Below are 121,896 nucleotides of genomic sequence, written 5' to 3'. Positions count from 1 at the left end.
AAGGTAAGGATTTCAGGCCAGTTTTGAAGAAAGTAAAAATAAAACTATGCAGGATGCCATGATCAGACTTATGAGTAGAAAAACAACCTTGGATGAATGTGAAGTTGAGTCCAAGAGACCAATTAGAATGCTATTTATAATACTCTAGGGTTAAGAGGTGATGAGGGCATGAAACTAATGCAATGATTACGTGAGTCCAGAGAAGTAGATATGTGAGAAGTACAAATATGGGAGTGAAGAATAAAAAGACAAAATTTGGCAGTGAATTACCTATGTGAGGTGAGTGAAAGTGAGGAACTTAAGGAAACACTGAGACTATGAACCTGTGATGAACAGGACAACTCTACTACTGGTGGGACTGGGGATATCTGGAGAAGGGGAAGATCTGGGGGAAAACATTTTGAGTTCTGCTTTGAACATGTTGAATTTGAGATGCTAGAACATTCAATTCAGGATTTTTGTTTAGGTTGAAGTAAAGCACATGAATTCTCTGGATGTGCCCCATTAACGAAATCTTTGGTTAGAATAATTGATTACAGTAGTCTACTACTTTAATCAGAATATGAACAAAAAAGATCACTCATGGTTTCTTTTACAAAGAATGATCAAAATAATTGCATGGAATATTTTGGGGGCTCCTTGTTTACCTGTACTCTAGGAGAAAAAGATTTTAAGTGCAAACATTTTTTATTGAATTTCTAATAATATCATGAAAGGCACACAACAAACTTTTTTTACAAAATAATTCAATTATGGTATCATATTGGTAAGATGATCCTTTCACAGAAAGGATTATTTGCAACTTGATTAGGTACAAAGTTCATTGTTGTCAACATATGCTGTCCATACAAAAAGGCAATATAAATCTAATCTGTAGACTGACCAATTATGAGTTTGAAAAAAATTAGATGCAGTATAAATAACAGTTTTACACTTTTTAAACCACAATTTTCAAATGCAAAAAAATATAGAATATTCAAATTGGATTTTCTATATGCCATTTTTCCTTGTAACAGTGCCAACAATGAAGAAATAAAAAGCAAAAGTTATTCTTTGTGTCATGATTACCATGATTACCATAAACATAAGAAAACCACTTGTAAAGCCAATTGGAAAGCAGTTGAGCCAAATAAACAATGAAGTTAGAAACATTTAAACACTTGATTTCAATCAAAGGTCAGATAATGCAAAGCATAAGCTACTCTTTTTATCACTAGTTATATTTTTTCCTACATGTTTGAACAAATATCAGATGTAAACTCTGGCTTTGTCATGTTTATTTCATAAGCCTTTTTTATGGAAAAATAAATTGTTTAATGACATGAAAATTCATATTGCACACTGCCACTTGAGAACAGAAGATCAGATACTTTTACAAATCTGGATATCTGAAACTTTGGTCAATTAATGCATTTGAATAAGAGCAAATATTTTCATGACTACAAATTATAGTCCACTTTTAAGCTGTCAATTAAAATAATCTGACAAGTATGCAAACTATATATAAATTGGCTACTTCTGTTTGTAAAACCTCAAGGATCACAAATATATGAAGTAAACAATGCTGGAGTACTTCCAGATAATGTACTGTAATACTGCTTCCCATGCATATCAAATAAGTTTTGCTATCTTCCAAGTCTACTTTTCATCTTACATTATTTATATAAAAATATCACACTTGTGTATATAAAATTACATATTTGAATATAGATAAATGTATTTTTTAAAGAAAATATGCCTGATAGAAAAAAATGGCATATAAAAATATGGTAAAACAGAGCTACAGAATATTAAGCTATTAATTTAAAAATATCTTGATAAAAAGGCATTGTGCTGTGAATGTCTTTGCCATTGTTTCGGCAATATATTCACCTTACTTGAAAGAGACAAGTTCACAACAGTACTGACTTCCTTTTACTTTCTCATGATAAGGCTTAGTGATAAGTTTTGAAATTTGCTCTGGGCTAATGATAAGAATAATTATAGGTCTTTTCCATGGTAAGACATTTTAAAAAATACATGAAAATAGCTTTCTACATGAAAAAGAATAACAGAAAAATTGTGCTTGTGCAACCTCATCATCCCAAACTGCTTAAGTTAGAGCTTAGAAAACATTGTTTCTAAGTAATAATACAAAAAGAGGCAAATGCTTAGTATATATGCTAAGTGAAAAAAATTTGTAAGCTCCATGCACACATAAACACACACAAACCTATATATTTATATATGTATAACATATGCATATTATAAAAATAATTTGAACAAACATTATGGCATCAGAATGACCTGTCATTGTTCACTTAACAAATAAGAAACATATATTTTAGATTTTTTCCCCAATTTTTAAAAACAGAAATGTGATTTGTAAACATCATAAACATATTAGGATTTGAGCAAAAGTCTTATTTTTTTGAGTAAGTTCTTAAATCACTTCTAGGATATTTTTGGAGAGCTATGATTATATGTCACTGAACAGAAATCTGACTAATGCAATTTGTTTCACAAGGCATAACTATATATCCCAAAGCCACTAAATATTATTTATTTGTGTCTTTTGGATACAAATATCTGTAATATTTACTTACAGATCTTTGGCTTGTTAGAATCACTCCTCTCTCTAATAAAGAAGGCAAAAGCCAAAACAGAATGGCAATGTTTATACAAAAGCCAATGATATCTTAACTAGACAATTGTATTGTGCTTATGGGAACTAACTGGGAAAAAATGCTAATATTCTATATGTAAAGTTGAAGCAGAATTTCTTTACAGATGAGCAGTGCAAACTGCGAGGATTGTGCATACTGCACACAATTTTGTGGCTGCCATGAACTGTTGAGTGGGAGTACTTAAAGTGCAATCTTTATAAAGTTTGATATGCATTTATATCATTAGGAAGAAAACTATATATATATAGTGGGAAAGAGTGGGGATGGGAGGGAATGTATGAGAAAGTAAGCAGGAGAAATATGGCATAACAACACTTAAAACAAGAAGAATCAACTTGAATAATCTCTTTTGAAGCAGCATTCTTGCTGTACTCCTGTTGTTTTAAACCACAAATTCTGGTACTTCATCATGGGTGAGATCCAACGAGAAATATTTGCTTGTTCTTTTGACTGGGAAAGTGTCTTGGATGTTAATACATTGCTGAGCCAAGCAGTTATTACAATACAGGTTATCTTCATCTAATTCATGACCACATCCGAAAGTGTAACTCTGAGCAGTGTCCTGACACAGACCTGCTATCTGCAAAAAGTCTTTTTGATAAAGTCTGATATCATCCAGACTCAAGCTATGTCGATCAGTAGAAGTCTTTGGTTTTCGACAGATAGCCTGCAAAATACCCCACAGATTATAACAATTAATGTTCTTTGCTTTGTAAAGAAAAAACATGTTAGAAATAAAATGGAATCTCACAAAATAATGCCAGGTGTTAACACCAATTAACAACAATAGGGTCACCTCTCAAAAACTGAGAAAACTGTGATTAGAATAAAGATTATATCTAGCATATACCGACTGAATGATCTTACAAATTCCATTAATTCAAATCACAGTATAAGCAAATAAATACAATAAGACAAAAAAAATTTTTTTAATATTTTAGATAAATCCAGGAAAAGTAGAACTATAATAGGATATCTAGGGAAAAATAGTTGTTTAGAAGACATACCCAAGATTTGTTATTTGATATAAAAAAGGACAACAAATGTCCTTTATGCTTTTTCCAAAAGCAGAATTGTGGCCAACTATTTGAACCAACAGTAAATTATTACCTTAAGTGTTTTACCAGGCAAGTATCATAAGAAACAGGAATGTCAGTGCGGTTGGCCTAAAAATAAAAAATTAACTGGGCAAAAAAATTTAAGTATTGCAGACACATTTTCAAACAAGCCCTTGGATTTATTAATAAATTCTGTAATAATATTTATGTTAATTATTAATTTGTGATATTTATATTAATTAAAACACAATGAAGCCTGGGATATCTAATGTCATGATTATTAAGTAATATTCCATATTAGAATATACCTTCTAGGTCCAAAGGTAGGTTTCCCTTCTAAAATGAAATCTCTTTGAAAGGGAAATAGATGTACATACATGTGTATATGTATATGTTTGTCTGTCTGTCTTTCTCTGTAATATAAAATCATGCCTAGGTTTTTTGTACAAGCCTGATTTTGAAGGGGAATCTTGGATGTAGAAAGATTCTAAAATCCTGGCATGTAAAAAATCAGGAATAGTTAGCATTATTCTTCAAATCCACCATAAAATACAGAATAATATCTTTAATCAGTTGTAGCTGGAAAGACAATAGGGTCTCTTTAAAGTAGGAACACTTAATTTGGAATTTGTCAACTTGTTTTAAAAAATGCTTTAATATTTAATGCAATTAATTTTCATTGTAGGATTTAAATGCATTTAAAAACATTAGTCTGAAAAGAAGGATTTCCCAGACTGCCAAAAAAATCCATGACATAAATGAAAGCAGTTGAATTTGAAATCATTCTACATAAGTAGTATAATATAAATTTTAATTTTCATGGTAACTAAGTTATTGATATGGAGACTGGTAGGAATCAAAACTTTTAGGAAAAAAAACAAAACAAACTAGGTAAAGTTTAATGTGCAAAACAACTGGTGATTAAGGGAAAAATACTCTTAAAAATGTCTTCACATCTAGATATGATTATATAGTTAGTTCATTCCAGTGTATAAATTCAGAGTGAAAAGACAGGCACTATTTAAACTGTTATTTTTCTTTTTTTCCCACATAACATATATAGTTAAAGGTGCCTACTTCACTGTATGATCATTAATAAATAAAAACACAAGAGGTAGAATGCAATAGTGTAAGATTGGTGAGCGGCCTGGGCCTGAATCCTAGCTCTAACACATATTATTTGGGTTATTCGGAGGAAGCCACAATCTCCCTGAGTCTATTTCCTTTTCTATGAAAAGAAATATAGTATAAGGAAAGCACTCCACAAACCTCAAAATCCTAGATAATTATAATTTAAAATGAACAAAAAACTTCTTTTAACTTACTCATATCTTGGGGGCACTTCAGACAAGCTCCAGATATATTTCATTTTATTTCCTATTTCTAACTCCTTTATATCTCCCCATAATGCACCCACCTCCATATTCTCATTAGGGCTTGTACTCTTTCCACTTAGTTCTTGGCCCATGATCAAATAACTTAATTTCCCTTTATCCCTTCTTGTCATTCTTCAAAATTCTTAATGGATACTTTATTCATTCTTTAACACATTGCATTAAAACAGTATTGTTCTTCTATGTAGGGTTTAGAGAATCTTCTTTTCTCTTGAGGGCCACTGACCCAAAGAAACAGTTCAATTATAAGTCATATTTAATAAATATTAATATAATTAATATAGATGGTTTCCTGTAAAATTAAGGTAAAATGAAACATTTCTACAAGGACTTCATTGAAAAGTACAAAAAAAAAATGTTTTAATTACATAGTATTACCAAACTGGCCAAAGGTGAAATCAAAAAATGTTGGAGAGGATGTAAGAAAAATTGGAACACTAATTCATAGTTTGTGGACTGATCCATTTTGGAAAGCAATCTGGAATTATGCACTAAGAGTTATTAAACTTTGATTCAGTAACACCACCTTTTAAATTTTATTTCCAAAAGATGACTAGAGAAAAAGGAAAAGAACTGATATGTTCTAAAATGTTTATAGCAGCTCTCTTTGTGGTAGCAAAGAACTGGAAACTGCGCATCAATTGAGGAATGGCTGAACAAGTTGTGATAAGTGATGATAATGGAATACTACTCTGTTATAAGAAATAATGAGCTCAATTATCTTAGAAAAACATGGAAAGATTTGCATGAAATAATAGAGTGAAATCAGCAGGAACAAAAGAACATCATAAACAATAATCTTTGAAGAATGACTGAATGAATAAGTTACTTTGACTATTATAAATACCCAAATAAAACGTAAAAAGACACATAAAGATATTATCTGTATCCAGAGAAAAAAACAGATAAATATGTATGTATAGAGTAGTTCCACATACACATAAATCCCTAACTATTTGTGTCTAATGATAGCTATCTCTGCAGTGAGGTGTGGAGAGGACAGGGGGAAAGAAATTTAAGTGGTAATTTTGCTGTGTATTTAAAAGGAACTTTGTTGTGGAAATGCTTGTTTTATTACATTAAAATGTATTAATGTAAAAAAAGGGGGGGAATGACAGTATTGTCAATTAATTGGTATGAAGAAAATGGGACAAAAGAGGAAAAAGAATTCTGGATTTTAGACTATTATTGTCTGTTGCCTTTTGAAATCTTAACTACCTCATAAGTTACTATTTACAGTTCAAAACTAACCAAAATAGCTTTCAGGGGTAATTCTCTAGAATGTGTCATTATTAACAACCTTAGGACCTCAAACCATAGATTTCTTTTCTCTGATATGAGCAATATAATAGTCAAGGAAGATAAATAGGCATTTCAAGTAAATTAAAAAAAAAAAAAAACTCAAAGGAAATAAAAGGAAATGAAACCATTCCAAACAGAAAGTGGTCTGGGATTTTTATTGTTGTTTCTTTTTTGTAATTTCCTTAGTTGCTATATTTTGAAGACCAGCTTTACAACTATTAATTGATCACATACCTGTGGGAGAGAATCAGTGCTTTGGCCATGCAGTTTCACTACAGTTTCTGAAGAGCTAGATGTGGAAGAACTGATTTCCTTTACAATTAGTCCTAAAAGAGAAAATACAAAGAATAATGAAGTTTTTCAGCTTACTCAAGAAGTATCTTCTTTGACAGAAATTACTATCCAAGAAGGGCAAACTTACAAAATAGGTGATAGTCTTTTAAATGAGACAAGAATTGAGCAAATGGAAGCTAATGACTTTATGAGAAATAAAGAAAAAAATAAAAATCAAAAGAATAAAAAGCTAAAAGACAATATAGAATATTTCCTTGGAAAAGCAACCTAAAAAATACATCCAGGAGAAACAATATAAAAATTATTGAACTATCTGAAAGCCATGATCAAAAAAAGAGTCTAGATATCATCTTTCAAGATTCTCTGACAAAAGCCTTATTTCTCAAATATAGAACTGAAATAAATTTACAAAAGAGCCGTTCCCTAAAACTGATAATCAAAAGATATAAACATTTCAGATGAAGTAATGAGAGCTATGACAGTCATGTGAAAAAATGCTCTAATTCACTATTGACTGGAGAAATGCAAATTAAAATGATTCTGAGGTATTAACTTATACCTATTTAAATTGGCTAACAGGAAAGAAAAGGAAAATGACAAATGTGTGAAGGTCATATGGGAAAAATGAAACATAAATGGTGGAGTTACAAACTGATTCAACCATTATATAGAGCAATTTGCAATTATACCCAAAAGGCTATTAAACTGTATATACCCTTTGTTCTAGTAGTGTCTCTACAGGGTCTATATCACAAAGATATCATAAAAAAGGGAAAAGGACCCACATATGCAAAAATGTTTATTGAAATTCTTTTTATAGTCAAGAACTAGAAATCGAGTTGATGCCTATTAGTTGGAGAATGGCGGAACAAGCTATGGTATATGATTATAATGGAATATTATTGTTCTTTTAAGAAATGATGAACAGGGTGGTTTCAGAAAAGCCTGGAAAGACTTATAAGAACTGATAATAACTAAAGTGAGTAGAAAAGAGAACATTGTACACAGCAACAAGAAGATTATGTGATGATCAATAGTGATGGACTTGGCTCTTCTCAGCAGTGAGGTGATTCAAGGCAATTCCAATAGACTTGGGATAGGAAAAGCCATCTGCACCCAGAAAGTGAATTTATGGAGACTGAATTTTCACCTTTTGTTTTTGTTGTCTGTTTATTCCCAGAGAAGAAACTGATGGGGTATAAATACAGATTAAAGCATACTTTTTTTTTTAACCTTTATTTTTCTTGAGGATTTTTTTGGGAGAAAGGGGTGTCTTTTTCTTTCATAGTATGACTACTATGGAAATGTTTTATATGACTATACATATATAATCTAAACTAAATTGCTTTTCTTTTTAATGGGTGGGATGGGAAGGGAGGAAAGCAAAGAACTTGGAGCTAAAAGTTTTTTAAATTAATGTTAAAAATTGTTTTTACGAGGGGCACCTAAGTGGCACAGTGGATAGAACACCAACCCTGAAGTCAGGAGACCTGAGTTCAAATCTGGTCTTAGACACTTAACACTTCCTAGCTGTGTGACCCTGGGCAAGTCACTTAACCTTACTGCCTCAGCCCTCCCCCCCCAAAAAAAATTGTTTTTCATGTAACTGGAAAAAAACTAAATACTAAGTAAATTATGGTTAAAAAAAAAAAAAGACATTCAGAACAACATGGAAACCTTGCACGATGAAGTTTTTTAAAAAGGCAGGATATTATGCAAATTAACTAAAATAACTGACAAAAATTATAATAGAAAGGCAGCCTAATTCTAATGAATGACAAATCTTGGAGACCACATGTCGCATATCTTCTTCTTCTTGGGGAAAAAGGACTACAGGTATAGAATGAAACATATCCTAGCACACTAACTCACTCCATTGATTAGTTTTACTTAATTTAGGGCAGTTAAGACAGTGCATGGATAAAGCAACAGTGTTGAAGTTAGGAGGACTTGAGTTTAAATTTGACCTCAGACACTTAACACTTAGTAACTGTGTGACCCTGGACAATTGCCTCAAAAACAAAACAAAACTTCGATTAACTCTTTTTCCTTGTTAAAAAGGAGAATTGAATAACCATAGTTGTGGGGATGGGAGTGGAAGTGGGAATTAGAAATGATTGATATAGAAATAAAAGGTATCAATTTTTTTTTAAATCACAAGTATCTCCCACAAAAAAACAAACAATCCCAAACCCCAAACCAGATATGTTTTCAGTACCTCATCCCATATTCTAGTAGGAATGGTTGATACATTCCAGATCATAACCATCTCTGACATGTGGTTCTAACTCAGGACAGGGCCTTTACTTTAGTCATTACCTTCCTTTCTTCAACTTCTCTCCCTCTTCTTGGATCAGAAGCATTAAGTCAATTCAAAAACATTATTGAAAGTGCATTTACCATATGACAGGAACCATAAATCTTGGAGATACAAAGAAAGGTAAGAAAATCCAAACGCTCAATTTGCTTAAGGAATTTACAATCTAATGGTAGAGACAACATGCAAACAATGTATGAACTAGATGTATGTGTATGTGTGTATGTATATGTATCTATCTGTGCCTATATTTCAGTCAAATAAATTGAAGACAATTTTAGAAAGAAGGCTCTAGCATTAAGGGGAACAAGGAAAGATTTCTTATAGAAGGTGGGATTTTAGTTGAGACTTGAAGGAAGCCAGGTAGACACAAAGACACAAAGTTAGGCAGCAATGAGTAAGGACTGAGTAAGGAAAAGTATATGTAACTGGTTTGAAGGGGAAGGCTCAGGTAAGATCAATTCAATGAACTCAATCATTTAATTCCAAAACTTTTAATTAAATATCTATTATGGTCCTTTGCTGGAAATAACACAAAGAGGCAAAAAACAGTCCTTCTGACTTAGAGGAAACTTAGTCTAATGGAGCAAGTAAATTGTTTTCCATTTTCTTTGACAGTCAGGTTCAGCTGACTGGTGGAGAGGTTATAATGGAATCACAATTTCTCCTTCTCTCCTCCTCCTTAGACGAAATTCTGCTTTTTAAGAAGTTGTTTTTTCTTCACTTAATTGTTGCGCCTATTTTAGCCTCTTTTAGATTAATTCTGTTTTTTTAAGGTTTTTTTTTCAGTATTTTTTGTGCCTCTTTAACCAAGCTATTAATTCTGTTAAAAATTTGGGTTTTTTCTATTTTTTTTGCCTTTTTGTTTTCATTTACTTAATATTTTATATTTAACCAGTTACATATAAAAATGATTTTTAACATTCATTTTTAAATTCCATATTCTCTCACTTTCTCTTTTCCCTCTCCCTCCACTGAGAAGAGAAGTAATTCAATATAGGTTATATAAGTATGGTCATGCAAAACATTTCTGTAATAGTTATGCTACAAAAGAAAACTGACCAAAAAAGAAAAAAACCTTGTAAAGGGCTGAAACTCTTGAGTCAATGCATTGGGAGTCAGACAATTGAGCACTTGAGGCTAATTACCGATTGGACAATACTCTATAAGAATATGCTTGGAAAATGGCCCTTCCCACTATTCTGTGCTGGCCCAATCGTTTGGTGTAAACAGAGAATTGTGGGAGGGACTAGGAGGTGAAGTGAGACTAGCCAGGGTCACTTCTGTGAGAGACGAGGCGGTGAGGTCACAAAGATCTTTGACGGGTCCACTCTTCACTTCTACCACTAAAGACCAAGAATAAAGACTTTTGCTTATCCTGACTCCTGCTGTTTCTAAGGTACCCAGGGTGCTAGCGTGGTCACCACAAAACCTCAAGAAAAATTAAGAAAGTTCAAAAAGTATGTTTCAATCAGTATTCAAATATCATCAGTTCTTTCTCAGGAGATCATTCATAGTTGATCATCTTAAAAAATTACAGTTACTTTGTACACAGTGCATTTCATTTTTCATAAGTTCATGGAAGTCATTCCAGTTGTTTTTTTTTCCTGCTCATCATTTCTTATAGCTTATAAGAACATATGGATGTAGCATTCCATCATAATCACATACCACATTTTATTCAGCCATTTCCCAATTTGTGAATATCCTTTCACTTTCTATCAAACCAGAAAAGAACAGCTATAAATATTTTTGTAAATAGAGGTCCTTTTTGCTTTTTGTTTTTAAAAATCGTTTTGGGGGATACTGACCTAGAAGTGGTATTGCCAGGCCAAAGGGTATAATATATGGTTTTATAGCCCTTTAGACACAGTTCTAAAATGTTCTGTATAATGACTGAATCAGTTCACAACTTAACCAACAATCTATTCATGTCTCATTTTCTTCACATCCCCTTCAACATTTGTCATTTTCCTTTTTTCTATTAGCCAATCTAATAGGTGTATGGTAGTACTTCAGAATTGTTTTAATTTGCATTTCTTCAATAATAGTGAGGCAGCACATTTCTTCATATAGCTATAGATAATTATGATTACTTCATTTGAAAACTGTTTCTATCTTTGCTTATCAATTGGGGTCTTATTTGACTCAGTTCTCTTGTATGCTTAAGAAATGAAGGCTTTATAAAAGAAACTTGCTTTAATTTTTTTTCCACAATTACTATTGCTAAGGCAATTTCAATAGACTTGTTATGGAAAGTGTCATTCATGCCTAGAGAGAAAACTATGGAGACTGTGGATCAAAGCATAATAGTTTCACATTTTTTGTGAATTAGAATTAGAAATTTTTCTAATTGTTATTGCTTTTTTCCCCCTTTCTCTTATCTTTTTGTCTTGCATTACAAATGTGGAAATATGTTTAGAAGAATATGATTTAACTTACACCAGATTGCTTGCTATCTTGGGGAGGGAGAAAAATTTGGAACACAAAATTTTGCAAAGGTGAATGCTGAAAACTATCTTTGCATGTATTTTGAAAAGTAAAATACCATTAAAAAATTTTAGAAAAAGAAAGAAATGGGCTTAGATTCAGGGAAAAAAAAAAAAAAAAAAAAAAAGCAATTACTATTGATAACTTTACCCTGCCCCCCCTCATTGTTTTATTCTCTCCTTTCACCCTGTCTCTCAACAGTGTTTTGCTTCTGATTATCCCTTCCTGGATTCTGTCCTCCCTTCTATCACCCCTTCCCTGATACCCTTTTTCTCCTACTTTCCTGTAGGGTAAAACAGATTTCCATACTGATTGAGTGTGCATGTCCCTCTTTGAGCCAGTTCAGTGAGGATAAAGTTCACTACCTGTCCCTTTACCTCCCTCCTCTTCCCCTCCACTAGAAAATCTTTTTCTTGTATCTTATGTGAGATAATTTACCCCATTATAACTCTCATTTTCCCTTTTCTCCCAGCACATTCCTCTCTTACCCCTTAGTTTAATTATTTTAAAGTATCATTCCTTCATATTCAACTCATACCTAAGCACTCACTCGCTCTATTTCTTTATACACATACACATACACATTCCTTCTAACTACTCTAAAAATGAGAAAGTTCTTTTGAGTTACAACTATCATCTTCCCATGCAGGAATATAAACAATTTAACTTTATTAAGTGTTTTATGAATTCCTTTTCCTCTTTGCCTTTTTTATGCTTCTTTTGAGCCTCATATTTGAAAATCAAATTTTCTATTCAGCTCTTAATACCTTCATCAATGAAGCTTGAAAGTTTTTAATTTCACTGAATATCTACTTTTTTTCCCTGAAGATTATAGTGTTTTGCTTGATAGGTTGATTCTTAGGTGTAATCTTAGCTTCTTTGCCCTCTGAAATATCATATTTCAGATTATCTAATCCTTTAATATAAAACTGCTAAGTCTTTCATTTTGACTATGGCTCCATAACACTTACTTTCTCGTTGCTTGCAATATATATTTTTTCTTGAGCTGGAAACTCTAGAATTTAGTTATAGTATTCCTGAGAGTTTTTATTTTGTAATCTCGTTCAGGAGGTGATTGGTAGAATTCTTTCAATTTTTATTTTGTCCTCTGGTTCTAGAATATCAGGACAGCTTTCCTTGATAATTTCTTAAACAATGTCTCAAAAAGTCATTACCTTCCATTTATTCAAGTCTAATTTTTTAAGGAATTATTTTCAAACTTCTTTTTCCACTTGGCCAATTTACTTTTTAAGCAGTTTTATTCTTCAGTCAATTTTAAATCTTCTTTCCATTTGGCCAATTCTCCTTAAATGTGTGTATGTGTTCTTTATCAAGGTATTGACTTATTTTTCATGATTTTTAAAAATATCATTCTCATTTTTCTTCCTAATTTTTATTTTTTATCTCTCTTACTCTAATTTCAAAAAAATTTTTGAGCTCATCCATGGACTGAGACCAATTCATATTTTTCTTGAAAGCTTTGGATATATAAGTTTTGATTTAGTTACCTCCTTTTGAGTGTGTGTTTTGATCTTCCTCATCACCACAGTAACTTTCTATGGTGATAAATTTTTTTTCTTTTATTTGCTCATTTTCCCAGCCAATTACCTGACTTTTAATTATCTATTAAAGTAGGGTTCTGTTATCATAGTGCACTGCTGCATACTGCATACATAGTGCATACTGCACTGCCCCACGCTTCAGGAGTTTTGTGCAGCTGTTTTTAAAGATGTTCCTAGAAACTTGTAAATTTCCAGTTCTTCCAAGGTAGCACCATCTAAGGAGACATGTGTTTACTATTCTTCTAGCCTGAGTTCTAATCCATGAGTGACTACAAGCACTCTTTTCTGGCCTGAAACTATAAAGAGGGTCCCTGATCCACTGTGGCTACAAGTTTTGGTATGCTAGTGTTCCTCCTTACCCTGGGAGTGCCACACAGGATTGTGACTGAGATCTGCATATGGGCAAAGCAATATAACCTATAGTTATATATATAATCTTCTTCCGACCAACTGTTTACTTCATCCTTTGTCAGTTCTGCTGTTCTAGAATTTGTTTAGAGTCATTATTTTATTTGAAGCAGAGCTTAATTGAATCCCCGCCTTTCCTCCACCATCTTGGCCTCATTCTTCTAATTCTCTTTTTATAATTTTCTTACATCATTCTTGTTTCTTTTCTCAGTTTTTCTGCCACTACTCTTATCTCTTTCCTTAACTTTTCCAGGAATTCTTGCTAGTGTTGAGTCCAATTTAACATTTTTCTTTTAGGCTTTATTTGTAGCTGTTTTTACACTGTTTTTTTTCTGAGTCCTTCCCCTGTCTTTATCTTCCCTGCCACTGTAATAGCATTTTATGGTCTAATTTTTTTGTTGTTGTTGTTTGCTCATTTTTCTTTTTATTAATCTATTCCTTAATATTGAACTTTGATATCCACTCACCTGAGGATGAGGAGGCACTGTCCAAAGATGAAGGCTTTATTGCATACCTTCAGAGCTGGTTCTCTGGAGGTCTGTAAGTTTTTGGAGCCAGGGAAAGTTATAGTCATTACTTTCCTAGCCTTTGCTCTAGTCTTTATGTAGGAAGGGTCCATGACCCCTTGTAGCTACAAGTGCCAGTATTCCTCTTTGACCTGGTGCTGTGATCCAGAACTACATATGCATTTGTTGAATATCTGCACCAGCTGCATGCAGTGCCAGCAAAGAGTCCTTTGTAATCTCTTTCTGAACATCTTTCAGTAGAGTTCCTGAAGCTGCTACTGCTGCTGCTGCCTCTGCCAGTATTACAGCCACTTCAAAGGCTCCCCACTGCTGCTGCCACTGAATGTACTCTAGATGGCCCCCACCCCTCTATCAAAGATCTTTTCTGCTGACTTACTAAGTTATCTTAGGCTGGGAAAAATGTACATCTTGATTTTTTGTGGTTCTGCCAATCTAAAGTTTGATTTGAGGTATTACCTTACAATTGTTTGGAGGAGAATGTTGGGAGAGTTTAGCTTGGTTGCATTCTCTATTCTGCCATCTTAGCCATCAATTTACTTTCAAAAATTATTGTCTATCATTAAAATTATTAAATTTAACTACTATGTATTTTGGAATTTGAAATACAGGTGGTTTTTGTTTTTTTTCTGGTGGTGATTTGTGTATATTCTTTCTATGTATGCTTTGGTGACATTCAGAAATTCTAAAGAATTTTTTTATAATATATCCTGAATTATCTGATTAAAGATTTTTGATCTGTTCTTTGATCGGTCCTTTTGGAAGACCTATGGCTCCTAACATTATCTCAGAACACTGCCTTCAAAATCAATCACTTTGGCTCATATATAGAATTCTTTTAAAGTTTGTTTTTTCTTTCTGTTCAAGTTTTACTTCAGTACTTTTGGGTTTCAATTAAATTTTAAAATTCTACATTGAAAACTCTTAATTCTCACTTATATTCATTTCTACAACCTTCCATCTAGCACTCCAAGATTAGCCTGCAAGCCCCTTTTAATTGAAGGGATATCAAATTCATTGATTTAGGTCCCTATTCTAAGTAAATCTTGAGGACTCTAAGATGGGTTTTTGACCCCCTGTCATCAGGTTGGATTCAGCTGGATAATCTTTCCTGATTTTCTCCTGTTTTCCTTTACTTTGTTTGGCTAGAGAGAGTATTTCCTTATGTATTGAGGGGAGGATGGAAGATATCTTTCTGGAAGTTACTGCAGCAACAGGGAGTTCTTTTTTAAGGCAGGTCCTGGCATAAATTTGAAAGTCAGCTTGTACTCTTGCTATGGATGAACTGAGAATGGTAGAGAAAGAACTGTAGGTACTCTAAGTACTGGAGTTCTCCAGTGGTAATTAATAAAAGAGTTTACCTGCCTTCTGTAGACTTCTGTAAATCTGGCTAGCTAAAATTATTCTAAATTTGTTGCATAATTACTTTCTGAAAAGGCTGAAAGTTAAAGACACTTAGAGAAAAATATTATTTCACTATCTAGTCACATGACCTCAAATGTAAGTTTTAAAGAAAGATACATTTTAATTCTGATTATAGAATCTCGTTAATACGGTCTTTATTCAAATGAAATAATGTCTCTTTAGAAGTGTTTTTCATTTCTCATTACTCCACATTTGTAAACGATTAACAAGTACAGACTGTTTAAGAAGTTTGCGTGCAGAAACAGAATACCTAACTCCTGTATTTCTACAACAATTATTTTTACAGGGAGTGAAGCATAAGAAACCATGTATACTTGTATTCTATAAGAAAATAGAATTTTGATTACATCTTCATGGATTCACATGTGTGATTTACCACAGTCTCAGACTAGGGCTCTAAGAAATACATTATTAACTGTTTGCAAAAAAAACAAAAAACAAAAAACTAAGCAAAGTTACAATAAATTCAAATACAGGAGAGAAAATGCTACTGCACTTTAACTTTTAAAAATTCCCTAAAAAAATTGAATGCGATATTAAGTTAAGGAACTATAACTGTATAGTTTAGTATAAGAATTAAAATTGACTTAGATAAATAGTTTGATGTTTCTCTGTTGGTCAAATCTAGTGACTTCTAATGATAAATATTTCCTAGATGCTCTTTATAAACCATGATGACCCAGTTCTGCTTTGTTAGCCAAGTAAAAAAGGATCAAGTCAAGGGTGGCACTGCTACAGTCTTGCAAAGTTCTGAAATATAGCTATGTAGACAATAAAAGAACTTTCTTTGTCACTTTGGGAGACATGTAACAACAAATTCCGAGTTCAACAAAACTTTTTCCAAACAAATATATCTTGAAATTCCAGAAAGTTGCTGATGAGATTCAAATAATATTGCTTGTTAAAAAGAAAAAATATGTGCCCATAATTTTTAGGTCTAAGAGTTATGTTTGCAGAAAAGAAAGATAAAATGACTCTGTTCCAAAGCATATGTGTGACTAGAAATGACCCTTATTTCCATTATTTTCTTTTCTAAGTCGCTTGCTTCTGTTACCAAAATAAGTAGATGCTTTAGTTGAGAACAATATGAATTTTCCCAAATAGTTACCTGAATAACCATTAAGCTTCTGTGACATCAGCATGTCTTCAGTGATGTATATACACATATCTGGATTGACATCTACAGCCTCTTCATTTATTTGTTCTAAGTCTCTGGGGTCATCAACTAGCATTTCTATTTCTGAGGCAGAAGAGGAAAATAACATTTATTTGACAGAAAAAAAATGAAAGTAAAAAATTTTAGATAACTTGTCTAATTGTAGCAAACTGCTAAACAAATAGTTGCTTAGTTCCTAAGTCTACTAACACTACTTATCTAAAAGTCCTCTTTCACTTTTTTCATTAATAGAAAGAAAGATTAATACTATTTGCCCTAGCTACCATGGGGCTATTTGTAAGGATTATCTTCTCTAAAACACTTTTTGCATTCTAAGAGGTCATATTAAAAAAAAAAAGTCAGTGATGTCTAGGTATGCTTAGCTGGATGTGTGAAAATGCTTTGTAGGGGGCAGCTAGGTGGCACAGTGGATAGAGCACCAGCCTTGAATTCAGGAGGACCCGAGTTCAAACCTGGTCTCAGACACTTAACACTTCCTAGCTGTGTGATCCTGGGCAAGTCACTTAACCCCAGCCTCAGGAAAAAAAAAAAAAAAGAAAATGCTTTGTAAATTATAAACAAATATAAAATTACCAATCATTATTTTTATTATTATTATTATTCCTAGAAGGAAGTTGCAGCTATATGATGTAGGGAGGGTGAATCACTATGTAGAGAGTCTATTTGGCATGTTCAGAAACATCTATCAGGTAGAACCAATTATAGAGCAAAATCAGGAAAAACAAAAGTAGAAAGATAGTGAAATAAAAGTAAAGTTAGTTAATTAACTAGTCCATTAAATTACCATCATCCTGTGAGTCGTCCTCCAGCCTCTCCTTCCCACCACTTTCCACCCCAGAGGTGTGGGAGCTGTCATGACTGATCATGGAGCTGCAGGTTTTTAGTCTGTAGTAGATAGTACTGCCTAAGAAGCTGTCTTCTGGCCCCGTGTCCCTAATTTTAGTGTCAGTCTCAATGCCCGATGTTTGGGAGCTGTTATGGCTGGTGGCAGAATGGTGAGAGAAGCGCTTATGCTTCGTGCTGCCAGTACTGCTCCCGCTTGCCTGGGATCTTTTCTCCAAGTGATCCATGTCAAGATCTAAGTTGTCACTGATGTATGACTCTCGATACTGCTTCTTTTCTACAAGGTAAGTGACATTCTTTGTCATTATCCTTAATTAAAACATGAATTAAATTAAACATGAAATAAATTAAAACATGAATGAAACTTGTTTATAAATATTACAAGAATTCTGTAACAGAATCTATAACTTCAATATCAGGTTGGGTCAGGGAAACAGCTGGAAGTCTGCAGAAAGTGGGGATATTAGATCTAGCTAGGAGGGTACCAAATGGAGTCTTATAACAGAAAGACACTGAATGGGAGCCTGAGGTTGTGTACTAGGTAAAACAAAGGTTATAAATCTAGCACAGAGGTGCCTGACACAGTGAAGGGGTCAGAACAGGTACCAATAGGCAGTTCCCTTGTCTGAGAGAAAGGCTGCAGATCTAATACAAATTCAGGAGAACTATGCCTAGCAGTGATAGTGCATGGGCAAGAAGCTCTGTTACACTACTGTCTAACTTTGGAGAGGAGACTCAAATCCAGGTCCTGGACTAGTCTGAAGGCTATAGTTGAATAACCAAAGCAGAAAGCTTAATTTTCCAACTAGTTAACAGTATTTGAGGCCTGCAATAGTCTGCTGGAGCTCCAACCAAGGGCAAGCTCAGAATTGTGTTGCCAAGATTTAAAAGTAAAACAAAGTTTGCAAAGATCAGATTAGGAGAGCAGCAATCAGACCTTTACCTTGAAACAACTAATTTTGGTTATATCGAAAGCTTCTAAGACCTTAGCCTGAGAAGCTTCTATCTTGAAGTACTCAAAAATCAAAATGAAGAATAGAGAAGCAGTACCCTAGAGAATATAGAACATATCTAAGTAGGGATATGATATTCTCTCAAGGAGATATCTCAATTTAAAAAATAAGATAGGAACCCTGCCACAAAGAGATACTATGGTGACAAGGATGCTCAAGACACAAACGCAGAAGAAGACAATGACTCCACAATGTCTACAAGACCAAATCTCAAAGAAAAATACAGTGTTGGGCACAAGTTCAAAATGATTTTCTAACTAAAAAGAAAGCACTCCAGTGCTTTTCCTCCAGGAAATATTTGTAAAATAAATGAGAACTATGGAAGATGCAGAATTAAGAGGAAGGAGAATTAAATATTACAAAACCTTATCCAAACAACAAAAGTCCTGAAAATTATAATATACTAATCAAAAGTAAATAACTCCATGAATCAAGAAATATTAAAGCCAAAAATTTTAAAAGTGAAAAAAGAAATGTAAATTTTATTTTATTATAAACCTAAGGATTCTAACTAGTTTACTCCAACTTCCAAAATGATATTGCATTTGCATATTCACTCATAAATTTACATGCTTATTTCCTTTTAGTACAAGGTAAGTTCTTTGAGCCTAGAAGATGTTTTCTTTGTATCTTCTTCAATACCTATTTATCTAGTACACAGTTGGCACTGAGTGGCATTGAACTGAACAGAGTTTACAGTTTTATCTTTGTAGTATATAAAAAATAGAAAAAAGTTTATTTTGTAAATTGTAGAAACTAGATTTCAGGAAGAATGTTTAAAGAAGCATTTACACTAAAGAAATTGAATTGATATGTATACTCCTTTCTGGAACAAACTTTTGAAAAGCCTTAAGTACCAGAGAAAAAAACAGTTACACTAAAATAATATGCTTATTATATAATATTATCATCTAATCAACATATTTAATAAAAGATAAGATAAGGATCTGTATTTTCAATGGTATATTTCTACAATTATACCAATGGTATAATTCTATCAATGCAGGAGATCACTTCCTCTCTAACTCTCAGTATAGGGAATTACGTCTCGTCCTGAAAATGTAAGTGACCTGAGTCACATAGCCAAGATATGTCAGAGTCCACACTGTAAATAGTTTTTCTTGATTTTGAGGTCAACTTCTGTATCCACTACATGGGTAAGAATATCTCTCTTCTGTTCACAGTTATTTATTTTCTTTTGAACCATAAGCTCATTTTTTTAGCCTTGAGCTCATTTCCCTGATGTGGTGCTTCTCTGGGACCACTGTCATGCAGTTACTAGTTGTTTTTTTGAGTTGTTGTGGTCTGGAAAGGAGTTTGCTTCTGTTTTTTTTTTTTTTCCTCATTTTTCAACTTGAATCCTTTTCAGAGATTTTCTAGAAATGCATGTGGTACAGCTAACAGATTTAATATAGCTATTATCATCTTCACCAGAATTCTTCTCTCCAATAATTCATAGTACAACTAGTTAGACTTTCTTTTAGTGACTGAGTATGTAGATTTTCTAAACACTCAGGAGCTGAAGCCTCAAATTCTCTGATCTTTCATATATATAGATTTTGGAACTCAGATTATAGAAACCTTTGCTTTTGGAATTAGGCACATCAAATATCATAAACCTTTAAATACCTTCATTCTCTTCAAGTTTCCTAATATGACGGAGAACAGGTTGCAGGTTCATGTAGAGACGATGACTATTGCTGAGTAATTCTAAGAGGTGTCTGGAACGCATGGGACATCCAGTATAGTATATGAGCTTTCTGGCTGATGGCAATCCATCTGGCAAAATCTCAAATTTCTTACCCTATGTCAAGCGAAAAACAAAACCAAAACCAGAAATTAAGCATGTGAATATATAAGCACTTTAATGTATATGCACTTTTAAAAATAAGTGAATTCCTGTTTACCTTCACTTTGCACGCAATACTTTCATAATTAATATTCATATCCATAAGTATACATATATATATTTATATTATACATACATGTTACTATCTTTACATATAATTCTTGATTGTAAGTCTTTATTTTTTTATTTCTGGAATAATTTAAATATAACAATTGTAACAGTTCTATGTGATCCTGATTCTAATTCCTTGATATTTTAATATCTTTTTTCAGTATTTTTTTACTTGTAATCTCTAGATTTGACTTATGGTAGTAATGCCTCATTAATATTACATGAAAGCAAAGTAACTTGGCCATTCTGCCCAATGATTTTTAATATGATTAGCATATAAGATTAAACTATGTTAAGAAAAATTTATTTTGACATCATGAAATATTTACTATAAAAATTGCTAGCAACTTTTGAAGCAAAATTAGATGGTAGTAACAACTTTAGCTATCAGTAGAGTTAGTATTTAGAACACATAATCTTTCCACTGTTTTACTACTTGTTCTATATATATGAAAATTCCATTAGAATTCTTGTAAGATTGTTTCACCTGATGTGCTTAAAGACACCAGGTAGGGTAAGAAAATTTAACAATTGTGTCCTGAGATGGTAATACAGAAAATACAGACCTATCAATCTAATGATTTTGAACTTACAACAAATACTAGTTTTCCAACATTTGTCCAAGGGAAATCATAAAGTAACTGTTTTTCCTCATTGATATTCTGTAGAAAGAATTACATAACAGAAGGTTAACTAGGGAAAACTAAAAACATTTAAAAATACCTTTAAAACTCACAAAACATAACGCAGCAACCAAAATTTGAAAGAGATAACTAAATGTCTTTGGAGAAATTCTTATTCATATAATTCCTGATATAATTTACTTAGTTCAGATTAGAAATGACTTTAAAAATCTATTTATTTTACACTTAAGTACAAAATAAGAAAAGAAGAAATAACATTGCCATGTGCACAGCACAGAATGTGAAAAGATTCAAATATAAGATAATTTCCATTTCAAGAAAGCCTATAAAATAAATACTATGCATTGTGTTCAGAAGCATTTATTTTTTCTTTACTTCCCTGTAAGTTTTCTTTTGTTTTTTGCTGTGCACTTTTTGCTTTATTTATTTATTCCCTTCTCCCCTGCTTTCCCTCTATCCCCAAAAGGCTACAATTAAATATATATATATATATATATGGGGGTATGCACATATAAATACATATGCATATAAGACCATACTATGCTTATTTCCATTTGTCCTCTATTTCTCTGAAAGTGGATAGCCTCTTCCTTCACAATCTAAGTCTTCCCATATTTTTCTAAATCTACCAGCTCATTATTTCCTACACCACAGCAATATTCCAATCTTATTCTGTCTAGTTATTTTAAAAATCTAAAATAATACTGATTAATACAGCTGACACATAGTGACATATTTTTCTCTTTTGAGTAAATTTTTAACTTTGAGATCATGATTACTATCCCAGCTTCTTTTTTTTTTAAATATTTATAGAATAGAATATAGAAAATTGAAAATAGAAAAAAAAATTAGAAAAAGGGGAAGGGGAAGAATTGGCATGTGCACAGCAGATCATAAGACAGGATTCCAAATATATAACAATAAATTTTCATTTCAAGAAAGCTTATATAACAGAACATATTTGTATTCAGAACTGTCCATCTTTTTTTTTTTGCTCCCTTGTAGGTTTTCTTTTATTCTCTGTTGTCCTTTTTACTTTATTTTTTTTTCTCCTTTCCTTCCCCATACTTCTCTGAAGCAGGCTATAGTTAAATATGCATATATTTATACACACACACACATACCCCTACATAATTCACATACAGATATATGCATATGTACATATACATATATATACCTGTAATCATATATATATATATATATTATATCCCTACATGCATTCACATACATTTATGACAAATGTCTCCCTATCCCTTCTTTTAAAAAATAAATTCTACTCCAATCTTTATTTTATGTTTGTGTTTATCTCTCATTTTTATAACATTTCCCTAAAAGTAATAAATTGTTGAGTTCTAATTCTTAATCTATTATCTGTTATGGGTGAATTCATCCAATTCACATTCTAAACTATAATTATTTGTTATTTGCATTTCCTTTTTCTATATTCCTTACTTCTCATACTATTCCTATCCTTCCTCATTTCTCTGCTTTAATTCTACCCACTATTTTACTTTCCTATTCCTTAATCTACCCACCTTTCCAAGAATTAATCCCTGATCCTCTTCCCCCACTTTATTTCTGTTTGAATTCAGAAGTTCTATCTTTATTCCATTACCATTAATCTACACATGGAAGACTTTTACTCCCTTCTAAATGTGTTCATTCTCTCTTTAATCCAGATCTGATATGAGTAGAGTTCCTTCTAAAAACCCCTCCTTATTCTGTACCACTCCCTAACCCAGTGTTCTTTTATTTCTTTCTAAATTTAGAAAACTTCTATGCCCTTCTAGATCACACACACACACACACACACACACACACACACACACACACACACACACACACACACACAGAGTTTCCTCTTTAATTCATTCTCAATGAGAGTACACTTCCAGAGCTACCAGTCTTCCTTTCCATCTAATTCCACTGTATCAATTCTTCCTCTCTCATCTAATTTGTATGAGAAACCTCTTTTTTATCTTTTCCTACATAGTTCTGCTTTTGAGAATAACATCATACTCGACTCTACCCCAGTCTTTCTTTCAAACTACCCAATTACTATGGACAATTTTAGACATACAGTTTACATTTCCACATATAAACGTAAACATTTATCCGTACCTCAGTAAGATTTTACTTTTGTAATTACCTTGCAATTAGTCTTTGAGGTTTACCTTATATTTCATTTGTTCTTTATCTGTCAAAATTTCTATGAAGTTCAGGGTTTCTGCCACAAAATTCTGAAAATCTAACAATTCATTGAATATACAGTTTTTTTCATTCAATATTATGCTCAACTTTGTTTAATATATTTTTGGCCACCATTCCAGTTCTGCTCTTCAATATATAGTGTTCCAACATCTGTGGTCTTTTAACGTGACTGCTTCAAGGTCTTGTCTATTTCTAATTATAGTTTCTTTCTTTCTCTTTCTTTCTTTCTTTCTTTCTTTCTTTCTTTCTTTCTTTCTTTCTTTCTTTCTTTCTTTCTTTCTTTCTTTCTTTCTTTCTTTCTTTCTTTCTTTCTTTCTTTCTTTCTTTCTTTCTTTCTTTCTTGTTCATGATATTTTTTCCTTAACTTGGGGGTTTCATAATTTGGCTATGATATTTGGCTAAGGCTTTCCATGTAGGATCTCTTTTTTCCTTCTATTTCTAATTTCTCCTCTTGTTCTAACACTTTAGGACAATTTTCTTTAATTATTTCTTGCATTATTGTATTAAGACTTTTTGATCATAGCTTTTTATATTTTTCTCTTCTTGATTTGTTCTGTAGAACAGCTATTTTTCTTGAGATGCCTCATATTCTCTTCCATATTTTTTTCATTCTTTATGTTTTGTTTTATTATGTTTTGGTCTTTTATAATTTTACTAGTTTCCCCTTGCCCAATTCTATTTTTCAGGGAGTCACTTTTTTCTCTTAAGATTCTGGATCTCCTTTTCCTGTTGCCTTCATAATTTTCTTGATTTTCTTGGATTGTTCTTGTTTGTTTGTTTGTTTAAATTTTCCTCCATTTCTCTCAGTTAATTTTGAAAGTCTTTTGAGTTTTTCTGTGAATTCTTTTGGGGCAAGTAATCATTTGATGTTACTTTTTGGGGTTGAAGCTTTGTTTTGCTTCAGTATTCTCCTGTGAAGATGAAGCCCTCTCTTCTCTGTTCCCATAATAACTTTCTCCTGTGCTGGCTCATTTAAAAAAAAAAAATTATTGCAGTTTGTTAGTGTGATCATTTCTAGTCCTGGGATGTGAGGAGATGGTGCTTGTAGCTACAAATCCTTCTTACTGTTATTTTTTGAGTTCTGTCTTAGATCCAACCTCTATACTCCTTTCTTCTTCTAAGTCATAGGTAGCACCTCCTGGCACACTATGATGGAAATGCCCTTGCTCATTGAGAACCCTCCAGTGGCTAAAATCATCAGTTTAGACCTCCAGCCTGGAATAGAAACCAAGAATTCTGCTCTCCTATTAAGTGCCCATATTCAACAGCATCCCTGCCCCACTGCTTCTGTAGTTCCTAGCAATGTGCTAGTTTCTTCTTGCCCAAGGCCTTATCTCAGAGCAAAACTGGGTCTGGTGTCCCTTCAATTTTACCAAACTTGGAAACCAAAACTCTCTAGACTGTCTGGAAGCTGAAAATTCCTATGGCTGGGGCCAAAGCTATCTCCCAACCCAGCTAACCCCAGGACTCCCCACTGGTTCTTTCAGAGGAGCTAGCCTTGGGTTTTTCACATTTCATAGTGGTCAAACCTCTATCCAGGGAGCTTTCTTCAGATCTTCTCCCTTTGTTTCCAGAAGACCACTGTTCTTGCTCCCCTGAGGCACTGTTTTGTCTTGTTTGTGAAGAAAATCTGAGAGCTTGGAATTTTCTGACCTACTCAGTCATCTTTCCAGAATCCTCTCCCCAAAATGACTTAAAAAAAGAAGCAGCAGCAATACTTTCTTTACTATATCACCCTGTTTTGATACAAACTTGGAAAGGTTTTAAGTTCCAAAATCTGTACCCTGCTACTAAAATTCATGATTTAGTTCTTGCTCTCTGAATTCCCTAAAACAAGTCTTGAAAATCAAGTGGAGCTACCAAATTAATAGCCAAAGCCCCTTTTAACTGAGGAGAATTGGCTAAGAGGAACTCAAATTCAAAACAGATAACAATATCATAAGACAGAGGACAGAAAGAAAATGCAACAAGCAAATTTTATTAAGGGAAGATACTCACATAGAATAAGGGTGATCAGGGGAAGATGTAGTCAGATGGAAAGAGTTAAAAGTGTCCAATGTGGGGAAAATGGTATGTTTTTAGTTTTAACTGAAATCTATCCTATTAATCCCACTCTACAAAACCAATTTCAAGCAATCAAGAATATCAATCACTATTTCTCATATTTGAAAGCATGTTAATGAAGATTTATAGCTGGAATTCAAAGGGAATTATATGTAATAATATTGTTAGTTATTCTCTTCTTTATTTGTTATGTGATATACCTCCATAACTCTTAATTGTCAATGTCTTAAAGCTTTTTTTAATATATCAAAAATTTTATAAGAAGATAATGCAATATTTTTTTAAAAACATGAAAAATTTCCTTCTTCCTATAATGTTGCAAAATAGAAGAGGAACATTAGACAAATATATTTGTCATCCTGTTTACTATCAGAGTTTACTTTAACACTCTGAGGTAACAAAAGAATCATTTGGCTCACTATGAGTTATGCTTAATAATATTCTAAATGGACTCAAGCAGCCTTAGTGCTTTAACATAATTTATCTTAAGAGAATTGAGACTATATTGAGGTCACATTAAAGAAACATTACACTGCTGTGAGGAGTTTATAAAGATTCTTATGTATAATAATTTAAAAATATTTCATAGGCCAAACAAGAACAAGTATCAAAAGATCAGAGGATCAAAGATTTAGAGCTGTGGGGGCAGCTAGGTGGCGCAGTGGATAGAGCACCAGCCCTGAAGTCAGGAGGACCCGAGTTTAAATCTGGCCTCAAACACTTAACACTTCCTGGCTGTGTGACCCTGGGCAAGTCACTTAACCCCGGCCTCAGGGAAAGAAAAAAAAAAAGATTTAGAGCTGAGAGGTTTATTGGAGGTTTATCAACTGGCTTATTAGATAAGAAATCTGACATTTTGACATTTGAATACAATTTTAATGTACAAACTGTACTTTATTCACAACATGCTATTGTTTTACAAGGGAGAAATTTAAGGCTCTGAGTATTATGTTTTCCTTTAGGGTCACAGAATAAATTAGTGGCAAGGTTGAACTAGTCTTTTGACCCCTACATAGTTCAAAGCTTTTCAGCCCCACTTTAAAACATTTTAATCATGAAGACCACATGGAAAAAAGCCTGTCAAGCTTTCATTCTCTCTGTATGATTTTTCTAATGTTCTCACTCACAAATACCTTTATCAGAATTGTATAATAAGCCCCCAAATCAGTGTTTTATAATGTATTTGTGGACATTAACTGAAACATTTCCTACAGCTCTCTGGGGGGCAAGGGAAGGAGAATAATAATAATGACTGGCAAGAACTATTTCAAGGTCTATATCATCTTCTGACTTGCATAAGTGTGAAAAAACATCTAGTTAAACTCAAGGTAACCGGCATTGAATATCATGTGGCAAATAAATTATTGCATACATTATCCAAGAAAAAAATAGCCCATTCCATATGATAATGATTTTCCATCTGCCTACCTGAAAGATCTGTATTCCTCGTGTGGTTAGCCCAAGAGTTAATGAAGCTTCAATTTCTCGTTTATCCTATGGAAACAAAACATCTTTTGAATAAAAACACAAATTTTAATCCACAGTACATAGTACTAGAAAGTTGAGAGCAATATCAAAAATCAATGGGATGAAATAGTCTCGTCATTCTTCATTTTTTTGATTATGACTTTAACATCATGATTGAACAACATTATTGAATATGATCAATTCAATATATAAAAAAATATAAATTTTGTATATAAACATATTATAAGTAGTTCTTTAATTTAACATGATAGTAACTAAACTGTGTCTCTTTTTTCTGAACTTGGTTCTGTTTTCTTTCATATATTTCAAAAATGTTTCAATGATTATTTCTGTCTGTTCCTCTGTTTTTATTTGGTTATATATGAAAATTTGTCTTATTTTGGACCTGTAGTTCCGCCACTCTGCCAGGAGTTGGGAAACATGTATTCCACTTGTCCTGGGGCTACTAGCTCCAACTCCATGTTGAATAGAAAATTTGCATCCTCAGTACTAAGTTGCTAGAATTCCAGCACCAAGCAGGGCAGAGGAGTATTAGTGAATTAGATTTAATTAGAAAGGAGTATTTACTAAATGAGTATAAAGAACAAGCATTAAGAAGCATTTCCATTCCCAAAGTCTGTGACATACTGTCCCATACATACAAGAAGTCCAGGGGGAAGTAGATACAAGCTTAGAGAATGACAAATATGTTACATAACCTAAGCTGAACCCTCACTGGGGAAAAGCAATCCTTTTTCTCCTCTCTAATTAACTCCCTATCCTACTCACAACATGGCTCTTTGAAACCTTTTCCCTCATCCTCAAACCTTTCATGGCTTCTTTTTCTCTTATCCTTTTAGCTGTGAACCTTGCCTTCATATTATATTGAAAAATTTGAGGCTATTAAATGATTGCTCCCTCTTCTTACTTCCAGACTTCTTACTTCTGTCACTATTTTCTCTTACCTATGTCTCACATGAAGACCTCCTAGCCAAGAAAAATCCCTTTCTACATGGACAAGTGACCTCAGTTCATCTTGTCTTCTTTAGGAAATCTCCCCAGAGATGTTCTTCTGTTATCCCCACTCTCTATCTTCAATCTTTCCCATTGTTCTGGCTGATTCTCTAATAGCTACAAACACCTCCATGCCATATAATGTGACAAGTCCATGACTTCAGGCTTCAGCTATTGGTCTCTCTTACCAAATAGATGTAGGCTAATTAACTGGTGGCATTTGATCAAAAAATAAGGACAATTCGGGCTTCAACAAATACTATTTTAGGTATAAACACACAATCCAGAAATGAGAGAATGTTAAAGTCTACCATCCTAATAGATGAACAGAAGCAAAGACACTTTATCCTGGAGGAAATTGTGGCAATGGCTATCATTGTAAGGGAATGATTAAAGATGCATTTGAAGGTGAGCATGTGGAGTAAGCTAGTAAATCTATATGGGGAAATTCAGCACCAGGGCAAAAGAGCCCTTCAGTTCAACTTTAGATTTCTAAGGCTTCTCCCAAAGCCTTGAACTAATTGGATAATTGAAGGGAAGCTTTCAAAGACAGACAATGGAGAGAAAGTATCATGGTTTCCTCAGAGTGTAGCCCGTGCAGGCTCTTTCAGTAATTTTTGAACAGTCAAAGGTAAGGAAATCCTTAGAGATGCCCAAACTGTCCAGTATCTACAACACCTAACAGCAGTATTTCAGCTAAGGGGGTGAAAGATAATTTTTCCTCAATGATGGAAAGGAAAGAAACTAAAGTAATTTGTACTATCAGCTTTTTGTATAACAATGTGTTACTTGTGAGAAGGCAGATAGCCTGGGGCCCCGTGGTATATAGTGATGGATCTCAATGATGCTTTTTTTCTCTATTTCTGTCATGTTAAAAATCATACTTGAAGGGAATGCTCAAGTTTGTAAGGATACTATTTCAGGGTATAAAAGTTTCCTAGTTTCACTTCAAACAATTTAAAAATTGTCTAATAAAATATCAGAAGGATCAAATAATTTTCTAAGACACTCTTAACACTGAATTTTATTAGGATCAGGGGAAGCTATTAATAGATTCGTGGGGCATTATAAAATATTTTATCTGTTGGACAAACCATTCAAAAATATTCATTATCCCATTCCTATATTTTAATATTATTTAAAAGTCATATTATACAAACCATATCCTTTTATCTTACACAATATATTATGTTATAACAATATATTATGTATTATATATGCAATAAAATTATACTATATAAAAACTATATCCTGATTCACAGTAACGAAATAGAAATTCAAATATAATTGTTTAGAATGTGCTATAAATACAATGAAATGGCTGTGATATGCATATAAACATATATGCATAAACAAAATATTGTTTGGAAATGAATGCCCTTTTCAAAACTAAAAGTATCTCTTGACTAAAGCTGCAAAACTGAGTTTACTCCATTACCTTATACAATCTGTAGTAATGAACAGCGATGTCATCAAGGCGGATAGCCTCTTTAATATATTTAAGATGTGCCTCAGAGGCAGTTAGTGCAAACTGATCTTTGTGCATGTTTGGAATGTGTTTTAGGATATAATCCTTCCCTCTCTTTGTAATAACCTGTTGGAATAAAACAAAGTTCAATATCTGTTTAGAGAAATGGAAAAACATACAAACTGTTTCTTTGTCCTTTCCTATTTGCTCTTTTAAATTAAGATGTTTTACTTGTGTTTCCTCATTTGTTTTTCCAGCAATGGGAAAATTAAGAATTAGTTCACCTTTTTAATAGTAGTGTCTGTCCTCTCAAAAGATTAAAAATTCCAATAAATCAAAGTACAAAGTCATTAAATTCTAGCCAATAAAATGCCAAGAGAAAGAATACTAATAATGTCAATATTATTTTCAGCACCCCCTATGGCAGACTATATCAACAAAGACATTATATAGAACTACTACTATCTTCTACTATTCTCATAAGCCTTAAAGTTCTTTATATTTGTATTGTTCTAGTAGTACTGCATTTTTGCCTAAATAAAAAATAAAAAAAAAGAAGAAGAAATGACAGCAGCAGTGTGAAGTAGTGGAAAAATATTCTTTAAAGTTTTAAAATAGTACCTACCCAAGACGGGAAATAAGCCTCTGGCTCAAAATATTTCCCACAGTGCTTATTCCTTTTGAAGTTTCCAAGATCAGCCTGCAATGCAAAAGCAGCCAGCAAGAAGTAGGCCTCCTCTTGAAGCATACACTGGGAGTGAAGAACTTGTTTTCTCAAGTGCCAATAATAATAATATCTTGCTATTCTATCACTTGGGAAAAAAAGTAAAAACAGAACTTGGATATTGATGATCTGCCATGTTAAAAAAAAAAAAAAACATAACACAAGAAATCTATACGTTTACTAACAGGCTTTTGTTTTTTGTGAATGTCTATTTTCCTCATTGAATAGAAGGTATGTTGCAATAAGCACTTGATTAATGAAAAGAGCAGAGCAAGAATTTTTTTAAAAGGTATTCTAGGTCAAAAAGTGCTTACTTTTTAAGGAAACTCATTTCATTTGGAGGAAGTGTTAAGGGGGAGCAAATAAATTTTCTCAGTAAAACTGAGGGGAAATCTAGGGTAGGGAGTGGAAGGAAAGAGGGGAAAAGTTGAAACAGAAGTTTTTGCAAGGGTCAATGTTGAAAAATTACCCATACACATGCTTTGTATATAAAAAGCTATAATTTAAAAAATCTAAAATAAAAAAAAAAAACTGAGGGAAAGAAGCATGTGCAGTAAGAGACTCAAGAAAAGAAAGGGTTTAGCACAAGTACGTCTTTGATGAAACTACAACTCAGTTATGGAAGAGTAAAAGGACTGTACCACTGCAATGAAGGTCCAGTTTAGATAAGATATATAAAGAGGCCCCACTCAGATTGATTATATGCTTTTCTCCAGCTCTGGTTAGCAACATTTGAGCAGAAGTGGAAGAGGCACCTTGTAAGAATAAAGCAGGATTAATAGAATCAATAGTAGGAAAAGAGATGGGGGAGAGGGGGAGGAGGAGGAGTTTCAAGAATAGTAGATGTATGTGTAGGGTTGAACTAGTTTACTAGAGTATCAAAACTAAGATGGGAAAAGAGTGTAATCAGAATAAAACTGATGTCCTGAAAAAGTACTGAGACAGAAAGATTATAGGTATTAATAATGATGAAGAACAGGTTAAGAGGAGTAAAGTATTAGAGTAAATCAGAAACACATAACATTCCTATTAAATTAATTCAAAATTGAGATTTTGAGAAAATCTTGTGGAGATTTGTTGAGAAAACCAAATCACAATAAGGATTTCTACTTTAAGAAAATGTTGTGTTTTTAATGCATAGAAATTTGGACCCTCTTTCCCCCCTTTTTAACCTTATCTCTGTTTTCTTAGTGATACAACTCATGAGGCTTATATCATGTTACCTGGGTGACAATGTTGATGGATTTTCAAGAAAGCTAGAGGGTAAAAGTTATTAAATTGTGTGTACATTTTGATTCAGTAGGCTCACTATTAGGTCTATGCTCAAAAAAAAAAAAATGAAGAGGACATACAAGTACAAAAGTAATTATACTAGTCCTTTCTATGGTGGCAAACAGCTGGAAACTAATCCCTTTAGTTCTATTGGGGTATATGGCATAAGAATGCCATAAAAAATACTAAAGGGAATGGTTTTAGAGAGAACTGAAAAAGATTTTTATCAACTTGTAAACAGAAAGAACAATCTATACAATAATAACTCAAACAATTTTTAAAGACTTAAGAACTCTGATTAAACATGCTTCTGAGGATACATGAATGAAGACAGTGTCATACCTTCGTACATGGTCAATATGGATATTTGTTTTGCTTGATATTATAAGGGCTTTATTTTCCTTTATTTTTCAGTAAAGGAGGTAGTGGGAGAAAATATAAATTTTATTTTTAAAAGTTAAATTAAAAAAATAGATAGTGGGTGATTTTTGGGAAAAGTCGAGCTTAACTGTGTAGTGCTCAAAATAAAGTGTTTATATATGTTTCTTTTCTTCCCTTCCTCCCTAACCTCCTATATGTAAAAAACTTAGAGATTTAAAAAATATATATATATATAAATTTATATTGACTATACAATGTTTTGATTTGTGTTAACCATTTACAAGCCCTAGACAGTTAATAAGTGAATAATCTATTTTCCTTTTTTTCATAACAGATTATATTAAATCACAAAAATTCATAAGATTTTTTGCCATTAAAGAGGAAAGAAGGCTCCATATTTTTCTTTTATTTATTTTTATCTAGGGGGATAGAGATAATGATAGTGATTAGAGCTATTATTTCATTGGATTAAAGAAAAAGAAATGAAGGGAGTGGCACTTTTTCTGAAACTAAGTCATAGAAAATGACTTTCCCAAGGTCACACAACTAACAGCATATGAATGCATGTTTTCCTGACTCTACTATTCAAAGCTACAAATGGCACAGCATAAAAGCAAATAAATCTTTATTGTCTATAGTCATTCAGCTAAATTCACTTTTCCCATTTTACATGTTTCTTGGGGGCATATAAACAAACAAGTCAAAAATGTGATTCAGTACATGTAGGGGATTATTTTTTAAGGAAAATTTTAAGGAAAAACTTTATTTTGAATCATCGATTTCTATGAATTATTTAGTGTTTAAAATTATTCAAGTAATAAAATCCATTATAAATAAATTTTTTATAGATGACCTCCAAATTTAATGCAACCAGTTTGTTCTTCTTTATGACCAACTTGATCCTCAAGTTGTCACACAACGGAATTTGTACTCTCATTTTGCTAGGTTTTAACGACAAGTTCTCATGCAGTTTTCCAATGAAGAAATCAAAACAACTTATCATCATATTCAAAAAGTCTCTCAATCATCACTGATCAGAGAACTGCAAATTAAAACAACCTCTAAGTATTATTTAATATGTACCAATCATCCCCCAACTATGTATCTGATCCACCATTATACCATACTAAGTTTTTTTCAAAGAACCGATAGTTCTAAAATATGGCAGCATTCTTTGTGGTGGCAAAGAATCAGAAATGCAGGGATACCTATCAAATATTACTGTGTTATAAGAAACAATTGAGCTCAATGATCTTAGAAAAACATAAGACTTACACAAACCACAATCTTGTTTTAAGAACAACTTTGACTAGTATTTTTGACTATTATAAACACCCAAATTACTAATTATAAAAGGACCTATGAAGGAAGTTGTGTGTCCAGAAAAAGAACTTATAAAGAAAAACATGTACAAAATTATTTTACACATACATATATATACACACATATATATATACATATATATATATACATGTACATACACACATACACAAATGTATACACACATGCATGCCCATATCTGGGAGTCATCTCTAGGGTGGGTTAGAAAGAGAAGGGAAGGAAAAAAAAAGAAAGTTATATGATAACTTTATTATATATTTAAAAGGAATAGCAAATTATGCATACCAAATTGATAGTTTCATATGCATTTTTTCTATTCTATTTTTATAGAAATGCTTGTCTCTCAAGTCAGGATAAAATAAAATAAAAAAATTTTAAATGTAAAGAAACTGAGAGCAAAAGAGTAGGGCCCAGAATGTGACTTGCCCAGTGTCACAGAAGTGGAATAAGTATCTGATATTTGAAACTAGGTCTTCTAATTTCAAATCTAGTACTACTTCCCCTGCATCATACTGTTTCAGATGATTTGTCTTCATCATTTTCTTTATAGAAATACATAAAAAACCCTATTATTTCCTCAGTAATACCTGATGCAACAAATTATCCACAGAGCCATAGCCACCAAGGCAGATCATGAGCTACAATTTAGTGATTAAGTCCCAAGGAATTGACTGAGGTAATATGAATTAAATGACTTGTTCAGGATCACACAAGTAACAGAAATTAGGTTGAAGCCAATTTTTTGTTGTTTTTGCTTTTTTCAAATTCCAAGCTCTTATTTATTCCAGGAGAAAAAAAAATTTCAATAGGGAGGAAGTTCAATCTAACAGAATGTGCATTAGGCTTGGAATGAAAAGATGTATTTATGTTAATGTTCTGCCATTTACTAATTATGTGGCTTTAAGGCTGTGAGAAATGAAGTGACTTGCTCAGTTTCCTTATCTATAAAATGAGGATATAATTCAATTCATTAGGTATTTATAAAGCACTTTCTATGTATCAGACACTATGCTAGGGATACAAAAGCAAAAAACATATAGTACTCTCTTTGAAAGAGTTTACATTCTACTAGTGTATTATATAAAATATAAAATCAAACATAAAATAATTAGGGAAACAAGTTTGTTAACAACTGGTTAACAGTAAAAGTAAACAGTAACAGTAAAAGAAATCAGCAAAAATGTTTTCCAGGCGGTAGTATTTGTTCTGAACTCTGAATGGTAAGAAGGAAAAGCACTCCATGCCTCCTGCATGGAGGAAAGAGATAAAATATCATTTATATGGAACAGTAAATGGTAGAGGATGGATGGTAAAGGTTACCAAATAGCTAGTATGTTTTTATCAGCTATCTCAAAGGACTACTGTAAAGTCTTGGTATTTATTCAACATTACAATCATAAGGGGAAGAGCAATTTTCTTATTATGGTAAAAGTACATATTTTGCTTTTCCTGTCAACAATCCACAAATAGTAGCTACTACCACCTTTTTTTTTTTTTTTTTTTTGCTAAAATGATAGATTTTTTTTAATGGATCAAATGAGAATATACATTAAATGCTTTATAAATTTTGAAAGAAAAACATAAAAATCATAAAGTATTAATCCACAATGATAGGTTATAGGTAATTCTTTTTGCTAAATAACATTTTAAAGGATTAAATAAGAAGACATATGTACTTTGTAAACCTGTAAAGTAAAATGATAAATAATAACTACTTCAGTTCGTGCATTTCATCTTCAGTGTAACATGAAGTTATACTTCAAAATTTCTATCTTTCAAATGGCTGACTTATTATTGAAAATGGAATATACAAATTATAATAAATTATAAAATCTAAATTATAATTATTACAAATTCATTAGCTTATGAGTTAACATTTAAAAATTTTATGTGATTATTTTTTAAACAAGATAGAAATAAAGAAATGAGCTACTTTTTCCATACCTTATTAACCTGCCATTTTCCACATAATATTGTACCCGAAAGTGAATGATCATTGGAGGACCAAACTGGTCAATACCCTAAAACAAACAGACATATCATTTGGATATATACAAAGTAAAATGAGGTGAGCTTCAAAATAAGAAGCTTCAGAAACTGAAAAGATCAAAAAAATCACGTTGGTTATCATATAAGAGTTGATGATGACAGAATGAAGTCAATTATCATTTATGAATACCATGTATTATTAAATCCAGAAAAATCAAACAGTTAAAAAAAAAGTCATACATTGCCATTCCTAACATATCACAACTCTAAAGTTATAATTTGCTGTGTTCTTTTTATGGCAAGAGATGTCTCTCAATGATAAGTTTACAAGTTATTTTTTGTTGAAGTGATAGTTTCAAAAAATTCTTACATTCCTAAGATTAGTAATAAACTAATGATATTTAAATAAATTTGCATTTATAATTTTAATAATATAATTCATTTCCATTTCATTCACAACTGCAGGAGGTCCTATTTTACTTTCTCTAATTTATAACAGCTACATTTGAAATAGTGAGTTAAATCAAAACAATTTGATTCATGGATATAATCTCACTCAACTGATTTCTTATGATCATACCTTGCTGGCTTCCTTCTTCCATTCTTTTGGACAATATTTATAAAGTTTCTGTGATAACTCCATGTAAATATGTTCATTATCTGTATCAAAAAAATGGGGGAGAAAGAAGGTTAAAAAAGTATAATTTTTAAAAAATTAATATACAAAAAAATTGAAAACTAACTTTAGGCACATTAACAAGTATCATAATTGCATACTATTCTAAAATATTTTAAAAGATATCTTAAGATAATATCATCAATGAAGATGTTTGGATTTCTGTTTTATAAAGGACCGAGGACATGTTGCTATTTTAGAAACTCTGGTATAATTTGCAGAAAATTTTGAATTCTCCCTACTTTTCTTTTATGTAAGCAAAATAGGTATATCAGTAATTTTGGTGAGTTTTAAAAAATAAGTTTTATTAATATCTCTGCTTCTTTTTATAGCTTTTTATTTTCAAAATATATGTAAAGATAACTTTCAACATTTACTACTGGAAAAACCTTGTGTTTCAAATTTTTTTCCTTCCCTCCTCCCCAAACAGTGAGCAATCCAATATTTATTAAAAATATACAATTACATATTTACTCACCTCATTATTGATAAGAGACACAACAATCAAAATTGATCATTGCATAATCTTGTTGCTATACACAATGTTCTCTTGATTCTACTCACTTCACTTAGCATCAGTTCATGTAAGTCTCTCCAGGTCTTTCTGAAATCATTCTGTTGATCGTTTCTTATAGAATAGTAATATTCCATAACATTCATATACCATAGTTTATTCAGCCATTCCCCAACTGATAGGCATCCACTCAAGTTCCAGTTTTTTGCCACTACAAAAAGTGCTGCTACAAATATTTCGGGTCCTTTTCCCTTTTTTTAATTATCTCTTTAAGATACAGGGCTATCAAACTGTACATTACCTTTGATCCAGCAGTATCTCTACTGGGCCTGTATTTCAAAAGAAGTGCTTTTCTTTCTCCATCTGTAGTCATTGTTTCTCTTGACATTCTAGATATGTTTTCCCAAATGAATTTCGTAATTATTATCATTAAAACCATAAACTCATTTTGGTAGCATTGTCATTTCAAATTGATATGGTCCACTCATGGGAAGAAAATATTCTTTCAACTATTTAACTTGTTCTTTATATCTTTAAAAAACACTATTTGAATTTATACAATTCTTTTGTGTGCCTGAATACCTCCATCCCCAAATATTTTTATGCATTTTTGTAGTTATTAGGAATGAAAAGTTCCTTTCTATCATTACTTCTTGTGTGGTTTTGTTATGACTACATAGAAATGTTGGTTTTTGAGAATTTATTTTGGAGCCTTGTACTAAAACAATTGTCTCAATTAGTATTTTATGATTCCCTAGGATTTTCCAAGTAAACAGTCATTTCAGCAAAAGAAAAAAAAAAAATCTCTCTTTTTATTTTTAACCTTTAATTTCCTTCTCTTATCTTACTGATGTTGCTAGCATTTTCAGAACTATATTAAATAATAGTAAAAAGAAACAGAGAGCAGCACCCTTGCTTTAATTGTTCTACTTGATGAAAAAAGTTTGAATGTATCCTCATTCTATATAAGGTCTATTTTTTATTTTAAATACTTATATTTTATATTTAAAAATGTATCTCTATGTTTAAACATTGTAGGGTTTTTAGCATAAAAGAGTAGTATATTTTATTGAAGGCTTTTTAAACTTCTAATAAGATGATCAAATGATTTTAGATATTTTGGTCTTTAATGATTAATGGTATTCGTTGCTTAACTAATGTTGAACCATCCTTGCAGCTCTGGCATAAATGACACTTGGTGATAATGATTTCTTGGATAAATATATTCTATTTTAAAAGATTCTATTTAACATCTGAATTAATGTTCATTAATGATACTGGCTGATAACTTTCTTTGTTCTTACCTTTTTTTGTTTAGGTACGAAGACTATATTTATCTCATAAAAGAATTTTGGCATGTCTTCCTTTCTTAATTTTTAAGAATAATTTGGGAAGTATGCTCTTTCATTGTTCTTTAAAAGTTTGATAGGATTTTCCTGTGAATTTATAAGGACAATTTTTTTTTAAATGTCCTCCTCCCCACATTGGTGGTTCCTTTATAGTTAAATCTATTTCCTTTTCAGAGATTAGATTAAGATCTTTATCTGGTCTTCAGAGTTTAAATGTTTTTTTTTTTTAAAAAGAAATTTCTATGATGTCTTCAGTTTCCTTAACACATATTTAATTCTTTTTACTTCTTTGAGCTTTGCTATGATTTTACCATGATCATTTATTTATTTGATCTTATTCCTTCTTTTTTAATCAGATTATATGTCTGTCTATTTTAAAACAAGCAGCTTTTAGTTTTATTTATGATTTCCTTAGGATTTATTTCAATTTTATTTATCTTGATTTTAAATATGTTTTGTGCTTGTTTCAGGTTTATTCACTGGTTTAAAATTTATTAAAATGCATGTGCAGTTTATTAAACCTCTCTTTTTCTATTTTGTTAATATAAGGATATGATTTCCCACTCCCCCAAGGACTGCTTTATCTTTATCATGGAAATTTTGGTATTTTGGTTACCCATTATGATTTACTTTCTTTTACATAATTACCAAATGTTTCTGTGATTTGTTCTTTGATCTGCAAATTATTCAGGATTTCACTGTTGCCTGTATTTGAATTTGTATCTTTTATTTGAGGACACTTGGCAAATTATTATTTTTTTTTTATTGTATAAGTAAAGGATGTATTAACTTTCTATGCCTTTTGACATTTGTTTGTAGTATCTGTTTCCTAGTTACAGAGTCAATTATTTTAAAAACTTCTATGTGGTGCTAAGATTTATATATTTTCTTTTACTGTCTTATTTAGAAGATTCCAGATCTGTTAATTCTAGTTTCTCTAGCAATTTTTTTCAGTCCCATATTTTCCCTTTTGTTTTTCTTTTAGGACTATTCCAAAATACAGAGAAAACTATTAAGAGTATCCTATCAAGTGACTCCAATATTATTACTATGTTTTTTTTTTTTAATTAGCTCAGATGTTTCCTAGAGAATTTGAATAAATTTAATGTAGCTTCCTTGGTAATCCCTTTTAATTTTCTAATTGTTTCTGTTTTTTCAAGATAGTATGATTACAACTTCTAGTTTGTTTTTTGATGGAATGTAAGTTGTAAAAAAAAAAAAATTCCAAATCCTCAGTTTTATTTTGTATAGTATAGGTCTTTGTTTTTTAAATGTGATTCTTAAGCAACAATGTTTTTATATTATATTGACTGATTAATATTTAAAGTTATGATATTTAGGTTGGTATTTTCTGCCATCTTTCTCTATTAAAACTCATGAGGTGTCATATCCCTTCAGGAGTTCCAACTTTCCCCTTCCCAAGGTAGGAGTAATATACTTTCTGAGTAGGAAATCATCTAGGCCATATTTAGCATAAGGTTCTTATAGACCTTCATTTTTCTTCACCCATAGGAACATTCATCAGTGGAATTCACTCCTTAACACAAAAGTTTTCTTTCTTTCTCCTCCATTGTCAGTATTTGCCCTTCCTCCTTGCCTATTGCCCTATAGGCTCTTTTATTTCTCAAAGTTCAGGGGTCTCTCACACACATACAGACATACACACTAAACACAGTACAGGGGTCGCATTCCCCTCATTCAAATCTTCTTTGATTTGAACATGGCATATCATATAATCATCTCTATTCTACTACCAGGTTCTATCCATAATGCTCTATGTCTGCCTCTCCACTATATTTCTGTCTCCATCCCTCCTTGTGTACATTTAGAAAGAAGTTTTCTGAAAGTCAGATGGCAAAGTAAACACAGGTGCTCACCTGAACTTTCTCCAAGTCCCCTCTAAACAATTTTAAAGCAAAATTCTGAAGCCACAAAGCCAAAAGGATAGGGTGAAACAATTTTCCAGTTCAAGAAACCCCAGAAGGTCCTACTGGGGTGAGAAAAAGAACACAATCCAACACGGGCTGCACAAAGGCAAGCCAGGCTTTGGGGTGAATGAACAGGCAGAGGCAGTTTTCAGAGATCTTAACCCACAGATAGCAAGAAGGCCAGAAGGAAATTATAGGGGATGCTTTGCTAGCACTGCAATGTCTACATGCAGTTCTAGGTTACTGTTCAGAGTAGGGGGGGAGGGGAAGAGCACTAACACACTAGAATGTGCAGCTGCAGGAGTGTAAGGATCCTGATCACAGTTCCAGGGCAAAAAAGAGTGCTTTATAGTCACTCACAAATCAGAACACAGTTTAGGAAAGCATCACACCTTTCATCACACTATCTTGAAAGCACTAAAAACCTACAGACTTCTAAGACTAGCTATGAACAGTAGTAGGAAAAACCTGAAGCCCTTTTTATCCAAGAAAGAATCCAATTTTAACATATAATTAAAAGTCAAGAAATAGACTGGGAAAATGATCAAAAAAACAACAAAATTTGACCATAAAATGTTATAATGGTGACAAAAGAAGATCAAAACACACTCAAAGAATACAACAAAATTGAAATTGTTACCGAAAAAAAAAAAAAAAAATCTGGCCTCAAATCTCACAAAAACTCCCAGAAAATCTCAAAAAGGATTTTAGAAATAAAATAAAAGAGGCAAAGAAAAGATTAGGGAAGAGAAGGGAAATCAGAATGATATAACAAAATAATGAAAAAGAATCAACAACTTGGTAAAGGAGGCACAAAAAATAATATTTATTGACATTAAAATATAAGTCAAATGGTATAAGAGACATAAAAATCTATTGAAGAGAACTGTTTAAAATGAAAAATTGACCAAATTAGAAGAGGTACAAAAAACTCATTGAAGGGATTACTTTAATCCCTTAAAAAGTAAAATTGGGCAAGTGGAAACTAATGACTCAATGACATATTAAACAAAATAAAATCAAATGAATGAAAAAATAGAAAATATGAAGTATCTCATTGGACAAATAACTGATATGGAAAGTAGAAGTAAGAAAGATAATTAAGTATTACTGGAAAGCCATACCTAAAAAGCCATTAAAAAAAAAAAGTGGCCTACACATCATCTTTCAAGAAATTACCAAAAACAATTCAAATACTGTTAAAGGTCAGTGTAACACAAGAAAGGAAAAACTCAACGTTTGGTTTTTTTTTTGTTTTTTTTTTTTTTGGCTGAGGCAATTGGGGTTAAGTAACTAGTTCAGGGTCACACAACTAGGAAATGTTAAGTGTCTGAGACCAGCTTTGAACTCAGGTCCTCCTGACTTCAGGGTTGGTGCTCTATCCACTGCGCCAGCTAGCTGCCCCTCAACTTTTCTTTTATGGATAGATTTATATCTACCCCAGTCATCAAAATCTCAATGTCATTCTTTACTGCTGACTCACACTCACCACCCCATATTAATCTGTGTGAAGTCTTGAAATTTTTAGTTTCACATTTTACAGTCTCATTGCTGTCTACTACCTTGGTGCAGGCCCTCATCATCTCATGCCTTGACTCATGTTGATTTTACTGCCTCAGATCACTTTGAGTATCAAATCACAAACCACTTTGTGCTAGCAAAGTGCTTTTCCTAAAACATAGGGCTCCAGAGTTCCTTAATCAATACTCTAGTGGTTCATAATTAACTCTAAAATAAAAATTTCCAGTTTCTAGCCACTACAAAAAAGAGCTGCCACAAACATTTTGGCACATATAGGTGCCTTTCCCTTCTTTAGTACCTCTTTGGGATATAAGCCCAGTAGTAGCCCTGCTGGATCAAAGGGTATGCACAGTTTGATAACTTTTGGGGCATCATTCCAGATTGCTCTCCAGAATGGCTGGATTCTTTCACAACTCCACCAACAATGTATCAGTGTCCCAGTTTTCCTACATCCCCTCCAACATTCATCATTATTTTTTCCTGTCATCTTAGCCAATCTGACAGGTGTGTAGTGGTATCTCAGAGTCATCTTAATAGCAAAACTTTTTCAAAGTGATTTCAAAATTGAAAGTCAATTGGTACTAACTCTAGGAAAGGACTGAGAATAAGAAACGTCCCTGGAGAAGTATATGAAAAGAGGCCTGAACCTTCTGCTCAACTTTCTCATAAACATATGTAACAAATTCTAGTTGAGTACTCCAAATGACAATGTCCTCTACAATATCCTCTACATAAATTATAAATGAAAAATGTGTCCTATATATATTTCCAAAGTATGTTAGTATTGTCCAGCTGAAGAAAAAACTTAAAATTTTTATATAATGGTATAATTTACAACAGTAAAATGGTTTAAAAAAAAAACCTTCAGAGAATAAAGAAATCTTGTTTCTTATGACTGTTTTTGAAATGAAAATAGAGTTAAACTATAAAAATTTTGTATTTACAATTGTTTTAAGTTTTCAGTTATTTCCTATCTTTCATGAACCCATTTGGGATTTCCTGGTAAATAAGTGGTTTGCCATTTTCTTCTCCAGCTCAGAAACTGAGACAGTTAAGTGACTTGCCCAGGATCATACAGCTAGTAAGTTCCTGAGGCCAGATCTTAACCAAGGAATATGAGTCTTCCTGACTCCTGGCTGACCTTCTATCCAATGTACTATTTAGCTGCCCATTTCTACTCAAAAGCAAAATGACTATTAAAAAATAAAATATACAGAAATCAGTCCATACATTTATCTAGTAATCAACTTTTATAGTTAGTCTCTGATCCTTATACATATCTCCCAAGAAATTCAAAGTCATTAGAGGGTAAAAACGTGTATAAGATTTCTATACTGGTAATTATTTATCAAATTCATACTGAATACTTTTAAAATACAATTTTATAACAGTAAACTAGATTTAAAAAGTAAAATTGTAAGTGTTCAACAGATCTACTATGACAATTAATGTGGGAATGGAAACTTACTCTGTATGACACTGAGTCCAAAGAGATGGCAATCTTTTAGCCTCAACAAATCACAGACCTGGACAAGTAACTGATGACACAGTACTTTAACCTATAAGGAAAAAATGATAATCTGAGATTAAAAAAGGATTCAAATTCATAGAGTGATTCCTAAATATATCTATAAGTCAAATTGATAATAGCAAAACTTCTGTGTTTCTACAGAAGTCATATAATTAATTATTTTAAAGATTATTTGGAAAATAATTTTTTGTTCAGTTGTTTTGGATTCATCCTATTTGTGGTTTTCTCGGAAAAGGTACTGTATTTGTTTGCCATTTTCTTCTCCAGCTTATTTGTTATAATAGACCAGAACTCTACTTGCAACAAAGATTCTTACAAAGTGCTAATTCAGTGGAATCGATAAGACAATGGTTATCTAGTTTAGCATGGTGATTAATAGTTCTCACATACAGGTCCCTTTCCCTTCTTTAGTATTTCTTTGGGATATAAGCCCAGTAGTAACATTGCTGGATCAAAGGGTATGCACAGTTTGATAACTTTTTGAGCATAGCTCCAAATCATTCTCCAGAATGGCTGGATGCATTCACAATTCCACTAACAATGTATCAGTGTCCCTGTTTTCCCACATCCCTTCCAACATTCTGCATTATCTTTCCCTGTCATTCTAGCCAATCTGACAGGTGTGTAGTGGTATCTCAGAGTTGTCCTAATTTGCATTTCTCTGATTAATAATGACTTGGAGCATCTTTTCATATGGCTAGAAATAGTTTCAATTTCTTCGTCTGAGAATTGTCTGTTCATTCTCTGTTCATATCCTTTGACCATTTATCAATTGGAGAATGGCTTGATTTCTTATAAATTAGAGTCAATTCTCTATATATTTTGGAAATGAGGCTTTTATCAGAAGCTTTGGCTGTAAAAATGTTTTCCCAGTTTATTGCTTTATTGCTTCCCTTCTAATCTTATTTGAATTAGTTTTGTTTGCACAAAAACTTTTCAATTTGATATAATCAAAATTTTCTATTTTGTGATCAATTATGATCTCTAGTTCTTCTTTGGTCATGAATTCACTCCTCTTCCACAGGTCTGAGAGGTAAACTATCCTATGTTCCTCTAATTTATTTATACTCTCATTCTTTATGCCTAGGTCATGAACCCATTTTGACCTGAGCTTGGTGTATGGTGTTAAGTGTGGGTCAATGCCTAGTTTCTGCCACACTAATTTCCAATTTTCCCAGCAATTTTTGTCAAACATTGAGTTCTTATCCCAAAAGCTGAAGTCTTTGGTTAACTCTATTATTATTTAAAAGATTTCTAGCTTTCACCATTCATATAATTCCAGCCCTACATTATAAAAGACATTGAAGAGAGATACATTTATAGATGTGGATTTTGTATTTTGTCAAAAGCATCTATTGTCTCTATTGGATCTGTATCCCAAAGAGATAAAAGAAGGAAAAGGAATCCATATATGCAAAAATGTTTGGCAAGGAACTGGAAATTGAGTGGACGCCTATCAGTTGGAGAATGAATAAGTTACTGTATATGAATACAATGGAATAATATTGTTCTATAAGAAATGATGAACAGATTGATTTCAGAAAAGCCTTATATGAACTTGATGCTAAATAAAGAGAGCATAACCAAGGGAACATTATACACAGTAACAACAAGATTATGTGATGATCAACTGTGATGGACTTGGCTCTTTTCAACAATGAGGTGATTTCAAGGCAATTCTAACAGATTTGTGATAGAAAGTACCATATGTATGCAGAGAGAAAACTATGGAGATTGAATATGGATCAAAGCACAATATTTTCACTTTTCTGTTATTGTTTGCTTGTTTTTTTTTTCCTTTTTTTTTCATTTCTAATCTGATTTTGCTTGTACAACATGACAAATATGGAAATATGTTTAGAAGAATTACATGTTTAACCTATATCAGATTGATTGTTCTCTTGGAGAAGGGGTTGAAGGCAAAGAGGGAGAAAATGTGGAACACAAGATGGTGTAAACGGGAATGCTGAAAAGCATCTTTGCATGTATTTGGAAAAACAAATGCTAAAAAAAAAAAAGATGTAGTCATGTAATTTGTTTGCCAGTGTTATTAAGGTATTATTATATTATTAGTTGTTACTGTTATTATTTATTACTTAACAATCATTTATTAAACACTGGGAATACTAAGAAAAGCAAAAAAAAAGTGCTCTAAAGATCACAATCTAAAAGGGGAGATAACATGCAAACAGCTATGTACAAACAAAATATATACAGAATAAACTGGAGCTCCTCAACAGAGGTACTAACTAACATAAATGAAGATCTGAGACTTGGTATTTTATCTGAACATGAAGGAACTAGAGAAAACAGGAGAAAGAGATAAAATGGGAGAGGATTCCAGGCATGAGAAACAGCTAATGAAGACTTGTGTGAGAAACAGAAATTATGTCATTGTCATTGAATCACCTCTGGCAGCCTATGGCAATAGAATATAAAAAGAATGGAAAGATTGGAAGTCAGGTTATTATTTAGGGCTTTTTAAAACCAAAGGAATTTATATTTGATTTTACAAGTAGTAGAGATCCACTGGACTTTATTGAATAAGGATGTCGGGATTACCTCCTCACTTTTGTGACATGGTCAGTCCTCTAATTTAAAGATTAACTGACAGCTAGAGGAAAGAATGGAGTAAAGAGAAACTTGAAGTGGAGAAAGCAACGAGCAAGCTATTGTTTGGCTGTGAAGAGATGAAGGTTCGAACCAAGGTGGAAAGAGACTCAAAGGAGAAAAAGAATCTATATGAATGATATTATAAATGTACAAATGATAGAATCTGACATCAGATTAGACAAAAGAGGATGAGAGTGTAAGGATTCCAGATGACAAAGACTAAATAAATAGAAAGATACTGTGCTTCCAACAGTAAATAAGCACATTTAAAAAGTGGATAGGGTTTGGGGGAAATGAATTAAGTTTTGGACATGATAAGCTTAAGACATCTATAGTTTTTCTCGTTCAAGATATCCAAAAGACAATTGAAAATTACAAGTCTGGAGCTCATGAGAGGTAAAATGAGATAATTAGATATGAGAATCATCTACAAAGAGAGGCTAATAAAATCCACAGATGTTGATGAGATAACCAATTGAAATAAGATAGAGGGAAAAGAGAAGTCAGAGTTCTGAGGGGCAGCTATCATTAGCAGGTATGACCAAGGATATCATTATTTATGTTTTAGTCTCCAGATATGAGGACAAGAACTGGGGAAGAAAGAAAGACTGTAAGTGAGGCATTGAAATGATAAATATCTTGGAGAGCAGTAAACAACAGCAACCAGAATTCTGATTGGGTTGATGGATATGGGTTGAGCAACCTTCAAAGGAAATGTTACTAGTTATAGCAAAAAAGTCCAGAGCAAGGAAAATTCTAAATTTTCTATCTCAATCGATGAATTTGAATAAATGAAGCAAAGTGCTAGAAAGCTCTAGTGCATCAGTGCTAGAAAGTATAGCCTGGGAAGAATGTCATCAGGAAGACGCCAGAAACTGGAGAGAGAGGAACAGTAAAAGATTTAAAATGAAAGCAAGTTGGTTACCAAATAAAGCAGGCATTATATAGAAAAGAAAATTGTGGGGAAGTGCATTAGGTTGAAAACAGGAAACAGTGTTAGAATATAAGAAAACAGGATTTTAGAAGATTAAGATGAAAAAGATATAAGAGATTGGAATTGTTAATCTTTTGAGAAATGAATTCTGGTAGGTTTTGAATATCCCAAGAGGTCTGGCCCCACCCAGAGTAGTGTCTTTTTAGGAATTCAGGCAACTCAGATGAAAGGGATCAAAAATGCAAGTGAGAGAGAGATGATATAATGATATTTCTTTCATTCCTAGAGAGACAGGAAAAGACTGGATGAGGAGATCATCACAGAGAGAATGGAATTTCTTTCTTTTCTCTGAAAGATAGACAAAACAGAGCAGTTTTCCTTGTATTGAAAAGCAGTCCTGTATATTCCTGTATAATATATAATATTTGTAATGTCATAGACTCAGTGTTAATATTTAATATTTTTACATTGAAATTTATTAAGGATAATGATGTATAGATAGATTTGCTATTGCCTTGTTTAGATATTGAAAAGATTTTTTTATGAAAGGATCTCTTTTCCTATTTTTAAAAATAATTTTGCATAATTATTCTCAGTTTATTACATGAATGAATCACACTGATATAATGCAAAACAGAAAAGCCCAGATGGTTAGGTTACATAAGCTATGTGTGAGGTCTTTTAACTGGGGAAAAAGGTCAAAAAGGAATTTTTCTATTTGTTGTAAGAAAATTCTCATTTAGGCTTCTCTGAGCACTTAAAAATTGTAGTGTTCTGATTAACTTTCTGGAGGTCTTGGGACTGGTCTTCGTTTCAGCTGAGTAATCACCACAAGAATAGTCACAGATAAAAGTTCAAAAGTATTGTCTCCTTCACAAAGTGTCTCCTTGCGTGGGGCTTATCTAGCTTTCTGGAGATCCTTCAGACAGGCCTTGGTCTCATGGGGGAAGCAGGAGGCCAGGCCAGCCTGCAGGAGGTTGATGAAGATGGAATGTCTCTCTGAGTCCGAGGGCTGGAGCTCCAGCCTCCAGTCCTCTGTCTTCTCAGAGTCTGTCTCCGAGTCTCTCTCTAAGTCTAACTCTGACCTCCTAAATACTCTATTACAATTAAATCCATTCATCATATTGAGTATAAGCTAATCATATCATTAGGGAACCATTATTTGTTGTAATATTAATTCAACTAGAGAACTATTAATTGCCATGTTAAACTAGATAACCATTGTCTTATCAATTCCACTGAGTTAACACCTCGTAAGAATCCTCTTTTTAAGTATATTTCTCCAGAGTTCTGGCCCATTACAAAAAATCATAAGCTTCAACTGGTTATCATCCTTATTCAGTTCAAGTTTGATAAACTGTCAAATAGTTGAATGTCATGATAGTTGAATTACTTCTTCATATTCCAGATGCTTAATTATAGCAAGCAAATTTCTTCCTGAATACCTTCACTAATTTCTATCATAATCATTAATACACTACTAGATAGGCGTTGAGAACCTTCTTGCCATTTCTGTTGAATTACCTGTACTAGCAGAGAAGCCGAAAATAATGAAGGTTTTAGATAGTAGATTTATGACATGGTTCCTTTTCTTCAGTGCAAATGATAAACAAAATGATGGTTAAAAAAAAGGAGAGGTGTGGGGAATGTCAGAAAGTGAGGAAGGTCAAGGTACCATACTTGGATACTGGAACCCTATTTCCATTATTTAAAAAATTGAATATTTTCCCCCAGCTACATTCACAAAAAATTTTTTTTACATTTTGTTTTAAAATGTTTTGAGTTCTAGGTTCTCTCCCCTATCCTCACCCACAATTAAAAAACTACACATCAAGTTATGCAGAACATTTCCATAAAAGGCAAGTTGTGAAAGAAAACATAGATCTCCCACCCTAATGAAAATAAAAAACCTCAAGGAAAATTAAACTAAAAAGAAAGAGAAAAAAATACTTCAATCTATATTCAGCTATAATCAGTTCCTTCTCTGAGTATGGATAGGATTTTTCATCATAAATCTTCAGAGAATAGCAAAGTCACTTACAGCTGGTCATCCCAGAACATTGCTATTATTTTGTATACAATATATTTCACTTTGCTTGAGTTCACAGAGGATTTTCCAGGTGGCGGTGGTTGTTTTTCTTAAGAGTTTCTTGGTCATCATTTCCCATAAAACAATAATATTCCATCACAAGCACATACCAATTTATTGGGCCATTCCCCAATTGATGGACATCCCCTCAATTTCCAATTTCTTTTGCTCTAAGAAAGCTACTATGAATATTTTTTGCACATAGAGGTCATTTTCCTTTTTTTGTTTTTATTTTTTGAATACCTTTTGGTATTCATGCCTAGTAATGGTGTTGTTAGGTCAAAGGATAGGCATGAATTTGTAGCCCTGGGCACAGATCATATCTTTTGATCATTTATCAATTGGGGCATGCCTCTTTATATGCTCTTTTTTTTATTATGATTTTCAGGTACAGCAATAATTTAAAATCTTCTGGATCTACTTTCTAGGGAAGTTGTTTTTCCAATGAGATAGTTCACTACTGCTGATTAAGAGGTCCCTCACTGACACTGATGGCTGTGCCAGCATGCTGGGATTGTGTGCTGGGCTCCTATCCTGGCTGCACAGACTTTTTCTGCTGATGTTCCAAATCCTGTTTGGCTGAGAAGTCTGGAATCCTCCTCCACTCTACTGCTGATTCACAGATCAGGCTGGAGCCAGGGCCAGGTCCGAGGCTGTGCTGGCACAGCCTGTACTGGGACTGCAAACACTGGACTCCCATCTTTTTCCACTGACCTTATAAGTTTCCTTCAGCTAGAAAATGTTCTAGTCCATCTTTTAGGGTTTTCTGATGCTTTAAATTTTGTTTAGAGTATTATTTAAAGGAATTTGGAGCAATTTAGGGGAGAGAGAGTTGGGAGAGTTCCTGCGTTTACTCTGTCACCTTGGTTCCTCATCCTCTTTTTCTATTTTTGCAAATAATTTAGAGAATGAGGATTTTTGTTTGATTATTGATAAAATTCACTTGTAAAAATCCATCTGATCCTGTGACATTTTCCTTTGGTAGTTCTTTTATGATTTATTCCAATTAAGATTCTGATGCCTTATATCTTATTCTGTTAATTTGGGAATTTCATATTTTTATATTTTTGGATATTCATCTACTTCAATTAAAATAATTGCCGAGTTTGTTGGCATATAATCAGGGAAAAGATTTTTTTAATAATTCCATTAATTACAATTTCTCTCTCTCTCTCTCTGGAAACTGATGATCTGGTTTTCAACTCTAATTAGTTTAGTTCTCTGATCTCTGATTTAACTCTCTACCTCTTACCCCACCTCATCCCCCCCAAACTAAACAGCTCCTAGTTGTATCTCTCATTTCAATAGATTTTGCTCTCATTTTTATTAATATCCTTTTTGATTTTCAGAATTTTTGTTATGGTATTTTTGATATGTTGCTTTGCACCTTCTTCATAGAATACTTATTTGATATATGTGTGTATGTGTGTGATTATTTCCACTTGTCCTCTATTTCTCTGAAAGTAGATTGCATTTTCCTTCATAAGTCCACTTCTTTTCATATTTTTCTAAATACACCAACTCATCATTTCCTATAGCAAATCAATAGTGCAACCATATAATGTCTAGTTATTTTAAATAGTGTAAAACAATAATAATATGGCTGAAACAAGTTTCCCTATTTTTTCTCTTTTGAATCATCTATTTTAACTTTAAATTTGTCTGATATCATAATTACTATGCCTACTTTTTTTAACATAATAAATACTAATCCTGATCTTTGTTTTGTGTGTGTGTGTGTGTATATGCATATATATATATATATATATATATATATATATATATATATATATATATATATATATATATATATATATATATAAAATTTTTATAACATTTCCTGAAAGCAACATATTGTTGAGTTAAAATCTTTAATCTACTATTTCCATTTTATGGGTGAATTCATCTAGTTCATAATCTTAAATTATAATTACTTCATTTATTTTCTTCACTATCTTCATGCTATTCCTAATCTTCTTCACTCTTTTGCTTACTCCATTCCAATCCCTTCTGATTCCTTTCCTTTATTTCTGCTCATTTACCTTACTTTCCTATTCCCTCCTATATACTTTCCCAACTTCATTCACTTGCTCTCATTTTTTTCTAAATCTAGAAGACATTTATACTCTTCTAGATATATATGTATATCCCCATAGTACCTATCTATAGTTGAGTTCTTTCTCCTCTGCTTGATCAATTTTTTTTTATTTTTTTCTTAGCAGCTATTCCCAAGGCATAAGGAATTCTGTACCAAGCCTTAGATCCTTCTAATAGTTATTTTCAGAGGTCTGTCCCAGGGCTCAAACCTGGGCTCTCCTCTTCACTCCTAATCCATTGCTACAGCTCCAAGTCATCATGCCCCTCAAAATATTTTACTTCCTGCCATCTCTCCAGTGGCTGAAAACTACAGTTGTTCTCTTCTTTCTTCTCTGGAACAGAGAAAACTCTGTTCATGTGCAAGTGCACACAGCCAGCAGGGTCCCTGCCCCTCTGCTGCTGCACTCACCGAATATGTGCCAGCACTTTCCCTACAGCAAGAGTCCAACAAGGGATAAATCTGGTCATCTGTGCTTGGCATCCCCTAACAGTGGAAGATCCTTCAACTACCTCCTACTCAGTCATCAGGACTCTCCCCATCCCCCCATAGTTTCTGAGATGAGAGTTTTCTAAGACTGAAGCTACTTCCCAACTCCAACTTTCCCCAGGTTTGTTCATTCTGCAGAGTGGGCCAGAGGAGTTGGCACTTCACAAAAAGTTTAATTTGTGCCCCAATGGTCAAGTCTTTCATAGGGGCTTCTTAGGTTGTTTTAGGAGAACAAGTGTTTTAGCTTGACTTCTGTTTATTTCCATTACTCTACCTTCCATTTAAGTTCTGTCTTTTTTCTGGAGGAAATTTATAGAGCAGAAATTTTCTGACCATCTTTTCAGAATCCTCTCTCCCTTCTTACCCTCTCCTTCCTCCTTGACTTCTAGATTTTCCTACTAAATTGGAACTTTTTTGTCAGGGTCAGGTTCTCACAGCACTGCTATACTTGGAAAAGATGACAGATTCCTATTCTGTACTAATTTGTATTGTGTTGACTCCTACCTCTCTGCCATTGTCACCCACTGCCCACTAAATATCTCTACATAAAGAGCACTCAAGGTCACTAAGGTGGCTCATATCAGCTCTTCTGTTTGTCAATCAGTCCACAAGATTTACTAAGTATTTATTATGTACCAGAACACAGTGCTAAGAACAAAGGGATAGTAAAAGAGGTTTAAAAAAAGTTCCAGTCTTATATGAGTGTATAGTCTAACTGGAGAAATAACATGTAAAAAAATATACCTATGAGGCAATGAGGGATCAAAAGGTTTAAAAGACAATTGAAGGACCTTCCACTGTGGAGGTATATGAAGCACATTTGTGCTTGACCAGACATATCCCAGGCTAAGGCTACTGAGGGACGTTGCTTGTTGTAGGCGCTTGAAAGAAAGAAGTGGACAATTGTAGTTTGCTGCCACCTAAGGGACGGAGATTATTGGTGGAACAGTGTGACAGGCCTCCCTATGGCTTAGGAAGAGAAAGCCTAAGGTTGAGCCCCAAGACATATCTCAAAAAATATCAGTAAGAAGATTGTGAGACTTGGGACATCATTTCCCATGCCTCAGAACTGCAACTTGATTACATTAATAGCTGCTAAAAACAAAAAAAGAAAAAAGAGTAAACAAAGGAGAAAGAACCCAACCACTAATAGCTAATATGGAGATAGAAAAGATCATATTCAGAGGAAGATAATTAAACTAAAAACTCCACTCCTTTTTCAATGAGAAATGTCAAATAGCCCCACTACAAAGAGTTCTTAGAAGAACTCTAAAAGGACTTTAAAAATCAGCAACACTAAAAACAATTCAACTATGATGGAACTACAATCTATAATAAGAAATGCACAGGATTTATCAAAGGCTACAATAAAAATTCACAGGTTCTGTAATATTATATAATAACAATCAAAATAAATAGCGCTGTGCCTAAAAATACTATATGCAGCAAAATTAAAGACGATGTTGAATGGGGGAAAAAAAAACAATATTCAATGAGCTATTAGATTTTTCAGGATTTTGTTTCAAACAAATCCGAACTCAAAAGAAAACTTAACATATAAAAGCCAAAAATTTCAAGAGATTCAATGAGGACAAACTGTTTATGTTTTATGTGTGGAAATGTAAGTGATATGTCTAAGATGTCAATAGTCCAGATGAGGATGATGTGACTTAAAACAGCAAAACTCTCTAGGAAAAGGTAAAAATAGTAATTATGCAATATGAATAAGATGCAGAGGAAGAAGTAACACAGAAAATATTACATAGTGGAGGAGGGCTAGTAGTTCTGAAAAGTACTCATACTGGAAATGGGTTAAAGAGGGAGCAATACATACAGAAAGCAAGAAAAGATACAACACTGCAAAATCTATAAAGAAATAATCAGGTGCAGAAAAAGCATTTGACAAAATCCAACATCCATTCCTACTAAAAACACTTGAGAGTATAGGAATAAATTCCTCAAAATAATCAAGAGCATATATTTAAAACCATCAGTAAACATCATATGTAATGTAACTGGAACCTTTCCCAGTAAGATCAGGAGTGAAAAAAGGTTGCCCACTATTACCATTACTATTCAACATTGTATTAGAAACGCTAGCCTCGGCAATAAGAGTCAAGAAAGAGATTAAAGGAATTAGAGTAGGTAATGAGGAAACTAAACTATCACTCTTTGCAGATGATATGATGGTATACTTAGAGAACCCCAAAAGATTCTGCTAAAAAGCTATTAGAAATAATTCATAATTAAAGTTGCAGGATACAAAATAAATCCATATAAATCCTCAGCATTTTTATACATCACCAACCAAATCCAACATCAAGAGATAAAAAGAGAAATTCCATTCAAAATAACTGTCGATAGTATAAAATATCTGGGAATCTAAATACCAAAGGAAAGTCAGGAATTATATGAACAAAATTACAAAACACTTGCCACAAAAATAAAGTCAGATTTAAATAATTGGAAAATATTAAGTGCTCTTGGATAGGGTGAGCGAATATAATAAAGATGACAATACTCCCTAAAGTAATCTATTTATTTAGTGCTATACCAATCAGACTTCCAAGAAACTATTTTAATGACCTAGAAAAAATAACAACAAAATTCATATGGAAGAACAAAAGGTCGAGAATTTCAAGGGAATTAATGAAAAAAAAAAAATCAAATGAAGGTGGCCTAGCTGTACCTGATCTAAAATTATATTATAAAGTAGCAGTCACCAAAACCATTTGGTATTGGCTAAGAAATAGACTAGTTGATCAGTGGAATAGGTTAGGTTCACAGGACAAAATAGTGAACAACTATAGCAATCTAGTGTTTGACAAACCCAAAGATCCCAACTTTTGGGATAAGAATTCATTATTTGACAAAAATTGCTGGGAAAACTGGAAATTAGTATGGCAGAAACTAGGCATGGGCCCACACTTAACACCACATACTAAGATAAGATCAAAATGGGTCCATGATTTAGGCATTAAAGAACAAAATCATAAATAAATTAGAGGATCATAGGATAGTTTACCTCTCAGACTTGTGGAGGAGGAAGGAATTTGTGACCACAGGAGAACTAGAGATAATCATTGATCACAAAATAGAAAATTTTGATTACATCAAGTTAAAAAGTTTTTATGCAAACAAAACTAATGCAAACAAGATTAAAAGGGAAGTAACAAATTGGGAATACATTTTTACAGTTAAAAGTTCTGATAAAGGCCTCATATCCAAAATATACAGAGAATTGACTCTAATTTATAAGAAATCAAGCCCTTCTCCAATTGATAAATGGTCAAAAGATATGAACAGACAAATTTCAGATGATGAAATTGAAACTACTTCCACTCCTATGAAAGAATGTTCCAAATCACTATTGATCAGAGGAATGCAAAAGACAACTCTGAGATACCACTACACACCTGTCAGATTGGCTAAGATGACAGGAAAAAATAATGATAAATGTTGGAGGGGATGTGGGAAAACTGGGACACTGATGCATTGTTGATGGAGTTGTGAAAGAATCCAACCATTCTGGAGAGCAATCTGGAATTATGCCCAAAAAGTGATCAAACTGTACTGCTAGATCAAACTTTGATCTAGCAGTGCTACTACTGGGCTTATATCCCAAAGAAATACTAAAGAAGGGAAAGGGACCTGTATGTGCCAAAATGTTTGTGGCAGCCCTTTTTGTAGTGGCTAGAAACTGGAAAATGAATGGATGTCCATCAATTGGAGAATGGTTGGGTAAATTATGGCATATGAATGTTATGGAATATTATTATTCTGTATGAAATAACCAGCAGGATGACTACAGAGAGGCTTGGAGAGACTTATATGAACTGATGCTGAGTGAAATGAGCAGAACCAGGAGATCATTATACACTTCAACAACAATACTGTATGAGGATGTATTCTGAGTGGATATCTTCAACAAAGAGAAGATCTAACTCAGATCCAATTGATCAATGATGGACAAAATCAGCTACACCCAGAGAAGAAACACTGGGAAATGAGTATTAACTGTTTGCATTTTTGTTTTTCTTCCCAGGTTATTTTTACCTTCTGAATCCAGTTCTTCCTTCAACAACAACAACAACAACAACAACAACAAAAATTTGGTTCTGCACACATATATTGTATCTAGGATATACTATAACATATTTAATATGTATGGGAATGCCTGCCATCTAGGGGAGGGAGTGGAGGGAAGGAGGGGAAAATTCAGAACAGAAGGGAGTGCAAGGGATAATGTTGTGGGAAAAAAAATTACCTATGCATATGTACTGTCAAAAAAAAAAGTTACAATTATAAAATTAAAAAAAAAAAAGAAATAATCAGGGATAGAATAGGACAATGTGGAGTATAGAAGAATGTAGATTTAAGGCAGAGTTACAAGGTATGTAGATTAATGGGAAAAATACAAACAGGGAGGGAAAGAGTGACACAAGTAGGATAAGATGGGATTTAGAAGAGTGTTTAGATTAATGGGAATGTGGAATAGGGTATGTAGATTAATAGGAGTGGGGATAGAGAAGAAGAGAAAGGGTGAGAAAGAGAAAATAAGAGAGAGATCTATGGGAGGTAAAGAGGGTAAACAGCAGGGAGGTTAAGTTCACAGGTAGAAGTAAAGTAAAAGAATTAGAAGGGTTGAAAAATAAGAGACACAAAAAATATAACAGCCATCGGAAGGAGAATTTACTAGGAAAAAAAAGTCAGAGTAGTAATAATTGTTGATCTTAGACAAAATCAAACTTTTAAAAAATTCAATCAAAAGAAATCTACATTATATATCAGCCATATCAATATTGCTTTAGATGTACGTGCATATGTATGTATATGTGTGTGTACAAATATAATTCATATAATTTGTTTTTTCTTGTCATGATGATCATGCCCAGCATGGCAGAGATTACAACTATATGGAAAATTCCCCCCAAATATTTTTAAACCTTGGGACCAATCCTTATCTAATGGAAGCAGATTATTATCTTGACTACTTAGGTCACTCAATTTGTAATAGTTTATAACATTTCCTCCTGCCCAACCTAAGAAGTCTGTCCAACTTATATGGAACTATTCCTTATTTCACCTAACTTGTGACTCGGATGATATATTATTTTTGCTTATTTTAATTTACATGTCACATTTCAATCAATGGAATTATTCTGTATTTGGAATAGCTGTTCTTGAATGACTGGACATCTAGCCCTATAAAAATAGGGCCCTGAAAGGAGGAGGCATCTCAGATTGTTTTTTATTGAATATGGTTTTATGTTGTACTGTGACATGGCAATGTTCTTTTTTCTTTTTTCATTCTGTATTTAAAATAAATAAAAAATTTACAAAAATAAAACAAATTGAATCACCAAAAATCTAACATATTAATGGAAAAATTTTAAAAGTTAGGAAGGAAAGAAAAATTGAATATTTGGAATTCAAATTATTTTTTTAAAGCATCACTCATCATACATCTGGTATTATTTTAAAAACAGAGTAGTAAGTCAATGAAACAAACCAGACAAGGGAGGACTAGCAATAATGCATTTTGATATCCTGGTTGATAAAACTGAAAATATAAATTACTTAGGAATGAAATATCTATTTTTAAAAAAAAGTCTCTTGGGATAACTGCATCATGAACAAAATTTAACAAAAATGTAGACCAAGATATGCTCTTTCTGAGCAAGTTATCATTTATTAACAGTAATGTGCACAACTATCAATAGCTTTCCTCAGTTTATGCCAAAATAAATATATAACTCATTTTTATAAACAAAGAAGAACAGAACAGAAAATAAATGATTCATTATTGATCTAGCAAATCAGAGAATCAAGGGATCATGATTGGACACATGAAAAAAATTGGGTTTACAAATTCATGTGAGGAAGACCATCATTCTGTCTCTAAGGAATGTTTTTGTAAATTATGTATATAATTATAAAACATTCTAATACCTATATGCATATACATGTGCATATTGGTATTGTTCAGTCACGTCTGACACACCTATATCTATATACATATATATTTATATAATACACCAATACTTGAATGAATGTATGTGTGTATATGTTATTATTGTGTCTAATTCTTTGTGGATCCTGCATGTCAATCTTGGCAAATACACTGGAGTACTTCACCATTTCCTTCTCCAGTGGATTAAGGCAAACAGAACTTATGTGACTTGCCCAAGGTAACAGCAAATAAGTATCTGAGGCAGGATTTGAATTTAGATTTTCCTAACTCCAAGCCTAATCTTGTATAAAGAATAATCTGTAAAGGGGATTAATACCAGAAGCAATGGATTAAAGTTGCAAAGAGGAAAATTTATAATTAATGTCAGCAAAAACTTTCTAACATTATAACTATCCTGAAGTAAAATGTATTGCCTTGAGAGATAGTGGTTAGATTCTTCTTCCCTGGAGGTTTTCAAGCTAAGATTTTTCAAATATGTTAAACAGAGAATTCCTTTTGGTTATAACTTGGACTAGATGACAGCTGAGTTTCCTTCCAACCCTTAAGTTCTGTGGTTATTATATTGCACAAAAAAATGCATTTTTTTACTAGCTGTTTCTCATTTACTACATTGTATATTCCATCCCTTTGCCTTTACATAACCTTGCTTGCATACCTGGAATGTATTCCCAGTTTATCCCTGCCTTTTAGAATCACATATCATAGAATCATAAATATATAGCTGTCAGGGAACTCAAGTGACACATAGCTCAACTCTCTTATGTTAATAGATAAGAAGATTATGTGATTTGCTCAAGGTCCTAGTAAGCATTAGAAGTAGTCATGAGATAGCATTTTTCCTCTGATACCTCTGAAAGAGTTTACCCTCTTTCCTCCAAACCATAGTGCTTCTCCCTGGCTTTCTTTAGACTTAATTCCTGAAATTCTAACAAACAGATCAGATTTGATGCTAAGAAGGAAACTATAAGTAAAAAAAATTCCATGAAATTATAGGGATTGTATAAAGAAAAACAGACAATTTTCCTAGTTATATCTGTTATAAAAGCCATAGTTTTTCATTAAAGAAATATCAGCTTCCCAGAAGGCTTTCTCTTGTTATATACTTTTAAACAAATCTACAAAACATAATACAAAAGTAGAAGTAGAAAAAAACAAAGTGATACCAAGTGGTTTTTTTTCTCTTAATCTTCAATTTCCAAAGCATATATAGAGAGAATATTAACCATATACACTATACTGTGATCCTATAATGTTACCATATTAATAAATATAGTTATCTTTATATACAAACAAAAATTTTTATCAGGAGCTGTGGATGGACAGTAAGACATAATTTATGAACTTCTATAGTGTTAAGTTTACTCACATTTATGATGATATTCAGAGATTTATCATTGGGTAGAAAAATACAAACACTTCTGCGGTCTTGCATGACTCTATTATTATGGAAGTTCAATTTGTTCATTGTATTCCGGGCTTACTTTGCTAGCTTAGAGTTGTGCTCTGAGACCTTGTAGATTTCACAGGTTCAGAGCACACAGAAGCCAAATATTACTCCTCATCACATACTTCACAGGACAGGAAAGATGGCATCTGTCTTCACAAGCATCACAGCTGAAAAGCAAAGGAAGGTACTGGTATAATAGCAAGTTTCACAGTGGGGAATGGAAAGAATTTGAACATAATAATCAATATTATTGACATTTCACAATCACATGATAGAAAGACATGTCATGTGTTTCACTAATTCAGAGTATGCATTCTAATCATCTTGTATTCATAATTATTTACTATATGCAAGACATTATAGTGAATACTAAGACATATAAGATGGCCCCTATCTTCAAGGAACTTAAAATCTAATTGAGTTGTAACTTCAGTAGAGAAGCCCAGGAAAAAACTTATCATGGGCTGTTTTCTAAGGCAGAAAAGGCAAGATTTGAATTAAACTTTCAAGCATGGGCAAGAATTAGGTTGAAAGGAAAAGAGAAGATATTCTAGGCAAAGTGAACAATATAAACATATGTACAGAACAATACACAAAAAATCCCTTTCCCCTTTTGGTTTCAATCAGAAATAAGCCTCCCAAAAGTCAAGTTGACTCAACTGAAGAGACAAGTTTATGATTTTTAACAGGGTATAGTATCCTTGAATCAAAACTGACAACAGGGAGCATCAAGGTTACATTAGCAAGATGACACAATAGTTATTTTTTAAAACTATCCCCTCCCCTCCAAAAAAGAAAATAGTATCAAATCTAGAATAATCTAAGCTAAGCCTTTAAGATAAGAAGACAGAACCAGCACAAGGTTTTTAAAAATACATGAAATAACATTGGGACAACTTGAGGTTCTCATTCTGTGTTCCCAACCCAGCTCTTTATTACTTGTGAAACGTCGTCAACACAAGTAACTTGAAAGGATTATGCTTCAGGACAGAGGGACTTCCTCATACCCCTAAGGACTTGCCTCAACCTGAAACAAATCCATATCTCACAAAAAGACACTAACTCAGTCTATCGATGGGAAGGAAAAGAAATGTAACTGATATAAGGAATAGGAGAAACAGTGAAAAAAACAGTTAGAGGGAAAACAATAGGGATTTATATCCTGTCCCATATCACTTTCTAAAAAGGCTGAGAGGATAGGTCCTTAAGATTTGAGATACAGAATGACTTCTACCAACTTTATAACCTCTTCATAAAGAAATATTTCTAAAATTGTGACACTATAAAAGGAAGTCCATATAAAACAAATTTTTAAACTCAAATCATATTAACACGTAAAATTGTCAAAGATGACAAAAATTAAAATTTATAATTGTTGAAAGGGAGTGCATTAGAATGCTATTGGGAGAGGGGCAGCTAGGTGGCGCAGTGGATAGAGCACCAGCCTTGAATTCAGGAGGACCTGAGTTCAAATCTGGTCTCAGACACTTAACACTTCCTAGCTGTGTGACCCTGGGCAAGTCACTTAACCCCAGCCTCAAAAAAAAAAAAAAAAGAATGCTATTGGGAGAACTGTAAAGTACAAACATTCTGGAAAATAATTTGGAAATACACTCCCAAATTCACTAAACTTAGTATAACCACTGACCCAGTGTTACTATCATTAGGCTTATTATACAACAAAATGATATAAAAAAATATGTGTGAAAAAACATTTATAACAAAACTTTTTGCTTTAGCAACAAACTGGAAAAATGGATGTCCAATAAATTACTTTTCCCCATCTTGACCCTATGGTGAACTGGTTAGATTCTGGTTGAAAAGGACTTCATTAAGTCCCTTGACCCATAATCCTATTACTGATATTGCTCAACCACATCTCAAACCTATACTATTCTCATCATTCATTGCAATTTACCTTACTCATACATCTGAATGAAGATGAAGAAACTCATAAAAGCAATGCTGACTGGGTTCACTACAAAGTTATGTTATAAATATGAACTGAGTAGCCCCTAGAGCAAAGTAATCCTTTTACATCTCCCTATTGACTATTCAAAAACTCCATTGCTCCAACTTCCCTTATTCCATGAAACAAAAAACTTTCCTCATATTTTTAGTGAAAAAAATTGAGGATAGTCCCTATTACATGTAATTTTTGTTCCATCATAATCTGAAAAAGATGCATTTTTGTGTCAAGTGCCATGTATTACTGAGGGGAAAAAAAGTATATTCCTTTTTATCCCCATTCAATTTTTTTTCCCAAAAGTCTATCATGTCTAACTTTTCTAAAATTCTAGTCACCTTTTTTGTTTATTTTTGGGGTTAGATTATCTAATTCTGAGAGAGGGAGCTTGAGACTGCCCACTTTTCCTTCTTTTCCTATAACTCACTTAATTTCTCCTCTAACAATTTAAATGCTACACCATTTGGTGCATATGTTTAGTATTGATGTTACTTCATTGTCTATGGTATTCATTAGCAAGATGTATTTTCCATCTTTATCTCTTTTATTTAGATCTATTTTTGCTTTTGCCTTGTCTGTTATCAGGATTGCCACCCCAGCTTTTTCTTAACTTAAGCATAATATATTCTTCTTCAGCCCTTTATCTTTATTCTGTGTTTATCTCTCTGGTTCACATATGTTTCCTGCAAACAACATATTATAGGGTTCTGGTTTTAAATCGGTTCTGCTATTTGCTTCCATTTTACAGGAGAATTCATCCCATATATATATATTCATAGTTATGATTACCAAGTATGTATTTCCCTCCATCCTATTTTTCTTTCACCTTGTATTCACCTTCTTTCACCCTGTATTCCTTCATCAGAGTTTTGTTTCTGACCCCAGCCTCCCTTAAATCTACCCTCTCTCTTATCACTCTACCTTACCATGTTCCTTTCCTTTCCTCTTTCCTCTCCAACTTCTGCCCTTTCTTCTATCTACTGTGTACCCTTTCTTTCCCCTTTCACTTCACTTCCCTATAGGGTAGGATAAATTCTATAACCACTTGAGTGTGTATGTTATTCCCTCTTTGAGACAAATTGTATGAGACTAAGGTTCAAACAAAGCACATCCCCTTCCCTTCTTTCTCTCTACCATAATAGGTCTTTTGTGCCTCTTTAGGTGATCATATTTACCCCATTTTGCCTCCCCTTTCCTCTTCTCCCAATACAATTCTTTTTTTGTATCCCTTAATTTTTTTTATATTTTATCACATCAAAGTCAAATTGTTGAGGAGTAAATTGTGGCTCTAAGCCAAGATGGATCAGCTCTTCTCCTCCTGGGTCTGATTAACCTCTGTCTTTCCCCAAAGTAACCAAGGACGGGTTTGGTAGCGAATGAATTCGCTACTCAATGCTGTATCAAAACAAAGTCTTTATTGATAGTAAAGGGATAGACAGGCATTTGGCCTCCAGGAAGGCCAAAACTGCCTGGCAAGGGGACACCAGTTGGCAGGCACAAGGCTGGTGTAGACCGAGTGCAAGGATTCCATTTTTTTAGACCTTCCTTTTATACATAACTAGGGTCATCAAAACAACATTTGCACAGAGATGTTATCCAAGAAGTTCCGGAGATATTTGTAAATAAGACAGGAATTTCTCTTAATCATTTATATCTCAAATTATCTCCTTTTACCCCTCCTCAGACAAGAATTTCCTGTTAATTATTTTTATCTTGAACTATCTCTTTTTCCGATCTTATCAAAATCACACCTGCACCTTCTGTCTATATAAACTCCTAACTGCCTTAATAAAAATACAGTTCTCAAGAGTTAGAAGTATTCCTTTCCATGCACAGGTGTAAACAGTTTAAAATTACTGAATAACTTTTTTTTTTTTTCCTTTCTTCTTTATCTTTTAATACTTCTCTTGAGTCTTGTATTTGATTGAATTCTGTGTTCAGTTCTGGTCTTTCCATCAGAAATTTTATTGAATGAATATCCATCTTTTCTCATCAGATTAGGCTCAATTTTGCTAAGTAGTTGAGTCTTGGTTATAATCCACTGCCCTCCATAACATCATATTCTGGACCTTTTAACTTTTAATGTAGAAACTGCTAAATCCTGTGTAATCCTGACCGTGGCTCCTCAATACTTAAATTGTTTCTTTCTAAGAGTGTTCCAAATCACTACTGATCAGAGAAATGGAAATTAAGACAACTCTGAGATATCACTACACACCTGTCAGATTGGCTAAGATGACAGGAAAAAATAATGATGAATGTTGGAGGGGATGTGGGAAAACTGGGACACTGGTGCATTGTTGGTGGAGTTGTGAAAGAATCCGGCCATTCTGGAGAGCAATCTGGAACTATGCCCAAAAAGTTATCAACCTGTGCATACCCTTTGATCCAGCAGTGCTACTACTGGGCTTATATCCCAGAGAAATACTAAAGAGGGGAAAGGGACCTGTATGTGCCAAAATGTTTGTAGCAGCCCTTTTCATAGTGGCTAGAACTGGAAGATGAATGGATGTCCATCAATTGGAGAATGGTTGGGTAAATTATGTTATATAAAGGCTATGGAATATTATTGCTCTGTAAGAAATGACCAGCAGGATGAATTCAGAAAGGCTTGGAGAGACTTGCATGAACTGATGCTGAGTGAAATGAGCAGAACCAGAAGATCACTATACACTTCAACAACAATATTGTATGAAGATGTATTCTGATGGAAGTGGATATCTTCAACATAGAGAAGATACAACTCACTTCAATAATGGACAGAAACAACTACACCCAGAGAAGGAACACTGGGAATTGAATGTAAAATATTAGCACTACTGTCTATCTACCCAGGGTACTTATACCTTCAGAATCCAATACTTAATGTGCAACAAGAAAATTGGATTTACACACATATATTGTATCTAGGTTATACTGTAACACATGTAAAATGTATGAGATTGTCTGTCATCTAGGGGAGGGAGTAGAGGGAGGGAGGGGAAAATCTGGAAAAATGAATACAAGGGATAATGTTATAAAAAAATTACTCATGCATATATACTGTCAAAAAATGTATAATTATAAAATTAATTTTAAAAATTGTTTCTTTCTAGCTGTTAGAATATTCTCTCCTTGATCTGATAATTTTGGCCTTTGGCTACAATATTCCTTGGAGTTTTCATTTTGGAATCTATTTCAGGATATTTGCAGGAGGTAATTCTTTTAATGACTATTTTACCCTTGGGTCTATGATATCAGGGTATTAGTTGGTAATTCTTGAAAGATGGATATTGTCCAAGTTGTTGTTGTTGTTGTTGTTGTTTTTAATCAAAAAAAAAAAATCATGTCTTTCAGATAGTCCAGAAAAATCTTAAATTATTTCTTGGATCCAGGTTGATTGTTTTTCAGTAGGTTATTTTGTATTTTCTTTTTTTTTTTCATTTTTATGATTTTGTTTAACTGATTCTTAATGTCTCATAGTCATTAGCTTCCCCTTTGACCAGCACAAAGGTGGAAAATGAATCTGTCTCCTCCTCCTCGAGTGGGCTTGTGTATCTGGCCCTGAGAGCTTCTTGCTTATATGCTGTACACTGAGTACACACCAATCATTTCATCACTAGGAAACCATTATTTGTTGTAGGATTAAATCAATGCTAAACTAGATTTAACTGTTGTCTCAATTCCACTTAGTATCTTGTTTCAAATTCTGGCCCATAACATCTCCTTGTAGGATCGGATCAATCATACTGAACCATGCTAAATTAGATAATTATTGTCTGTATCAATTCCATTGTATTAGTACCTTGTAAGAATCCTAAGAGATTATTCCAGGGAAACTAGGGGAATTCAACAGTTTGAGATGGTGAAAAAGAAAAAAGAAGCAACTGCAGAAAAAGACAACCAAGATGGTAGACATTTTTGATGGGGACTAAGATAAGCAATGAATACCTTTTTGCACACTGCTCCTCTGTTCAAAAGAAAATGTCCCCCAGCCCATTTGCCATAACCTAGCCGGCCTCTGCATCTGGCCCACGGGCCGTAGTTTGAGAACCCCTGCTATATATTTTGGAAATGAGGCCTTTATCAGAACCTTTAACTGTAAAAATATTTTCCCAATTTGTTACTTCCCTTCTAAATCTTGTTTGCATTAGTTTTGTTTGTACAAAAGTTTTTTAATTTGGTGTAATCAAAATTTTCTATTTTGTGATCAGTAATGATCTCTAGTTCTCCTTTGGTCATAAATTCCTTCCTGCCCTGGAACTGAAGTCAGAGACTGCTTTCCTGCAAGTGCAACAGCCAAAAGGGTCTCCCTGCCTCTCACTATTTTGATAATCTGGATACCCAAATAAATTCTACTAGTCTGAATTATCCAGTCTCTGACTTCAGTTCCAGGGCAGGATTACAACTTGTTTACATTAATAACTGTTAAAAAATACAAAATAAAACACACACACACACACACACACACACACACACACATACACAAATAAAAAATAAAATTGAGTAAGCTAAGGAGAAAGAACCTAATCATACAGTTACTATGGAGATAGAGAAGATCTGGGTTCATATTCAGAGGAAGATAATGGATCTGGTCTCCATAACAAAAAGATTTTTAAAAATTAGGGGAAAAAAAAGAAAAAGCAATGCAAGAAAATCAAGAAATTTTTGAAAAGAAAGTCAGCCAATAGGAAATAAAGAATCAAAAATTTAAGGAAGAAAGTAATTCCTTGTGTGTGGGGTAAGCAAGAAGCCCTGACCTTGAAGAAATTAAACTTTTTATGTAGTTACCTCTAATCAACCCATTATCACCGCACCTGCCATTTAAAGGAATAGTAACCACAAGAGCCAATCTAGACTAAAAGCTTTGCGTAAAGGGATTTTGAGGGCAGCTAGGTGGTGCAGTGGATAGAGCACCAGCCTTGAATTCAGGAGGACCCGAGTTCAAATCTGGTCTCAGACACTTAACACTTCCTAGTTGTGTGACCCTGGGCAAGTCACATAACCCCAGCCTCAAAAAAAAAAAAAAAAAGGGATTTGGGGGAGGTATTGGGTAGTGCTTGCTTATTTAACTGGGCTCTTTGCTTCTGTAGTTCAGCCTCCTCCTTCTGGACTTCCCAGAGGTAAGGACTGCCTGCTACCAGTGAAATTCTAATAAAAACTTTCTACCTTCACTTTGAAAGATCTCTGAATAGTTAATTTGGGTTAGGGTCTCTGTATCCCACACACTTGAAAACTAAAATTGGGAACAGGAAAACTAATGATGTTTCTAAGTTACCAATAGTTAATTTGGGTTAGGGTCTCTGTATCCCACACACTTGAAAACTAAAATCAAAAGAATGAAAAAATAGAAGAGAAAATGAAAAATCTCATCAGAAAAACAACTGATCTGGGAACATATCAAGGAAAAATAACATAAGAATAGTTGGACTACCTGAAAAATATGATTAGTGGACCTTGATAGGAGCCAAGATGTCAGCGAGTATATAGGTCTTTGAGCTCTTTCTGGTTTCCCTCAAAATCAATACCAGATCAAGCCTCTGAACAGGTTTTGGAGTGACAGAACCCACAAATATTTGGAGTGTAAAAAATTTCCAGGAGAAGATATCTTGGAAGGATTTCAGAAAAGGTCTGTCTCAACTAGGCAGGGGGGGCATGGCCCAGCAAAGGTGCAGGCCCAGAGTGGAAAGTCCCCATGTGAGGAGTCTAGTGGTAGGCTCTTAGCCAAAATACAATAGTGATGGCTACTCTGTCCTGGTTCAAAAGCCAATGGATCAAAAGACTAGCAAGGAAACCTCCAAGGTAAATCCAGAAAACAAATAATGAACTCCTGAACTCTAGAATAACAAGTGGAGTCAAGCCCACCCTGCATGGGTACACCCCTAAGATGGTGTAAAATCTCTGTCTCTGTCATCCAGCAGAGGAAGCATAGAACAATCTTCCCTTTGCACCAAAAGCAGACTTTCACCTTCAAAAATGAGCAAAAAAGCAAAAAGAGCTTTGACCATAGATATCTATTATGGAGATTATGTGAAGAACAGACCTCAAACCCTGAGGACACTAAAGGGCACCTCACCTCCAGATGAAGCTTCAAAGGGTAATATGAGTTGGTTTCCAACTCAACAGGCTTTCTTGGAAGAATTCAAAAAAGACCTTGAAAAAGAAGTTAGAAGAAAAATGGGAAAAAGAAAAGAGAGATCTGGAAAAGGAAACACAGAAATTGTCTGAAGAAAACAAGTCCTTTAAAAATACATTTGGCAAAATGGAAAAAGAAAACAATTGGAAAAAGAGAATTGGTGAATTGGAAAAAGAGAACAACTCCCTAAAATATAGAATTAGTGAAATAGAAAAAAAAAAGTCCAATTAAAAAAGAAAACTCATTTAAAAGTTCAATTGACCAAATTCAAAAAAAGGTAACAAAAGTTAACAAAAATTCACTAAAAATTAGAACTGAATAAATGGAAATGAATGAGAAATACAGAACTAGTCAAACAACACCCCCACCCCCCCAAAAAAAAATCCAGGCTAGAAATCTAAAAATTATTGGACTACCTGAAAACCATGATGAAAAAAAAAAGTCTAGATAACATCTTTCAAGAAATCATCAAGGAAAACTGCCCTGATGTCCTAGAACAAGAGGGTAAACTAGCCATTGAAAGAATCCACAAGGGGCAGGTAGTTGGTGTAGTAGATAGAATACCAGCCCTGAAGTCAGAAAGACCTGAGTTCAAATCTGGCCTCAGACACTTAACATTTCTTGGCTATGTGACCCTGGGCAAGTCACAACTCTTAAGTGACTTCTTTTTTTTTTTTTTTTTCTTTAACAAAAAAAGAAAGAAAGAAAGAATCCACTGATCACCTCCTGAAAGAAACTCCAAAATGAAAACTCTGAAGAATATTGTAGCTAAACTCCAGAATTATCAGATCAAGGAGAAAATACTGCAAAGCAGCCAGAAAGAAACAATTCAAATATAAAGGAGTTACAGTCAAAATTACCCAGGTCCTGGCAACTTTCACCTTAAATGATTGAGGGGCCTGGAATATGATATTCTGGAGGCCAAAGAAGCTTGGACTGCATCCAAGAATCAACTACCCAGCGAAACTAAGCATTACCTTTCTGGGAAAAAGGACATTCAATGAAACAGGAGATTTTCCATTATTTCTGATGAAAAAACCAGAACTGAACAAATAAAAAAATCTGGTCTTCAAATACAGAACTCAAGAAAAGCCTAAAAAGGTAAAAAGGGAAGAAGAAAAAAAAAAAGCTATGTTTTTAAAAGGTTAAAATGTTTATATCCCTACATGGGAAGATATGTGTAACTCTTGAGAACTGTATCTTTGTTATAGCTATTCTTAGAGGGTATAGGTATAATTTGATTTCATTGTGATGATATAAAAAAGAAACTAGTGGTGGAAAAGGAATTGTACTGGAAAGAGGATGAAAGGGGAGGTAAAATGGGATGAATTACATCACATGAAGAGGTAAAAAAGATTTATTACAATTGAGGGAAAGAAGGAAGGTAGATGAGCATTATTTGATGCTTAATCTCATTGGATTTGGCTCAAAGAGAGAATATTTAGTTTGAGATAGAAACTTGTCTTACCCTTTAGGGAAGTAGGAGGGGAAATAGAACAGAAATAGAAGGGGAAAGAGATAAGAAAGAGGGAAAGGCAGATTGAGGGAGGTGGTAGTCAGAAACAAAACACTGGTGAATAGAGAAAGGGAGAAAGGAAAGAGAAAAGTATAACCTGAGAAAAACAGATGGCAGGAAATATATGGTTAGTAATTTTAACTCTGAATGTGAATGGGATGAATTCTCCCATAAAAGAGAAGTGGATTGCAGACAGGAATAAAAAAGCCAGAATCCTACAGTATGTGGTTTATAAGAAACATATTTAAAGCAGAGAGATACATACAGAGTAAAAGTAAAAAGCTGGAGTAAATCTATTATGCTTCAGCTGAAATTAAATAATATATATACATCAAGGATAGTGATCCTGATCTCAGATTAAGCAAAAGCAAAAAGAGATCTAATTAAAAGAGAGAAAGAAGGAAACTACATCTTGCTAAAGGCTACCACAGATAATGAAGTAATATCAATACTAAACATATATGCACCAAATAGTATAGCATCTAAATTCCTAGAGAAGTTAAGAGAATTGCAAGAAGAAACAGATAGCAAAACTATACTAGGGATCTCAATCTCCTTCTCTCAGAACTACATAAACCTAACTACAAAATAAACAAGAAAGAAGTTAAGTAGGTAAACAGAATTTTAAAAAACTTTAGTAATGGAGAAAATTAAATGGGGAAAAAATGGAATATACTTATTTTCCTCGGTGGTACATGGAACCTACACAAAAATTAGCCATGTATCAGGAAACAAAAACCTCAAAATCAAATGCAGAAAGGAAGAAATAGTAAATACATCTTTTTCAGATTATGATGCAATAAAAATTACATGTAATAAAGGGACAGGAAAAAAGATACAACATTAATTGGAAACTAAATCTAATCAATCCTAAAGAATGAGTGAGTGAAAAAACAAATCATAGAAATAATTGATCATTTCATCCAAGAGAATGACAATGAGACAACATGCCAAAATTTATGGGATGTAACCAAAGCTGTTCTTAGAAGAAATTTTGTATCTTTAGATGATTACTTGAAAAAAAATAGCAAAAGAGAAGATCAATGAATTGGATATGCAACCAAAAAAAGATAGAAAAAGAATAAATTTTTAAATGCCAATTAAATATCAAACTTGAAATTTGAAAAATAAGAGATTAATAAAATTTAAAGTAAGAAAACTACTAAACTAATAAACAATACTAAGAGGTGATTTTATTTTTTTATGTGTGTGTACATATTTATTCAATTACAGCCATATCATATTCATTATTTACAGTTTCTCAATCATCTGTAATGTTATGCAGTCAAAGTTGTGTTTGGTAAATATTTAACAAGATTTCAGGAGTGAAGGGGAAATTCTAACTACAACACTGTTTTCATTTTATTAATTATAATTACATTCACTTTCTAAAATCTAGACAATTAGCAAAACAATAAATTAAGTCCTGATTTAAGCCTTTGCTAATTTCTCAAGAGTGGATGTTCCATGAAAAATTTAACAATTAACTCTGAAGAGAGTTCAAGCTGGCCCAAGCATCCCCCAAAGACAATGGAAAGAACACTGGAATTAAAGTCAGGGCTCAAATCTTAGCTCTGCTATTTTACTATCTGATGTTACAAAAATTGTTTCATCTTCTTATTTCTTGGTTTCCTTATCAATGAAACATGAGGCTTAATCTGTTTTGGGTTTTTTTTTTGTTTTGTTTTGTTTTGTTTTGTTTTGTTTTTTAGTGATAGACTATTTATTTATTTATCCCCCTCCCAGTTTTTATTATTATTATAGCTTTTTATTTACAAAACATAAGAATTGGTAGTTTCAAAACTAACCCTTGCAAAAGCTTCTGTGCCAAATTTTTCCCTCCTTCCCCCCACCCTCTCCCCTAGAAGACAATTAGTCTAATACATATTATATATGTTAAAGTATATGCTAAATTCAATATACTTATACATATTTATATATTTATCTTGCTGTACAAGAAAAATCAGATCTATAAAGAAAGAAAAGAACCTGAGAAGGAAAACAAAAATGCAAGCAAACAATAACAGAAAGAGTGAAAATGCTATGTTGTGGGGTGTAGATGACTCTCTTCATTACTGAACAATCAGAACTGGTTCAAATCATTTCATTGTTGAAAACAGTGAAATCTTTACAATTGATCTTTGTGTATAGGCTGGTTGTTGCCATGTATAATGATCTCCTGGTTCTGCTCATTCCACTTAGCATCAATTCATGTAATTCTCTCCAGGCCTCTCTGAAATCATCCTGTTGGTAATTTCTTACAGAACAATAACATTCCATAACATTCATATACCACAGTTTATTCAGCCATTCTCCAGTTGATGGGCAACCATTTAGTTTCCAGTTTCTAGCCACTACAAAAAGGGCTGCCACAAACATTTTTGCACATATGGGTCACTTTCCCTTCTTTAAGATATCTTTGGGATATAAGCTCAATAGTAACACTGCTGGATCAAGGGGTATGCACAGTTTGATTGATAACTTTTTGAGCATAATTCCAAACTAAAGAGGTGGTTTTATTTAAAAAACAACAACAACAATAATAACAACAACAACAAAACAGATAAACCTTTAACTTGATTATTAACTTGATTTAGTTAACAGATTTATTGGCATACAGTCAGGCAAAATAGCTCCGAATAATTGCTTTAAATTAAATCTGATAATCTAACTGAAATGGATGAATACTGGATTGCCCAGAATAGCAGAAGAGGAAATTTAAAAAAAGAAATATAACAAGCAATTAATCAACTCTCTAAGAAAAAAATCTCCAAAGCCAGATGGATTTACCAAATTTTGCCAAACATTTAAAGAACAATTAATTCCAATACTATATAAACTATTTTGAAAAACAGGTAAAGAAGGAGTCCTATCAAATTCCTTTTATGACACAGATATAATGCTGATAACTAAGCCAGGTAGAATGAAAACAGAGAAAGAAAATTGTAGGCCAATTTCCCTAATGAACATTGATGCAAAAATTTTAAATAAAATTTCAGCAAAGAGATTATAGAAAGTCATCCCCAGGATAATACTCCAAGTAGGATTTATAACAGTAATGCTGGGCTGGTTCAATATTAGGAAAACCATTAGCATAATTTGAGTATATCAATAACCAAACTAACAGAAACCATATGATTATCTCACTAGATGCAGAAAAAGTATTTGACAAAATCCCAATACCCACTGCTAATAAAATTATTAGAGAGCATAAGAATAAATGGAGTCTTACCTTAAAATAATCAGTTACATCTATCCAAAAATCATCAGCAAATATCATATGTAATGGCGATAAACTAGAACCAATTCCCAATTAAGATTGGAGTGAAATAAAGTTGCCCAATATCACCATTACTATTTAATATTATATTAGAAATGTTACCTTTAGCAATAAGAAAACAAAAAAAAAAAAATCAAAAGAATTAGAATAGGCAATTAGAGTAGTAATGAGGACACAAAATTATCACTCTCTGGAGATGATATGATGAGAATCCTAGAGAACCAATTTAAAAACTACTAGAAACAATTAACTTTATCAGAATTGCAGGATATAAAATAAATTCACATAAATCATCAGCATTTCTATATGTTACCAGCAAAGTCCAGCAGGAAGAGATAGAAAGAGAAATTCCATTTAAAGTAACTGTAACTAATATAAAATATTTGGGAATCTGTTTGCCAAGGAATTATATGGAAAAAATTGCAAAATACTTTTTTTTTTTTTTTTTTGATGAGGAAATTAGGGTTAAGTGACTTGCCCAGGGTCACACAGCTAGGAAGTATTAAGTGTCTGAGACCAGATTTGAACTCTGGTCCTCCTGACTGCAGGACTGGTGCTCTATCCACTTACAAAACACTTTTCACACAAATAAAGTTAGATCTAAACAATTGGAAATTGTTTGGATAGGCAGAGCTAGCAAAAATGACAATTCTACCTTAATTAACCTACTTATTCAGTATCAGAACCAAACTACCAAGAAATTACAGTTAAAAAAAATAATAATCTGGAAGAATAAAAGATCAAGAATTTCAAAGCAGTCAATGAAAAAACAGTATTTAAGCAGAATTTAAGTATTAAGGCACTAACACCTAATATCGTATACCAAGATAAGGTCAAAAGGAACTCATGATTTAGATATAGTGATACTATAAGTCAATTAGGAGAACAAAGAATAGTTTACCTCTCATATCTGTGGAGAAGGAAGGAAATTATGGCCAAAGTAGAACTAGAGAACATTATGAAATGCAACATAGATAATTTTGATCATATTAAATAAAAAAGTTTTTGTGCAAACAAAACCAATGCAGCCAAGATTAGAAGGGAAACAGAAAACTGACGGGAAGGGTTCTGAAAAAGGCCTCATTTCTAAAATATATAAAGAATTGACTCAAATTTATAAGAATACAAAGCCATTCAGACAATTTTCAGATGAAAAAATTAAAAACATTTCTATTCATATAAAAAATGCTCTAAACCACTACTGATTAGAGAAATGCAAATTAAGACAACTTACCACTTCATACCTCTCAGGCTGGCTAAGATGATAGGAAAAGATATTGATAAATGTTGGATATGTGGGAAAACTGGGACACTAATACATTGTTGGTGGAGTTGTGAATTGATCCAACAATTCTAGAGAGCAATTTGGAACTATACCCAAAGGGCTATCAAACTGTGCATACCTTCTGATCCAGCAGTGTCTCTACTGGGTCTATATCCCAGAGATACAGGTGAAAAAGGGAAAGGGACCCATATGTACAAAAATGTTTGTAGCAGCCTTTTTTGTAGTAGCAAGGAACTAGAAACTGAGTGGATGCACAACAGTTGAGGAATGGCTATAAGTTTGGCATATGAATGTTATGGAATATTATTGTTCTATAAGAACAGAATTATTTCAGAAATGGTACCTGGAGAAACTTACATGAACTGATGCTTAATGAAGCGAGAATTAAGAGAACATTGTGCACAGCAACAAGAAGATTATAAGATGATCAACTGTAATGGACATAGCTCTTTTCACCATGAGATGATTCAGGCCAATTCCAATAGACTTGTAATATCCAAAATGAGAACTGTGGGAACTGAATGTGATTCACAACATAGAATTTTCATCTTTTTTTTTTATTGTTGTTTGCTTGCTTTTTTGTTTTCTCATTTTTTTCTTTTTTGATCTGATCTGATAAATATGGAAATACGTATAGAAAAACTGCACGTTTAACATATATTGGATTAGTTGCTCTCTAGGGGAGGGGATGGAGGAAGGATGGGAGGAAAATCTGGAACGCAAGGTTTTGCAAAGATGAATGTTGAAAACTATCTTTACATACATTTTGAAAATAAGAAGCTATTTTTAAAAAAAGAATCAAGAGGTTGAAGGGAGCTACAGATATGGACATTTTATGCACTGTTTGATGAGATCATTATTGTTACTTATGTTTAATTTAGTTTTACTTTATTACAAGGGATCTTTCAATGTGAAAATGTGATATAAAAATAAAACATATCAACAATACTTTTTTAAAAATAAAATTAGATATTATGCAATGTGTGAGATGATGAAGTTCTCTCAAGGTTAAAAAGATATTTATGTTAGGAAACCATCTCTCATTTTGAAGAGCTTAGAATGTCCTAATCTTGTCTTGTAAATCATTGTTTTTGACAGCTAAAGTACATCCTGACCACAAAATCATACTTCCTCTAGCCAGAACTAAAAAAGTATAAAAACCTCCAGACTAGAAGGAAAGGGGGTCATCAATCACCTCATCATCTGGTAAAACATGTTGTAAAAAAACATTGTTTTCTTTGCTTTTGTGCTGGGGTGAATAGACTATATTCAGTAAATAGACTGTACCTTCTGAGACCCAGAAAATGGGTCAAAGGGGAAGAAGGGAGGAGGGAGTTTATGGTTAGGGTCTATATAATCTACTGTGTTGAACACACACATGCACACACTTGTCTGTTAACACCACTTTTGTTGTTCAGTGTTTTTTCTTGAGAAAGATAATAAACTTTCCTTTTTACTATACTTATCTTGAGGCTTTGGAATTATTGATAAGGGTCTGCAAGTCCATACAGATGGGGGCCCACCTGGGAATTGAATTCCTTTCTTGGGAGGTTCCCCAGCCTGACCTCAAAAGGTGGCTTGTGATTGGCTCTGGTTTGAAGCTCTCCCTTGAAAGAGAAAAACCCAAAAAGAGACTTCAGTATAGTAAAATGAAAGCTCCTCCCCTTCTCTTTCTCTCTCTCTGATGCAAAGCAAAAGCAACACTGATCACCCAAATTTGTATTCACAGACCAAAGTAACTGAGATCTGGGTCACCAAGACTCCCTGAGTCTGAGCAGTTAGAGTCCATAAGGTGTCTGGTGAACCTCTCTAAGCAGTTAGTCTCCAAGATGACCCTTTTTATTTATAAAACATATGCATGGGTAATTTTTCAACAATGACCCTTGAAAAGCCTTCTGTTCCAAATTATCCCCTCCTTCCCCTATCCCCTCCCTTAGATGGTAGGTAGTCCAATACACGTTAAATGTTAAAATGTATGTTAAATCTAATATATGTATACATATTTATACAGTTACAAGATGACCCTTCTAAGCTGTTAGAGTCCATAAAGATGGGAAAGGTAAATTCAAAGTTGGCTGGAAAAGAATTGTTACCAGAAATGATGGTTGATATCCCTTTGGGGTCCAAACTTAGTGAATGGGATGAAGTGTCAAAATATAAAGGGAAGAAAATTGGAAAGATGTTCCCAGTACCAATTGGTCATGTCCAGCTTAAATCTGTATGTAAAAACTAAAAACAGATTTCGGAGTGTGTATAGATGTCTGTTTTGCACTCTATGTTCTATGTTAAAAGATGGCGAGCTTGTGAGAGATAAAAATTCAGCCTCTGTGTTGCCAGCTTGGAAAAATATTAGGCTGAATTTCTGGAATTCATTCAGAGTGGCTCAAAGTAAGATCTTAAAAGTTTCAAACTATACTGTGGCTCCCCAGCCTGATTTTGATATTATGAATCAAGACTCAGGGCCCTAAATTCCTCCATATTTCCATATTAGACTTGGTGTGTGCTAAAGAAAGTAGATTTCTTAGTTCTCTTTAAATAGAAGACTGTGTTGGGTTTGGGAAATGTAGGAGAATAGATTGGAATGTCAGATAACTTTGGAAACAGAAGCCTGCATGTTAGAAATAAGAACTATTCCATGGAAGCAAAGGGGATAGATCCCATGGAGACAGCTGTGATGTTGTGATTCATTTAAAACTGAAAATCTGATTGTAAAATGTATGAAACGGAAGTCACTTTGGATGGGTGAGTGTATTGGTCTTTGATTATGGTAAGGTAATTTGGGAGTTAATTCTGGGCTCCTTAGAGATTAAGTTAGTGAAAGGAAAGAGAATCTTTTTTCTTTTTCTCTCCCTCTGCCTCTGGCTGACTCCAGGAGTTCTGCAGAGAAGAGGAAGAGAAGGCGAATATATATTTAATACAGTGAAAATGTGTAAAAGCAAGTGGAATAGAAAAGGCAGAGTGATAAGGAAATGAGATACACAGTTTTAAATAGAAATGTAAAGGAGAAAATGTAAGCATGTAGGAATGAGAAGAGCATAGACTGAAAGGGTTTTAGAATTTGAAAACTTTTGGGAAAATGGAAAAGCACTGTGCTGTCACTTTAAAAAATCTTGCAAGCAAGGAGCCTGTAAGTTTATTATTAGTATTTGGCTTTTGGAACCATGTCAGGAAAAAAATCTCAAGGTAAAAACCCATATGAAGTAAAAATTGGAACTTAACTTTCCTTATCACCAAAAGAGAAGAGGTAAGTGTGAATTGGGAAAATAACTAAAAGGTAATTTTGCTTTAATGTATTGTAGATGTCAGGGAATCTTACAGACCACTCATTAATTTTAAAATAACTTTAAATTGGTATGTATGTTAAAATTAGAAACTTAATTAGTTGTGATAGATGCTGTTCTACCTGAACTGATAAACAATGGGTTCTTTCTGAGATTGTAGAACCCAGATTTGGTTTGTTATCTAGTACCCTGAATGTTATTAGAATATAAATTGAAACACTAACAAAGAGGTGGAAAATGTGTTAAATAATCTGTTATTATCAGCCTTGCAGACTCAATAAATGGAATTTAGGAGATTGGCTATTTCCACCTTTGCTTGTGAGTTAAGAGAAAATTATAGCAATGACCATTTGGCTGTTACTTATGAAAATTCTAACATTGTTCAGTATGTTAAAACCTACAATTGGTAATTACTGTGTGTGTAGAACAAGGAGAAGATTTAGTAATTACTGGAATGAAGAGATCCTCACTGTAAATTAGTCAGGAATTTCAGAAATTGTTAATAGATGAAAGTAAAGGAAAAGATTTCTGTGTATCTATTATAAAAGTTACTTTTGTATATGGGAAAAATTAAAGAAGATATATAAATCTGAGGTGGGGAATAATTTGTTAGGAAGAAATTGGATTATATAATTGTCTTGGAATTAAAGGTGTTGAACCATCAAGTGAAATTAAAATGCACCCTCATGTGGTAGAATATAAATGGCAGAAATAGGAGAGGTTTTAAAATTCTCCACTTAAAATCAATCTGAAAAATCCAGAGGATGTAGTGTGTATGTCAAACAATACCCTATATCATTGAAAGGAAAAATAAGATTGCAATCAGTAATAAAGGGGCTTTGTATGTCCCCTTTCAATACCCCTATTTTGCTCCTTAAGAAATCAGATGAAACTTAATGGATTGATATACAACTTTGGGGGCAATAAATAATTCAGTGACATGTTAGAGATCATCAGAAGAGAATAACCTTTGAGATAGTAGAGAATGGTTTAATTGGAATATTTAAATGTTTAAAGGAAGCAACTTTCTAGAGAGAGGAGTGGGGAATAGATGTTTCTACTTATCCCCTCTGTCTAAAATAGAGGCAGCTACAATATATTGTAAAGGGGAGGAGAAAAGGTTGGAAAATACTGGAGCAATGAAAATCTCCTGAAAGACATTGGCAGTTACCTGATGAGAGGAGAGTGTTAAATAAGGCCATATAATTAGGGAAATTTTAACTATTGTATTAAGGAAGCCATTGCTATGCTCAAGCAATGTATGATGCATTTTTTAAGAAAAGTTGGCTATCTATATAAGGATATGTACAATTGCAAAACAAATATCTGAAATGTATGTAACATGTCTAAAGATAAATAAGGAGGGGCGGAGCCAAGATGGCGGAGAAGCTACATGGAACTTTCTAAACTCTCTAATTCCCTTTCTACCAAGTATTTAATTCAGCCTCAAAAACAGCGCTTAACTGGTAAAACCCACAAAGATTGGAAATACAAAAACTTACCAGAAGAAGAGAATCTGGAATATCGCCAGAAAAGGTTTGACCTGAGGTGGTGGGAGCAGACCAGCTCAGAGCAGGGAGAGAAAAGGGAGCGGGGTGGCCTTTGTGGTGGGAAGGTTCACACAGAGCTCTCTGCTGTAGCCTGACTGCTTTGCTTTGGTGGCAGAGTAGTGGACCAGCAGAGAAGTTGGAGCTTGGGGTAGTGGGTACTCTGAGGGACGCCAAAGCCAGAGAGGCTCTGGCTGTGCCCACCCAGGACCGGAAGTGATCTAGCTCAGATCATAACACAGCTCTTCGGCATTTGGCAGTGAGGGGCTCGTGGTGGAGGGCAGTCACACACAGCAGGGCACACCCCTATAGTGAGGAGCTCCCAGGGGATAGTGGAATTTCCCCAGCCTGACTGCGCTCCCCCAGGCAGGGCACTTCTGTTACGGTGAGGAACAGGAGGATTGCAAATACAAAAACGGTCATTTGTGGGGGGGCAGTGATACCTTTGCTCCTTAACCACTAGCCTCAAGGCAATCACTAATCCTCACAGTGGGGCTCCTAACAGGGCACTTACACACCCCAGCCTGTGATACCCAGCCCTAGTCACTTCCAAATGGAGCTCTTCCCACAGCTCTCCCACAGCTCAGCCATTCCTTACAGCTCATTGAGAGGGCAAATACTGCCCATAAACTCATCCTCACTCTGCAGAGGAAGCTGGTAATCTCCTTGCCTGAGGGCAGACCCTGAAGGCTTTTAAAAAAAAAATGAAGAAAACAATTGAAAGCTTCTAAGTGAAAAAGAACTAGTTTCCAAACCTGAGGAGGCTAATAGCACACAGCCTCCAGACAATTGCCCAAATAACACTCTCCCCAGAAGAAACTATTAAAAATCTGAAGAGAGAATTAGAAGAAAAATGGGGAAAGGAAAGAGAAGCTATGCTAGAGAATAACAATGTCCTGAAATGTGAATTAGAAAAGGTAAACAACTTCCTGAAATGTGAATTGGAAAAGGTGAAGAATTCACAGGAAGTGCAGGGAAACAGAATTAAGGAGTTGGAAAAGGTAAAGAAATCACAGGAGAGTAGGATCTGTGAATTGGAAAAATATAAAGAATTCCCAAGAAAGTAGGATTTGTGAATTGGAAAAAGAAAATAACTCACTAAAAAACAAATTTAGTGAAATGGAAAAAAACTCCATGGAGCAAAACAACTCATTTAAAAACTCAATTGGACATATACAAAAAGAAGTTTAAAAAGCTAATGAAGAAAATAACTCATTAAAAACCAGAATTGAACAAATAGAAATGAATGATTCACTGAGACACCAAGAATCAGTCAAGCAAAGCCAAAAAAATGAAATTCTGCAGAAAAATGTCAGCTATCTACTTGCCAAAACAACACATGGAAAATAGATCTAGGAGAGACAATCTGAGGATTATTGGACTTCCCAAAAATTATCATGAAAAAAAGAGCCTAGATACTATTTTACAGGAAATCATCAAAGAGAACTGCCCAGAGATAACAGAACCAGAAGGTAAAATAGACATTGAAAGGATTCATCAAACACCTGAAAAAGACCCTAAAAAATAAAAAACTCCGCGGAACATTGTGGCCAAATTTCAAAACTATCAGACTAAGGAAAAAATATTACAAGCAGCCAGGAAAAAACAATTCAAATACCAAGGTGCCACAATAAGGGTCACTCAAGATCTGGCTGCCTCTACATTAAAGGATCGAAGGGCCTGGAATCTGATATTCCAAAAAGGCAAAAGAACTTGGAATACAGCCGAGAATAAACTACCCAGCTAAGTTGAGCATTTCCTTCCATGGAAGAAGATGGACATTTAATGAAACAGATGAATTCCATATGTTTCTAAGTAAAAAACCAGATCTAAAGAAAAAAATTTAATCTCCAATCATAAGACTCAAGAGAAGCAGAAAAAGGTAAAAGGGACTCTTGAGAACTGTATTTTTGTTGTGGATATACATTAAGACTACATGTATAATTTCATTTTAAAGATATAACAAAAAAAAAAAAGGGAAGTAGAAATGGAAAGAGGATAGTGTAAGAAAAAGGGGAAAGGGGAGATAAAAAGAGGGAAACCACATCCCACAAAGAGGCAAAGAAAACCTATCATATCTGAGGGAAGTTAGAGAGGGGGAGAAACATTGTGTGAACCTTACTCCCATCAGAATTGGCTCAAAGAGAAAATAATTAACATATTTGTTTTACAGAAAATTCTTTCTCACCTCATTAAAAAGAGGGAAAGGAAAAGGGAAAAGGAAAAGAGCAATAAGGAAAGGGAATAAGAAAGGGAAAGGGATTTAAAGGGATGAGGGAGGGATATTAAAGAGGGTGGGCTACGTGATGCAAATTTAATACTCGGGAAGAGGGTCGGTGGGGGTAAGGGAAAAAAACATAATCAGGGGATATTATGATGGCAGGAAATACAGAATTAGTCATTTTAATTGTAAATGTGAATGAGATGAACTCTCCTATTAAGCGAAGGCGGATAGCAGACTGGATCAAAAGTCGGAACCCTACAATATGTTGTTTACAGGAAACACATTTAAAGCAGGGAGATACTTACAGAGTAAAGGTAAAAGGCTGGAGCAGAATCTATCATGCTTCAAGTGAAGTCAAAAAAGCAGGGGTAGCCATCCTTATCTCAGATCAAGCAAAAGCAAATCAAAAGAGATAAGGAAGGAAACTATATCTTGCTAAAGAGTAGCATAGACAATGAAGCCATATCAATACTAAACATTTATGCACCAAGTGGTATAGCATCTAACTTCCTAAAGGAAGTTCCTTAAGAGAGTTGCAAGAAGAAATAGACAGCAAAACTAAAATAGTGCGGGATCTCAACCTTGCACTCTCAGAATTAGATAAATCAAACCACAAAACAAATAAGAAAGAAATTAATGAGGTAAATCAAATATTAGGAAAATTAGGTATGATAGATCTTTGGAGAAAACTGAATGGTGACAGAAAGGAGTATATTTTCTTCTCAGCAGTTCATGGAACCTATACAAAAACTGACTATATATTAGGACATAAAGATCTCAAAATTAAATGCAGGAAGGCAGAAATAGTAAAGGCTTTCTTTTCAGATCACAATGCAATAAAAACTACATTCACCAAAAAGTTAGGGGCAAATAGATCAAAAAGTAATTGGAAACTAAATAATCTCATCTTAAAGAATAATTGGGTGAAACAGCAAATTATAGGCACAATTAATAATTTCACTCAAGATAATAACAATGATGAGACATCATACCAAAATTTCTGGGATGCAGCTAAAGCAGTAATAAGGGGAAATTTTATATCTTTTGAGGCTTACTTAAAGAAAATAGAGAAAGAGAAGATCAATGAATTGGGCTTACAACTTAAAAAGCTAGAAAAAGACCAAATTAAAAACCCCCAATCAAATACTAAACTTGAAATTCTAAAATTAAAATGGGAAATTAATAATATTGAAAGTAAAAATACTATTGAACTAATAAATAAAACTAAGAGTTGATTTTATGAAAAAACCAATAAAATAGATAAAACTTTGGTAAATCTGATTAGAAAAAGGAGAGAGGAAAATCAAATTGTTAGTCTTAAAAATGAAAAAGGGGGAATTGTCCACCAATGAGGAGGAAATTAGAGAAATAATGAGTTACTTTGCCCAACTTCATGCCAATGAATTTGATAACCTAAGTGAAATGGAGGACTATCTCCAAAAGTATAGGCTTTCCAGATTAACAGAGGAGGAATTAAATTGCTTAAATAGTCCCATTTCAGAAAAAGAAATAGAGCAAGCTATTAATCAACTCCCTAAGAAAAAAATTTCCAGGACCAGAAAGATTCACAGGTGAATTCTACCAAACATTCAAAGAACAATTAGCTCCAATGTTATATAAACTATTTGAAAAAATAGAGAACGAAGGAGTCCTACCAAATTCCTTTAATGACACAGATATGGTACTGATACCCAAACCAGGTAGGTTGAAAATGGAGAAAGAAAACTGTAGACCCATCTCCCTAATGAATATTGATGCTAAAATCTTAAATAAGGTATTAGCAAAAAGACTCCAGAAAAATCATCCCCAGGATAATACATCATGATCAAGTAGGATTTATACCAGGAATGCAGGACTGGTTCAATATTAGGAAAACTATTAGTATAATTGGCCATATTAATAATAATCAAATTAACAAAAACCATATGATCATCTCAATAGATGCAGAAAAAGCATTTGATAAAATCCAACATCCATTCCTATTAAAAACACTTGAGAGTATAGGAATAAATGGAGTTTTCCTTAAGATAATCAGTAGCATCTATTTAAAACCATCAATAAGCATCATATGTAATGAAGAAAGATTGCAACAATTCCTATTAAGATCAGGGGTGAAACTATCATCATTACTATTCAATATTGTATTAGAAACGCTAGCTTTGGCAATAAGAGTGGAGAAAGAGATTAAAGGAATTAGAGTAGGTAATGAGGAAACCAAATTATCACTCGTTGCAGACGATATGATGGTATACAGAGAACCCCAAAGATACAACTAAAAAGATATTAGAAATAATCCACACCTTTAGCAAAGTTGCAGGATACAAAATAAATCCACATAAATCATCAGCATTCTTATATGTCACTAACAAAGTCCAACAGTTTAAGAGTTACAGAGAGAAATTCCATTTAAAGTAACTACTGATAGTATAAAATATTTAGAAATCTATCTGCCAAGGGAAAATCAGAAACTATATGAGCAAAACTACAAAACACTTTCCACACAAATTAAATCCGGTCTAACCAATTGGAAAAATATTAAATGCTCTTGGATAGGGCAAACAAAAATATTAATGACAATACTACCTAAACTAATGTGTTTATTTAGCGCTATGCCAATCAGACTCCCAAGAAACTATTTTAATGACCTAGAAAAAAAAAACATAACAAAGTTCACATGGAGAAATAAAAGGTCAAGAATTTCAAGGGAATTAATGAAAAAAAAAAATCAAATGAAGGTGGCCTAGCTGTACCAGATCTTAAATTATATTATAAAGCAGCAGTTACCAAAACCATTTGGTATTGGCTAAGAAATAGACTAGTTGATCATTGGAATAGGTTAGGTCCAAAGGACAAAATAATTAATAACTCTAACAACCTAGAGTTTGACAAACCCAAGGACCCCAGCCTTTGGGATAAGAACTCAATGTTTGACAAAAATTGCTGAGAAAATTGGAAATTAATATGGCAGAAACTAGGCATTGACCCACACTTAACACTGTATACCAAGGTCAGGTCAAAATGGGTTCATGACCTAGGAATAAAGAATAAGATTATAAATAAATTAGAGGAACATAGGATAGTTTACCTCTTAGACCTGTGGAAGAGGAATGAATTCATGACCAAAGAAGAACTAGAGATCATTATTGATCACAAAATAGAAAGCTTTGATTATATCAAAATGAAAAGTTTTTGTACAAACAAAATCAAAGCAGATAAGATTAGAAGGGAAACAATAAACTGGGAAAACATTTTTACAGTCAAAGGTTCAGATAAATGCCTCATTTCCAAAATATATAGAGAATTGATTCTAATATATAAGAAATCAAACCAATCTCCAATTGATAAATGGTCAAAGGATATGAACAGACAATTCTCGGATAAAGAAATTGAAACTATTTCTAGTCATATGAAAAGATGCTCCAAACCATTAATAATCAGAGAAATGCAAATTAAGACAACTCTGAGATACCAGTACACACCTGTCAGATTGGCTAGAAAGACAGGGAAAGGTAATGCAGAATGTTGGAGGGGATGTGGGAAAACAGGGACACTAATACATTGTTGGTGGAACTGCGAATACATCCAGCCATTCTGGAGAGCAATTTGGAACTATGCTCAAAAAGTTATCAAACTGTGTATACCCTTTGATCCAGCAGCGTTGCTACTGGGTTACAGTAGAGATCTTAAAGAAGGAAAAGGGACCTGTATGTGCAAGAATGTTTGTGGCAGCCCTCTTTGTGGTGGTCAGAAATTGGAAACTACGTGGATGCCCATCAATTGGAGATTGGCTGAATAAATTGTGGCATATGAATATTATGGAATATTATTGTTCTGTAGGAAATGACCAACAGGATGATTTCAGAAAGGCCTGGAGAGACTTACATGAACTGATGCTGAGTGAAATGAGCAGGACCAGGAGATCATTATATACTTCAACAACAATACTGTATGATGATCAATTCTTCAATTCTGATGGACGTTGCCCTCTCCAACAATGAGATGAACAAAATCAGTTCCAATAGAGCAGTAATGAACTGAACCAGCTACACTCAGCGAAAGAACTCTGGGAGATGACTATGAACCACTACATAGAATTTCCAATCCCTCTGATTTTGTCCACCTGCATTTTGGACTTCCTTCACAGGCTAAATGTACACTATTTCAAAGTCTGATTCTTTTTGTACAGCAAAATAACTGTTTGGTCATGTATACATATATTGTATTTATACTCTAACATATTTAACATGTATTGGTCGACTTGCCATCTGGGGGAGGGGGAAGGAGGGGAAAAACTGGAACAAATGGCTTGGCAATTGTCAATGTTGTGAAATTATCCATGCAAATATCTGGTAAATAAAAACTATTTAAAAAAAAAAGTTAAAAAAAAAGAAAGAAAAATAAGAAGGTATTGAAGGAGACATCCCTTCAGAAGGAGGAAGCCTGGCTCCAAAATATTTAAGTTGGATTTTATAAAATGACACTAGTAGGAAAACTCAAGTATTTATTGATTATAGTGGACCATCTGAGAGGATGGGTGGACACTTTCTCCTGGGCTGTGCTACTTCAAGAGGGGTTAGTAGAATAATATTGGAACAAATTATAACTAGGTATGATTGCTAAGACCTATTGAATTCTGATAATGACATATACTTTAATTCTAATGTTTTATAAGAAATTGAGTGCATTTGCCCTCATCAGGGAAAGTGAAAAGAATGAATCATATTCTTAAGAAAGAAATTATTAAACTGATGTTAGATATTACATTGCTTTGGAATAAATGTTTGGCTATTGCTTTGTTAAAGAATTAGAACTTCCCCAAAAGAAATCTGGTGCTTTCCTCATATTGTTTGGTTGGTTTGTTAGACATATTAGACATAAAACATCCAGGAGAGACATAAGGTAAAAATTAAAGATCAATTGCAGAAGACTCATCTCAATAAGATCAAATTGTTTACTTCTTATATGTGAAAATACTGGCAGTACTTTTATGATTGCTATTTTTCTTTGGGCAGTTTGAAAGAAAGGTTTGGGTTGAACTAAGTATAGGGTGATTCTTAAAAAAAAAATCAATTGGAGGGAGAGATAAAAAGGAGTACTTGTACAAAAAAGGCATAAAAGGAAAAATTGATACAAAAGAAAATAGGTAGGGGAGAGCAGGCACTCTCATCAAAAATAGGTTATAGAGGGAAAAATATACATATACACATACATTACTATGTATTTGTGTATCTGTACAAAAATTCTGTAAATTCAGAAAGAAATAAGAGGGGCATGGGCAAGGACATAGGATGAGGGGAGATGATAAGGCAAGGAAATTTTAGTGGGATGGATAAAATAAGCAACAGAAGGATAAAATAGTAGGGAGAAGTAAAGAAGAGACGTGAAGTGAGATAAGGTAAATAAGGTGAGAAGGATAGTGAGGAAAAATAGGATGAAAGAAAATATCATATGTAATATATAATATATGAAGGCAATGGAATATTATTGTTCCATAAGAAATGATGAACAGGCTGATTTTTCTCCTTCCCTTTTCTCAGCCTGTTCATCATTTCTTATGGAACACTCATCCCGAGTGAAGCAAGGAGAATCCGAAAAAGATTATGTGATTATCAATTGTAATGGACTTGGCTCTTTTCAACAATGAGGTAATTTAAGGCAATAGACTTGTGATGGAGAGAATCATCAGCATCCAGAGAGAACTACAAAGACTGAATGTGGATGAAAGCAAAGCCTAGTATTTTCACCATTTTTTGTTGCTGATTGTTTGGTTTGTTTTTTTTTCCCTCTTTGAATCTGATTTTTCTGGTGCAGCATGAGGAATGCGGAAATGTTTAAAGGAACTAAATTGCTATGTGGGGGGGGGGGGTGGAAATAAGAGGGAAGGAGAAAATTTTGAAACACAAGTTTTTGCAAAGGTGAATATTGAAAACTATCTGCATGTATTTGGGAAAATAAAAAACTATTTTTAAAAATAAAATGAAATACTAGACAGTATGAAATACCTGAGCATATACCTGCCATAACAGACTTTATGAATAAAAACATAAACTATTTTTATACAAATGGAAGCAATATTATTTATGGGTAAGGAAAGCAAATATTTTTAAATGACAATTTTAGCTAATATATTTATTCACTGTTATCCCAATTATATTACTAAAAACCATCTTTATATAAAAGTCCAGCAGCTAGAGATAGAAATAAATATTCCATTCAAAATTACTGTAGGCAATAGAAAATGTTTGGGAGACTACCTGTCAAGAAAAATCCAGGAACCATATGAACACAATTACAAAATACTTTATAAAGTAGTAATCATCAAAAAAGAATGGTGGATCAGTGGAATAGACTTGGTACAAATGACACAGTAGTCAATGACCATAGTAACCTATTATTTGATATATGCCTAGACCCCAGTTTTTGCTGGGAAAACTGGACAACAACAGAACATATACTAGGCATATACCAATACCTCACACTATATACCAAGATAAAATCAAAACAGATGCATGGCTTAGATATAAAAAGATATAGATATAGATATAAAACCAATACAACCAAAATTAAAATGAAAGCAAAAATCTGACAAACTTGACAGCAAGTGTCTCTGAAAAATGCTTCATTTCTCAAATACATAGAGAACTGAGTCAAATTCATAAGAATATAAATCATTCTCCAAATGATAGAGGATATGAACTGGCAGTTTTCGAATAAAGAAATCAAAGCTATCTACAGGTAGATGAACAAATGTTCTACCTCATTTTTGATTAGAGAAATACAAATTTAAAACAAGTGAGATACCACCTCATACCCATCAGATTGACCAAAAGAAAACTGAAAAATGTTGGAGAGGATTGAAAAAATTAGAACTACTGGTGGAGTTGTGAACTGATCCAACCATTCTGGAGAGCAATTTAGAACTATGCCTAAAGGATTATAAAACTTTATATCCTTTGATTGAGCAATACCACTATTAGGTCTATATCTCCCCAAAAAAATCATAAAAAAGAGAAAAGTGTTTATTTACATGTGCAAAAACAATCATAGCAACCCTTTTCATAGTGGCAAAGAATCAGAAACTAAAGGAATGCCTATTAACTGGAGAATGGTTGAACAAGCTTGTGCTTTATGAATGTAACGGAATACTATTGTGCAATAGGAAATGATGAGTAAATAGATTTCAGAAAATCTGTAAATAGTTGTATGAACTGATACAAAGTAAAATGATAAAACCACAAAAACACTGCACAAAGCATCAACAATAATTATGTGAAGACCAACTATCACTGAATGACTCAGCCCTTCCCCACCATACAATGATCCAATACAAGCACAAAAGACTGAGGAAAGAAAATGCTATCCATAATACAGATACAGAACTGATGAACTTTGAGTGCAACTCAAAGAATAATTTTTTTCACTTTATTCTTTCTTGTGTTTTTTCTTCCTTTTGATCTCTTTCTTCTTTCATAACTGTAACTAATATGGAAATATGTTACATGATAGCACATTATAAACTATATCAAACTACCTACCATCTTGGAAAGAGGGGAGTGGAAGAAGGGAGAAAATAAGGGAACTCAAAATCTTATAAAAATAAAATACTGAAAATTTTTTTGACATGTAACTGGAGGGGATTTAAATAAACTAACAAAAATAGTTTTGAATAATTATTTTACTGAGTTATAAAAAATAATAAAGTTTATTTGGAAAAGCCAAAGATCAGAAACTTCAAAGAAACAAGAATAAGTGGTATAAAGTAAGGAAATTCATCAGTATCAGACCTTAAACTATATTACAAGGGAGAAAGTATTGTTAAAATATAGAAAAAATAATTTTGATTATTTTAAAATAAATTTTTCTAGTATAACTAAAACTCATATAGCCAAGAAGAGAAAAAAATACAGAAAATTGGGGGGGGGCACAGAGAGAAAATTATAGACAATCTCTCAGACAGAATGTGATTGGATTGAAATATTCCTATATGTAGGAAATGATGAGTTGATTAATTTAAAAAAACATGGAAAGACTTGGACCTATAAAAGACAATGTTTTTCACCTTCAAAGAAACAGATGATAGGTGAAAATAAGCATAGAGTGTGTAGTATAGAAGTATGTGTGTGTGTGTGTGTGTGTGTGTGTGTGTGTGTGTGTGTGTATTATGGATATTTAAGTATAAGAGTATGTATGTGTATATATGTATGTATATGTGTGTGTATTTAACTGTTGCCTTCATGGAAGGAGGAGAGAAGTAGGAAAGAAAAGTAGAGTACTAGCAGAGAACCAAAAAAAAAAAAAAAAAAAAAATCAAGGAAACTTTAAGCTGGGCAGTTTGAAAATAATATGTAGTATTAATTATATAGGTTTTCTTAAAATGTAAATTTATTGTTTTATATTGAATTCTCTCCTATGGTCTGCTGTGTATATGTAAAATTTTTTTTCTCATTTTATATTTAAGTTTAAAATTTTTAAAGTATTAAAAAATTTTAATTTTTTTAAAGATTTACAAAGTATTTTACTTATATTTTCATTTGATAGAATATAACAGGGACAAAGAAAAGAACAAATAAATAAAATAATCTAGAAAAATAAGGAGAAGAAGACCAGGGAAGATTTCATAGAGGAGGTGGTACCTGTATCCTGAAATAAAGGAATTTAAAGAGACAGAAACAAGATGTGTACACTTTCAGAAGGTGGTACAATAAATTCTAATTTTGCTAGAATAATGCAGAATGAGGTTGGAAAGATCAGCAGGATTCAGGTTGTGAAGGGCTTTAAAAGACAGTTTAAGTATTTTATATTTCTCTTAATGACATAGTTTAACCACAGAAGCCAATACTATTTTTCTCATTTGGGCTTTAAACAAAATATATTATAAATTAAAAAAAAAATTAAAACTTTAAAAGTTCCTATACTTTAGCATCTCACTTTTTCATATGCTAAATTCAAAGACATGTGGACAAAATGGAATTTTGTCCACATGTCTTAAATACGCAACACCTCATTTATGTTTGGGGTTAGGGAGGTACAGATCAAAAATTTATGTTAAATTGAAGGGTTTTTTTAAATAGGAACAAAAGATTTAACTCATTTATTTGTGATAGCAAAGCTCTACTATAATTTTATACTTACTAAGATCATTTTCAAATCTGACTTTTAAAAAGCAAAACCAAAAAATTGATACAAAAATAAATAAATATCGGGTTGTATTGCCTCTAATCGCTACAAGTTTACTTTTTCTGTCTCAGTAGATATAATTCTACATAACATTAACACTTAATGGACTTATTCCAAGTAACTGCCTTAAAAAAATCCATTTCAAAGAAAAAAGAACACATTTTCTTAATGATCTTAAACAACATCATAAATATATATATATACTTTACAGAACTATAACATGAAACTTCACTCCCAATTTGAAGTTTTTAAGAAATTATTATGTCTCTCTATTATATCCCATCTGGGGACCAAGTATCATTCACAAAGAGAAATATCGTTGAGATCATTCAAATCTCAGGGTCATATACATTTTACCACCTGGTATGAGTTAATCTCCTGTTGGTATTAGATTTCATGCAGTAAAATAATTGCTTGCAGATTTTATACAAAAATTCCTTTTGATACAAAAATGTCACCTTCTAAGTCCAAAATTACTTTGCCCCCAAAAAGATAATATTCCTTTACCCTAAAATCTGGCAATACTGTCAAAAAAAAAATGGATTAATCTGAAATCTTTCATTTCTAGCATCATTCATATCTAGGACAAATTCTTAAATCCAAAAAATTTAGGACCATTGTAAAGGAAAACTAAAAACCATGTTCCACAAACTAGAAAAACTAAAATATAACTGACTTAAAATATTTTACAAGAAAATCCATTACTTCATTTTAAAAGAATTTTTTCAATTTTAAAGAATTTAATTCAATTTTAAAGAATTCTAAGACAAATCTACAGCCAGAAAATCCAACCCACGGATTGAAAATCTGAATTATACCAACATTAAACTTTGAAAAAAATCATGTTTTCATTTCTATTATTTTATGCATTTTCCATTCTCTTTCAAAAGCTCCTCTGTCCTGAGCAATCCTGCACTATCTCAGCTGTACAAATTCAGCATATCCAAAAAAAAAAAAAAAGAGGAGAAACAAATATTTCCTGCACCCAGAAACTTTTTTTTTTGAACATTCCAGTGGTCAATCAGTTGAAGATCTTAATCATCCCCTTCCTTAATCCCACCAAAAAAAAGTCCAGTTCATATCACAAACATTCTGCTCCGCAAGAGGCAGTTGAGGGGTGTAGGGCTTCCCCCCCACAGTGGACAGAACTGCTACCACACAGGGTTACAGCACATAGTGGGAGCTATATAAAAGCCTACTCTCTTTGGATAAGATTAATCAATTTTCCAAAGGTTTGTATTTATGTGAAATATGAATTTAACATCTGTAAATATACTGAAGTCATCCAAATATCATATTTATTACATATTTATAATATTCTGCTCTAGACTTTGTTCTCCAAACCACAGAAGCTTAAAATTCTAGTAAATTTTATATATGGAAACAGGCCACAGTCAAATCATCAGTTCTTTTTTTCTGTTCTTTTCCATCTCTCCTCTTTTACAGAGGCTTTAGAATAGTATGTTTACAAGGACTTAATGGCTGTTTAAATTATGTTCTTTAAAATTATCAAAAGTCCTATTTTGAAAAACTCCACAGTGGACCACTGAAGGTAAATGTGTGCTCCTATTTTAAAACAAACATAACAGACATATATCTCAAAATAACCATGTTTTTTGGGGGGGAGGCAAATGTTTCCCCCTAGAAGTTTTGAGGCAGTAAAATATCAACTCGCTGAAATCACTGAAAGGAAATGACTAACATTCTTGGAAAATGAAGCCACTGGCAGCTTTCTCCAACAAAATCTTTAAAACTGTACCCTGTGGCAAAAGAATTTTCTGTTCATAAATAAATAAATTTAGATAGACCCTTCAAAGCCAATAAATAAAATTTATTTGTAATATGTAAAAATATGTAATGCAGGGGAAAACCCCAGAAGATACGACATTAGTAAGTGTCATTCCAAAATCAGATTCAAAACCATCAGAGGACAGAACATAAAATATGACAAATTTTCGGTGGTTTATTATGGTTTCTTTTAGCACTCTAAAGCAGGGAAATTTGATGGCTCTTTTGGACTCCAAAAAAAAAAGGACTTTGTCATATGTTATTAATCCAAACACTTGGGGGGAGGAGGACAAAAACAAAGAGAGGAAGTTCAGAGACTAGAGTCTATGGAGACCATATCACAAATGAGTAACTTGGAAAAACTGTTGTTCTTCATTCCAGAAACAAAATATGGTTTTGGGGGCAGTTGTGTGTGTGTGTGTGTGTGTGTGTGTGTGTGTGTGTGTGTGTGTGTGTATTTTAATGACTCCAAAGTTCCAAAATAAAAATAACATTTTCCATTCCAGATACTCAACTCTTATCATCTAAGCAAAAAACATAACTTAAATGGACTATTTTAGCTTGCAATACAATTATTCACAGGGGAAAAAACTGTTTTCTTCCTGAGCTCTAATTCCTTACATCTCGATTTCAGAGAGCACCCATCTGTAAGGAACTACAGGGTCCTCAAGCTCCACACGTGCTGTCCTGCTGACTCGGCTGATCCTGGGTCTCTCCAGCATCAGCTTCTTAGGGTACGAGTTACTCCGAGGAAGTCCCAGCACCCACTTCTAGGTCCCCCAAAATGGGCAGAACAGCTTCAGGAAGAGCAAAAGCTGGCTGTTCAGATTCATTGCAAAAACTTTATAAAGACGAGATCTGACAGAAGGCCACTAATCATTCCCTCAAGTCTCTCACCCTGGGAATACGAAGGCAGGTGACAGCTTTGGGTTCCTCCCGCACCACCCTCTTCTCCCCTATCTTCCAGTTCTAGGATAGTAATCGATATAAACTATGCTGTCAGAGCAGCAAGCAATACATGGTTAATTGTTTTGTGAGCCTCGAGAAACTGAGGAGTGCTGAAAGAAGGGAAGGAGGAGGGAAGGAAAAGCGGGGGCGAGAACGGAGAAACGGAGAGTTGAAAGGCAGCCTCATTTCTTTAAGGTAACAAGTCACCAGCACTGCCAGCTTCAAGCAATCTCACTCCACTCCTAGGACTCCACAAGCCACAAGGTTAATGCATCCTCCAGTCCGAGGGATTTGTTGGGTGAATTTGTAAACATATACAACGACACTAAAAACCAAGGAAGGAAAAACGGGTGACCGGCCAGGATGCAGGAGAAAAAGAAACAAGATATTTCTTCCTGAGGCCCGCCAGCTTTTTCCACTTTGTAGCACCCCATCCCCCCTTTCCCAACCCTCAAAGCCCTGCTCTACCGCGTCTGCCAGGGAAGCCAAAACAGAAACTGTGTGGGGCCCATTAAGGCTCGCAATGAAAGACCATCGGACTCTTCCCCACCCTCTCTTATGGGGTACAGCCTTCCATTTCTCGTACCTTTAATAAATTTGAAGTTAGGAGACATCAGAAATTCCTTTCGCTTCTCTCTCCCTAGGGCTTTCTCTACCTCCTTCCAGTCTCAGTCTCCTCTCCCTTTAGCTTTGGTTGCAATCGCCCCGCTTCCGTCCCGCCCCTAGTCCCTCCTCTTCCACATCTCCTCCCTCATTCCGTCACTAGGTGGCCGCCGAGCTACATCTGAACTCCTACAGGGAGCAGCACATGGACCTCCCAGCCAGACCCGCCCCAGGGACGATTCCAAATTCCTCCTAAGGAGGAAAACTTGAAATACAGAAGAATGGAGGAATGAGACAAGCCTCTAAGCTTTAGCAAACGATGAAACATAAATTTTTCATGAAGCCTTGAGTTTTAGACTTTTCAAAAATATGCAAAATTGGCAAATATCTCTTCGTTTAACAGAAAAATCCTTGGTATTGCCCCTCTTCTAGATATATAACCTCCCCAGACTCTGCGCTCTAAATATGAATTGGACTCGTGAGGTTTATTTGTCTGTTGAGTACTTAACAATTTCTCACTTTTGGTGAAATTAGGGGTACAAACTCAAGAAGTGGAAAAGGGGACTCTGTGCTTTCTTTTTCCAACCAGTTATTCTTTGTCTACTATTACAATAACTCAAAAACTTTTTTTTTTTTTTTCTCACAAAGCAGACTTCTGGTTTGGGATGAGGATGGGGGTGGATGGATATTTAGAATCACTCCATCTATTCCTTCCCCTAGAATTTGATCATTCAACATGACTCCAACCACTTACTGTGGTTCCTAGCTCTTGTACCTTTCTTTTTATTCTGAATTTGACCTTGAAGTCCTAGCACAATGGAAGTTGAAAGTACTCAAATTGAGTCCTTCACAGAAGGCACCAATGGCTGTGATTATAAGACTCAAGACAAGGATTTAAAGATTAAAAAATACTGTCAAGTAGAAACCAACTTTTAAAAAATAGAAACTTAGAAAACAAGTGGATGAGGTAGGGAGAGTATATATGAGGGATTCTTGGAAGGGGTAGGTTAAATAATAGGAGGACAAGGTAGCAGATAGAAACAAAGCAGAGGAGTAATGTGAAATAGGGATAGGATTAGGACAGCTAGGGAAAATAGGAGAAAAATAAACAATAAGAAATTATATCTTAGAATGTGAATTGGATAAATTCGCCCATAAAATGGAAACAGTAAATTTTGTTTTATTTTTATTTTTTTATTATAAATTTTTATTGACAGTACATATGCACAGGTAACTTTTTACATTATCCCATACATTCACATCTGTTCCGACTTTTCCCTTCCCTCCCTCCACACCCTTCCCTAAATGGCAGGCAGTCAGACATGTTAAATGTGTTATAGTATATTCTAAATACAATATGTGTGTGCAGAACCGAACAGTTCTCTTGTTGCACAGGGAGAATTGGATTCAGAAGGTAAAAATAACCGGGAGAAGAAAAATAAAAATGCAAACAGTTCATACTCATTTCCCAGGGTTGCTTCTCTGGATATAGCTAATTCTGTTCATCATTGATCAATTAGAATTAGATCTTCAATTTGTTGAAAATATCCACTTCCATCAGAATATATCCTCATACAGTATTATTGTTGAAGTGTATAATGATCTTTTGGTTCTGCTCATTTCACTCAGCATCACTTCATGTAAGTCTCTACAAGTCTCTCTGTATTCATCCTGCTGGTCATTTCTTACAGAACAATAATATTCCATAACATTCATATACCACATTTACCTAATCATTCTCCAATTGATGGGTATTTATTCATTTTCCAGTTTCTAGCCACTACAAAAAGAGCTGCCACAAACATTTTGGCATATACAGGTCCCTTTCCCTTCTTTAGTATTTCTTTGGGATATAAGCCCAGTAGTAGCACTGCTGGATTAAAGGGTATGCTCAGTTTGATCACTTTTTGGGCACAATTCCAGATTACTCTCCACAATGGTTGGATTCATTCAAAACTCCACCAACAATGCATCAGTGTCCCAGTTTTCCCTCATCCCCTCCAACATTCAGCATTATTTTTTGCCTGTCATCTTAGCCACTCTAACAGGTGTGTAGCAGTATCTTAGAGCTGTCTTAATTTGCATTTCTCTGATCAATAGTGATTTGGAACACTCTTTCATATGAGTGGAAATAGTTTCAATTTCATCATCTGAAAATTGTTTATTCATTGACCATTTATCAATTGGAGAATGGCTTGATTTCTTATAAATTAGAGTCAATTCTCTATATAATTTGGAAATCAGGCCTTTATCAGAACCTTTACTGTAAAAATGTTTTCCCAGTTTGTTGCTTCCCTTCTAATCTTGTTTGCATTAGCTTTGTTTATTCAAAGGCTTTTTAAGTTGATGTAATCAAAATTTTTTATTTGTGATCAATAATGATCTCTAGTTCTTTTTTGGTAACAAATTCCTTCCTCTTCCACAAGTCTGAGAGGTAAACTATCCTATGTTTCTCTAATTTATTTATGATCTCGTTCTTTATGCCTAAATCATGGACCTATTTTGATCTGATTTTGGTACATGGTGTTAAGTGTGGGTCCAATGCCTAATTTCTGCCATAATAATTTCTAGTTTTCCCAGCAGTTTTTGTCAAATAGCAAATTCTTATCCCAAACGTTGGAATCTTTGGGTTTGTCAAACACTAGATTGCTATAGTTATTGACTATTTTATCTTGTGAACCTAACTTATTCCAATGATCAACTAATCTATTCCTTAGCTAATACCAAATGGTTTTGGTGACTGCTGCTTTATAATATAGTTTTAGATCAGGTACAGCTAGGCCAACTTCATTTGATTTTTTTTTTCATTAATTCCCTTGAAATTCTCCACTTTTGTTCTTCCATATGAATTTTGTTGTCATTTTTTCTAGGTCATTAAAATAGTTTCTTGAGAGTCTGATTGGTATAGTACAAAATAAATAGATCAGTTTAGGGAGTATTGTCATCTTTATCATATTCACTTGGCCTATCCAAGAGCACTTAATATTTTTCCAATTATTTAAATCTGACTTTATTTATGTGGAAAGGGTTTTGTAATTTTGCTCATATAGTTCGTGGCTTTCCCAAATATTTTATGCTACTGACAGTTATTTTGAATGGAATTTCTCTTTGTATTTCTTGCTGTTGGATTTTGTTGATATGTATAAAAATGCTGAGAATTTATGTGGATTTATTTTGTATCCTGCAACTTTGCTAAAGTTGTGGATTATTTCTAATAGCTTTTTAGTAGAATCTCTGGGGTTCTCTAAGTATACCATCATATCATCTGCAAAGAGTGTTAATTTTGTTTCCTCATTACCTGCTCTAATTCCTTTAATCTCTTTCTCAATTCTTATTGCCGAGGCTAGAGTTTCTAATACAATGTTGAATAATAATGGTGATAGTGGGCAACCTTGTTTCACTCCTGATCTTACTGGGAAAGGTTCCAGTTTATCCTCATTACATATGATGCTTACTGACGGTTTTAAATATATGCTCCTGATTATTTTAAGGAATAGTCCATTTATTCCTGTACTCTCAAGTGTTTTCAATAGAAATGGATATTGGATTTTATCAAATGCTTTTTCTGCATCTATTGAGATGATCATATGTTTTTTTCTTAATTTGGTTATTGATATAGTCGATTATGCTAATGCTTTTCCTAATATTGAACCAGCCCTGTCCTGGTATAAATCCTACTTGGTCATAGTGTATTATCCTGGGGATAATTTTCTGGAGTCTTTTTCATAATATCTTATTTAAGATTTTAGCATCAATATTCATTAGGGAGATTGGTCTCTAGTTTTCTTTCTCCGTTTTCAACCTACCTGGTTTGGGTATCAGTACCATATCTGTGTCATGAAAGGAATTTGGTAGGACTCCTTCGTTCTCTATTTTTTCAAATAGTTTATATAACATTGGAGCTAATTGTTCTTTGAATGTTTGGTAGAATTCACATGTAAATCCATCTGGTCTTGAGGATTTTTTTAGGGAGTTGGTTAATAGCTTGTTCTATTTCTTTTTCTAAGATGGGACTGTTTAACCAATTTACTTCTTCCTCTGTTAATCTGGGCAAGCTATATTTTTGAAGGTATTCTTCCATTTTATTTATCAAATTTATTGGCATAAAGCTGGGCAAAGTAATTCCTAATTATTGCTCTAATTTCCTCTTCATTCGTGGCGAGTTCTCCCTTTTCATTTTTAAGACTTACAATTTGATTTTCTTCTTTCTTTTTTTTAATCAGATTTACTAAGGGTTTATGTATTTTGTTGGTTTTTTCATAGAACCAACTCTTAGTTTTATTAATTAATTCAATAGTTTTTTCTTTCAATTTTATTAATCTTTCCTTTTGTTTTTAGAATTTTAAGTTTAGTGTTTGACTGAAGGTTTTTAATTTGTTCCTTTTCTAGCATTTTTAGTTGCAACTCCAATTCACTGACCTTCTCTTTCTCTATTTTATGCAAGTAGGCCTCTATGGATATAAAATTTCCCCTTATGACCGCTTTGACTGCATCCCACACATTTTGGTATGATGTCTCATTATTGTCATTTTCTTGGGTGAAGTTATTATGTCTATAATTTGCTGTTTCACCCAATCGTTCTTTAATATGAGATTATTTAGTTTCCAATTATTTTTTGGTCTATTTTCCCCTGGCTTTTTATTAAATATAATTTTCATTGCCTTGTGGTCTGAAAAGGATGCAATTACTATTTCTGTCTTACTGCATTTGAGTTTGAGGTTTTTATGTCCTAATATATGGTTAATTTTTGATAAATTCCATGAACTGCTGAGAAGAAAGTGTACTTCTTTCTGTCTCCATTTAGTTTTCTCCAAAGATCTATCATATCTAACTTTTCTAGCATTCTATTTACCTCTTTGACTTTTTTCTTATTTATTTTGTGGTTTGATTTATCTAATTCTGAGAGTGCAAGGTTGAGCTCTCCCACTATTATAGTTTTGCTGTTTATTTCTTCTTGCAGCTCTCTTAATTTCTCTTTTAAGAATTTAGATGCTACACCACTTGGTGCATATATGTTTAATATTGATATTGCTTCATTATCTATGTTATCCTTTAGCAAGATATAGTGCCCTTCCTTATCTCTTTTAATTAGATCAATTTTTGCTTTTGCTTGATCTGAGATCTGGATGGCTATCCCTGATTTTTTGGCTTCATCTGAAGCATAGTAGGTTCTGCTCCAACCTTTTAGTTTTACTCTGTATGTATCACCCTGCTTCAGGTGTGTATCCTGTAAACAACATATTGTAGGATTCTTGCTTTTACTCCAGTCTGCTAACTGCTTGCTCTTTATGGGGGAGTTTACCCCATTCACATTTATGGTTGAAATTACTAAATCTGTAATCCTTGCCATCTTGTTACCCCCTGCTTCTGCTTTTCTCCTTTCCTTCTCCCTTACCCTCTTCCCCAGTATTAAACTTGTGAGCAACACTTGCTTCTCATAGCCCTCCCTTTTTAGTATCCCTCCCCCCAAATTAGAGTTCCTCCCCTTATCTTACCCCTTTTCCTCAGAATTTCTGTATTCCCTTCTGCTTAACTTACTCCTACCCTTTTCAGTTTCCCCCTCCCACTTTTCAATGAGGTGGGAGAAGTTTCACCGTAAATCAAATATGTCTAATATTTTTCTCTTTAAGACAATTCTGATGTGAGTAAGATACACACTATGTTCATCCCCCTCCCTTCTTTCTCTCAAATATAAGTAGGTTTCCTTTGCCTCTTCATGAGATGTAGTACCCTCACTTTACCCTTTTCCTGGGACTATTTCCTTTCCATCTCTAGTTTCTAGAACAAATTATACATGTATTCTTTATATATCTTTATAAAAAGCAGAAATATAGTTCCCAATATTTCTGTTTACCTTTTTTAGAAATCTCTTGAGTTCTATATTTGGAGATCAAACTTTTTGTTTAGATCTCATTTTTTCATCAAAAATAGATGAAATTTGGTTATTTTGTTGAATGTCCATCTTCTTCCCTGGAAGAAAATGCACATTTTTGCTGGGTAAGTTATTTTTGGCTGCATACCAAGTTCTTCAAGTTTTTCAGAATGTCAAATTCCAGGCCCTTCGATCCTTTAATATGCATGTTGCTAGATCCTGGGCAATCCTTATTGTGGCTCCTTTATATTTGAATTGATTTTTTCTAGCAGCTTGTAATATTTTTTCTTTGGTTTGATGGTTCTGGAATTTGGCCACTATATTTTTAGAGTTTTGATTTTAGGTCCCTTTCAGTAGGTGATTGATGAATTCTATCAATGTCTATTTTACCCTCTGTTTCTATAACTTTTGGGCAGTTCTCTTTGATAATTTCCTGGAAAATAGTGTCCAGGCTCTTTTTTTTCATCATATTTTTCAGGGAGACCAATAATTCTCAGATTGTCTCTCCTGGATCTATTCTCCAGGTCTGTTGTTTTCCCCAGAAGGTATTTGACATTTTTTTCCATTGTTTCATTTTTTTTTTTGGTTTTGCTTCACTGATTCTTGGTGTCTCCTTGAGTCATTCAATTCCAATTGTTCAATTCTGATTTTCACTGAATTATTTTATTCACTCAATTTTTTCATATATTTTTCTAATTGTCCAATTGAGTTTTTAAATGAGTTGTTTTGTTCTATGGAATTTTTTTTTCCATTTCGCCAATTTTCTTTTTTAAAGAGCTATTTTCTTTTTCCAACTCACTAATTCTGTTTTTCAAGTATTTGATTTCTTTGTCCACTCTATCTTTAAATGAGTGGGATGACTTATCCAGACTCTCTTGCCAAGCTTCCCTTTCCTTTTCCCATTTTTCTTTTTTTTTTTTTTAATAATTTAATTTTTATTTTATTTTATAATTATAACTTTTTTTTGACAGTACATATGCATGGGTAATTTTTTACAACATTATCCCTTGCACTTACTTCTATTCAGATTTTTTCCCTTCCTCCCCCAACCCCCTCCCCCAGATGGCAGGCAGTCTTATACATGTTAAATATATTACAGTATATTCTAGATACAATATATATGTGTAGAACCGAATTTTTTGTTGCACAGGAAAAATTGGATTCAGAACGTAAAAATAACAGTTTACATTCATTTCCCAGTGTTCCTTTTCTGGATATAGCTTATTCTGTCCATCATTAATCAATTGGAATTGGATTAGCTCTTCTATATGTTGAAGATATCCACTTCCATCAGCATACATCCTCATACAGTATCATTGTTGAAGTGTATAATGATCCCCTAGTTCTACTCATTTCACTTAGCATCAGTTGATGTAAGTCTCTCCAATACTCTCTGTATTTCTCCTGTTGGTCATTTCTTATAGAACAATAATATTCCATAACATTCATATACCATAATTTACCCAACCATTCACCAATTGATGGACATCCATTCATCTTCCAGCTTCTAGCCACTATGAAAAGGGCTGCCACAAACATTTTGGTACATACAGGTCCCTTTCCCTTCTTTAGTATTTCCTTGGGATATAAGCCCAGTAGTAGTATGGCTGGGTCAAAGGGTATGCACATTTTGATAACTTTTTGGGCATAATTCCAGATTACTCTCCAGAATGGTTGGATTCTTTCACAACTCCACCAACAATGCATCAGTGTCCCAGTTTTCCCACAGCCCCTCCAACATTCATCGTTATTTGTTCCTGTCATCTTAGCCAATCTGACAGGTGTGTAATGATACCTCAGAGTTGTCTTAATTTGAATTTCTCTGATCAATAGTGATTTGGAACACTCTTTCATATGAGTGGTAATAGTTTCAATTTCATCATCTGAAAATTGTCTGTTCATATCCTTTGACCATTTATCAATTGGAGAATGGCTTGATTTCTTATAAATTAAAGTCAATTCTCTGTATATTTTGGAGATGAGGCCTTTATCAGAACCTTTAACTGTAAAAATGTTTTCCCAATTTGTTACTTCCCTTCTAATCTTGTTTGCATTAGTTTTGCTTGTGCAGAAAGTTTTTAATTTGGTGTAATCAAAATTTTCTATTTTGTGATCAATAATGGTCTCTAGTTCTCCCTTGGACACAAACTCCTTCCTCCTCCACAAGTCTGAGAGGTAAACCATCCCATGTTCCTCCAATTTATTTATGATTTCGTTCTTTATGCCTAAATCTGTGACCCATTTTGATCTAATCTTAGTATGTGGTGTTAAATGTGGGTCCATGCCTAGTTTCTGCCATACTAATTTCCAGTTTTCCCAGCAGTTTTTGTCAAATAATGAATTCTTATCCCAAAATTTGGGATCTTTGGGTTTGTCAAAGATTAGATTGCTATTTTTATTCACTATCTTGCCCTGTGAACCTAACCTATGCCACTGATCAACTAGTCTATTTCTTAGCCAATACCAAATGGTTTGGGTGACTGTTGCTTTATAATATAGCTTTAAATCAGGTACACTTAGACCACCTTCCTCTGACTTTTTTTTTCATTAGTTCCCTTGCAATTCTCGACCTTTTATTCTTCCATATGAATTTTGTTGTTATTTTTTCTAGGTCATTAAAATAGTTTCTTGGGAGTCTGATTGCATAGCACTAAATAAATAGATTACTTTAGGGAGTATTGTCATTTTTATTATATTCGCTCGGCCTATCCAAGAGCACTGAATGTCTTTCCAATTATTTAAATCTGACTTTATTTTTGTGGCAAGTGTTTTGTAATTTTGCTCATATAATTCCTGACTCTCCTTTGGTAAATATATTCCCAAATATTTTATACTATCGACTGTTATTTTGAATGGAATTTCTCTTTGTATCTCTTGCTGTTGGATTGTGTTGGTAATGTATAAAAATGCTGAGGATTTATGTGGATTTATTTTGTATCCTGCAACTTTGCTAAAATTCTGAATTATTTCTAATAGCTTTTTAGCAGAGTCTTTGGGGTTGTCTAAGTATACCATCATGTCATCTGCAAAAAGTGATAATTTGATTTCCTCATTTCCTACTCTAATTCCTTGAATCTCTTTCTCAGCTCTTATTGCCGAGGCTAGAGTTTCTAGTACTATATTGAAAAGTAATGGTGATAGTGGGCAACCTTGTTTCACTCCTGATCTTACAGGGAAAGGTTCTAGTTTATCACCATTACATATGATGTTTACTGAAGGTTTTAAATATATGCTCCTTATTATTTTAAGGAATAGTCCATTTATTCCTATACTTTCAAGCGTTTTTAGTAGGAATGGATGTTGGATTTTATCAAATGCTTTTTCTGCATCCTTTTCCCATTTTTCTTCTAGCTCTCTTGTAAGAGCCTTTTTAATTTCTTCTATGAAAGTTTTGTGTGTTGAGGACCAGATCATATCCCCCTTTGGGGATTCTTCTGGAGATAGTCTGTTTTTAGTCTCCTTAGGCTTTAAAGTCTACTCTCTATCCATATAGAAGCTATCAATGGTTAGAGTCCTTTTTAATTTTTTGCTCATTTTGTCAGAGAAGAATCAAAGAAAACAAACTAACAAGAAAAATAAATGCAGTCTGCTTTTTTTTTTGGGGGGGGGAGGGGCGGTGGATTGGATGGTGTTTCCAGGCTTCCTCTACAGACAGCAAAGAACTAGCAGGACAGCAATGGGCTGCACTGTGTCTGTGCTTTGAGACTGTGAGACTCTAAGAGCCTGCTGAGTCAGTCCAGGTGGGGGTGGCCAGGTCTCAAAAGACCCTAGCTTTTCAGGATTATAGTCTTTACCTCTTGTGTTTACAGCTTCTCTGCTGATCCTGGCTTGTTGCCAAGACAAAATATCCACACTGTGGTAAGGGTCTTTCCCCAGAAACAGCAGAAATCATACCCCTCGCCCCTCCAGTCTGCTCAGTGTAAGCTGCCTGCCCTCAGTCTTTGCCTGATTTGGCTGTCCCTACACCCAACCAAAAACAGACCTTTTCTGGCAAATTTCAAGGATGTCTTCTGTTGGTAATTATTTGGGGGGGGGGTTCCCAATCAAGCACTAATTCCGAGGCTTGTCATGAAATAAATTCTGAGAGCAAAGACAGAGATTAAGTAGGTGTGTGTGTCCTCTCCACCATCTTGGGCGGAAGTAAGTTCTTTTTCTTTAGTGAAGTTTTGTATATATTTTTTTCTTTTTGGCCAATTCTGCTTTTGAAAGTGTTTTTGTCTTCAGTGGATTTTTGTATTTCTTTTACAATTTGGTCTATTCTGTTTTAAAGGAGTTATTTTCCTCAATATTTTTTGTTTTTCTTTTACCAAGTTCTGGACTTTTTATTCATGATTTTCTTGTATTACCTATCATTTCTTTCTGCCAATTTTTTCTTCCCCTTCTCTTATTTGATTTTAAAAATTCTTTTTGAGATCTTTTAGGATTTCTTTTGGTGGTTGAAGACCAATTCACATCTTTCTTTGGGTCTTTGGTTATAGTGGTTTTGACTTTGTTGTTTTCTTCTTAATTTATATTTTGATCTATAGACACTTACCAACTGACTCACTTAACTTCTTTGTGCCTAAATTTCCTCAATTATGAAAAGAGAATAATAGCATCTATGTTTTTAGATTGCTGTAGGAATTAAAAAAAGAAAAAAGATAATAAAAGTGCTTAGCACAGTAGTTGGGATAAAATAGTCACTTTGTAAATGCTACCTATATCCTAATCATACTGTTTTGATCCTCATCTTCAACTTCCTTGTCCTTCCCACTATTCACCTGGGAGAAATAGGTGAATGTATCTTTGCAGGCTAAGCTGAACTAAGATTCATATTTAGGTCAATGACCTCTGCAATAACCTTAGAGACTATGAGCTTGAATGTTCAACTGCCACCCATTATTATCCATCTGTCTTTTATTTTCTATCTACTCATCTCCTAATTAGTCTATCTATGTCTACCTATTCCTCTTCCCTCATCCCCATTTTCCTTATCCTGACCTTCACACATATAACTCCAAATAATCCTAACCCTTTCACTATGCTTTCTAAAGTTTTCTTTCCATAGTGAAAAACTTTCCTTCCTTTTGAGCCTCTTTCTCTGTCACTTCTTCACCAGCCCTTATGAAAACCTGCTACCTTCAACCACACTGCATTGATCTTTTCTCTAGCACTGTCCTTTGGTACACTGGTTCTGGAGGAGGTATTAGAATACAGAATTGCCCACTGTAATTTATAGATTATATTGTGCCTCCATCATTGCCACCTTTCCTGCTTTGGAGTCCATTCAATTAAACTTTTCCATTCAATTCTAATTATTGTGGCTTTTTCCTTTCTGAAATAATTCAGTACTTGGATCACTCTTTTTGCCCTCTCCAAATTCCACCTTCCTTTTAGAGAACATTAAATCTCTTTACCTACTCTTTCACTCCACCCAAGCTGTGCATAAGTGTTGTCAAACACTAATGTTCCTGTCAAACATTAGTGTTCCATTTTTTATAATTAGAAACTAACATTGTCTTATTATTACCTCTCAATCCACCTCAATTTATGCCTTAGTCTGTTCAATGCTTCAAATTTCTGAAATCAGAAAGACTTGCTTTAAAATCCATCTTCAGACACTTACTAGTTATATGGCCTAAGTAAATCATATAACCTCTGTTTGTTCTAGTTTTCTCATCTATAAAATAATAACACCTACCTCCGAGGATTATTGTGAGAGAAATGATTATTTCTGTCCTACATTAATAGTGAATTATTGAATTAGGACTAAAGATTTTCCCTTTCCTTTTTCTCATTTAGAAATGAACTTATGTAGGCTATTCAGCCTTTGAACCACATAGTTGATAATGAGATTAAATATGGGCAATACATACCCAACTGGGAAAATTTTGATCCAATTAAAGGTAAAGAAATTTTAGTTTAGGTAAATTGGTGGATTCCAGCCCATTATGTTTTAGACAGATTTTACTAGAAGTAGGTTCCCACTTTTGTCTATACTGCAGTAGACTGGAATGTTCTGAAAAGAGATAAGTCTCTTTGTTCAAGAATGAGTGATCACAGCAGTGTTACTACTGGGCTTATATCCCAAAGAGATTTTAAAGAAGGGAAAGGGACCTGTATGTGCAAGAATGTTTGTGGCAGCCCTCTTTGTAGTGGCCAGAAACTGGAAACTGAGTAGATGCCCATCAATTGGAAAATGGCTGAATATATTGTGGTATATGAATATTATGGAATATTATTGTTCTGTAAGAAATGACCAGCAAGATGATTTCAGAAAGGCCTGGAGAGACTTACATGAACTGATGCTGAGGGAAATGAGCAGGACCAGGAGATCGTTGTATACTTCAACAACAATACTATATGATGATCAATTCTGATGGACGTGGCTCTCTTCAATAATGAGATGAACCAAATCAGCTTCAATAGAGCAGTAATGAATTGGACCAGCTACACCCAGCAAAAGAACCCTGGGAGATGACTATGAACCACTACATAGAATCCCTCCATTTTTATCCACATGCATTTTTTATTTCCTTCACAGGCTAATTGTACACTATTTCAAAGATATGCATATATCTGATAAATAAAAACTATTAAAAAAAAAGTTAGAATTGAGCAAGTGGGAAGTTAATACTCTATGAGCCATCAAGAAACAATCAAACAAAATCAAAAGAATCAAAAATAGAAGAACGTGGAAAATGTTGCATGGCAGGTTGACCAATACATGTTAAATATGATGGAGTATAAATTAAATACAATATATGTATACATGACCAAACATTTGTTTTGCTGAACAAAAAGAATCGGACTTTCAAATAGTGTATAATTAACCTGTGAAGGAAATCCAAAATGCAGGCGGACAAAATTAAAGTTATTAGGAATTCTATGTAGTTGTTCATAGTCATCTCCCAGAGTTCTTTTGCTGGGTGTAGCTGGTTCACATCATTACTGCTCTATTGGAAATGATTTGGTTCATCTCATTGTTGAAAATGGCCATATCCATCAGAATTGATCATCATATAGTATTGTTGTTGAAGTATACAACGATCTCCTGGTCCTGCTCATTTCACTCAGCATCAGTTCATGTAAGTCTCTCCAGGCCTTTCTGAAATCATCCTGTTGGTCATTTCTTACAGAACAATAATATTCCATAATTATCATATAACACAATTTATTCAGCCAATATCAAGTTGATGGCCATCCACGTAGTTTCTAGTTTCTGGCCACTACAAAGAGGGCTGCCACAAATATTCTTGCACATACAGGTCCCTTTCCCTACTTTAAGATCTCTTTGGGATATAAGCCCAGTAGTAACACTGCTGGGTCAAAGACTATAATAACTTTCTATGATCAATTCTTTTTTCATTTTTTTTCCTTTTCCTTGTATATCTCACTGTCTCTCCTTTTTTATTTTTATTTTTTTCCTTTCTTTTAAATTTGAGCTCAGTTCCCCAGGAGGAAGGAGTACTATCTCAGGGTTTTTGTGCCAGTGACTACAGGCTCTGGCTGTTTACCTCATATTGTCCTGAGGCCCTCATGCCTTTTAACAGTGATTTTGAGATTTTTATGCCCTATTACATGGTTTATTTTTGTGCAGGTACCATGTGCTGCTGAGGAAAAGGGCATATTGCTTGTTTTTATTCCATTTTCTGTTATATCAAACTTTTCTAATATTCTATTTATCTCATTAGTATTCTGTGTCTGTTGGGTGGAGTGAAGAGTATCTGGCACTGCTGGAGGCTGCAAAAGGATGATAGCTTACTTGGCTGAGTTGAGGTCCCCAGTGGTGTTGTCTGGTGTGTGCTGAGGCCAGGTTAGGTATTTCTGTGCCTCTCTGGGGCTACACTGAAGCAAGTAGTGTTCTGACAGCTAGGTATGTCTAGTTGCCTAGGGCATATGAAAATCTGTCAACTGGAAGGTGCCTGTTTGACCAGGGTTATACCAAAATATGTGGAGATTCCCAGAGCTGGAGTCCACAGGCTCCCCTGATTTTGCCAAGCCACAGGATAGATCTTATTGTTAGCATTGCTCTGCTCCACCACTCTGGGGCTCATGATCTCCTACTGATTTGCTAAAGTGGAGCTTTCTGCCAGATTTCTACCAGTGGAGCGTCCTGCATACCATCTTATCCAAGTGAGAGGGACCCCTACTACCAATCTTTCAAATTTCCTAGGCAAAAAAGATTGTTTTACTCTGTCTCCTTGATGATTTTGCTGCTCCAGTCAGGATCTGTATTGGGACACTATTTAATGGTTCTTGGGAGATAAATATGGAAGGATTACAGTAATTCACTGCTTATATCATTTATTGGAGTTTTTGGTTTGGGTTTTTTTTTTTTAATAATGTGTTTATGACTTTATAGCCAGTGGACTTTGACTGTCATAGTGAATTACCAATTTCAAATCTTATCTCAAACATATACTACCTGGGTCATTTTAATTAAATCATTTAACATCCTGCAGTCTCCTCATTTAATTGAGATATTTGAAACAGAGATCCTCTGAAGTTTCTTTCAATGCTTTACCTTATCTTTATCATTTGAATGTACTTATTTTTCTTATGTGCTTTGTGCTATTACGATTGATAATTGTCGGTGTCTTTACTAGATATGGTTATTGTCATTATAAGCAGCATAATGTGGTCCTCCTTCTCTTTGTCGATAAAAGTGCCATCTTTGATCAAAGGAAATTCAGTCTGTGTTTTCTCAAATTACAGTGGTGCTTTGCTGAAGCTATGTCAGCATTCTTTTTTTTTTTTCCTTCACTCATTTAACATAATTTCTGGAAGTGGCTTTCTACTAGTGGAGCTCCCTGCATACCATCTTACCCAAGTGAGAGGGAGTCCTCCTGCCAATCCTCCAAATTTTCTAGGCAAAAAAGATTGCTTCACTCTATCTCCTTGATGGTTTTGCTGTTCAATTTTTGAGCCCCCATTTCCTAAAAAGATGTTTGTATGTATTGAAGGGAGAAAAAGATAAAAGGTTCAAAACTATCAATCTGTTTACATTTAGAGAAAGAGAAATTAACCTGTTGATCTTTCTCACTGAACCTAGTTACCTTTCTCAGCAATTTCATAGAAACAATTTTTGGATTATGAACAAAATAAAATTATATATTAAATATGCAAATGCATAAAAGGTTTGAAGTTGCTACTTCATATTTAGCTTATAATAAGTTAATCTTAACACCAAATTTCACTCCTCTATAGTTGTTACAGTCTCATTTTTAAAAATTCATTCTCATCATAGGCTCTAAGGTAATCAATAATTATATTCAAACATTTATTCATTAATTAATAAAATGTACAATCACTCATTAAGCATCTAACTAATTAGCTTTTATCTCATGCTTCACTTTATAGGTAAATTAGAAAACTTGTTTTTTCCAAAAAGTTTTCACTTGTCTTTTTCAATACCAAATTCTAGACTCATAATTTAGACCAACAAAAATTTTATTGGTTGTAGAAATTTTTAACAGATTCACATATAATGCAAAGGCACATTTATTCATTTTAGTAGTGCATCAGCTGTGAGAAAACTCAGATCTAGAACCACTTATAATCATTAAATGCAACTTTTGACTTCTTCATAGAAACTAAAAAGTTTGCCCTCAATATTCAATTATCTCATTGTGACAGTCAAATTCTCCCCAGAATTTTTCTTGGGGATATTTTTTCTACAGGATATTTGACCCACAAACTAAATGTTAAACTCTGTTTTCTCAGGAAGGTTTCTTCAGTCTCCTCTCAAAAATGCATTTTGACTTGGTCTTCCTGGAGAGAATTTTAAGACTTTTTTTCTCTGTAGTTAATGCAGTATCTCCCAATCAAGAGCATTAATTCTCCTTGATGACAAATAAATTATGCATCTTTAAGAAACAATCTTTTTGCCTAGGAAATTTGGAGGATTGACAGGAGGGGTCCCTCTCACTTGAATTAGATGGTATGTAGGCAGCTTGGTGCCATAGGGCAGCCAGGAGGACCTGAGTTCAAATCTGGTCTCAGACACTTAACACTTCCTAGCTATGTGATCCTGAGCAAGTCATTTAAGTCCAATTGCCTCAGAAACAAAGAAGGAGAAGAAGAAGAAGAAGAAGAAGAAGAAGAAGAAGAAGAAGAAGAAGAAGAAGAAGAAGAACAACAACAACAACAACAACAACAACAACAACAACAACAACAAAAACAAGAAGAACAAGAACAAGAAGAACAAGAACAAGAACAAGAACAAGAACAAGAACAAGAAGAACAAGAACAAGAACAAGAAGAACAAGAAGAAGAACAAGAAGAACAAGAACAAGAAGAACAAGAACAAGAACAAGAACAAGAAGAACAAGAAGAACAAGAACAAGAAGAAGAAGAAGGAGGAGGAGGAGAAGGAGAAGAACAAAAACAAGAAGAACAAGAAGAACAAGAAGAAGAAGAAGAAATGTATGGGGGAGAATTCTGGGAAGATACTGAAGGAGGTTGGTAAAGTTTATGCTCTCAGATTTCCCCCACAAATGGAACAAATTTGCACCTCAGGGTGAGCATTGAGGAATGAGAAGCTCTTCACCACAAAAAGTTACTATGGAAACAGGGAAGACCAGCATTCATTTTCAGAGGAGGACACTGAAGTAAAAAAGAGTTTCTTCTGCCCCAAAGAGTAATGTGAAATGGCTCCCCATCCAAAGCGAATTTATAGAACTAAAAAAAGAATTCAAAAATCAAATGAGAGATAAAGTAAAAACTAAAAAAATAATAATAATAAATAAAAACCATCCAATAAAAACAAGAAGGTTATGAGAAAAAAAAAACCCTAACCTAGTAGAAAAGGAGATGTAGAGTCTCAGAGATGGAAAATTACTCTGAAAATTAGGGGGGGGGGAATGAGTCAAGATGGTGGGGATTAGACAGGTCTTTGCCAGAGCTTTTCCTGGAATCCCTTAGATTAAACCCAGATCAAACCTCTGAACTGGTTTTGGAGTGACAGAACCTACAGATATTTTAAGTGTAACAAATTTACAGCAGAAGATATTTTGGAAGATCTTCAGAAAAGATCTCAATTAGACAGTGGCTGACAGGGGTCCTGGGGGAGAGAGTACAGGCCAGCACAGGCACAGCACAATGCAGTCCAGTGCACAGAGACACAGAGTAGAGAGGCTGGGGGAATCTAGTAGGAGAATTGTAGCCAAAATATAGTACATTTTGCTACTCTATCCTGCTTCAGAAGCCAGTGGATCAGCAAATTAGCTGTGAGACCTCCAACACAACTACAGAAGGCAAATAGTGAGCCCCCCAACACACGCCCACCCAACATGGAAACCACACCAGCCATACACAGAATGAAACCATTGTAGGCTATAGAAGAAGCTTGGGAAAATCTCCCCTTTACCCTAAGAACAGACCTCAACCTTTAAAAATGAGCAAAAAAGTAAAAAGAGCTGTGATCAGAGATAGCTATTATGGAGACAGGGAATAACAAAACCTCAAACCCTGAGGACACTACAGATCTCCAGATGAGGCCTCAAAGAGTGATATAAATTGTTCTTCATCTCACAAGGTACTCTTGGAAGAATTCAAAAAGGATTTTAAAAGAGAGTTAGAAGCAAAATGGGGGAAAGGAAATGAAAGGAAACACAGAAATTGTCTGAAGAAAATCACTCCTTAAAGAATAGCATTGGCTGACAAATAGTCAAAGGATATGAACAGACAATTTTCAGATGAAGAAATTGAAACTATTTGTAGACACATGAAAAAGTGTTCCTAATCACTAATAATCAGAGAAATGCAAATTAAGACAGCTCTGAGATTATACTATATACCTGTCAGATTGGCTAAGATGACAGGAAACAATAATGCCCAATGTTGGAAGGGATGTGGGAAAACTGGGACACTGGTACATTGTTGGTGGAACTGTGAATGGATCTAACCATTCTGGAGAGCAATTAGGAACTATGCTCAAAAAGTTATCAAACTGCACATACCCTTTGGTCTAGAAATGGTTCTACTGGGATTATATCCCAAAAAGATCTTACAAGAGGGAAAAGCACCCTCATGTGCAAACATGTTTGTGGCAGTTCTCTTTGTAGTGGCAAGAAACTGAAAACTGAGTGGATGCCCATCAATTGGATAATAGCTGAATAGATTATGGCATATGAATGTTATGGAATACTATTATTTTGTAAGAAACGACCAGCAGGACGATTTCAGAGAGGCTTGGAGAGACCTACATAAACTGATGCAAAATGAAATGAACAGAACCAGGAGATTAATATTACAGCAACAACAAGACTATATGATGATCAATTCTGACAGATGTGGCCCTCTTCAACATTGAGATGATTCAAACTAGTTCTACTTGTGCAATGATGAAGAGAACCATCTACACCCAGAGAAAGTAGTATGGAAACAGAGGGTGGAACACAACATAGCATTCTCACTCTCTCTGTTGTTAAGTGCTTGCACTTTTTTCCCCAATTTTTCTTTTTCTTCCTTCTTGATCTGATTTTTCTTGTGCAACCACGCAAATATAAATATGTATACACATATTGAATCTAACATGTATTTTAACATATTTAACACGTATTGGGCTACTTGCCAGATGGGGGAGGGGATGGGAGAAGAAGGGGAAAATTTGCAACAAAAGGTAATACAAAGATGCATGTTGGAAAAATTACCCATGCATATGCTTTATAAATAAAAAGTTTTAATAAAAAAAGAGCAAAAAAAAAAAAAGTTTTATAGGGAAAAAAAAAGAATACCATTGGCAAAATGGAAAAAGAAAAAAAAAACTCCTTGAAAACAGAATTTCTGAAATAGAAAAAAAAAATCCAATGAACAAAACAACTCAATTAAATGTTCAATACGTCAACTGCAAAATGAGATTAAAAAGATGACAAAAATAATTCACTAAAAATTAGAATTGAACAAATGGAAGCAAATGACTCAATGAGACATCAAGAATCCATTAAACAAAACAAAAAAATGAAAAAAAAAAGAAGAAAATGTAAAACTTCTTATTGAAAAAACACCTGATCTGGAAAGTAGATACTGGAGAAACAATCAATTATTGGACTACCTGAAAACCATGATGAAAAAAAGAGCCCAGACAACATCTTCCAAGAAATCAAGGAAAACTGCTCTGATGTCCTAGAACCACAGGGTAAAATAGCCATTGAAAGAACCTACCCATCACTTCCTGAAAGAGACCCCAAAATGAAAACTCCAAGGAACATTGTAGTTAAATTCCAGAATTATGAGATCAAGGAGAAAATACTGCAAGTAGCCAGAAAGAAACAATTGAAATATCAAAGAGTCACAACTAGGATTATCCAAGATCTATCAGCTTCCATTTTAAAGGATCAAAAGGCTTAGAATATGACATTCTGAAGGGCAAAAGAATTTTGGATTACTGCCAAGAATCAATTAACCAGCAAAATTCTCATCTTTCAGGGGAAAAGATAGAAATTCAAGGAAGTAGAGGATTTTCATTTATTTTTGATGAAAAGACCTTAGCTGAACAGAAAATTTAATCTTCAAATACAGAACTGAAGCATAAAATGGTATAAAGGGAACAAAAAAAAAACCTATATTTTTGAAAGATTAAAATGTTTACATACCTGTGTGGGAAGATGACGTGTTTAATTCTTGAGAATTGTATATTTGTTAGGGGTAAATTTAGAGAGTCTAGGTATAATTTGGCTTTACTGTGATGCGATAAATAAGAAGCTATGGGTGGAAAAGAGATTGTACTAAAGAAGAGAGAAGGGGAGGTAAAATGAGGTAAATTATATCACATGAAGAGTCAAAAAAGACCTATTACAATTGAGGGAAAGAAGGGAGCAGTTTGAGCATTATGTAAACCTTAATCTCATTGGATTTGGCTCAAAGAGAGAATATCAGACATATTTAGTTTAATATAAAAACTTATCTTATCCTATATGGAAGTAGGAGAAGAAAGGGGAAAGGAAAGGGAGAGGTAATAGAAGGAAGACCAGAAGTAGAAAGGGAAATGGATAAGAAAGGGGAGAGGGGCTCTTAAAGGGGAGGGCTGTTTGGGGGAGGTGGGAGTCAACAGCAAAACATTGGTGAAGAGGGAAAGAGAAAAATCTAATTTGGGAAAAATAAGATGAAGGGAAATACAAAGTTAGTAATTTTATCTGTGAATGTGAATGGGATGAACTCTCCCGTAAAATGGAAGTGGGTAGCAGACTGAATTAAAAGCCAGAATCCTACAATATGTTGTTTACAAAACTGTACTAGTGGGGTATCTCAACTTTGTTCTATCAAAACTAGATAGATCAAATCACAAAATAAGAAAGAACTTAAAGCAGTAAATAGAATTTTAGAAAAGTTAGGTATGAAAGACCTTTGGAAAAAATTGAATAGAGACAAAGATAATTTTTTTTCAGAAGTCAGAAAAAGTAAATATACCATTTTGGGATCATGATACAATAAAAATTACATATAATAAAGGGCCAGTGGAATATAGATCCAATATTAATTGGAAACTATATAATCTAATCCTAAAGAATGAGTGAGTGAAACAACAAATCATAGACATAATTGATAATTTCATCCAGAGAATGATAATAATGAAACAACATACCAAATTTTATGGGATGTAGCCAAAGCAGTTCTTACGGGAAGTTTTATATCTCTAGATGCTTACTTGCATAAAATAGAGAAAGAGAAGATCAGTCATTTGGGCATGCAATTAAAAAAGCTAAAAAAAAAACAAAAAAACAAAAAAAAAAACAAATTAAAACCCCCTAATTAAATACCACATTTGAAATTCTGAAAATAAAAGGGGAGAAGTTGAATTGAATAAAATTGAAACTATGAAACTATTGAACTAATAAACAAAACTAAAAGTTGGCTTTATGAAAACCCAACAAAATAAATAAAATTTTAGTTAATTTGATTAGAAAAAGGAAAGAAGAAAATCAGTGCCATACCAATAAATCTCCCAAGAAATTATTTTACAGATATAGAAAAAATAATAAAGTTCACCTGGAAGATCGAAAAGTCAAGAATTTCAAGGCAATTTATGAAAAAATGCAAATGAAGGTGCCCTAGCTGTACTAGATTAGTTTGAAGACCTAAAAGTATATTTTTAAGCAATGGTCATCAAAATCATTTGATACTGGCTAAGAAATAGAGTAATGGATCAGTAGAATAGATTAGGGTCACAAGACACAACAATCAATGACTTTAGTAATTTAGTAGTAATTGATAAACCCAAAGATCCCAGCTTCAGGAATAAGAACTCACTATTTGACAAAAATTGCTGGGAAAATCGGAAATGCATATGGCAAAAACTAGACATTGACCAAGATAAGATCAGAATGGGTTCATGATTTAAACATAAAGAGTGATACTAAAGGCAAATTAGAAGAACAAAGGATAGGCTACCTCTCAGATCTGTGGAGAAGGAAGGAATTTATGGGTAAAGAAGAAGTAGAAGTACAATACAGAATGCAAAATGGATCATTTTGATTTTATTAATTTAAAATTTTTCTGTACAAATAAAAGCAATGCAGGTGAGATTAAAAGGAAGCAAAAAAAAAAAAAAACAATTTAAAGGGAAGCAGTAAACTAGGAAAAAAATTTACATCCAAGTATTTTACATCCAATGCCTCATTTGAGGCCTTGACTTGAAAAAATTGACTCAAATTTATAAGAATACAAGCTATTCTCCAATTGATAAATGGTCAAAAAATGGATATGAACAGAGAATTTTCAGATGAAGAATTTAAAGCCATTTCTACTCATATGAAAAAATTCTCTAAATCACTATTGCTCAGAGAAATGCAAATTAACGCAACTCTGAGCTACTTACTACACACCTCTCAAATTGGCTAAAATGACAGGAAAAGATAATGACAAATGTTGGAGGTAATGTGAGAAAACTGGAACACTGTAAGAAGATATGGACATATATAATTTCATCTACTAATATGCATACTTTCTTGAACTGATAATTTGTTATTATATATGTGGAATCTTCCCTGATATAATGCTCTTTTTTGTTTCATTTTGTTTTCTATTTTTATTTTTTTCTTATTCTGCTTTTTAAATAAAATAAATTTTTTTAAATGAAAAAAAAAGACTAGAAATTTATATATAATTTAGGTATGGAAGTAATTGAAGTTTGTAATAGATATTTATTAAAATAGATGTCTTACTGACCCCAAGCACAGCATTCTGCACTATGGTGCCACCTAGCTGTCCCAAGCTAGAGAGCTTTATGGTTTGCAGAATTTAAGGTATGGTCTTCACAACTTTGGGAGATAAGTGCTATTTATTATTTTCCCTATTTAACAATTGAGGAAACTGAAGCAAACAATAGTTAAGAGTTTTGCCTTTGATCATGCATCTAGGAAGTGTTTTAATTTTCAATTATTAATTATTATTAATTATTAAACTAAATTAAAGTGATTTGAATTTGTTATAATTCATCCTCTTTTTGTGTTTAGTTATTAAATTCATGAAAGTGCTTTAAGTTTTTCAAAATTATTTGTATTTAATTTATTGGTTGCTATTATTGTATCCATTGTTCTTTTTTTTTCTGTTCATTTCATTCTGCATTAATTCATACAAACCTTCCCTGGTTTTTTTTTTTTTTAATCTAAAATAATCCTTTGCCATATATTATGGTAAAACACTATTCATCTACACATACATATCATAATTATTCAGTTGACATGAATTTCCATAATTTTCAGTTCTTTACTTATACAAAGGGGACTTATACGCACATCACCTAGCTTGTTTTGCTTTGTTAGTTCTTCATGCATTGTTGTTTATAATTGATTGCCATATATTATGAATATATATGTGCTTTCTTAATGTACATGTGTTAATCCTGTTTGTAGGTAGGTCATCACTGTAATATACTCCCAGATGAAGCTCTGTTATGAATTGTTATCCACTGTTAATGGATATTTATTGTTAATATGCCTTTATTTCATTTTCAATCCTACTATAAATTGGTTACTTGGGCTCCTAGGAAAATCACCCTTGTTTTAAAACACTGATGCTTATTTTTATCTGTGTAATTAATAGGTTTCAAATGTGCCCTGTCTGCTCTTCACAAGTGGTTATGAATAAGTTTATCCCAGAGGGAAAGTGTGACCTTTGACTCAAAGTCCTTTACATAAGACTTCTCATTGATGAATATTAATCACCAAGAGTTTGGGAGATCTTAAAAAAAAATCCTGTTCCTTCACACTTCCAAATTTGAGAGAGAATTCATACAATGATAAATTTTAATATGTCTTTTACCATTTATTAATTGGGTCTTTCCATTTTATTTCATCATTTCCCTTAAAATTGTGGATGATCTATTCATCCAGATGAATTTCAATATTATTTTTTCCTAGATCTTTAGCATAATACTTTAGCATAATACAAGATGGTAAAGAGATAATTTTTGCTAAGTTCCCCAAACATTTCCCTACTATAAAACCTTAAAAGGTGTCAAACTGAACTCTGAGCAGGGAAAATCAAGAAAACAGTGAGTTAATTTTTCTACTCAGGAGTGAAAGAAGACAAGAGATCTGTGCACCAGAAGGATAATGTGGCAGAAGTGATGGAGGTAATAATAGCAGCAGCATCAGAGCACAACCTGGTAGCTAGAGATGATGAGGAAAAGGGAACACTTATTAAAAAAAGGATCCAAGAAACTTTCATAATAATAATAGCATATGAATGTGTATCATTTGAAATATCACCCATTACCCAGTTCTGGTCACAGTTGGTCTAGCAGCTCTGTTATTCAGTTCTGGGTCAAGTTCCAGAGTGGAGAAAGGTAGTCACAATCATGAGAAAATCTATATAAGTACCAGAGTAAAAACTCGGAGGGCAGTGACCAGACATTTCCCTGAATCATACCACTTTGGAAGCATCAAAAATTTAAAGCCCTCCTGCCCTTTTCCCCCTCCACCTGAGCTGTAAAAGTAGAGAAAGACATAAAAAACATAAAAGTACAACTCAGGCCAGACATCTCCTCCTTACATCATCCTCCCAAAAATCCCAGAGATAAGCAGAATCAACTTTAATATAATATCCAGTCAAAAAATAGTCTGGAAAAAAAAGAATATAACCATTAAAAAAACTAATATGGTGACAGGGAAGCCACAAATTGAGAAAAAGACACAAGAAAAACATGAAAACAACTATACGCAAAACCTCAAAGAAAAATTCAGATTGGATTCAAGCTACAAAAGAATTCCTAGAAGACCTAAAAATATGATAAAAAGTAACAAAAATGATTTTTTAAATCAGATAGGAAATTTAGAAGAAAATCAAAGAAATTATTATGATCTATTTAATAAAAATTGACAGTATATTATGAAATTAATATTTCACAAAAATATAAATTGTTCAAATAAACAGAACAATAAGTAAAGACTCAATCTGAGAAAAAAAAGAAATAGAAAGCCTATAAACGGACTTTCAAAACAAAATAAATTCTGTAACCAAATGGATTTAGGAGCAAATTATGTCAAATATTTAAAGAATAGTTCATTACAATACTACATACACTGAAAAAAACAAAGTGGAAGTCTCAATAAATTTTTTCTGCTATATTATGGTCTGAGAAAACTATAAACCCAAATCCCTAATGAAAAGTGATGCAAAAATTTTAAGTAACATTTTCAAGGAGACTATAACATTATATAGCAAATTATACAAAAATTGCAATGATTCAAGATCACTAAAATAGAAACATTTTGGTAAATTCTATTAAAAGTATGAGAAAAAAATAGGAGCCTTTCTTAAAATGACAAGCAGTATCTGCCAAAACCAAACATTACATGTAATAGGGATAAATTAAAAGCCTTTTCAGTAATATCAGAATTGAAGCAAGGATATTCATTATCACCATTATTATTCGATATTGTGCTAAAAAAAATACTAGATATAGCAATAAAACAATAAAAGAAACTGAAGGAATAAATATTGGTAATGAAAAAATAAAAGTGTCACTTTTTGCTGATGATAGAATTATTCTTGAGAATCAACTGAAAAACTAGTCAAAACAGTTGACTACTTTAATAGATTTTTAGGAAATAAAATAAACCTATACAAATCATTAACATTTCTATATAGTAGTACCCCCACTAACAAAAGAGATAGAAAGAAATTACATTTAAAGTAATTGTAGACAGAATAAAATACCTGGAAATCTACCTGCCAAGAAATACACAGGAACTATATGAACACAATTACAAAAGACTCTTTACACAAATACTTATCTAAATAATTGGAGAAATATAAGTTGGTCATAAAAAAGATAAAGTCGATATATAATAAAAATACCCAACTTAATTTACTCCTTTAGTTTCATACTAATCAAACTACTAAAGAATTCTCTTATAGCATTAGAAAAAAAATTTTTTTAGTTCATCTGAAGGAACAAAAGGTCAGGAATTAAAGAAAAATCTTGGGGCGGCTAGGTGGTGCAGTGGATAGAGCACCAGCCCTCAATTCAGGAGGACCTGAGTTCAAATCTGGTCTCAGACACTTAATACTTCTAGCTGTGTGACCCTGAACAAGTCATTTAACCCCAGCCTCAGGGGAAAAAAAAAAAAAGAAAAGAAAAATGTTGAGCAAGGAAAACAAAAAACAAACAGCACCAGATCTCAAATTATATTGCAAAGAAGTAATAATCAAAATATTTTACTATTAGATAGGTTAGATTCACAATATGTAGAAGCAAATGTGCACAAGAAACTGATATTTTTAAAACCTCCAAATCAGAGAAAGAACTCATTATTTGACCAAAAAAAAAAAAAAAATGGAAATGGAAAGTTGTTAGATACTGGGCAGAGAGTAACATATGACATCATATCCCCAAGGAAATTAAAAATATGTACATAACATAAAAACTGATGTCATAAGAAACTTAGGGAAGCATGGAAAAAATTAAATGTTAGATTTAAGTTTACTGGAGGTAAATTGGATTTTTATGCATATATAAAAGATTTTGCATAAATCCAATCAAATTTAGAAGAAAACTGGGGGGAAATTAAAGCAAGTTTCTCTGAAAAAGATAGAATTTTTAAGCCATCTAGGGAAATGAGCCAAATTTATAAAAATGAACCATTTCACAATTTATAAATCGCCAAAGGGTATAAATGAGCAGTTGTTAGAGTAAGGAAGTTATAAATATATAAAATGCTCTAAATCACTGATAATTAGATAAAGGCAAATTAAAATGCTTTGAAGTAGCATCTTATACCTATCAGACTGGCTAAGATTTAAAAAGAAAATGACAAATGCCATAGAATGTATAAAAATAAGTACAGTGTTAACTTGTCCAACCCTTTCACAGTGCAAAGCTTCGTAAACTGTAGGTCACAACCCCAGATATGGTCAAGTAAACTGAATGTTAAAGTTGAGGAAAATTTGGGAATAGTAATAGGTATCAAATAGTTCACATAGAGTTGATTCTTCATGTAAAAATAAATAAGCACATTCATTCCATTAATATACAAATTTGTTTTCATCTTTAATAAATGGTGAAATTATATATATACCAAAGTTTTAAAATAAATTTCTTTATGATTTATTATCAGTAAATATTTTACTTTTAGATCTATTTTATATACCCATAAACCCAGAGTTACATTAAATTTCTTGGGTGAAAAGGGGTCACAATTGGAAAAAGTTGAAGAAGCCTGCTGTAACCAATTTTAATTGATCACTGGCCTATCAAACTATGCATATCTATTGACCTAGCAATATCACTACTAGGTCTATACCCCAAGGAGATCAAAGAAAAAGGAAAGGGATATATATATATATAATTATAATATTTCTTTTTGCAATAGCAAAGAATGGAAAATTAAGGGGATAACTATGAATTGGAGAATGGTTGAAAAAGTTATAGGATATAAATAAATAAATTTTGTCATGTAAGAAATGATGAAAGAGATGATTTCAGAAAAAAACTAGAAAGCCTCATATGAACCGATACAAAGTGAAGTGAGCACAGCCAGGGGAAAAAAATGTACAGAGTAACAGCTGTGATTTAAAAAAAAAAAAAAAAAAAAAAAGATGATAAACTCTGAAAAGGTAATGAACTATAATCTATACAATGATCTATCACAATTTCAAAAAACTTAGGATAAAAATGCTATCCACCTTCAGACTGAACTGATAAAATCAGAGTGTATATTGAAGCATTTTTTTCATTTTTAATTTTATTTCTTTCTTTAAAAAACATTTGATGTGGAAATATGCTTTACATGACTTTCTATGTATAATTGGTGCTTGTAGTCTCAATGGGTTACAGTGAAATAGGAGGAGGAAGGGAATTTGGACCTGAAAATTAAAAAAAAACATTTTTAAGTACTTTGGTAGTTTAACTGGTATTCATTGAATAAGCAAATTAATGGCAAAAATTGCCATATTTGTTGTAATGGCTTGGCATGCTTATGAACAATTAATATTTCTTTAATTATTTAGGTTTTATTTTCTTCTTTAAAGAAAGTAGACTTTTCACCAGCATGACTGTCATTTTGTTTTTTGGTTATTGTTGTTCTTCCATGGCAACCAATATGGCAACTTAAACAAGAAGGAAGAGATACAGTTTCTATAAACCCACATATACAGTCCTAACATTTCTCTTACCTTCCAATCTCACATCTCTGACTGATCATTAGACAACTTGATGCTATAGACATCTTATGCTCAACATGTTCAAAACTGAATTCATTATCTTTTTCTCCAAAGTTTCCCATTTTCCAAAATTCCATCTTCAGCAGGAAGTAGTTTTTTTTTTAGAATTTTTTTTTCACAGTATATATGTATGAGCAATTTTTTTTTATAACATTATCCCTTGTATTCATTTTTTCCAAATTATCCCCCCATCCCTCCACTCCCTCCCCCCGATGACCGGCAATCCCATACATTTTACATGTGTTACAATATAACCTAGATACAATATATGTGTGTAAATACCATTTTCTTGTTGCACATTAAGTATTAGCTTCCGAAGGTATAAATAACCTGGGTAGATAGACAGTAGTGCTAACAATTTACATTCACTTCCCAGTGTTCCTTCTCTGGGTGTGGTTATTTCTGTCCATCATTGATCAACTGGAAGTGAGTTGGATCTTCTTTATGTTGAAGATACCCACTTCCATCAGAATACATCTTCATACAGCATTGAAGTGTACAGCGATCTTCTGGTTCTGTTCATTTCACTCAGCATCAATTGATGTAAGTCTCTCCAAGCCTCTCTGTATTCCTCCTGCTGGTCATTTCTTAAAGAGCAATGATATTCCATAACCTTCATATACCATAATTTACCCAACCATTCTCCAATTGATGGACATCCATTCATCTTCCAGTTTCTAGCTACAACAAAAAGAGCTGCCACAAACATTTTGGCACATACAGGTCCCTTTCCCTTATTTAGTATTTCTTTGGGATATAAGCCCAGTAGTAGCACAAGGATATACACAGTTTGATGACTTTTTGGGTATAATTCCAGATTGCTCTCCGGAATGGTTGGATTTTTTCACAACTCCACCAACAATGCATCAGTGTCCCAGTTTTCCCACATCCCCTCCAACATTCATCATTATTTGTTCCTGTCATCTTAGCCAAACTGACAGGTATGTGTAGTGGTATCTAAGAGTTGTCTTAATTTGCATTTCTCTGATCAGTAGCGATTTGGAACACTCTTTCATATGAGTGGATATACTTTCAATTTCATCATCTGAAAATTGTCTGTTCATATCCTTTGACCATTTATCAATTGGAGAATGGTTTGATTTCTTATAAATTAGGATCAGTTCTCTATATATTTTGGAAATGAGACCTTTGTCAGAACCTTTAACTTTAAAAATATTTTCCCAATTTGTTACTTCCCTTCTAATCTTGTTTGCATTAGTATTGTTTGTACAGAAACTTTTTAGTTTGATGTAATCAAAATCTTCTATTTTGTGATCAATAATGATCTCTAGTTCTCCTCTGGTCATAAATTCCTTCCTCCTCCACAGGTCTGAAAGGTAGACTATTTTCTGTTTCTCTAATCTATTTATTATCTCATTCTTTATGCCTAAATCATGGACCCATTTTGATCTTATCTTGGTATATGGTGTTAAGTGTGGATCCATATCTAATTTCTGTAATACTAATTTCCAGTTTTCCCAACAGTTTTTTCCAAATAATGAATTTTTATCCCTAATGTTGGTATCTTTGGGTTTGGCAAAGATTAGATTGCTATAGATGTACCCTTTTTTGTCCTTTGTATTTAATCTGTTCCACTGATCTACCGGTCTATTTCTTAGCCAATACCAAATGGTTTTGGTGACTGCTGCTATATAATATAGCTTTAGATCAGGTACACTTAGACCACCTTCCTCTGACTTTTTTTTTTCATTAGTTCCCTTGCAATTCTCGACCTTTTATTCTTCCATATGAATTTTGTTGTTATTTTTTCTAGGTCATTTTAAAATAGTTTCTTGGGAGTCTGATTGGTATAGCACTAAATAAATAGATTAGTTTGGGGAGTATTGTCATCGTTATTATATTCGCTCGGCCTATCCAAGAGCACTGAATGTCTTTCCAATTATTTAAATCTGACTTTATTTTTGTGGCAAGTGTTTTGTAATTTTCTCATATAATTCCTGACTATTCTTTGGTAGATAGATTCCCAAATACTTTATACTCTCAACATTTGTTTGGAATGGAATTTCTCTTTGTATCTCTTGCTGTTGCATTTTATTGGTGATATATAAAAATGCTGAGGATTTATGTTGATTTATTTTTTATCCTGCCACTTTGCTAAAATTCTGAATTATTTCTAATAGCTTTTTAGCAGAGTCTTTGGGGTTCTCTAAGTACACCATCATGTCATCTGCAAAGAGTGATAGTTTGTTTTCCTCATTTCCTACTCTAATTCCTTGAATCTCTTTCTCGGCTCTTATTGCCGAGGCTAGTGTTTCTAGTACTATATTGAATAGTAATGGTGAGAAGTGGGCAACCTTGTTTCACTCCTGAGCTTACTGGGAAAGGTTGCAGTTTATTTCTATTGCATATTATGCTGACTGACGGTCGTAAATATATGCTTCTGATTATTCTAAGGAATAGTCCATTTATTCCTATACTCTCAAGAGTTTTTAGTAGGAATGGATGTTGGATTTTGTC

General features: G+C 33.4%; 1 protein-coding gene across 4 annotated transcripts; it reads right to left on the bottom strand.

Moving 5' to 3' along the window:
- Positions 1 to 668: 668 nt before the first annotated feature.
- FRMD6 (FERM domain containing 6) lies at positions 669 to 92,012 on the bottom strand. Of its 4 annotated transcripts, none has more exons than XM_074290540.1 (15): positions 91,882 to 92,002; positions 73,854 to 73,937; positions 58,088 to 58,335; positions 42,465 to 42,555; positions 35,589 to 35,668; positions 34,953 to 35,040; positions 29,927 to 30,107; positions 29,272 to 29,427; positions 26,781 to 26,846; positions 21,027 to 21,095; positions 20,103 to 20,277; positions 17,402 to 17,737; positions 16,549 to 16,680; positions 6,655 to 6,746; positions 669 to 3,333 (listed from the first exon to the last, which is right to left on the bottom strand). In XM_074290540.1, exons 7-15 carry the CDS (start codon positions 30,047 to 30,049, stop codon positions 3,049 to 3,051), a joined length of 1,434 nt encoding a protein of 477 aa, XP_074146641.1. In that variant the 5' UTR covers positions 30,050 to 30,107; positions 34,953 to 35,040; positions 35,589 to 35,668; positions 42,465 to 42,555; positions 58,088 to 58,335; positions 73,854 to 73,937; positions 91,882 to 92,002; the 3' UTR covers positions 669 to 3,048. The 4 variants fall into 4 exon arrangements, with proteins under 4 accessions (XP_074146641.1, XP_074146639.1, XP_074146638.1 ...); XM_074290538.1 differs by having other exon boundaries at positions 29,927 to 30,113; positions 34,964 to 35,040; XM_074290537.1 differs by lacking the exon at positions 73,854 to 73,937 and having other exon boundaries at positions 29,927 to 30,113; positions 34,964 to 35,040; positions 91,882 to 92,012.
- Between the last annotated feature and the right edge of the window lie 29,884 nt (positions 92,013 to 121,896).

Source organism: Sminthopsis crassicaudata, chromosome 2, assembly GCF_048593235.1.
Source record: "Sminthopsis crassicaudata isolate SCR6 chromosome 2, ASM4859323v1, whole genome shotgun sequence".
Taxonomy (NCBI): domain Eukaryota; kingdom Metazoa; phylum Chordata; class Mammalia; order Dasyuromorphia; family Dasyuridae; genus Sminthopsis; species Sminthopsis crassicaudata.
The sequence above is the reverse complement of the archived record's forward strand: the minus strand, read 5'-3'. Positions and strand labels throughout refer to the sequence as shown.

What these genes read in the sequence shown, in the direction of transcription:
- FRMD6 (XM_074290537.1), bottom strand. Translation starts at nt 58,186, where the DNA reads ATGAACAAATTGAACTTCCATAATAATAGAGTCATGCAAGACCGCAGA. An exon ending in TGGACTCAGTGTCATACAGA is followed by an intron (nt 35,669 to 42,464) that starts GTAAGTTTCCAT and finishes TTTTTGATACAG; the next exon opens with ATAATGAACATATTTACATG. An exon ending in GAAACTTGAAGAGAATGAAG is followed by an intron (nt 17,738 to 20,102) that starts GTATTTAAAGGT and finishes CTTACCTTGTAG; the next exon opens with AAAAGAAGCAGTATCGAGAG.